Source organism: Eupeodes corollae, chromosome 2 (genome assembly GCF_945859685.1).
Source record: "Eupeodes corollae chromosome 2, idEupCoro1.1, whole genome shotgun sequence".
Classification (NCBI taxonomy): Eukaryota; Metazoa; Arthropoda; class Insecta; order Diptera; family Syrphidae; genus Eupeodes; species Eupeodes corollae.
The window spans coordinates 42,734,825-42,879,003 of NC_079148.1; the positions used below are offsets into that span (position 1 = coordinate 42,734,825).

Genomic DNA, 144,179 nt, shown 5'->3' on the forward strand with positions numbered 1-144,179 from the left:
ATCGTTAGTCCCTTGGAATATGAATTTAAATGTAGAAAAATTAGTTTTGATGACTTAGGATTTTAGCTTAGAAGACTCAATAAATTTTCAGGGGGAACATTTTAGTTTCAAGTATATTTTTATCTAATTTCCCTTTTAGTCTCAAAATGATTTCTAATTGATATAAGTGACAAATACATATAGTCTAATGAGGGTTAAAGGCCCTCAAACCATTTTTTTTATAAAAATATTACTGATACTAACAGCGCAATAAAATTAAGACAGAATAGAGTCACCATCGTTTTAAATATATTTTTTACCACTTTTAATAAATAATAAAACGTATTCTCTTAGAGTAAATAACGGTTCATTTTAATATTTTTAACATTGCTTCTATAATCGTATGAAAGCTTTTGAAGATCATTCGTTCTATTAAAAATTAAATGGGTACTTGTGGCGTATACGCAATATTTTTATTTATTTTTTCAAAAAGTCCAACATTTGTGTAGCGATTTTAAATTCTTATTATCTAATTTCGATTAAAAACGTTTCTACAAAAAAGTTTGTTCAATAATTTAAATGCCATTTGATTTCTCAAAAAAAAAACCTTAATTTTTCAAACTTATTATTTGAAAATCGTAAGAGAGTTTTTTTTATTAATTTTGTATATATAGAATTGATTATATTCAGTTTAACAATATTTTAAGTAGGCAGTTATTTAGAGCTTATAAGTTTACATTTTAAATTTCAATTTCGTACAAAAATAACCACCTATTCCCGAGATATCAAATTTCGAAAAAAAATTTTAATATTTTTTTAAAAATCAAAAATAAAAACAATGACATTTTTGATCATCAAATATATTTGAGACATTATATGAGCTTGTGCAAACAAAATAAAATGCACGACTAGGTCACACGAACTTGCTCCTGTATGCAAAGAGTCTGTTTAAAATACCTATATAATATTCAAAAATAATATACCTGTTAAATAAGTTTGTCTTCAAAGATACGAGTCTAAATGCCATTTGCTTGTCAAAAAAAACAGCGCGACTCATCCCAAGACACAGGATAACTCATTCCGAAAATGAAAAATACTTGTAAGCATACTCAACAAAAACAATTGTTTGTGTATTCAATTAGTTCGTTCAAAGCTTTTTCCTTTGGATAGCTTAATTTCATATAAGAAGAACCAGGGTGGAAAATAAATTATCTGAAGATAAGAAAGAGGCAGAACATGTATGTTTGAATTGTATAGCGATCGCCTATTGTTTGAGTAGTTAGATATAGATAGATAAAGACATGTTTATAATGATAGTGAGAGAATGTTATTGGTAGGTAGAAGGTACTTACTGCAATCCAATCACATTATTTCTTTCCTACACGTTTTCAGCGCAAACATGGAGTTATTACGTTCAGTTTATTTTTTTCGTTAAATTTTAAAAGAAACAAGCATACGAACAAGTACAAGGAATTTCTATTCATGTCTTTTTTACAGTCAGGCTTTTATGCATTTTGGATTTTAGTTATGAAGTGACACTTAAGCAATAGTTGTAGAGGCTGTACGTAGCACCTATACAGGAATAATATGCATACATACGTTGAAATAGTGATTCTAATAGAAAATACATATACTCTTTCTAGCCCGTTTCTTAAACTTGTACTAAGTATTTATTCTTTTATTTAGGTAGTTAATGTTATAAAAAAACATAAATTTGTACCAAATGTATTAATTTGGATAAAACATAAGAACGTAATTACAATTTTGTTAAAATAATTTACATTAAATACAGTAAAAAAAAAAAACTATTTTAAATTTTATAAATCAAAAAACCCTTGATATACAATTTTTCAATTTTGTTCTTAAAATATTTTTGATGCAGTTGTTAAGTGATTGTAAATATACGCTCTACATTTGAATTTCGTAAAAAAAAAATGTTGACCCGTTTTTCAGATAAAGAATTTTGAAAAAAAAAGATTTTTTTAAAAATCCAAACAATACAAACTGTACTTTTGATAATCAAATATCGTTAGCTTATTCGAAAAAAATGATTGAAATCAATTCATAAGTTGCTGAGAAAATTAAAAAACAAAATAACGGTTCTATGAGCGGTACCTTTCCTGAGCAATCCAAAAATATGTTTTTCTTATTAAAAGAAGCCAAGTTAAAAAATAAAATTTTAGAGAAAATTAAAAAAAAATCTTTTATTTTGTTTTTGAGAAAATTCGAATTTTCGTTTTTGTTAGTTTTTATCTAAAAATCGAATCTGCTCAAAACCTTAACTTCCAAGTTTGAACTCAATCGACCCAAGGGTTTAGGCTGTAGGAGCATGGACAGACAGACAAAACAAACTGGACGGAATCGCGGGACCCACTTTTTTCGACTTCTCTACCATCGTAATATCATGTTCGATTAAAATCTCGAGTTCGGAATTTTTTACGAAAGCAAAACATACCATATATGTAGTTCCTATATGTCGCAAGTAAAAATGAAATCGGTTAAATAATTGTTGAGAAAATTTAAAAGCAAAATAAAGGTTTAATGGGGGAGTACCCTTCTAGATCAAAACAAAAAAGTAAAGTTAATAAAATAAATGTATAGAACATTAAAAAATTTGAGAAAATTCGAATTTTTGATTTTGTCTAATTGTCTAAAAATACTTTAATATTGGACTTAAAATACTGTATGTCAAAATCCTGTATTACAAAATTTTGTATGTATGTACAAAAATATGTATGGTCAAAATTCTGTACGACAATATTTTTGGTTAATCAAAGTTCTGTATTTCAAACTGTTTTAAATTATCTAGAAATAAATTCTGGAGCAAGACGATTTTTGGTTTATTTCTATTTACAACATTTTGAATTATAAAACTTTAAAAAAATAGTGTTTTTAAGAACAAGGTATCATACCAATTATTTGGTAACACTACTTTGAATAACATTTCATGAAAATAACATGTTTCAATTTTCTTTGAATAAAATTGATTTTGTGTGTTCCTTAAAAAGTGTTAGTTTTTGAGTTTTAAGTGACTTTTTTCATAAACATATCAATATTTTTAACTTCCCATAGGAAGTTATTGCAATGTGTCCGATTTGTCAAATTGAAAATTTTGACATTTCTCCACGTTTCAAGGTCCCTAGAGTCGAAATAAAAGATTTTTAGAAAGATGTCTGTGCGTGCGTGTGTACGTACGTTTGTACGGCCATAGCTCAAGAACCAGAAGAGATATTGACTTCAAATAAATTTTGTTATACAGATAATGAGGCAGAAAGATGCAGAAAGGGCTCTCAAGAAAATTGCGTGGGTGGTTTTTTTACCATAGCAGTTTGAAAAAAAGGTGAAAATTTTGGTTAACCTTAAATATCTTACGAACCAAAAACGCTAGAGACTTGAATTAAATTTTATATAATATATTGTAACGTGATACCAAACAGGTATATTTTTTGAAAAAAATCAATATAACGGTTTTTTTTATAAATCAATAAAACTGAAAAAAAAAATTTGTCACCTCCAAAATTTTACGACTGAAATATGATTTCATCCCTAAAACAATTTTGTGCAACGAAAAATAATGTTTTTGACATCTGATAAAATTTTGAGAAAAATAAAATTGACAGTTTTTTTACAAAAAATAAAAACCTAAACAAAAAATTTATAAAAGTAGGTAAACATTGATTTTCGACTCAAAACTTTGAGATATTGGCTTTAATTTACTTTTATTTGACAGTTTTTGTACAAAAATTTAAAAACCGAAAAAAAATTAACAAAAGTTCGTAAAAAATGATTTTTGACTCAAATATCTTTTAAAAACTTTGAGATAATTGGTTTTAACTAATTTTTTCTTATAAGAAATATTGTTTTCAACATTTGGTAAAATTTTTAAAAAATTCGAATTGACAGTTTTTTTACAAAAAATAAAAACCTAAAAAAAAATGTATAAAAGTAGGTAAAAATTGATTTTTGACTCAAATATCTCTTCAAAAATTTTAAATATTGGCTTCAAACTAATTTAATCTTATAAGAAATATTGTTTTCAACATTTGGTAAAATTTTTAAAAAATTCGAATTGACAGTTTTTTTACAAAAAATAAAACTCTAAAAAAAAACAATACTTAAACTTGGTAAAAATTTACTCTCGGCTCAAATAGCTTTTCAAAAATTAAAAATATTGGTTTCAAACTTATTTTATTTTAGAGAAAATATTGTTTTCAATATTCAGAAATTTTTATATAAAAATCCAACAGTCCGTTTTTTTCATAAAAAATAAAATCTACAAAAAATAGTGCGCAAATTTGGTAAAAATACATATAGACAAACTTTTAAGCAAGACAAATCGACAGACGGGATGGGAAGTTATCAGTGTGGGTCGCATCAAAGCCTCTTTTTTTTAATTGCATGCAATATTGTTTTTATATTCTTCATCATCTAAAATATGCTTTAAAAAAAACTTTTATTATGGTTTTTAAAAAAATATATAATTTATCAAGTGCGTCATTTTAGAATACAATATTTTAAGTTTACAGAGTTTTGAAATACAGAAATAAAAACATAAAGAATTCAGTTTTTGTATGAAAATAAAATTTATACCTTTATTCTTTCATTTTTGATTAATACTTAAGTGTAATAATTGTTCTAATTCTGGTTGATAAGCACGATTTTTTCATTGGATTTTATAATAAATTAGAGTTCCTATATTCACATAATTTTTTTCATATTCAAATGTTTAAGTTTAATTAAATTTTTTACAATATTTGCAGGTCTAGGAAACCCCTAAGAGAAGATTTTGTATTTTATCTCGTTAAATGTAAGTATTTTCATAAACTTAATTTTGTTTTCTACATAAATTTATAACTTTTGCAAATATCATTTACGTTTTGAATTTCAACATTGATAACATTAAAGTAATATGTAATAAGACATTTTTCAGATACGTTTTATTTTGCAATATCTTCTGCAATGTTTCTATTTTCTTTATTTGGATTTTATAAGTTATTAAAAAGAACTCAAAATAGTTCCTTAATAGTATTAATATATAAAGAGTGATTTTTTGAAAGCTGTAGGAAAGTTATTTTTCAAAAAAAAAGCATACAATTCAGAAAAAAGCATCAAATCATTTAAATCGATAGTACGGTCCATAAATTTAATGTTTGAAGATTATTTCATGCAAATGTTGACCTTGACTGCGCATCAAATGATTTATCCGCTTAGTCCATTTTAAGCATACTCTTTCCAACATTTTGGACGGTATCTCACGAATAAATGCTTCAATGTTGTCTTCCCATGCTGAATTGTCTGTATAAACATGAGCTTTAACATAGCCCCACAAAAAATAGTCTAGGCGGCCAATTCACCGGTCCCGAACGTGAAAAAAATGTTCACCGAGCACATGTCATGGAAGTCAAGCTCTTGAATTTTTGGCAAAAAATATTGGATATCATCTGACGGTAGCGCTCATCATCTTTGAAGAAGTACGGTCCAATAATGCCACCAGTCTATAAACCACTCCAAACTGTGTCCTTTTATGGATACATTAGTAGCTCTTGCAATGCTTCTGTCTGATATTCAATCCTAAATCGACAATTCTGGTTATTTACGTACCCATTGAGCCAAAAATGAGCTTCGTTGCTGAACAAAATTTTTCGGTAAAAAAGGGGATCTTCGGCCAAGAGTTCATTCACCAAACATTTGGCTTCAATTCTTGCACAAGCACAGAGGCCCAATTGCTGCAAACGGCGACGAATAGGTAATCGATGGTCATCATTAACACTGGCCGATAGGTAGAAATGGCGATCTCAATGCAACCTAGCCTGAGATCCAATTAGCGCTGTAGTGCGCCGTTTTGATAATCATGGCCGATACAGCTGCGATATTTTCTTCAGTACGCACTCTACGTAAGCATGTTGGTGTTTTAATGTCCAACAAAGTAAATTTGGTGCTAAATTTAGTCACAATAGCCCGAATAGCCGCTTCAGTGGGTCGATTTAACTGACCATAAAATGGAAGAAGCGTGCGACTAACTTTCTTAACTATCTTAATCAATAGAAATTAAATAAGTTTATCTCAATGGTAAATCGAACTACCACAAAAACCAATAAAATTCTGAGAAAATTCACGAGTTTTTATTGTTTAATATGTTTAATAATTAATCGTTACATAACACAACACAGCATAACATATATTTCGAGATGACAAATGGGACTTTTTCTGCTGGATAATAATAAAGATATGATATTCCTACATTATATACATAAAATAAATTATCATCCATGATTTAAAAGCCAAAACAAAATCATTATTTGAAACCTCATAATTAACAATAATTTTTCCAAAAACAAAGGCAGATAACAATGTAGAAAATATTTAAAAAAAAAAAAAAGGTTTTAATCCTATTCATAAGAAAAGCTATCGAAATCTTTTTGTGAGATTGAGAGATCTCAAAGCTAAAAAGCCGAACCTAAACAAAAAAAACAAAATATTATACTTTCAGCTTGTCAAGCATAGTACATAGAACATTGAAGAACCTTCAGAAATGATAAATTTTGGTGAAAATTTTCTTCAGAACTTTTAAAGTCTATTTCTGCTCAAGAATGAGTTCTAACGTTGGCAACCCATAGTAGACGTTTAAAAACTACTTTATGTTGTGTGTGTTTTTGAATAAATGTATATGTATGTACTAAAAAGACGTGTTTGACATCTGGTAATTTTTTTTAGAAAAGTATAATTATGAATAAACGTCAACATAAACGCAGTTTTTAAATAGTTTTATTTTAAATTCATTTTAGTAAGTTACCTGACTAATGAGATTATTTTTCTAGTTTAAAGCGATTTTTCCATCACAATATCTTTTAATATTTCAAAGATGTCTGCCGAAACATTTAGTAATTTACTTAATCTACGTGTCTTGTAAAGTTCTGAGATTTCCATTAATATAGATCCGTTCCCTATATTTAGGTTTATTTGCTTTATTTTTTTGAAAAAAAATATGTTCAAATGCACCTTTTTTTAAAGTAGGGAATTGTTATTTTTGCTAGTTAACTTTACATTACAATTTTTGTGTAGTTTTAAAGCTTAATTTTTAATCTAATTTTATCTAATTTTAAACGATTTTAACATTTTACTATCCCTTCATAATTTAGTAAAGTTAAAATCATGGAATGGCTGCTTTGACTTTCAGCAATTTGCTATAAATCCATATGACGTCTGAACAATTCTTTTTTATAAGAGTAGTGAATGGAATTGCCCATTCAACAGTTATGAATTCCAATTAATAGGTCCGTTTAAGTGTATTTGCTTCATTTATTTTCACGAAGTGTCACTTTTTAGACATGTTCGGATGCTCGTTTTTTGATAAAAGGCAATTAGCAATTTACTAGTTAGTGAAACGAAAAGAAAGGTTTAAAATTTTGGACTCTTTTACTAAATTGCTAATATTTATCAAGTTGCTAACTAGTAAATTGTTAAACCCTTAACAATAGGAGATTTAAAATTTGTGCGCTATTGTTTTTAAAATCTTTTTCTAACAAAAAAAATTAAACCTGTCAAAAATGGTATAAATAATTTGTATTTAGGGTTATAAACAAATAAGAAACGTAAGCATTGTTTTAAATCAAAATATTATGACAGATTTTTGCTGTTTAACTTTCCAAGGTGGAGCAAGTCGAAATACTGTGTTTTAAGCTACTGTATGTTCAAAATTCTGTATTATATTGCATAGTTAATATTCTGTATTTCAAAATACTGCATATTTATTATACTGTATCACAAAATGCTGTATTGTCAAAATACTGTAGTTGAGTTCATAACACTGTACACTACTGGAAATTTTGACAGATCAATTAGATTTGTGCAATTGTTGAATTAGATAAGGAACAATTTATGTACAAATGTAAGAGAAATATAAAACAATTAAGTAGAAGAAAATAAGAAGTTTTAGCTTTTAATGTTTCAAAGACTTATGGATTAACATATTTTATTGTTCAAAGGAAGTGTATTAAAACATCATCAACTGTACAAAATTTAATTGAAATACATTAACATAATTTTATTTTTTTATTTGTCAAGACGGCTTTCCTTCCATTGTTGAGGGTTTTCCAATAAGAAATCTCAATTTAAGTTGCCCAACTTTTGGGCAGTTTCCATTTTTAAAGCTGTATGTTTTTTTTATTTGACAAGTAAAAATAACGCCATTATTAATAGTGTAACTTTAAATTGTGTAAATTAACTAAAACATATATTAAAAACAAAAGTTTACTGACAATATACCAACGAGATATTTTGCATGAATAATAAAATATATAATCGCCTTATAATCGATTCAAGGTGTTGAAGATGGATGACATACAGCCCCAAATGTCTAAATGAACGATTTCATAAAAAAGATATGGTGCTGCAAGCGTACTCTTAATGACAATTAAGTTGACTTAGTTTTTCATTGTTGGTTTATTGAAAAATAATTGCACGGAAATATTGTTGTTGGTCCATTAAACCCAATTTTGTATTATAGCCCTCTTATGCCATTAACATAAATCTGCAAATCTGAATAATAATAGAAACAGATTAAGTCTAAAAACATGTAATTTCTGAGCTATCAACAATTCTGTACTAATTATTAGTAGCTTAAAAACAATGCGGCATATTCATAGTCAAATTTTAAACCCGAATCTATTTGAACTGGAGTCTAAATTTAACATATAGGTTAGACACAGCTGCTATTCATAAAGAATTTGCCAGCTCTGTTAAGTTAGATGCAGGTTTAAGGCATATTCTACTACAATTATGAAAAATTTAACTTAAACCTTTACAAAATGGCTCGTAGAGGGTAACAAAATAAATTGAAACCCTTTAAATTATTTTGTTTCCTGTTAGTTGAGAAATTTTTTGAAGTCGGGCTGGTGTTTTAAAACTTGGAAGCACGCAGATATTAGCAAACATTTCATTGAATTTCGATCTATAATATTTAGAAGGTCAATCATAAACTTGAAATTTTTTTTTCTTGAATCGATACCTTTCATACAAACCGTCTTAATCTATTCCAAAAGGGTCCAATCGGGTTAGGTTTCGTTTTTCGTTAGGTGGTACCATTCCAACATCCAGCAAAATATCAAAAGATTGATAGGTATATGCTTAAGTCTTTTGACATTATAATTTTTGATTTTAAACTTTTAAATAAAATGTCTCGTAACTTAATTTACTCAATCAATTTGTCTATTTTTGATGTTTAATAGATTTGACAGCTTTAACATACTCGTAGGTTCCGTCGTGTTTATTTTCAGACTCTAGATTATCGTTTAAAATGGGTTTAAATTGTCTATGAAAAACATAAACTGAAGTTTAACTTAGCAAAAACAAAATCAGATTTTATTAAATCTGTCAAAATTGGGACTATATCCGTATTTTTCCATGTATGTCATTCTTCATTTGACTATTTTGTATGTAGCAACCCTAAAGTTATTATTTTATTTACATTCGTTTCAAATTGTTTAGTTATACGTTCCACTGTTTTGAAATTTACAAGTTTACTTATGAACATTAAGAATTTACACCTAACATTTTACACACCCACTCATACATATCTACATACATCTATAGACAAGTGAAATGAAAAATCTTTGAAATATAGCCACACGGAAAATTCTACTATAGAGCGGTATACAAAGTACGAGCACAAGGACACATATCTATGGACGTATTATTGCGATAAAAAGATCCATGCCATCGCATGTATGTTAGGACATATTGGACACTTATATTATACTCGTATCTACACACTCTTTTACCTATGGAGTGTAGCTTCCTTTTCCCTTGAGGGAGGATTATGTTGGTACTGATGACGGAGGGATCGATGGGGGATGGTATATAGATGGGGGCTGTGAAAAATATAGAGAAGGAACATTAGCGTGTGTTGGCATAGAATGGGAATGAATATTAGATGACATTTTATTTTCTCTGCAATGATGGCGGTATACTATACTAAACTAAAGAACACCATATGTATGCCCCTCTTTTTGTTTCTTTTTCTTTTTTTTTCATTATCTGTTACTTTAGATGAGACATTTCATTTTTCTTCTATATGTATCTACCTATCTACGTGGCGTTCACATGCGCAGCAGCTTTTTTCCATCGGCAAAAAAAAAGAAGATAATTGTAATTAAATCATGGAGAATGTTTATCTTCATGTTTCTGTTAGATATATATTTGGTGTATCTTATGGATACCTATACACAATTCTGCTGGTATTAAAGATGTCCCTAGGTTTTTGATGGTGGAATACTCAAAGCAAATAAGAAGAAGAAGATATTTCAACTAGTTTCATCGAGTACGGACGTTAGAAAGACCGACCTCCCGACTGACGAACGTGACAACTTTACAGCCACACAAAAGCAGAACACCTGTTCGACAGGGTGAGGGAAACTTGTTCCAACAACGTAGCGTGCTCATGGAGCGTTTATATGTGCATATCTATGTACCTGTACCTATGCGACCCTGATGGTCGATAATATTTTTTTCTTCGTTGCCCGTTGTTTTATTACTATAGTATTTTATTTTTTCTTCACCTTTGTTTTGATGCTAGGTGTTCTCTATTCTGCCACATACGAGGTTCTATACACTATACAGTGTCACCCCCAAAAGTTTGTGCATACAAAATGTGAGTGGTTTTTCCACCCTTAGTAGTTTAGTTTTTTTTTACCTACAATTTAGTGAAGTATGTTATGTTATTATTCCCTAGATTGTAGCCATGTAGATATTTTCTTTTTGTATTTTATTTTTATCACGGTCACAAGTAATTTTTATGCTTAGGGTATCTTCAATGATATAAATGAGCGAGTAAGGGTAAATATGAGGAAAACAAATTAAAAAATAGTTATGATTAAAAGAAAATTGATTTCCAGGAAAGAAAATTTGTTCATCTTCAAAGGTAAATTATTTTATTGTATCTCCTATTTCATAAAGTGCCCCAATTTTTTTTTAATTTAACTTAAGCACGTAAAAATAAAGGTTTAACCCTTTAACACCTTCGTTTTTTATATAATTTATTTTTAGTTAATCTCTTGTCTTGGAAGTTAAACATGTTTACATAAAAGATCAAAGTTATTTTATCGTAAACTTGAATTTTTGTAATATATAATGTTTGTTTGATTGGGCTTTAATGATCAATATTCTTGGTGCAATTAATAAAAAACTAATTCATCTTCTGTTACCCGACGTTTCGCTGGCTATTTTGCAGCTTCTTCAAGTTTTTTTTTTCAAATTTATTAGTTTTGTTACATTTTTTGTCGTTATAAAAAGTTGAATAAATAAATAAATAACACAAATAAAAAGATAAATAATCGAACAATTTGAAATAATAGAACAAAAACACAACAAAGTTAAAACTAATATCACAATTTATCACTTCTTATGGCAACACTTTTGTGGTTTAAATGTATTTTAAAGTATTCATAGTTTACTTTTTCCTTAAAATTTTCTGTAAAAGATGGAACATACTTAAGCAATAAAGGACTTATGTAGATTATAGAAATTACAACGGGTATTCCATTTCAAAATTAAATAGTCTTGGAATTCAACATCTGTCAAACTAAGTTGTTTAAATAATTCTGTTTTCAGTTAAAAGTTTAACATTTACGAAAATGAATTGCAATTGGTTTTTACAATACATACAAATTGTTAAAACCTACTACAAAAATGGTGATTGTGTGAAAGCTACATATCGTGCTTAAGGATTATATTATGGTTTACATAATCGTGAAACTACACAAGCAATTTGCAAAATTCTGAAGACATTTGAAGAGACTGGATGGTTTACAGATATTGTGGATCATCGTTTCGCTCGTACCACTGAAAATATCGCTTATGTAAGTGATAGTATTTCCGAAGACCCGAAACCGTCGATTATCCCTCGTTCTCAGGAATAAGGACTGCCTTACGGCACATTATGGCGTATTTTGCATTTGGATCTACACCTACATCAATTTAACATCCAGTTCACACAACAACTGAAGCCAGCTGACCACTCACAACATCGTCGGTCCTAGATACGTTGAATGGGTGCTTGAACAACAGGCACTAGACGGCGATTTCTTAAACAACATTTTCTTCAGCGACGATGAATTACATTTCTCACTCGGGGTTCTGAGAATTCTGAAGTAATTGAAGATTGGACATTACTTCTTCTCTAAGGTGGCGCTATAGTCCTGTGTGAACTAGGGCCTCACCCAACAAACTCCTCTATCTAGCACGGTCCCTAGCTAGATGTCTCTAGTTTCGCACTCCAAATTGGGTGAGGTAACTTTCCACTTGTGAGCGCCACTGATCCGCGGTCTGCCTCTACTGCGCTCTCCTGCGCTCTCCTGCGGGTGTGGATTCGAAGACTTTCCGGGCCGGAGCATTGCATTCCATGCGCTCTAAGTGACGCAGCCATCTTATAGTCGTTGGACTTTTAACCTTCTGGCTAAGTCTACGTCGATGTACAGCCCGTACAGCTCGTCGTTCCATCTTCTCCTCCACTCCCCTTCGATGCATACGGGACCGTAGATCACACGAAGAACTTTTCTCTCGAAACGACCCCAGGTGCTTTAATCCGCTTTTGTCGTAGTCCATGCTTCTGCACCGTATAGCAGGACGGGATGATAAGGGTCTTATATTGCGACGCTTTGGTCCTTCGAGAGAGGACTTTTCCACTCAATTGCTTTCTTAGCCCAAAGAAACAGCGGTTAGCAAGAGTTATTCTGCGTTTGATCTCAGCGCTGGTGTTGTTTTCTGCGTTTACAGCCAAAACTAGACATGGCTCTATACAGGTCGTCCCTGTAGATGCTGTCATATGCGGCCTTGATATCGATGAAAAGATGGTGGGTGTCGATTTGGAATATTTGATCGACAGTGGACTTTTCTGGTCTGAAACCACACTGATAAGGACCTATCAGGTTGTTGATGATGGGTTTTAGACGTTCACATGTTACGACAGAGAAGATTTTATAGACAGTTTAGAGTCCTTTTTTCAGGATCGGGCAAACACTACTGAGGTTCCATTCATTGGGCATGCTTTCTTCCAACCATAACTTACAAATAAGTCGGTGCTTGCTCTTAACCAACTTAGCTTTAAAGAGCTTGGCATTCAAGCCATCCGCTTTAGCGGCTTTATTAGACTTCAGCTTGGATATGGTAATGTTTACTTCGTCTAAGTTGGGAGGACGGTATTGTTGGCTTTCGTCATCTATGTTAAATGGATCATTCTGCCTGACAGTGGAATTCGGTTCGTCTTCTCCGTGATACAGTTTGCAGAAGTGGTCCTTCCATATCCCCAGCATTGACTGCGGTTCCACTATGATGTTTCCACTTTCGTATTTGCAGCCTTCGGTTTTAGGTTTATGTACATGTGAATTTCGTTTCACCTGTTCATAACACTTTCGAACTTCATTCCTGCTTTTAATCCTCTCAACATCTTCGACCGTACGGTTCTGTAATCACCATTTTTTGAAAGCTGTTTCCAATGAGAAGTTTTACTTTGAATTTGCCAGGTATGTGGTAAGCTATTATCATTTTTTGTTTCTTAACTTGAAGTTATTAACAATGTTAGTATTAAAAGATAGGAAAAAATCAAAAATCGACTGATTTTGATTCTGAAAAAAAGAATGAAGTTGCTATAAAAACTTAAAAATACGGTCTTCGAAAATGGTCTTCAAATCTGAACATGGACAATAGGTGCAATATTGTTGAAGCTGTCATTTCACCATAAGTGGATATAGCATCAACACATGCAAACAATTGCTTTTTATTTTAGAAAATTGGTTCGGGAAATGTTCCACAATCTTCGACAATCATCTAACCAAGTGAACCATTCACAAGTTCAGTAAACTATCAACCACTGTATCCTCAAGTCTCGATTCATCTTGGTCTTGAAATACCACGAAATTATATAAATATTCTTTAAACGAATATATCCGTCGATAACTTTGAAAATTAAAAAAAGGACCTTTAAGGAACATCACAGTTGTTCTTGGGAATGTACATTTGAAGTCGGCCTCTCACAAAGTCTCTTACGGAAATGAACCCTTCTCCTTTTAACTAAGCAATATCGATATGTATTGCATGGCCTTACAAGTAAGTCTAAAATTCACATAACAAGTGCTGGTGTTGTTCTGGGCTCCGTTTTGTGTCAAAATTTATATATATTCAATGATCTCTTATTTAAATAAATAAATTGGGTTCCGCAACATCCCGTTGAAAACTAGGGTCTTGGGAAGCTAAAGTTTTAAGCTGCATCCAAAGGGCTAATTTGAGAAAGCACTTTCCATGACAAGAATTACTCTTTGATCTATATTTATCTATATTTATTATTTATTTAATATCAATTAGAGTTTACAATCTCAAATAGACAAATGAAGTTTTTAAAATATTCGTTGAATCATTATAAAATTAAAGCTACATACAAAAAAAATTACAATTATTTAATTACATTATTCAATTTGTTAAAAAGTACAAGTTTAACATATTTTTGAATGAGTTTTGACTCAAATGAAAATTAAAATCTATATTAAGTGATACATTATTAATCTCACTAACACTGCGAGTTATGGGTTCATTAAACGCATAATTTACTCTATGAACGTTTTCCCGGAATAATGTTCGAATTCTTAGTTCTCTAAAAGGAGCGTAAAGATCAATAAGCGATAATAAATAAGGACAATCAATATGATATGATAGGATATCTCTGACAAAATTTATGGCAAACATCTTACGGCGATTTTCTAAAGTCTGCATACCAATAAGCTGACATCTAACGATATACAAAGGCATTTCAATGTTCCAGCCTAGTTTGTGTACTACAAATCTTGTAAATTTTTTTTTTACATTTTCTATTCTTGTAATATGAACATTGTAATGATTATTCCACACTACGCAGCAATATTCAAGGATTGATCTAACATAAGCCACATAAAGGGCTTTAAGTGTGTAGGGGTCCTTAAGACCAAATGAATTACGAAAAATAAAACCCAACATAGAGTTGGCTTTGTTCACCATGAATTCTGTATGTTGTACAAAGTTTAGCTTGTAATCAAAAATGACTCCAAGGTCTTTTTTAATAGAAGGACATGACTTTGCATATTGTAGTCGTAAACGATAGGTAACAAACGACGCACGTCTAAACGAAAAACATTGACATTTGGATATGTTTAGAGCTAATTGGTTAATATTGCACCATTTGATAAGATTGTTTACATCATTTTGGAGAAGTGTACAGTGTGTTAAGTTTTTTACACGTCTAAAAAATTTTAAATCATCCGCAAACATAAGACGCATTGAATTTGTAAGGACATCAGGTAGGTCATTAATAAAAATAAGGAACAGCATTGGACCTAAATGACTCCCTTGCGGAACGCCAGAAGTTACAGAAAAGGGATGAGAGGTAATCAAATCAATTGAAACGAGTTGACTGCACCCTGTAAGATAAGCTGTCAGCCATTTTAGCATGTTGGAATGAAAACCTATGTTCTCTAATTTTTTTAATAAAATTTTATGATGCACCCTATCAAACGTTTTTACGTGTTGGTACGGGGATATGATTTCTTTTAATAAAAAATTCAATTTATCGCAAACATTTTTTTCAAATACTTTTGCTATCGAGGACAATTTATTAATAGGTCGGTAGTTTGTTATTTCCTGTTTTGGACCACATTTGTGAATAGGAGTAACAAAGGACGTTTTCCATTCTGGCAAAAATACACCATAAGTTAACGAACTATTAAACACAAAACACAAAACTGTACACAGAACGACGGAACATTTTCTTCTTGGAGAATTTGTCAATTCCTCTCAAGAGTCAGTACCCGTCAAAGAAACTTTAGATGGCATATGCTGGGATCGAACCCAATACCTCTCGTATGACAGCTACGGGTATTATTACGGTATCTCTTATCTGCAAATTCTAATAAATTGCAATGATAAGGCTTCTCAGACTTTCATGAAACATTGCGGCGGTGGTGTTCTAGTGATGTAAATGTTTCTATTATAGTTCTATCACCTTTGTAAATTACGGCCAGATCAGAAGGGGTGACAAATTTCTTGCACAGTCGGAGGAATCCTAAGCTCCTAGCAGCATTTCTGGAAATGTCGAATATGTGATCATTCCATAATAGGCAATAATAGATTTGGTCCACAGTTCGGTTAGATAATCCATCAAATAACAGGTAGACCTATTGCGTGCTGTTGGACGATAGTTGGAGGGAGAGGAGGATTCACCTTTTTAGGGACAGGCTGGACAAATGAGTAGGAAAGATTGAAAAGTTTACGCAGTGATTATACCAGCGTTGAAGCACACCTCTTTAGAACAATAGGAGGATACTACCCGGGCCAGCTAATTTGTGTATGTAAATGTCTTTCAGTACTCTTGCAACTGCACGGGAGCGAAAGAACATTTGTCCCATAAAATCTGTACTACTTTCGGTTGTTGGCAGCGGCAGCGAAGATTTGACGTTTAAGCAAATTGCATTCCACATTCTCGGAGTACGGCTAAAGAACGAATCTATGTACTTTATCACTAAGACCAATATACTGATAAGTATTTTTGAAGGCGTGAGTATTAATATTATGAATAGCTCTCAAAATAACCTCATAGAATCTTGAACATAAAACTTAAATCTTTAAACCTTATTCCAAAAAACTATCTAATTTCCGTTACACTATGATTTAATAGCAAAAAATTCCATGAATATATTTTTTTTCATTGATAAATGTGATTATTTATCAACTCGTATATACGTGTACATTTTTATAAACAAAGCCTAATGCTGCTACTCTATTAAAATATCAATAAGTCATACAACAGAGGATTAAATGATTAGAAATATGATTCAAAATGATTAGAAATCAATATAAAAGGAAAACCATATGTACCTATATGGTAGATACTATATATAAACTTCTCTTGAGATATTTTCAAGGAAACAATAATATACCGATGTTCTACATTCAAAAGAAATCTTTATGGTTTCATAATAAGTACCTAATCATATTCGAATATAATAAAATATATAAACAGAATGAATATAGATGCCTCATCACATGCCTTCTATTTTCAAGTGTTATGAGAGTATATCAATTTTATATGAGTATCCATCGATTTCGATACATTTGTACGTATATGGTATTCGTAAGGAATATTTATAGATACTTTATGACATAAAAAACAAAATGTCTTTGGTGTGATCGCGCATTTTGTGAAGACTTTTAAGCACTTAAGAAATCACAAGTTATAAATCTCTTTATTAAATTATAAATGAAAGCATACGTAAATATATATGTATATTGTATTCTCTCTATATTGCCTCTTATATATATTGTAGAAAGGAAAAGATTAGTTTTATTTCTTTACTATTTTATTTGTTTGCATTCTTTGAAATAGCATCAATCACCTGTATTGATAGATACTTATTATTAGCAACAACTTTATAAACATACATAAAAATGTATATAGATAGATTACCTTCTTCAAATTGTTTTACTATCTTTCTATTTTCTTAAGTGCATAACATCTTTAAAATTTCCGTGGCAATAAATAAATATGAGAGTATATAATATATTGAAGATTAGAGAAGTGCTTTTCTTAAAAGAGTTGATATATAAATTTAAAACCTAACGATCAAAGTCCGTGCGAAGTACAACTAACAAGTGTCTTTTTGAGACTTTTTTTTATAGGCATATATTAAAATCAATGATTTGCAAATCTTTAAGATCTTCATTAAGTTAACAGCGTCTATGCTCTAATACGAAGTTTCTATTTCTAAGATTCTTAGAAATTCAATACAAAACTTCACAAATTTTGTCTATCAAATCTCTAAGAATTTAACTTTTTTGATTAGATTTCTTAATCGCACTAAAAAACAGAAAAGAGAATGAAAGTTTATTTTACAATAGGTAAGAAATTCTGAAAAACCCTTATTTTGTCACTTTGAAGCAGGAAATTTTTCGATCGTAATCGTACTTGGACTCTGCAAATGTTTTGGAAATTAACTAAACATTAAATTTAATACAAATTTAGATATCTTAGTTAACCCCTATAGGCTTCCCATCGTTTGGCTTTTTTATTAATAGCCGCACATAAAATAGTAGGTAAAACAAAAACGTTTCCTGTATGCGTTCAAATAACTAGGCTTTTAAATCGCAGTGAATGCATTCATCTGGTTCGTTTAGCTGTCACGTTTTTGGAAAATACAACGATAGAAAATTGAAACCTTTGTTGGATCAAACAAATTAATTTAATATATGTAAATAAAATGTTGTTCTTTTCAGCAATATCACGTCTTAAAAAAGTTGCGAATCTATAAGACAATATACTCTAGTTCTTAAGAACCATTAGACATGCAATATGTTTCATGTTCCGAGTAATTCAAAATAAGGTATATTATCTGCAATATCTTCGATGAAGTTGTTAAAAGAAAAAAAATTCTCAAAAATTCAAGATTTTCTTTCTTGCTGTCTGATCTGTTAACTCTTTTAATGTTAATTGTAAAGAAATATGGCTTTTGCAATCGTTTGTTTCTTTCTCTAATTTTTTAACTCCTGATTTCTTTGAATGCACTTCATTTACAAGCTGCAAAATTTCAGCTTTCTTTTTCAATAAATTTCATCAACTCTCACCCTCTTTGAACAATTTTTGCTGGAAGCCTACTTTTTATTGCTCTATTTTGTTAAGAAGGTAAACTCATCAATGTAATAACATGTCACCTTTAAAACATTATATGGAATCTTTTGGAAAAGTATCTTGATTAAACAGGACGATTAAATTATCAAATAATCGATTTAAAAAACCTTATTTGCGCCATTCGCAAGATTTAACACAGTATTTATACTTAACCATAACGTTTTGACTTTTTCTTTTGACTAATACTTGATGAATTTGAAAACTACGGATATCTTAATTCTATCGTAAAGATATGAAGGACTCCAAAAAAAGAGGCTGGGATGTGACCCACACTGATAACTTCCCATCCCGTCTGTCGATTTGTCTTGCTTAAAAGTTTGAAGGTTTTCGTGATGGGTTAAAAAATTTGCGTACTATTTTATACTTTTAAAAACTACTGAATGTCGAAAACAATATTTTCTGTGAAATACGATATATCGTAATAACAATAAATATCGTAAAAAAAGTTTCAAAAATTAAAACAAATACTGTCTTGTTTTAATTTTTGAAAAGCTATTTGAGTCAAAAGTAAATTTTTACTAAGTTCAAGTATTAGGTTTTTATTTCTTGTAAAAAAAACTGTCCATTCGATTTTTCTGAAAATTATAACAATTGTTGACAACAATATTTTTTAAAAGATAAAAGTAGAAGTTTTGAAAAGATATTTGATTCGAAAATCAATCTTTACCAACTTTGAGTAATTTTTTTGTAGGTTTTAAGTTTTTTTTGTTAAAAAAATGTCAATTAAATTTTTGTCAAAATTTAACTGAATGTTGAAAACATTACTTTTTTAAAAGATAAAAGTAGTTTAAAGATATTATCTCAAAGTTTTGAAAAGATATTTAAGTCGAAATTAAATTTTTTCAAACTTTTATTAATATTTTTTGTTTAGGTTTTTATTTTTTGTAAAAAAAAACTTTCAATTCAATTTTTCTCAAAATTTTTCCGAAAGTTGCAAACAATATTTTTTATAAGTAAAAATTAGTTTTAAGCCATTATCTCAAATTTTTGAAAAGATATTTCTGTTGAAAGTCAATTTGTACCAACTTATGTTAAATTTACTTTTGAATTTTTATTTTTTATGTAAAAAATGTCCATTCGATTTTTCTCAAAATTTTTCAGAATGTTCAAAACAATATTTCTTATAAGATAAAATAAGTTTGAAGCCATAATCTTAAGTTGTTGAAAAGATATTTGAGTCGAATTTTAATTTTTACGAGCTTTGATTAATTTTTTTTCAGGTTTTTATTTTTTATAAAAAAAAAAACTGTCAATTTGATTTTTTGAGTTTTTTCTTTCGTTGCACAAAATTGTTTTGGAGATGAAATCATTTTTTATTTGTAAAATTATCGAGGTGACAATTTTTTTTAGTTTTTTCCATTTATAAAAAAAAAACCGTTAATTGGATTTTTTTGAAAAAATATATTTGTTTGGAATCACGTTACAATATATAATATAAAATTTAATTCAACTCACTAGTGTCATTGGTTCGTAAGATATTTAGGGTTAACTAAAATGTTCACATTTTCAAAAAACTGTTATGGTGACAAAAAAAAACACCCACGCAATTTTCTTGAGAGCCCTTTCCGCATCTTTCTGCCTTTTCATTTGTATATAATACAATTTATTTGAAGTCGATATCTCTTCTGGTTCTAGAGCTGTGGACGACGATAAAACGTCGCGACCGTACACGTACGCACAAACATCTTTCTAAAAAATCTTTTATTTTGACTCTAGGGTCCTTGAAACGTCGAGAAATGTCAAAATTTTCAATTTGACAAATCGGACCTATTACAATAACTTTCTATTGGAAAATAAACAAACATTGTTTAAGCCAATTCCTTGACAAAGTTAAAAAATCATTTTAAAACTCGACCAGTTACTAGGTTTGTTCGGTTTATTTTTAAAATTTGGGTTTAAAAATATTAAAAACTCTGACATTTTTTCACTTTCTATAAATTTCCTAGAAGTCAGTGTAAATTTATTATTGAATTTTATGGATTTAGCTCTCAATTTAATAAAACAAGGTTCTTACGAATGACAAAAATACTTAAATAGCGCCCCGAAGGATTTTTTGACATACATTTTTGACGTTTAATCGAGTAATGATGAGAAATTAGTGTTTCTCATTCATTTCAGATTATTAAATAAATTGTAGATTTATGTACATTAACTTCCATTTTTGATTACCTGTGGATCAATGTAGTTAAGAAGTATTTCTTGTATTTTTAGAATTAAATGCAACAATAAAACCTGATCATTGAATCGTTCGAATATCCTTGACCCTCAAAATTAAGGGTCTAATAAATGGTAGTTTTATCTCAAACTGAGATCTAAATCAGAGTTCTAACACTCCAGAACATGATGAAGAAATAACTTAGAACTCAGCCGAGTTTTTAAGACTAAAAATTTGTCAAGAAATTGGCATTCTCGGTCCCAGTGCTTTTGTATCTTCAACACTCGATTTTATTTAAATTGTAGAATCCTGTGAGAAAGTTAAAATGAAACGAGATGTGTTGGCTTTAACTTTCAAGTCAGAACTGATTTGTATTTATTTTTGAAACACTATTTATACAATAAAGTTTGTTTATACTCGATAAACAAGTTTGATTATTTAAACAAAATTCAATATCAAATATGTTTGAATACTGAGTTTTTCTTAAACTAAGTTATAATATATAAATTATTATTTTAATTTTGATTGCCACAGTACTCGCCCTCTAGTGACAACGATATCTATCTGGTATATGGACACGTCTACCATAATTTGTGGTTTGAGTTGTCATTTGAGGTGGATTGGAGCACAAATTTGGAGTGGTATTTCTTTCTTGTGTTTGTTCTTCTTCTTCGTTTAAAAGAAACGCTGGTTTGAGACGATCGATAGAGATATTTTTATTTCAAGTGTGAAATATTTGCTCGTCTTCGATTTAACAAGGTATGGACCATCATACGGTTGCTGGAGTGGTTTTCTTTCTTAGGAAGGAAAACATGACTTGAATTTTAAAGGTTTTTGGCTATGAATGTTTTGTTAGAGCCATGGCGCTCAGGTAGGATTGGTTGAAGATTTTGCATCGTTTCTCGGATTTTATTCAAGAAATCATGGCTGGAGGTAGCATCAGCTGATGTGAATAAATCGCCTGGAAGTCTTAATGAGGTACCATAGACAAGTTCAGCTAAGTTTGCTTTGTAGTCTTCTTGTAAAGATGATCTTAGGCCAAGCAGAACGATAGGGAGTTTGGCTACGCAATCTTGTGTTTCTTGGCATTTGATAGCTGTCTTCAAAGTTCGGTGGAATCGCTCTATCATGCCATTTGCCTGTGGATGATAAGGCGATGACCGGTGTCTCTTAATACCCAGAAGTTTTGCAAGTTCGTTGAAAAGAGAAGATTCAAATTGCCTTCTTTGGTCCGTCACAATATCTTTGGGGATTCCGAACCTTGAAATCCATCCAGAAAGAAAAGCTGTCGCAACTGTTTCGGCGGTGATGTCTGTGAGTTGAATGACTTCAGGCCATCTGGTGAAACGATCGATGCAGGTGAGAGCATCCATCTGAATATGGCAAAGGTCCAGATGAACATTTTGAAATCTTCCTTCAGGTAGCACGAACTCGGCGGTTGGAGATTGCATGTGCTGTTGGATTTTGCTCTTTTGGCAGCTGATACATGTTTGCGACCATTTACGACAATCTTTCCTAAGGTTTGGCCAAATGTAACGTTCTTTGAGCATCTGCGTAGTTTTCTGAACTCCTGAATGTGACAAGTTGTGAATCGCATCGAAAACTTGGGGCCGCAGATTCAATGGGACATATGGACGTGCCTTGCCTGTCGAAATATCGCAAAAGATTTGGTGCTTTGTGTTAGGCAGAGTGATTTGTTTCAGTTGTAAGGATGTTGTTGCACTGAGGAGTTGTCTGAGTTCTTCATCTGTTTGTTGTTCACTTGCCAAATCGTCGGAGTCGATGGGAGATGGCGAGGAAATGACATTTAATCTTGATAGAGCATCAGCCACAACGTTATCTTTGCCTTTGACATGCCTAATGTCTGTAGTAAACTGTCCGATGTAGCTCAAATGTCTGAGTTGACGTGGGCTTGATTTCTCAGGTTTTTGTTGAAAAGCGAAAATAAGCGGTTTGTGGTCTGTGTACAGCACAAACTGTCTTCCTTCAATCATGTGTTGAAAATGCTTGATTGCCATATAAGCACTCAAAAGCTCACGGTCATAGGCACTGTATTTGGTTTGTAAAATCTTATTGACCCAAGGGTATGCATGGAGAGGAGCTTGGATCTGTGCAGCTTTGGGAATAAAACGTCTATAGAAGTTAAGCATGCCCAAAAATCTTCGTAGCTCTTGCACTGTTGACGGCTTTTTGTAGGAAAATCAAATATGTTTGAATACTGAGTTTTTCTTAAAATAAGTTATAATATATAAATTATTATTTTAATTTTGATTGTCACAAAATGTTTGTATCAGAATCTTTTAGATTTGAAGAGATTTGAGATTTTACGATTGTTTTCTAAATTATGTTTTTTCCTGCCTGTTTCTTATTAACTAAATGTCTTTTTAGAAATTGCAATTTCAAAAATATAATGATAATAACAATTCCAATTCCAATAACAAGTACCTAGATATTGATTTTTTTGCCGCGACCTTTCCCAAAAACATGTTTCCTATTATGTCTTAAAAATTTAATTGGGTTATGAAATGCATCTTCATTTACATTTTGCACTTATTTTTAAAAAGCTCCTGCATTCAAAAAGTGTTTGCTTTAAATTCAGAAACTTTTCACATTTAAAGTTTAAAAAGCATTATAAATGTTATGCATCGATAAAAAGTTTTCATGCATACAAATTACAAAAAGAAATAAAATTAATTCTTTTATATAAAGGGTGACTACATTTAAAGGGCTTTTCGGTTGATTCGGAAAAAAAACACAAATTATTTAGAAAATGACTACAATTTCAATATATTTTGATAATAAAGGTATATTTTAAATTCGTATGAAACAAAATAAAAATATCATCTTAATGGCCGCAACCTAAGCAGTATACCTCCACTGTTGTTCTTATAAGTCCTTTAGATCCGGTTTGCTCAAATTTTGGCAGGATTTTTCCAATTTTACGTACATGTGGACGATTAAATTGACCAAACAAGTTACAAAGTCTAGAATGTATTTATGCATTTTGATTTAAACGCCTATTTTCATAATAAGCCTGAATATCTTTCACGCGTTGCTCGATTTCGTATCTTTCCAAGGTTCAAATTGGGCTAGTCTGAAAATTAGAAATGTCAAATGAAATGCAGACAAAACTTGAAGTTAAAGTGTGGTCCACATTCAACACCAGCCCTTGAAATCTAACCACCTTTTATTTCACTCATTTTGTTCCCTATACATTTTTAACAAAAACAGTACTGCATGACAATTTTTTAATATTTTAAAAAAAAAAAAGTTTTCATGAATTGTTTTTAAATGGAACAAATCTGTATTTTACATGATTTTTTGTAATTTATTTTTACATAACTTTAACAATTTGTGCACCCAAAATTTTCCAAAAAGACCTCAACTTTGAACATCTGACTGTCTTATTGTTTTATGTTGAGCTTTTGTAAAAATACATAAATATTTCAAAATGTATTGTTAAAGTTTTTATAATATCATCTTATCATGAAAAACTCGTGAAGGTAATTTATTTTTATGATTTTTAAGTGATTGACATACGCCATCTATTAACAAAACAATTCTAAGAAAATTCTAAATACCTATTTATCATTTATCTTTTAAAATCAAAATTAATTTTATTATTAAAATAAAACCAACAACGCAATTGGCATCTTTCTTATCGTATGGTGACATTTTCTCTTCCTTTTATATCAATAACGGTACCTACCAATTTCATTAATCTCGTTTTTATATTGATTGATCTTCAAGGCTTATATTTTCGTCTTACCTATCAGTTATCACAAATTTTATATAAAGATATACACAGAACGTCGTCGTCGTGCAAAATGCTTATCAAAATCTCTTAATTGCTTTGACACATCTTTTGTGGGATTTTTTGTTGAATTTTTGTAAAAGAAAAATAATAAATAATCACACCTCATCAGATCAATTGCCGCTGTCGCTGTCGTCGTTATAGAGTTGCGGTACTGAGCGATGACAATAGCAGCGGCGGCAGTGGCAGCGGCAGAGAGACACTTTCAAACATCAAGACTTGGCACAGATGATTGATAATTTTGTATTTTTTTTCATTTTTTTTTTCCAAACGCGCTATCGTCTTCAAAGAACTTTTCAAAGTCCAGTTTACTTAAATATTTATTTTCCACCATCACCCGGCCTGGCCCTGCCCTCATTGTAGGTTACTTTTTCTGTTCAAAGCTTATAGGTACATAGACTTATTTCAATAAGTTTTTAGATAAATTTCTGTTTTGAACCTTTATTTTTCGTTTGAAATCACAAGAGCGAGCTACATACATACTACATATATTTCTCTGATAACGACATCCAGTCATCAATTAAAATGATTTAACGACTTCTTTTGCGCATATAAAACACATTTTTGATTTAAAGCCTTTTAAACTCGTTATACTTAGAATGTTATGATGATGGGTGGCTTTTGGAATGTTTTTTTATATATATAAGTAGGTATACGATATAGAAAAACATCTATGTATATTTTCAACATTATGTACATAAATATCTATTGATTGGGGGATGTTATTGAATGAGTTCATTCTTTGCAATTGTTGTCAAAGTGGATATCCATAGATATAGGAACGTTATATTATTGGTATTTCGATACTTATAAGTCTTGTTGAGCTCGTATCTTATCAACAATGCTTTTGTTTCCAAATCCTGTACTTGTATACGTGATACATTATACATTTTTCTTTAAGAAGAAATATTTAGTTAGATATAGATACGTTTGATACTTTAGCTTAAACTTTATTAAGAAGAGTTTTTTTTTGTCGGAAACACTTTATAATATGTTCCAACTGTTAGCTCGATGACAAGATTGGATTATGTCTAAAGCTGACACTTAGTTTCACATACATAAGTAGAGCCTATTAAAAGTATAAAACTTTTATTTGAATCGACAAAAGTACCCAACCCACCAAAACTCAAAACATTTCATTGTAATAGCTTTTGGCGGGAAAAACTAAAATCTTACTCAATGTTAATGGAGCATTCACTTTGAATTGAATCCCATTTTACAAGAAATTGAAAATTCGATTCCCGAACATTATTGAAATTCCAAGCGGTTTTTTCCCTACATAATGTAAACTTGGAATTTAATTTGCTTAAGTGTCTCAAAAGAATTAAATGGATATTTTGAGCAACAAGGCCTTGAAGTCTTGTATGAAACGACTAGATACAATTTTATGTGACAGTGGCTGAGTTCAATCTCAGACAGATAGGGTACCCGGATACCTTTTTGTTAGTGTTTTACGTGTAAGATGTCAAAAAAGGAATCCAAAGGTATCCAAGAATTTCTGGGGTATGTAGGTATCTGAAAGAACAGCTGATTCAACACATGGTTGAATTGCAAGAAACTTGAAAACTGTTTTCAGCTTTTTGTATTTGTTGGTAAATAAAAAGATACAAAATGTTAGTTGAAGTTGTATTTGAGGATATTCTGTACATAATAGACGGTGGAGATGCTATTTGCCTCACAAATTTAAAAAGTAATTATGATCTATTTTTTTAAACTTCAAAATTGATTGATAACCATCATCCGACAAATCAGTTGAATTATCCATTACATGTTTTATCTTACAACAATTTTGACTTTTTTTTGTGAACAGCTGAAAGTTAATTTTATTTTTTGACAGCTATCTCAATACAGCTATCCAACTCGTTCGACAAGGTATCTAAAAATCCACCTATCCAAGATAACCTATCCAACACGAGATTGAACGCAGCCAATATTGCCGGAAACGTATTTGTCATCAATTGACTTAACATTGTCATTGTCTCACATTTGACATTTATGACAATTTTTTGGCTGACTAGTGTCATTTTTGAAAGTTAAAGAATCTAACAATTCGCAACCGTATTGACAAAGCAGGAAAATTAAATATAAACAAAATTTACTATTCATTCTCCCTTATGGCGTTTTTCCTTTTTAGTTCAGAGCAGAGCTCGAACTGTCAAAAAAATAATTTTGTTTCTTTTTGAGCTCTGATCGTGCTTCAAATTCGTGTTTCTGAACATGTTCAGAGCGCGCTCTGTGAGCTCAGAATAAAATAACTGAGTAAACGGAGTAAAATGCTGAACACAATCAATTTTATATCTGAAAGCCGGCAAATTAAAAAAATCAACGTCAAAACAATAAAAATGGCGGAAGAGTCTGGTCGCTCTAGCGCAGAAGGTATAAGGTTATTTAGAAAAACTAATTGCGTATAGGATTTTTATGAATCAAATTTATTTCAGGCATCAAATGAACCAACGCTATGACTGTTTTTCTTAAATTAATTCAATTAAAGAAAATTTTGAACGTTATCATATTTTTTTTCTATATCGGTAGATTCAGTACCAGGTCTATAATTATGTTTTTATGCATGGCAAGAAGTTCCTGGCACAACATATGAAAGACAATCGGAATTCTTTAAAATTGTTGTTTGAAGTCTTGTCGTAGAATCTCGGCACCACTTCTTCGGCAAAGTTCGCATTTTTATAATTCGCCTTGAATTAATTTTCGCAGTATTCATCTTCATCATCAAAAAACAAACTAAATTCTTCCCTTAAAATATTTGCTTTATCCATTTTAGTTGAACAATAAACTAGTCCTACTTTTCTTGATTAACAAAAATTTTACGTTTGACATTTGACATTTCAAATCATGACAGTTTAGTGCTCAAGTTCTTTCATAATTAAATTAGAGAGCTCTGCTCAGAACTCTACTCTACTCTTTAAGCTCAGACTCTGCTCAGTGCTCAGCTCTGAACTAAAAAAGAAAAAAGCCATTAGACATCAAAATAACTCTGCATTTCTGTTCCTCCCTTTTTGAATCTGCAATAGAAAATTCTTGAGAAATCGAATAATACAAGATTTATTCTCAGATTTCTACAGCAAATGTTTGAAATTTGTATGAGAAATCTATTTTATTTTTATGAGAACACAGACATTTCTGATATCTTACAAATGTAAACTGTCCACATTTTTAGCGAACTGACAATGGCTGAAAGTGACGTTTCCGTCAATAGTATATCGCAAACTTATAAACATCATACTAAACTTGTAGATTTGTGACGTTTTTTTTTATTTAAAGATTTGACATCCTCTAGTTAAAAAAAATACGTTTCAATTTAAGGGGACAGTTAATAGTTTATTTTTGTTTCTGCGTTAAAAAAAAATAAATTTGACATTGACACACTTCAATTAACCACATTGTCTATTTTTAACTTCTTTGTAAACGACCTTCATATAAATATCACTAGCTAGTTGATAAAAAATTCCATTTAAGACCACACTTGATTAGACTTTCTTTATCAAACTTTATACCACAGGCCCAATTAGCAATTAGAACAAAATATTGAGCTCGAACTGCTAAGCTTTTTATAGGTTTTTATGCAAGTGTTCATGTCTTCATGTTTTATACAATACCTAAACCTAAATAAACAATGAATACTACAGTGGCAAACAAGGTAGACATTAGAAACATTATTTCCTATTTTAACTTTATTTATTGGTTTTGAAAACTCTGCTGTACTTTTGAAACTGTTATCTTTTAAAGCTGTAACTTTTTAATATTTGACAAGTAAAAACTGCGTCAGTACTGAAATTTTACAACTACAAAAATGGCGCTACGTACACCACATACGCGACGTAACAATCGCAATTCTGTAAGAAAAGTTTCCTAACCATGTTATTTCTCGAAGGGTTGACCACTAAGATCTTGTGATTTAAACGCGTGAAAGATAAAATCTATGCGAAATATTCCATAACCTTTTCAAGACTTTAAAGATGCAAATCTAGATGCTGTGAAAATGAAATGATGCTCCAATTGTCTCAACTGATAGTTCACCTTTTTGCAATGAAATAGAAATCAATTGATTTTATTTTTTAATTAATCTCTATTTTTAATATCTAAGAAAACCTCTTATCAAACTTTTCTACAACAGACCCAAAAAGCTAAAAGAGAACAAAATATTGACCTCGAACTGCCAAGCTAGGTTCTTATGCAGGTGTACACTGTACATGCCTTTGTATTGTACACAATATACCTAAACTACATAAACTAGAAATCAGCTTTCACTTTTGAAGCTTTCATCTTTTAAAGCTGATTTCAAACCCTCAATTCTTTTCCTTTAAGTCCACGTACAAAATAAAATCTATTCCAATACCTCAAAACATATTAAAGACTCTATTTTTAACTTTATTTTCATATCTTCCGGTAATAAAGACAATATAACCTTAGTTTTTCTTAATCCATAGATTCTTTGTCGGAAATGGATATTTTTTTTTCAAATTGCACCCACTTATTTGATTTACCTAATAACTTCATAAAAAAAGATAATAACACCAAGGTTTAATACCTCCAGAACCATATTTAGCACTAAATGTACCTCACCCAAAAAATATTGCGCATTGCAAAGATGATCATTATTATGACACTTTAACTTCGTAATTCTCGTTTTGTCTTACCTCATCAAAAAACATTACCGACAAAAACAAAACCGAATCTTTATGAAAATATCAACTAATTTAACGAAATATTTGCGCAAATATCGATAAATATCAGATACGTTTTTCTCCTCAAAATCTTCTTCCTCCCATCATCAATATATAGATATATCAATGTAGGTAAAGGTACACAGTATCCCATCTATCTCGAAAGATAATGATAGGTATATTCGTATGATATGTGGAACACCTTTTCAAAAGACTTAACCATAACCACTCTATCTCGGGTTTTTTCTGTTTGAAAAGAACAAATTTTTATCAGTTGATCATCAACGTCTACATGACAAACATCTATTTCCTTATCTCATTTGTGTGCTTATTGTTGATGGTGCTATGTATCAATCGAGAGGCGATCCTACAAATTGTTTCCTGAACTCATTTAATGTGATGAACTTATATGTTCTTATATTTATTTATTCAGAAATTGGACGCATGAACCTTAACTATACGCGTTGGTTGTCGCGGTTGTTTCGTTGTCGCGTCGCGCGGACAAAACTTACGAAGATATCCCCGTATGTCAATATCAAACAGACCAAATGAAACAAGAATTCCAACTTCAAAGAGCATCATCGACACATCCGCTGTCTTTCTTCGTTTCGTAAGGAAGATGACGCGATGACTTCGAAAACGACTCCGACGACGACACATATCAAATCAGCAGGTATCCGTATCTCTTGTAGTTTGCAAACAAATAGTCGATAATGAATAAATGGTACTCATCATCTATACAGATGAAGACGAGCGACACTCCGAGAAATGTTGTTCGAGGTTATCTTATCAAATTGTCAATGAGAGATAGTCTCGTTTATTTGTTTTTCGCAGACTCTTTTTCCAGAAAGGGTATTCCATTTTACTTACAAGATATAGAAACCGAATGTCAAGACATCATCATTTACTCATTAGTGCAACTACGAGTATTTAGTAAATGTATTTAAGAATTCGTTAAGAATCTAATGATAGATATAGGTAGCCTAGACGGTTGGTCAGAATTGGGACGTATAGTCTGCTCCTGATTCGAATAATTTGTGAGTCTATTTGTCTACAGACAATTGACTTCATATTCAGTTTTTCATTGATATCATATCATCCACCCTCATGAAATCCACCTTGATGAAATTGATAAATATCAAATTTTAAATGCCTATTAATAAAAGTTTTCATGATAAAAAATGTTCAAAGCTGTTGTGATAAAAACAAAATGAATAACTAACATTAAAAGTGAGAGAAATCTTGTTAAGTATACCCATACAATTTGAGCCTGTAATAAATAAATGGCCATAATCTGACGTTATAAAGAATTGCTTCGATATTTTGCTTCGCTACAAATAGGTTGCTATTAACCCTTCCTAAATTTATAACTTTGTATATTTTTGGATCTTATTCATATTCATATTCATATATTTATTCGCATACATTTATACAATAAGATTCAATATCTTCTAAGGTAGTATAAACTTAATTATTTAATTTACATGATGTGTTGTAAGTTACAACAACAAAACATAAAGCTAACAAAATTAATTAAAACAAAGAAAATTATAATTATTAAAGAAAAGTTACAATAATACTTAATTATTTGGAAATAAAATTAATTTTAATGACTTAAATTGAGTAGGGAAATAATGAGAGAGAAAAAGGATATAAGTTATAGAAAGGAAAAAACAAAAGAAGAAAAAGAAAAAAGAAAATCATCACTATGTTAATGTCTCCAAGTTCTCCTTGAGTTTAATCCCGAACAACTCAGTACTGCATATCGTCCTTATTAATCGGGGAAGAGAATTCCACAGACGTATCGCATTTATAAAAAACTGGCGCTCAGATATTAAGATCGCGTAACGTATAGGCCGAATATTTAAAGTTCTACGAGAATGCGAATGACATATCTTATTATGAAGGTAAGGTGGTTGATGAGTTTGCAAAACACTGTGTAGCAGTGTTAACGTTCTAAGCTTATAAAGATATTCAAGAGTAACGCCATATATTTATTTGGAAAATTGGGAAACGTGATCGTACTTTCTTAAACCAAAGATATACCTAGCAATGCTGTTATATGCAACATTAAGCTTATGCTTGTGCTCATAATCACAATTATTGAAAATTTCACAGCCGAAGAGCATAAAGGAAATCAGAAGTGTTTTAGCTAATATGATTCTTGTTTTTAAGGGTGTTATTTTATGATTAGTCCACAGCATACGAAGGCCTCCGTAAACCCTACCAATTGTTAGTCGAATATGGTGATTCCAAGAAAGTGTTTTTGTAAACGTAATTGCTAAGTTTCTTGCTGAATCGGCAAATTCAATTTGATTATTATTTAAGTATATTTTGGGGAAGTCATATGTGTCGATTAACTTTCTTGAAATCACCAAGCATTTAGACTTAAGTGGGTTTATGCAAAGTCCATTTTCCTGAGACCAATTATGAACCAGGGATAATTCCTCATTAACCTCAACTGCTGCATTTTCAAACAAACCCAGGGGTAAGCTTTTCCGTATCTGAACATCATCAGCGTACATATCCACTTGACTGTTTTGCAAGCATGCAGGCAAGTCATTTATATACATGGAAAATAATAGTGGGCCAAGTATTGAACCTGTGGGACTCCTCTGTCCAACATGAGAAGTTCAGACACGCTGCCTTTTGCCACAACTGCCTGAGATCTTCAATCCATGGAAGGAAAAGAGAAGTTAAACTTATTTATTAGCTTACAACAAAGGACATTATGGTTAACCGTGTCAAATGCCTTAGAAAAGTCTAAAAGAACGAGAAAAACAACATTATCAGAGTCAACAGTTTGCCTTATGTTTTCATCAACATTTATAAGAGCCGTTGTACGCTGTGCTTGGGACGAAAACCAGACTGATTTACACATAGCAAATGTTTGTTGTTTAGATATTTTCGTATTTGGGAGTTCATAATCCTTTCCATCACCTTAGAGAGAAATGATAGAATGGCAATAGGTCTAAAATCATTCTGGTTTTTTGAATTGGGTATAATTTTAGTTTGTTTCCAACCAGTTGGAAAAATTCTCGACATAAGGATTGTGTTGAAAAGATGCGTTATATATCTAAGAATATATGGCAGTATAGCTTTAACGAAAACAGGATAAATTTCATCAAGTCCAACTGAATTTGATTTGATTTGTATGCAGCTCTCTAAGACGTCAGCATCATCAACTGGTGAAAAACTGAAACACGGGAAAGAAAACAGACTCTGCTCAATAGATACACTCGCTGTTTCATCAACGACTTCTGGGCATGGAAGAGAGATGAATTTCCTATTGAGATGAATTTCCTTCACACAAATAACCTCAACCTTTGAATTTTCAAATAGGTATTTAAATTCATCAAATTTTGGTAAAATACTTTGGGCAAATATGCAATCCAATACGCTGACTACATAAAACATTAACCATTGTTCGCATTGATCAACTTTGGCTTATAACATCTGTAGGTTCTCTGCATTGCAGTTCACTGGAATCAACCATTCTCAAAAGTTAAGAAAAGGAGGTTCCAAATTAACTTCTTTTCATAAAGGATGCATACACCACTAAAATCATTCGGAAAGTAAAACAATTTGCAGGAAGAAGGATGTTATCACTTTCCAACTCGATTCGTAGTTTACTATTTCGGGAATTTCTTCATTACTTGTATGGTCAGTCTATTCACTTTTCGCGATTTTTAAAATGCGGTACCTCAAGAACTTAAACTTTATTAAGTGAATATTCCCCACAAGCTTATAAAATGTTGCAAACTTGTTTACGAAGTTAGAAGGGTTTCGAAGATCAGCTGAGTTTGTTCCGGTATAGAGAGGAAGATGTGCGTAAGAACTTGATTTGGCACTACCGTTTCCTTTTTTAAGCACGTTTTTAATTAATATTTCACATTTTGATCATCTCACGACCCCAATTTGATAACCATACAAATAAAAAAAAATACATTTGTTTCTTTCTTTTGCACTCTTAAAAGGAGTTACATATCCTGAAACAATTTCTCAAAGACAATAAGTGGATCATTCGAAACGGTTGAAATAAATTGCAAGGTAATAGTTTTGTTTTTGAACATTGTTCGTCACACGAAGTTTTCAAATGTATTATGTCGCTTAATAACAAACACTCAAGTACTTCCGGTGGTACAACCAATCATCTTTTAAAACAGATTGCTTTTTTTATTATTTTATGTTCAAATGGTAGACATGTGCATTCAAGAGGACACAAGCGTGCGTCCACAAGTTTTTCTCAAAACCCGCCTCTGTCTATATCAACTCCTACTCTCACCTCTCCGCGGTGAACATCGGGTGCCTAGTACCTCAACTGGAGATTTGGGCTCCAACCCCAGTGGAAAGTTGTTGGGGGCAGCAAACGAGAGAGGGGGGGATATATATGTACGTGGAATGTTAGGTCCCTTAACAGCAGCCGAACAATTAGCGGAAGCCCTACACTGCTGCAAGGCAGATATTACAGCCATCCAAGAAATGCGATGGGATGGACCGGGCAAACGCAAACTAAAAGACTGCGATATCTACTACGGCGACTGCTACCGAGAACAAAGACAGCGTCTATTTAAGTGTGGATTTGTTGTTGGAACTAGGCTCAGGCAAAAAGTCTTGAGTTTCAACAGTGTGAGCGAGCGCATCACGACAATTCGCATCAAAGCTAAATTCGCCAACATAAGCCTAATATGCGCGCATGCCCCAACAGAGGAGCAAGATGAAGACACCAACGACATATTCTTCGAGCTCTTGGACAAGACATATGAGCAGTGCCCTGAGAAGAGAAGACTTCTTTGGTGGCATAATCGGGAGACACAGCCTGCACGACTATACACCTCCGACAACGGATTCAGGCTGGTCGATTTCGCTGCGGGGCGGGACGTTCTGGTAGCTAGTACGCAGTTCACGCATCTTGATATCCACAAGGGGACATGAAAATCTCCTGATCAATCAACGTCAACGAGATTGACCACATAGCAATCGACGCACGACACTTCTCCAGTATCCAGGATATCCGAACATTCGGAGAGGCCAACATTGACTCGGACCACTACCTCGTTGTAGCCAAGATACGGCTACGGATATCCCGATCCAAGCCAAAACAAGGAAGTACTGTGAGAAGATTCGACGTTAGACGGCTATAATCGCAAGAGACTGCCATGTCCTTTTCCAATCGAGTCTCTAATAACCTCTTAAGGAGTCCTTTGCTGCCTGCATTAAGCATTGAAAACCAGTGGCAACATTGCCTTGCAGCCATCAGAGATGCCGCCTCTGATGTGCTAGGTTTCACACGGCCACCACAGCCAAACCCCTGGTTTGACGACGAATGCCGGCAAGCGCACGCAGCGAAACAAGAGGCATACAGAACGGGGCTGCACAAAAGGACTAGAGCTGCTCACGAGCTCTACGAGCAGAAGAGGAGAGAGGAATACCGGCTTCTTAGACGGAAAAAAAGAGAGCATGAGAAGCGCGGGACCGAGAAGATAGAGGGATGTCACAACAGGAATGAGGTTCGTAAATTTTACCAAAAGGTAAAAAAAAAAACTCCCAAGGCTACCAGCCACGAACCGAAGCCTGTAAAAACGATCAGGGGAACATCGTAGTAGAACCACAGTCAAATTATATAACGGCGATGATGAACCGAATTCCGCTGTAAGGGAGATAGAACCACTAAACCTAGGCGACGCAGATTAACGATTCCGCCTACCCGACCTTGAATAAGTGAAGATAGCTATATCTAAACTTAAGTCAAACAAGGCTGCTGGAGCTGACGGCATCGATGCCGAACTATTCAAAGCAGCAGGCGATGACTTGGTACGGAGCATGCACCAACTCATCTGCAAAATATGGTCGGAAGAAAGCATGCCCGATGAGTGTAATCTCAGCATAGTGTGCCCGATACATAAGAAAGGAGACCCTCTAAACTGCGCCAACTACAGAGGCATCAGTCTCCTTAACATTGCGTATAAGATCCTCTCTGCCGTATTATGTGAACGTCTGAAGCCATTCGTCAACAACCTGGTTGGTCCTTATCAGTGTGGTTTCAGACCAGGAAAGTCCACTATCGCCCAAATATTCACACTACGGCAGATCTTGGAAAAAACCCAGGAACTTCAAATCGATACCCACCACCTCTTTATCGATTTTAAGGCCGCGTATGACAGCATCTATAGGGAAGAGCTCTACCGAGCAATGTCTAGTTTTGGCATCCTTGTCAAACTTATCCGTTTGTGCAGAATGACGATGGAGAATGCACGCTGCTCTATCAAGGTCGGGAAAGATCTTAACGATGCATTTGATGCCAAAAAAGATTTTAGACAAGGCGATGCACTGTCATGCTACTTCTTCAACATCGTTCTGGAAAGAATTGTGCAAAACTCAAGTGTCAACACTAGAGGCACAATCTTCCAAAGGTCCATCCAATTACTCGGATATGCAGATAATATTGACATAATTGGAAGATCAAAGCGGAATGTCAGTGGAGCGTTTTTGAGCATTGCGACGGAAGCTAAGAAGGTGGGTTTAGTGGTCAATGAGGGCAAGACCAAGTATATGCTGTCATCAAAAAAGGACACTGAACGACGACGTCTTGGACAAAACGTCACCATGGACAGCTATAACTTTGAGGTAGTTAAGGACTTTGTCTACCTAGGCTAGCTAGGTCATCAACGCTCCAGCCCGGAAGGTCTTCGAATCCAATCCCGAGGGACGGCACAGTAGAGGAAGACCGCGACTCAGGTGGCGCACCCAGGTGAGAGAGGACCTCAACCAACTTGGCGTGCGAAACTGGAGACAGCTAGCTAGGGATCGAGCTGGCTGGAGACGCATGTTGGTTGAAGCCCAGGTCCGCCCCGGACTGTAGCGCCACCTTAAGTAAGTAAGTAAGTACCTCAGGGTAGTCATTTTGGGCCTCTATCCGTTTCAACTTATTCGTCAATGACATTCGACCTTGTTTATAGTTTGCAAATTTTCTATTGTTCGCAAAGGATTTGAAATTATATTTTTCAGTATCTCCAATTGACGACTGTCTTAAGTTCCAAAAAGTTATAGATGAGTTTTCTCAGTGGTCGAAGAGATTGCTCATTAGTTCTTTCTATAAAGGACATTCTAAATGCATACAAATCTCCGGAATCACTAGCTCATATTCCTTTTTATGTTGCTGAGCGGAATCTAAGAAACAGAAAAGTTCTCTTTTTGATTTCTTATGACAGGACCATATCTCATTGTTTCTCACTTTTTAATTTAATTGACTATGAAGTTGGCGTTTAAATAAGTATTGAAATATGTTTAGAATGTTGTTTTTTTGAATAAATACATTTAAAAAAAATTACAAAGGTTTTTCATGGACCTAGTTAATGCCATCATTCTATAGTTACATCACTTCAAAAATTGTAACTATTCGCTCATAAATTATCGTCTTAATAATACAACTATAGATACCTACCTATCTATCCTATCATAATTGATAATTAACAATAAAAGAAAACAAAACAAAGAAAAGTTCAATAACCATCACCATCATCATCATACCCGTATAGATATTGCATCTGTTATTGCCAGCAATAGGTAATATTTTACGAAATCAAATTTTATAATTGCAATCTAACACGACGCATAAATCTTTCAAGCGTTTGAAAGCTTCGCAAAGATACAATCGACTCGACTAAGACGACGACGACAACGGACGGTGGACGGTGGACGCGCCGCCATCGTGCTGCGCGTAGTATATCCACTGAGTAAGCAAGCACAACAAATTAAAAATAGGTATGTAAGTATCTATATAATGTATCTTTGTTTTTTCGTCTTTCAAATGAATCTATAAACCTACCTACATAACTCATGGAAAAACAACAAAAGAAATCAACAACAACAACCACAACAAAAAACGCAAACAAACCAAAATAAAAACAATAAGAAAAGAGTAAACGTCTTAAAATTGACCTTGTGGTAATTATTATACTAAGCATAGGAACAAGGCGCACTTGTTGTAGGTAAAAATAAAAATTAACTATAGCTAGACATTCATATATACAATACCCATTAAAGTGCAGTCTAATGAAAGTGAAAACTATATTTTTCCCTCCTATAGTATTCGTATATATATTTAGATACATATTAGCATGGCGTGCCAAGATTTTAGTTTCCATGTACCTACATTTAGTATATGACTTAGTAAAAAGACGAAGACGAATGTACATACATTTATGTGCCTACATAAATATTTATGTTTAGATTCCTTTGGTAAGTATGACAATGGTGGAGTTTTAAAATTCTTAAATGTGATTGTTGTTATGAAAGAAGTCTGCAAGGGAGAATTTTAACAAATTAGTTAGATACTTTCGCTTGAATTAGACAAAAAAAAGATAATTTCTTTGGTCAGATTCCTTTAAGACGTTTTGATATAAAACTGATGGATCTCTATAAGCAGGGCTGTGGTTTAAGATAAGTACCAACTAAGAGTGGAGTCTCCTTTATTTTCATAGAATTCAATTCAGTATTAACTTCACTAGTTCATTAGTAGTAATTCAATTCCTATATCCAGTTAAACCGTTTTCCAATAAATGGATTAAATATCTCGCAATTTGAGTTTCTGTCACTTTTGAAGTTGTCATCTTTTGATATTGAAAACCCTGGCATTACTAATTATGGGTATCGAAAATTTCAGCTAAAAAGCATTGAAATTTACAAAAATTTGAAATTTTATAAACGCGAAGACCCACCCTCGTCGTAAAGCCTGGCTGCGATTTTTCTAATATTGTTTTTCATTGTTAATAGCACCTTTTTCTTTACATTTTTATTGGACATCGCTGAAGTACCATAATTCCCAACTCATTTGGTTCAATTTTACTTCAAAACTGGATTCTAATAGGTACCAAAAACCTCACATAAAGCGAAAGAAATAACTACACTTATTTGGCTAACCATCCCCCAAATTAGTAAATGTAAATGTTAACATGAACTTATAGGGATGATAAATTATTATAACCTCAAGGTTACCAAGTCATAGTGGCATAGAGTAAAATCAAAGGGCAGACGAACTGATGTCCATTTAAAAAGAGTCATCCCTGCCAACTGAATTGCTTCTGGAATTATAAAGGGCAATCAATTTGTACTCAAAATAGTGATAAAGGGTGTCCCGCAAGATTTGAATTTGCCGCCATTTGTGCAGTGAAGTGTTGGCAACCCTGAAAAAAAAGCAATTTGACAGCTAACAGTATAGGGTTATTAAAAATGGAGCGTAACACGATAGAACAACGTTTCAAAAATAGTGATAGCTTGGCGGCTGCAGTTCGAAAATTTCATACAAAATATGGTCGGAATAGTGTTTTAACTTCGTCAACTGTGAAGAGATTAATTGAAAAATTCATGGAGACTGGATCCGTTGGAGACGCCAAACACACTGGTCGTCCAAATACAAGCCGTTCAAATGTGAATGTCGAAGCAGTGCGTGAGAGTGTTGCTGACAATCCAGGAACCTCAATTCGACGTCGTCGTGGACATGAATTGCAAATTTCAAGAAACTCTCTACAGCCTATATTCACCAAATATCTGTGTCTTCATGCTTACAAAATTCAATTAACACAACAATTGAAGCCTATTTTTTTTGAAAATGATGCTGGTCAAGCAGTGACTGTTACTGGTGCTCGATATCGCGACATGATTACACAGTTCATTCTGCCAAAATTGGATGATATTGATGTATCCAATATGTGGTTTCAACAAGACGGTGCCACATGTCATACAGCCCGTGAAACAATTCAATTATTGCATGAGACATTTCCAGGTCCTGTACTCTCTCGTTTCGGTGATCAAAATTCGCCTCCTAGATCGTGTGATTTAACACCATTAGACTTCTTTTCATGGGGTTATTTGAAATCACAAGTCTATGTCAACAAGCCCACAACCACCCGTGCATTAAAGGAGGAGATTCAACGCTCCATCAACGAAATTCAGCCACATTTATGCAGAATGGTCATGGAAAATTTCAACAAAAGAGTGCGCATGTGCATGCAAAGCCATTGGCCATGGAGGCCATTTGTCAGATGTGTTATTCCATACATAACCCTATCCTATGTACTTTACAAGTCAATAAAAATATAACTATCAAAAGACTAAAAACTACGTTTTCTATTTAATTCAAATCCTGCGTTAATTTTGGGACACCCTATAATGATTGAAAAGAATGGGTAAGATAATTTGTATTTTATATTGAAAAATTACACGTGTGATTTTCAATCTGGCAATACTTTTTTCTGAGTTGGTCTTTTTGACAGATGTCACTTGATTTATGCTAAATTCTTGACCAGAACATTAAATTATATGCGTTTTATTTCTTCTTGAAAACTACAAGTCTAAAAAATCAAAAAATAATTTAAAATAATTTTGTAACTTTCCCCTAATTTTTGGCAAATTTAAAATGTTCTAAAACTTCTCATGTCAAAGAACGTACAGGGCGTTTTAAGAACGAGGAAACTTAAATTAAACACTACTAAAACAACAAATAAATACTATTTTATACTACAACACCAGCCCTGTAAGATGTTAAAATGCAGGCATAAACATTTTGATATAAACATAAACAAAATAATAATTTACAATGAAATGGATGAACAGCACGAAAGTGTTCCCACATTAATTTATACGAGAAGTACTTCGTCATTTTGTCTTTACGATCGTTTAACATTTATGCTTCCATTTGAGTTTGAAAGTGTCAGACACAAGCATCTAATTCAAAAATGTATCACGGCATTCTGTTAAAGGTTTAATTAGTGTTATTAGAATTAATTATATTTACATTGTTTAGAGTACACTTACCTATATACAGGTATGAAGATACTTTCTTGTTATAAAAATTACATAAGAAATAATCAGAAAGATTGGAATTGTATGCTCTTATATTGCCAACTGACTAACAACAGCTGATTTCCGTCATTCCTGGCCCTTGATAAAATCTACACTTGTTTTTGTACAGCCTATGAAGATGACAATTGTAAGTGTTTATTTAATTTTATGTTAAAAGGTGATACAAAACAAAATTTTTACATAAATTTGTTCTAAGAAAATCTATTACAAAAATTGGAAAAGCTGACATGAAGCCATTTGCGTTTTTTTCCAAACCCCTGATTGGGATTTCTATTTATCTCAATTATAATCACTATCACATCAAGAGTACCTCAAGGAAGGCACTTGGCACCACTACTTTTAATCTTAAATAAATACCTTTGGTTTATTTATTTCAAATCAAAAGGGCCAGGAGAGATGTTTACAAATTTATAAGAAATGTTTTAAATAAAATATTGATAAAGTTTATACAGATCTAAGTATAGATTAATTGGTTTCCAGTAAGAGGCTCAAAACTACAATTTGTATCATTCAAATATTGTATACCCTTAAATAAACTACACACCCAATATCATTACTTTTTTATATCCGCAGAGATGAATGGTGATTTCTTTATTTTAAGAACAAAATCATCGCAAGCTTACGATTTTCAGTGTAATTTGAATGAAATTCACATGAAGTTCAAGTTCAATGCCAGTTGAAAGATAAAGAAATAGCTTTACAGTTGTTAAATGTTTAAAATAAATATACTGAATCATACACAATGCGTTGGAATTAAAGTCAAGTTACTGCACAATAGGAGAAAATCATGGACCCATGTTGTGTGTGCGGTGCGTCATCTGTCATATTATGTTCATTGTTTAAGAATTATCTTTTAAGATTCTGTAATTTAAATCTAAACAATTGTTTTATAAACATTAAAAGAGTGTAAGAATCTTGAAAATAATACATACAAACAAATGTCAGTTGACGTTTCTTGACACAAGATTTGACATATTGTATCAATCAGTGTTGTCAGTTCTGTTCGTTTTTGTGTATCACTTATTGAGAAGCCATTTATAACTTCTTACATTTTTAATAATGTCACTTTGACGTTTTGTCTTTTTCGAAAGAAAATGAAATAAATAAAAATATTAATTTTTTCAACGAAAAACATATAAAATTTCTTGCAGCTTTGTGCCAACTAGTATACATTTTATTTGTTTTAAATTGAAATAAGTAAAGGGTGATTTTTTTGAGGTTAGGATTTTCATGCATTAGTATTTGACAGATCACGCTGGATTTCAGACATGGTGTCAAAGAGAAAGATGCTCAGTATGCTTTGACATTTCATTATGAATAGACTTACTAACGAGCAACGCTTGCAAATCATTGAATTTTATTACCAAAATCAGTGTTCGGTTCGAAATGTGTTTCGCGCTTTACGTCCGATTTATGGTCTACATAATCGACCAAGTGAGTAAACAATTAATGCGATTGTGACCAAGTTTCGCACTCAGTTTACTTCATTGGACATTAAACCAGCCACACGAATGCGTACAGAAGAGAATATTGCGTCTGTTTCTGAGAGTGTTGCTGAAGACCGTGAAATGTCGATTCGTCGCCGTTCGCAGCATTTGGGTTTGTGTTATTCGACCACATGGAAGATTTTACGCAAAGATCTTGGTTTAAAACCGTATAAAATACAGCTCGTGCAAGAACTGAAGCCGAACGATCTGCCACAACGTCGAATTTTCAGTAAATGGGCCCTAGAAAAGTTGGCAGAAAATCCGCTTTTTTATCGACAAATTTTGTTCAGCGATGAGGCTCATTTCTGGTTGAATGGCTACGTAAATAAGCAAAATTGCTGCATTTGGAGTGAAGAGCAACCAGAAGCCGTTCAAGAACTGCCCAAGCATTCCGAAAAATGCACTGTTTGGTGTGGTTTGTACGCTGGTGGAATCATTGGACCGTATTTTTTCAAAGATGCTGTTGGACGCAACGTTACGGTGAATGGCGATCGCTATCGTTCAAAGCTAACAAACTTTTTGTTGCCAAAAATGGAAGAACTGAACTTGGATGACATGTGGTTTCAACAAGATGGCGCTACATGCCACACAGCTCGCGATTCTATGGCCATTTTGAGGGAAAACTTCGGAGAACAATTCATCTCAAGGAATGGACCGGTAAGTTGGCCACCAAGATCATGCGATTTGATGCCTTAAGACTATTTTTTGTGGGGCTACGTCAAGTCTAAAGTCTACACAAATAAGCCAGCAACTATTCCAGCTTTGGAAGACAACATTTCCGAAGAAATTCGGGCTATTCCGGCCGAAATGCTCGAAAAAGTTACCCAAAATTGGACTTTCCGAATGGACCACCTAAGACGCAGCCGCGGTCAACATTTAAATGAAATTATTTTCAAAAAGTAAATGTCATGGACCAATCTAACGTTTCAAATAAAGAATCGATGAGATTTTGCAAATTTTATGCGTTTTTTTTTTAAAAAAAGTTCTCAAGCTCTTAAAAAATCACCGTTTACATACATATGTATATTCAAACACATCTGATCAGTGACTATTTAGGAAAACAAACAAACCCATGTACATAAATCTGAGCTTTAAAATAAACACTTTAAACTAAATTCTGTTTATAATTTCAATTTGGTCATTTACTAGCGAGTCAAATGGCTATGGAAGATTCAATTTTAAAATTGTAATTTGACTTTATTCTTTATTGAGTCGAAAGAACTCACTTGTAAATTGGGTCGGAGTGGCTAGGAGCCAAATGACTTGCTCGCGTATGTGGCAATGGGTGAGTTCAAAAATGCAACTAGTTGCACAAGCTATGCCGACAAAATTCATTTAATGCATTTATGAATGAAAAAACTACTGCAAGAATGCGGCAGATATACAATATCAAAAATTAGTTTATAAATGTAATCAAAGCAGCCGCCTATATAAAAGTATGACAGAAAGAATTAAATTTTTTCTTTGAGTTTTGGGTTCTAGTGTATTAACCAAATCCTTTCAAAATGTTCAATAAAAATGTTTTATTAGAACTTATTTTAAATGTTTTCAATCGAACAAATTCATTTATTCATTACTTCATTTCTATGAAGTGTAAATATTAAATTTCAACTTATTATTAACCAATCAATTTATTTTTGCCAAAAATTTAATAATTATTTATAGTGACTGCCATTAATATTCGGTTTTTGTTAATTTTTTTTTACTTCGACTTGGTGTTTAAAAATAAAATATATACAACTATTTCTTGCTTGTGAAAAAAGAATTTATTATTTCTTATTAAATGGTATAATTTTTGGTAACCAAACTAAAAGCTAAACAAAGAAAAAAATAGAAAAGGAACAAAACTTTAAAATAAACATAGTTCATTAGTATTCGGCTTTTTCTAAAAACACAAATGCATAGTTAAGAAATTAATTTTTTAAGAAATGATTTAATATTTTGTCGGATAACCTTGATTGGATATGACTCCTTGAAGTCTTTGAGGCATGTTTTTTTATAATTTTGGAAAGATATTCAACACTAATCTTGTTCCATTCTTCTTGGAGTCGAATTTTAAGTTCACTTATTGAAGTAACGGGTTTTTCACGAACACTTCGATCCAATTCATCCCACAAATTTTCAATTAGGTTTAAGTATGGGGATTGCGCAGGCCTTTGGATAACTTTTGGACAGTTATAGAGTAGCCACTCTCTAAAAACAGGAGCCTTATGTTTCGGATCGTTGTCCTGGTAAAACTTAAAACTGCGCAAAACACCCATTCTCTCAGAACTTTGTCTCAAATTTTCTCTCAAAATTCTCAAATATTGTTCTTTATTCATAATGCCGTCGATGAAAACAAGATTCCCCATGCCTTTGATGGTACGACGAATGGTTGATGCAGATATTTGCTTTTTGCATTCAATTCTGACTTCTTCAACTATTTTTGGGGCACTTAAACGAGGATTAGCGTAAGCCGTTCTTCTTTCGCCGTAAGTTTTTTTGTTTGGCCCAACTGCTTCTTTGGCTCGATTCTTCCTTCTTTTTTCTTGTAAGTTTCACTTTTTTCGTGTTGAATAATCACAAGTTTTCTTGTTTCAAGACTCGAATTTTGACCTTTACGACCCATGTTTTATTTATTGAATAATTCTATAATGTTTGACTTCTAATTACTTTACAAATGTACGCAGAAAACCTACAGCCTAGTTTGGTTTAATTTTACATTAAAAAAAAAAAACAAACCGTTAGTCTTAAGAAATGTCAAAACAAGCAGAAGAAGAAAAAACCGAATATTAATGGAGCGTTTACATTCAGCCTTTATGCGTTTACATCTAATAATCTTAGCGGAGGATGGTCAATGGCGGATAAATTTTGATCAGTTGTAAAGAATATAATCATTCATAAATAAAATAAACAAATACAAAGATTTATAATAATGTTTATAATAGGAAAATATGAAAAAAGAAATTGCATGATAAAAACCGAATATTAATGACACTCACTGTAATTATTTTACCTACACTTCTTTTTCTGATATTTTCCTGCAGAGCGGCATCAGAAATAAAATGACTGCAGGTTTGATCGCATTTCAGCTGTCAAACTGTTTTTTTTTAAGAGAGTTACCGACAGTAGTAATGCAGTGTATTTACATTTTTGAACGCTAATTTTGCATATATCGATGAACTAACCCTATCTTAAGATTTAAGTTTTTAAAATAAATAACCAAATTTAAACGGTAAAACCATAAGTTATGTCACTTTGACATTTTACCAAACTGGGACAAAAAGCCCGGTCAAAACTAAACTGTAGCTTTAGCTTGTGATTCTAGTTTCAACATTGGTGACGTGATAAAAGTAGACTTGCATGTGTCTAAATCTCTCACTATATTAAAACTAAGCTTTACTTTTAACTTATAAGAAGGAATTTCTATTGGATTCAAAGTACAAAGAAAAACTCAATTCGTCTCCTACATCTTCATTTTCACTTCCAATTAACATCTTCTGAGTTCAAAATAGTGGAATTCGCATTTGCAATTCCCATTAGCTAGGTAGCAGTGAAGTTGAGGTTTGAGGGCGGGGATGACGTGTGTGCGTCTTTGTCGTGCGCCCTTATACGTAGGTATAACAACAACAACAAAAAAAAAAAACGAAGTTCTCTTTTGGTTAGCACTTGGCACCATTTGTTGGCAGCAAGTAGCGCACCTTATACCTATACCTATTCCATAACCATATCCCATCGACTTTAACGTCGACATCCGCTGCTGCTTATTTCTTATCTCACCTCACACAGCACAAATTCACCACAAACATGCAAATAAAGAAATAAACAGTAGGAAAGCTACCTACAGAAGTTCAGCTTGCTTCAAATTTCAAGAACCGCAGAATAGCAGATCAATAGGTAGGTACTTTCTTCTTGTTCTTTGTTTTTTGGAGTCTATAGAATACAAAATATATAAAGATACAGTACAGGTAAAGAAACTAGATTCTAATGGTGGTGAATTGTGATTGTAACTTGGGGATTGATTTCTTATGCAGTCTACGAATTGATCTCTCTCTCGCTCTGGCATCTACAAAACATCGTCTTGGTCTTATGTACCAGTTAAGTTACCCTATACATCACACAATATAACACCCAGCCCCAGCCGAGCTGAAGGCCTTTAGACCCAGCAAGCAGCAGCAGTTAAAGAAAAACCAAAAAACGGGAAGGGATACTAAACACATTTCAACCTGAATTTTCTGAGATACAGAATACAGATAAAGATACAGCTACAGATACAGAAAACAAACACAGATACAGATACTCTCAGATAAAACGAACACAAGTGTAATTCTCTGCGTGCACGTCGCACGACGTGTATTGTTGGTGTTGTAATTCATCGGATTCATTGTCGCCATATTCGCCGCATTCGCTTGATCCGTCGTCCGTTGCCGTTCGACTTCGCCGAAAACGTATCGTTCTTGTTGGTTCATTTTACATTCGTCATCGTCATTTCGTTTGGTTATCTCTATCGCCTCGCCCTATATCGGCTCGGTTTAGGTACGGTTGAGCTTGGGATTCAACCAGCGCAACTAGAGCAAGAGCCAGCTCTCAACACAGCATTGAGAAGAGTTCTTCCAGTTTGGTTCATCCGTCACTAGTCTTTCTGATTCTCGTGTGTCGTTCTTGGATTTCTTATAGTCTGTGACGTGTAGGGTTTGAGAATCCAAAAAATATCTACAATCTCATCTTCGTACTTCGTCATAGAGTCATCGCCAATGTGCCTTGCCTCTCTGTCTCTGATAGTACCTTGTGTTGTGCCATGTCAGAGGCTCAGCGTCAGCAGAGCCAGTTTGCCTGTGCCTGTGCCTGTGCCAGTTCCAGTGCCACCCTTGCTGGTTGTTCTTCTTGTGTGTATCTTTTAGTTGTATATTCTCTTCTTATTCATATATGATTATTTTAGAGGGGAAATGTTTTCATTTAAATAGTTGACGTGCGATGGTCTATCACATCAGTTGAATTTCATCTTTCGAACGGTACTGGTGGTACGGTCGATGACGTACGGTTGAAAAGAAAATAAATGTACAAGACACAAATAAAAATACAATAAAACAAAACCCAAGAAAACGGAAACGGAAGCAAAGAAAAAGAGAATCTTATTTTATAACAGTTGTTGGTGCTTGACCGGATGATACTTCTATTTTTTTTTTTTGGATTTTGATTTAAATCAGTTCGTGCGTCGGTACTGTTCGGTTGCAATTTCTTATAAGTGAGAAATATATTTGTACCTCTGTGACTCCATGAAACTTTGCGCGATATGACACGGAAATATAAAAACAATAACAGAAACTTGTGAATATAAATAAATTAAAACATTTTTTAAAAAATACGCCTAAAGGTAATAAAACACAAAAGTTCGAAATTGGATTAAATCTACATACCATTTATCTCAATTCCTTGTCTACATCTTACTTAAACCTACTTAGGTACTTAGCTATCTGTGAATAAAATAAAAGCATAATTTATTGATCATGACTTCAAATACAATCAATTAAATCTTTAATATCTGTTCATAAAGTTTTTAAATGATTTTATTTTGTATGCTGGATATCTTAGTGACATGGATATTAAGTGTTAAGTGGTACTTAAGTAAATTTCTATATTAAGTCTTAACTTAAAATCTTCATCGTGGTGAAATTGTAAAATATTAAAACAATAACAACAATTTTTTAGTGACAATTCAAAATAGTTAACAAATAAAAGTGCTTCCTGAGTGCTAAGAAAAATGAATTCATATCCTGGATATTGCTTGAAAAGACCACGTAATCTTTAAAAACTGATATAAAAGTACCTTACCTACTTATCTATAATTTAAGTACGGAAGTTTCTCATTGGCTTTAAAATTAAATCTTCTTTTTAATGATAAAACTTATCACAATTCATAACTCAATAATAATTTTTAACATACCTATACCAACCTTACCCACCTTCAAATATATATAAGGTATAATAATAAGATTATAAATCGATGATAATATATACATACCGACCTACCTCTGCTATAAATGTACCTAGATACTTATGATGTATATATGTATCTATATTGGGATATGCTTAAATTCTTCTTCAGTTGGTTTTTCTCTTGATAACTCATAAAGCATTAATAAAGAACAATGTTATAATAGGTCAACTTTTCTGCGCATGCAGAGCTGTGGTGAATTCGTGAGAACTAAATAATAAATTATTAAAAATTAGAATTGTGGTGTGTTTTTTTTTTCAACCACATTAACGTTCCAATGATAAATTATTTTATTTTTCTTATGTGTAAATTTATGAGCAATATTTTTATCACATGGAATATAAAGATGTTTAAGTGTCTTAAGCCCTTTTTTCTGATGTAACTTAAGTTCGTTGTTAGATTGAAAATTAGAAATTTACTGTAATTCAACATTACCTACATATATTTTGTTAGCATATAGGTAGAACTTCAAATAATTTGCGAGATTTATCTTCTTTTTTCTTTTAATTGCGGTCCAGATTACATTTTCATATATCTAGCGGTTTGTGTGGTTTTAACAATTTAAATTTAGTTGAAACTTACCACACTTGACATATTTTTTAAAACATTTAACATTGAGGGTAATTCTTGATAACAATGTTTTTTAAATATATGTATCTTTTTTTGTTGATAAAAATGCAAACTAGCGAATTTTAAATTATTAACGAAGAAATTAGAAAATCTAAAAAAATGAACTTTTAAAATAATTAACAAAGACATATACTAAAAAACTGCACTTTGGCGAATTGTCAGACTAAGAGTCTTTAGAAGCTACAATTTATCATAATGGTGCAAATATAGGTAAAAGGTCAATTATTTCAAATAAAAATTGCATTAAAATATTTGTTTGTATTTTATTATAAATAAACAAGTAAGAATGTTATTAAATAAATAATATCAATATAATAGGTACCTACATATGTATGTACATATTGTTTTATCTATTATGACGTTCATCTCAACTAATTAGATTTAAGAATTAATATTTTTAAGTTGATTTTAAGCAAATTGCATAATAATCTATTGCTTTATTATTAACTTAATAAGTAATTTAAAGTGAAACAATTTTAACGACTAGACTGCACGAACTAGATACTTATTCTCTTTGATTTAAACCTGTAAAGCTATAAACAAGTGAAGATGCTGTATAAGTTCCTATTTAAAGCTAATAAACGGTGATTTTTTAAGAGCTTGAGAACTTTTTTTAAAAAAACAACGCATAAAATTTGCAAAATCTCATCGATTCTTTATTTAACACGTTAGATTGGTCCATGACATTTACTTTTTGAAGATAATTTCATTTAAATGTTGACCGCGGCTGCGTCTTAAGGGGTCCATTCGGAAAGTCTAATTTTGGGTAACTTTTTCTAGCATTTCTGCCGGAATAGCCCGAATTTCTTCGGAAATGTTGTCTTCCAAAGCTGGAATAGTTGCTGGCTTATTTGTGTAGACTTTAGACTTGACGTAGCCCCACAAAAAATAGTCTAAAGGCGTCAAATCACATGATCTTGGTGGCCAAATTACAGGTCCATTCCTTGAGATGAATTGTTCTCCGAAGTTTTCCCTCAAAATGGCCATAGAATCGCGAGCTGTGTGGCATGTAGCGCCATCTTGTTGAAACCACATGTCATCCAAGTTCAGTTCTTCCATTTTTGGCAACAAAAAGTTTGTTAGCATTGAACGATAGCGATCGCCATTCACCGTAACGTTGCGTCCAACAGCATCTTTGAAAAAATACGGTCCAATGATTCCACCAGCGTACAAACCACACCAAACAGTGCATTTTTCGGGATGCATGGGCAGTTCTTGGACGGCTTCTGGTTGCTCTTCACTCCAAATGCGGCAATTTTGCTTATTTACGTAGCCATTCAACCAGAAATGAGCCTCATCGCTGAACAAAATTTGTCGATAAAAAAGCGGATTTTCTGCCAACTTTTCTAGGGCCCATTCACTGAAAATTCGACGTTGTGGCAGATCGTTCGGCTTCAGTTTTTGAACGAGCTGTATTTTATACGGTTTTACACCAAGATCTTTGCGTAAAATCTTCCATGTGGTCGAATAAGAATAACACAAACCCAATTGCTGCGAACGGCGACGAATCGACATTTCACGGTCTTCAGCAACACTCTCAGAAACAGACGCAATATTCTCTTCTGTACGCACTGTACGCATTCGTGTGGTTGGTTTAATGTCCAATAACGTAAACTGAGTGCGAAACTTGGTCACAATCGCATTAATTGTTTGCTCACTTGGTCGATTATGTAGACCATAAATCGGACGTAAAGCGCGAAACACATTTCGAACCGAACACTGATTTTGGTAATAAAATTCAATGATTTACAAGCATTTCTCGTTAGTAAGTCTATTCATGATGAAATGTCAAAGCATACTGAGCATCTTTCTCTTTGACACCATGTCTGAAATCCCGCGTGATCTGTCAAATACTAATGCATGAAAATCCTAACCTCAAAAAAATCACCCTTTACCTATAATAGAAAATAAAATATATAAATTAATGTGATGTAGGAAAGCAGGTGTACCTAATTTGGCAACTTAAAAAAAAAGATGCTTGCAAGCATCAAATATGTATAGTTGGTGTTTACACTCAAGTTAATAATGATTTTTTTCGAAAATAAATTATTTAAACGTATTTTTAACTGAATTTGAAAAACTAAATTGTTTTGTGACGAAATTTCCCTACCTTCATCATATCGCCGTTTTTCTGCTTTAACCAAGTATGCTTTTTCAGGAATTATTACAATTTGTAAGCTTTTTTACTTTTATTTATTATTACTTTTATAACTTTTGATCATCAACAAATTGAGACTAAATTAAATTAAAAAAAAATATTTTCGTAAATGAGTGTCATGTGAAAACAGAACGATATGTTTGAAACTTGAAAATCAAACCAATTATAATGATAGGCAAAAGGATACAATTCACAATATTTTTGTTGCATTTAAACATAACTTGTTACCTATTTGAACCCTTCTTAACGGATTACCTAAATACATACGTACTCTTAAAGGTATAAACAATCTTTGAAATTCCGACGGGAAATTGAAAACGTTATTTTAGGTATTTATTCCCAACTGCAAAGTCTTATATGTTTAATTTGAACTAAAATTTTGTAAATACAAAGCTGCAGAGCAATTAGAAAAATATGCTAATAATAAAAAGAAAAACTATTTAAAAAAAAATTAATAATTTCTTAACAAAAGTAATGTTAAGAAAATGAATAAAAAAAAATTATAAAAACACTGGTTAACACAATTATGTAAGTGGGATTCAAATTATTTCTTTTATTCTTGTTTTCTTAGTTCGCATTCGATTTTAAAATCAATTACCCCATGTTTTTGAGATAACCGATTTAAAATTCGAAAAAAATATGTCACCTTTTATTGAGTTTATGTAAATTCTTGAGGTTAATTTTTGTTTTCAATAAAATTCTTGCTGATTTTTCAAATCCACAATCCCTATCAATATTCCGTTTAAATATTTTGAATATCTTATTTACTTTTTAAAAAATCCTCGTTAGACTTTACCTTTTAACCGAAGAAAGCAAAACGGTACAAAAAAAGTAATTTGTTGTTCTTATAACGAATTTGTCATGAAGGTTCTTATTATGAGTCAAACATTCGACTGAAAGCAAACATTTTTGAAATAACAAATTTAACGAATCCCACAATTCAAAGATCATTTCAAAAGCTTTTTTTAAAAAGAAATGTTGCTCTAGCTGAATTTCGAAGATCACCAATAAAATTTGGCTTTAAATCGAATGCTCCATCAATTTTTTTTTGTAATAAGGACGCTTAATTCAAGTTTTTTTAAATATGTAAATATTAAAAAATATGTAAAAAATAAAAACAATGTTGAAAATGGTTATTTTCAGATTTAAAATCAGAGCTCAAATTTGGAATCAGCACCAAACATTGTCTCTATAAATAAGTTTTAAAACATGGTAGCATAACATTTAAGGCTTTTTAAAACTTTATAGAGTAATAAATGAAGATTCATATGTTATTTCTTTTAACTGAAAATTAATAATGACATTGGGGAGGTTCAGGCGACATAAGGGACTTGAAATTAAGGCAAGTTTCTAGTATCTGATTGGCCAGCTGTCAAAAATTTGCATTCCAATTAAGTCAACTTCATTGGAAAGTTGACTGGAAAGTTAGTCAAGAAAAATCTCCCCTTCTATCAAGTATCAAATCAAAGTCTACTTCTGTCAAAAAGACAGTTAATTATGTCTTTTTCTTCAACTGAAAGCCGAACTTTGTTGGGCTATGATTAATTTATTTTCTGCACAGCTTTATTAAATGTTTTGTGTAAAAAGGTTCCTTGTCAATTTTTGAAAAGAAATGTTTCTTTACAGTACAAAATACAAATCGTGATAATGTCGAAATAATGTTTTTGTTAGTATTTGAACTATGAACTTAAAGTAGAGGTTTGGGAAGTAAAGGTCTGAATTTGAAACTTATGACACTTGGGAAACTAAATAGTTGCCTTGGTCAAAATTCACGTTCAAAGGATGAAGTTGAGTGCAAATGAAATCCCTTGTGTTGTCTGAACCTGCCCATTTTGAATAAAAGTGAAGAAAAAACAAATGAACATTATAATTAGTATTCGAACTAAGCTTATGCTAAATGAAAAATTTCACATTTCTTAAGAAGTTATAGCCTGGCGAATATCAATTTTTAAACACTTAATTATGTAGACTATTAAGTTTCTTTGCAAATCTTAAAGCATGATTGATGACTTCAATCATATTTTTTAACTTATTATTTAATAAAAACAAAACAGCAAAACTAAAGCACAAGCTTGTTTTATAATCTCAAATTTATCAATTAAATCTTTAACCCAATATGAATCTAATCTAAGGTAAAAAAATTGCATTATTTAATGTAATGACATTTAAAACAAACAAAATAAAAATGTTGATATTATTGATCGAATAACACGCGCATATTAATTTTAGCATTATAAAAATGTACTCATTGTGTTGTTAATAAAACTCATACAGTAACAAACAAGACAATTTTTTGAACTATTACAAAGGTTAATCAGCTTCAAATACAATGCGAAAAATTAACACTTTAAACAAAAATCAAAAACAATTTCCAGAAGAAGAAAACACAAAATAAATTATAAATTCAAATGTAGACACATACATCTAACTGTCTAGGTAGAAAACAAACAATAATAAACAACCTTTAATTCAGATTTAATTGATCGAAAGAAATCAATTTTCAACTTTTGCACTTGCACTTTAATACATATTTTTCTTATTGATGCCAAGTAAGGTTTCGTTGCCAAAACTGCAATTTTCTGTTAAAATAAAAATAGGATATTCTAAAAGTCTTAGTACCCGTGGCATGATGGTCCCTGCATATACCACCTAAAGTTTTTTTCACGGGTACTGACTACTGCCTCTTGCAATTAATTGACAAATTCTCCAAGAGTGCTTTCTCAAATTCGCCGTTCGGATTCGGCTTAAAACTGTAGGTCCCTTCCATCCCTGACAACAGTACTCGCACACAGGAATGGTTGAGAGTTGTCAAGTTCTCAAACGGACTGTTGCGCCACCCAATTTATTTTTATTTATTTATTTTTGTATTCTTAAAGTCACTGACTACTTTGAAATATTCATTTCTTGAGAGCTTAATTTATTTTCTTATTTCCTAAAAGAACTGAACCCAAAACAAAATATTTATATTAATTTATTTATGTACATATGTGAAAATTTAATTTAATGTTTTTATTTTCAGACTTAAACCTGTGTACAAAATGTTGAAAACATCGATAAAGAAGGAAATAACTGATATGTCGTTGCTAAAGATGGAACGCCGTCAATCAACAACATCAGATTCATCTGTTGAACCCATGGACTTGGGTCGATCGAATTCGAAATTATCCACAGATATGACCGATCACAGCAGCACAACATTACCAACAACAAAAACAACACAAATTAAAGATGCCATTTTATCAGATGCCAATACAAAGTATCGCTATGAATCCGATGCTGACGAATCAGCCGATGATAGAGATAGAGATCACCAAAGAAGATCACACAGTCAACATCACTATCATCATCGTCGGCGTGGCAATACGGTTCGCGACAAACGCACCGTCCTACTGGAATGCACCGACAGTCCACATTCTCTGCGAAAGAAATTTCGATTCAGCAGTAATAACCATAATAATAACACAACCATGCCCGATGCTGTGATCAATTTAAAAACAAAGACATCGAATAATGATACTTCAATCAAATCAACTACAGCACCAACAAATCTAACAGCAACAACAAACAACGAATCGGGATTTGTAGATGCTAGCATAAGTCATGTTTTAAATACATCAGGCTCATCGGCGACCTCATCCACATCATCGTCGTCGCCTACTTCATCGTCATCGGCTTCGCCATCGGCAAGTAGTAATGTTGCGTCGGCCATATCCAGCCCAGAGTCGGGCATGGGTGAACGTGATGATATGAAGTACCTTTGCCCAATTTGTGAAGTAGTCTCGGCGACACCGCATGAATTCACCAATCACATTCGATGTCATAATTATTCATCTGGGGACACCGAAAATTTCACTTGCCGCATATGTTCCAAGGTTAGTACATATTTTTTTTTTATTTTTTTTTTTCTTAGGTACCTCTTACCTATTTAGTACCTAACCTAATGGTTAGGTGTGGCTAAGAAAGTGACACAAATATTTGAAGACTTTATGATTCGCCCAAAGTTTACGAATATCGATTTTGTCAAATTATGACTTATTTATTGCTTATCGCTATAGCAGCAAATTTGAAGATTTTGAATTTAACGATAATTCAACTTTTAACGGTTCCGTTTGCACTTTGATAATTCAAATACAGATTTAAATTAAGTTTAATTTATTGTAATAAACATACAATTTGTAAACTAACTGTTATGTAAATTAATATAATATTAATATATTGCATATTATTTTTATCATTTTACCAAACAAAAACTACCTTCACATGTTTTGTAAAATAAGTATACAACTTTCTTATTCTCATTTTATAGGTTTTATCATCTGCCTCCTCATTGGATCGGCACGTTTTGGTGCACACTGGTGAGCGGCCCTTTAACTGCAAATATTGCCAATTAACATTCACTACAAATGGTAATATGCACCGTCACATGCGAACCCACAAGCAACACCAGCAGCATTATCATCGTAATTCAAATGGTACAAAAGGTGCAAATGGTAGTAGCTCAAACCTATTACCAGTTCTACCACTTACTGAGCCATCGCCAGCAACTCAAACATCAACTGCTGTAAGTGTTTTGCCTCCAAAAACTACGACGACGACGACAAGCGTAGGCAACAATGGTGAAGTTTGTAACAGCAATGGTGACACAATTGCGGGTGGTGGAGATGGAGATGGTTGTGGTGGCGAAAGCTATGACAGTGATGGTGGTTGCTCAACAGATTCATCAAGTGGCATCAGCCAAAGTTCCAATAACAACAATAACAGCAATACAAACAACAACAATATAAGCAATTTTAAACGCAAGAGCACCGACAGCTTAGATGATTTGGCCATTATGAAACGACGGGTGAAGACCACGATAAACAACAATAATATTATCGATAGCATTCACGCCATCCCGGAGCAAAGTGGAATTGAATTGCCAGGCGTCAACGATGATAAGAAACAACAACAGCAACATCAACAGCAAAAGCTTTTTTGCCCGGTGTGTAATCGTGACGATTTCGGAGGAATGCTTGCCCTGGGAGATCATATGGACTCCGATCATTCGGACATTCCAGCCAAATGTCGTCACTGTGATGTAGTTTTCAAAACCCACAGGCAGCTAAATCTCCATCCATGCACTAGCAAACATAAGATCACACAGGGTTTCAAAGACCTGACGTTTGTTGACTTCTCTAGCGAAAAATTCCCGCTTATTGCAAAGTCTCTGTGCGAGCAGAGTATCCGCGCACCAGTTGGGGCTCAAAAGTTCGAGTGTTCGAAGTGTTATCGAGCATTTCCATGTGCCAGTGCTGTTGAAATTCATGAGAAAGACTGTTCAACATCAGCTTTGAATCTATATGTAGAGAATCTACCCCAGCGAAAGCAAAGAGCTTACAGTGAAAGCTCAGCAAACGCGGACGATGATGACAATCGTCGTGAGGAGTTTTTTAATCGCCTTTACTTGACAAACAAATCCACAGCACAAAGTATGACAAGTTTGTCGGTATCATCACCATCCCTGTCTGATGTTAAGTCGTCCGAACTTGAAAAGACACCTGTGAAGAATGCCCAATTAGAACAATTCCAAGATACCAAAGAACTTGCTGACATCCAATCGATCCTCAATATAACTTCATCGTCGTCGACGAGTAATTTTCTTCGTAACTTTGAAAATTCTGTAAATGCGCCCATCAGTAATTATGGTGCTGAAAATGGCGAAGAAGAGGCTCAAGATGCTTTCACTTCAGAGTTTAGAAAAATGAAACTGCGTGGAGAATTTCCATGCAAGCTCTGCACAGCTGTGTTTCCTAATCTGCGAGCACTCAAAGGCCATAACAGAATACATCTTAGTGCCGCTGGTCCAGGGCCTTACCGTTGCAATATGTGCACATATTCAATCCATGATAAAGCAGCTCTCGTCCGACACATGCGCACCCACAACGGTGATCGGCCTTACGAGTGTGCCATTTGTAATTATGCATTCACAACAAAGGCCAATTGTGAAAGGCATTTACGAAACCGTCACGCAAAGACCACACGTGACGAGGTTAAGCGTGCCATTATTTACCATCCATCAGAAGACTCAAACTGTGACGATGCCATGAAGAAGTTGCACATGTTTTCTTCACCCGAATTCGATCAAGACGATATGGAACAACATCATCCGCCCAAAGATCGCTCAACTCCGGTTTCTCATCTGAAGGAAATGCTCCAAGCTGAATCTAAGCCAATGAAAATTCAAGTCAAGAGTCTTGAAAAACTGATTGATAAACCATCGTTCAACCAACCTAATGAACTCGAAAAGGAGCCAATAATTCCCGAACAAGAGAAAGAGATCAGCAGGCCAATTGACCTTAGCATGGATGCATTGGACTTAAGCAAAAAATCTGTAAAAACTGAAAAACTCGAAGAGAAAAGAGCTCAAACTCCTCCACCACAAGCGTTACGTTTAAATACCGCCCGTATTTTAACTGATGAGCCAAACATCGACATGCGATTATTGGAAAAAAATCAGCAGCTTTTGCTAGCCCAGCAAAGACTTTTGAATGAAGCCATGCCAAAAATGGATCCCGCACACTATTTTCAACTGTCGCAACTCTACAACAACTTGGTGTTCCAGCCACTCAATCCATTTTTACTACAGAATTCCTTTCTCTCGAACAACATCAGTGATTTGAATAAATTTGCTCCCATCGTGAATCCCCTTTATAGTGGAACACCTGTAGAGAGCCCGATTGCACGCAGTGAAAAACAAAACCAAACAAGTTCACTTCCGAAGTCAATTAAAGACGAAGGTCATGTATCGGTTAAGCAAGTTAACTCTCAAACTCAATCACCAGTGCCCGCTCAAAGCCAGCCATTGCCACGGAACCCAACACCGTCTTTATCGCAAATGCCAGCTTTGCCAAGAAGCCATCAACATCTCATGAGTGGGACTCACCCATCGGGAATGCTGCCATCATCTTTGCCCAGTTCAGGACCTGTTAAGATGGTCATCAAAAACGGAGTTCTTATGCCGAAACAAAAACAACGACGCTACCGCACTGAACGGCCGTTTGCCTGTGAACATTGCTCTGCACGGTTCACTTTGCGCTCCAACATGGAACGTCATATTAAGCAACAGCATCCCCAATATTGGGCTCAACGACAACGTAGTGGCCATCACATAATGCGTGGTCGTGCCAATAGTTCGTCATTACACTCCCACTTGCAATCAGCTCACTCCCCCTTGGAAGCACAACACCCAATTGGCCCTAGTGGCATGATGACAAATCCTTTGAGTGCCATTTCGGATCAAGTTAAATACGCTATACTTGCTCAACAGTTGAAAGCCCGCAAGGAGACTGATATTCTGCAACAAGCTCTGTCACAAGGATCCAGCAGTGTGCTCACACAGAACCCTGGATCTGGTATAAGCAGTATTCGCCAATCGCTCAGTGCATCATCGAATACAAACAATGGCAGCACTGAAGATGACGATCCCAAACTAGTTATTGACGAGGACGAAGACGAGCCAGAGGAAGAAGAAGACGATGACGAAGAAGAAGATTGTGAAGACCGAAAGCCGGATAACTTAACAAAATTTAATGATTTTCCAGAGCAAACAACAAATGAGGCTGCAAAGAAAGTTGCGGAATCTATCCTTGAGCAAGCAATGAAAGCTGGAAGTACTAAGATTTCGTACAACAACGACGAAGATCATGACCGAACAGTTAGTAAGGATTTCGGTCTCAAGTTATCGAAGAATATGATTGCTCAAGCCGAATCAGTAGGCAAATTTCTGAAAGAAGTCGCAAGCTCTCCATTTAAAGATGAGTCAAACGATTTGGCTTCAGTGTCTAGGTTAGTTGACAATGCAACCAACTCAATGTCATTTAACACCTATTTTCGACCCAGTGACGTAGTCAATCAAATGGAACAAAGTGATGAGGAAGGCCTTGTCGCATCAGGCAGTGCATCGGAGAGCAATAACTCTGGTCCAGAAGACATGGTCAGTTCCCAAGAGCCGAAGAAAAAATCAGCATACAGCTCAGCACCTAATCGTGTCTCCTGCCCCTATTGTCAGCGAATGTTCCCTTGGTCAAGTTCGTTACGAAGACACATTCTCACTCATACCGGCCAAAAACCATTTAAATGCTCACATTGCCCACTTCTCTTCACAACCAAAAGCAATTGCGACCGCCATCTGTTGCGCAAGCATGGAAACGTCGAATCCGCTGTCTCATTGTATGTTCCCATTGAGGATGTCAATGAACCTTTACCAATACCCAAATCTGTCGAGGAAATCGAACTGCAAAAGCAACAGCTTCTCCTGCAACAGAAACAACAAAAACGGTTAGAAGAGCTTAAAGAAATGGAAAGAATCCAACCAGCTCCAGTTCAAAAGCCAGTAGAAGAGAATTCCGAGCAGATACCAACTCCCAATACGAATTCGAATGCGAATTCAAACTCTACAAATGTCGTTCCTAAACTTGAACCAATTTCTTCCTGTCCAATGATTTCGTCTTCAGAGTTGCCATTCAAGTGTCATCTGTGTGACAGTTCATTTGCGGAAAGATTCCAATGCCTTGATCACATTAAAATTCATCACGCTCAAGAATTTTCACTTCTTCTGTCAAAGGGCGCCATAGACAATGATGCCGATGTTAACAGCCAAGTTCAGTCCACCGAAGATGATGAAAAACGCGACGAAAGTCGCGGCAAGTACCCAGACTACACCAATCGTAAAGTAATATGTGCTTTCTGTATGCGCCGCTTCTGGTCTACCGAGGACTTGCGTCGCCATATGAGAACACATTCTGGTGAAAGACCATTTCAATGCGATATATGCCTCCGTAAATTCACCCTGAAGCACAGCATGTTGCGACACATGAAGAAACATAGCGGTGGCAGCCATTCCAGCAACGGAGCCGCCAACGCCGGCAACAGTGGATCTGATGCCTCCGATGATGAACAACCGCCATCAAGTGTTATGCTTGCCAATGCCCTACGCTCTCACAAAATCCAAGAGCTTTTCTCAAAAGTCAACAGTGAATGGCGCAATAATCGTATCTCGGGCGAGCACAAAGAGAATATCGAAGAGCACAACAACCAATCTGATCTTATTGGAAATTTGCTAGGAATCAGCGATCAAGGCATTCTCAACAAACTACTATCGTCAGCTGATGAAGCGGCCAAATTTCTTGGTGTCGAAAAGTAAAGTTCTAGTGACGAGAAGTCCTGAATTCTCATGTATCTCTTATATTTTTGGTTTAAATATTCAAATCATGTTTATACTTAAAAAAGATTCAAGATTTTTACTGATTTCGATAGCTGAAAAGCCTGATGTCTTTATTGGCTTGATCTAAAACAAGTTAAAATTAATAGTTAAGCATTTACTGCTAACCATTCAGAGGCCTTTAAACCGTGAGAGCTGATATGCTCTTATTTTTCGTATCGAAATTTCTTGTTCAGTCTTAAATCGAATTCGAATTCCCTCTCTAGTCAATTGCTTATAGAAACACAATAAGTACCAAAATACAATGTATAAATCTAGAAGTATGTACTTTAACTTCGGCTTTTAATGCCAAATATCTTTACTAGTTTTAAGTTGTATATTAATTACTTAAACTTCAGACTCATAAAAATAACAGAAAAAAGTTGGTCAAAGAGTTTAAAAAGTAACTATATTAAGCTATACCAAAGCAAATCAAAGACCCTGACAACAAGAGACATGCATACTTATATAAACTTATATACATACCCTACTTGGTTTTTGTAGTTTAAGATATAAGATAATTAAGGGCTTAGCATAAGTTATCCTTTTGGAAAGTATATTTATTTAGAAACAAATATAAAAACATAAATCTTTGTAAAACACTGGTGTAACCAAACCTATTTCGTATTCGATATTCTGAAACGTTAAACTAAATCAAAATTAGGTCAACAATCTCTTAGATATTGTTGGGTAGAAAATAATATTAAAAAACAAACAAATATTTCAAAAAAAAAAAAACTATGTGAATTTCTAGTAGGCTCTTAAATATCATTGCGATTTAATAATAAGATAAGAATGAAACTTTAATGAGACTTTTATTGACAAAAATGTATGCCTTCTGCTCGTGCATTATCTATCTATGCTTAGACTTACTAACGGCTTTCGATTTAAAACATTAATTCAAAAGCCGTCACCACCAACTTGTGGCTTGTTGTAGACTTATTATAATTATATATTAATATAATTTTCTTTCAATATTTGCTGACTTAATAAACTTAAAAATGTATTATAATAATTACAAATTTAGGTATCATATAATATATTTATTATAATTTAAACAAACTAGTGTTTTTTTTTTCTTTTTAAATATTATTATTTGAAATATGCTTTTGCTTTTTATTACATTTAAAAAAAATAGTTTTTAATTAGTTTTTATTTCAAAATAATTTTGTTAATTATTGTGATTATGATTTTTGTATTTATCTAAAATTATATTTGAACATTTCTCTTAATTTGTTGTTCTTTATTTGCCAAACAAAAAATTATTTCAAAAGACATATACACAATATTGTAGTTACACAAGTATTTAAAAAAAAAAAACTATTTTATGCATTAAAAATAAAATAAAATTTTAATAGAATGTTAACTATGAACGAAAACAAAAATATTTAATGGCAAATAAATTATAAAACGCATACAGCAATAACCAAAGCATCTTAAGTGTGTAAAACTTACAACATAGTTCAATATGGAAAAAATTATATTATAATATGAGAACAAATAAAATAAATAATAAAAAAGTGACAAAAATACTTGCATTTCAAATCTTTATTTTGAGCTTTTATGGACAAGAGTTTTCTCCGGATAAGATGATTGTTGATAATATGAAATTTTTTAAAATTTTAAAAAATCGCACTAGTATTAGAATACTGTAGTAACTCAAATACTACAGTAGTTACCCTTATTTCATTATTGCATCATCTTCAGTTGCAAACGAAATTCGGAGAGGAAAGGATCGCTTCTTTGTTTTTAAAGTGAATTAATATGAGTTGGAACGTTTTTGCTGAATCAGGTATGTTAAAGTTAGATAATTATTTTGAGTTAAAACGTTTTAACTGATTTAAATGTAAACGGAAAATTGGGATAATTCAAGTTATAACCCTATAGTTGATTCACAAAAATGCGATTTTAAATATTATTTTAACTTACGACGTTCTTGTCGGTTTATTAAGAAATTTTAGACTTAGTTTAGTTCTGTTGACGAACTTTTACTTTACAATTTTTTGTGACACTTTGTAAACATTTAAACAAATACTTAATTGGTAATCATTAAGTTAGAAATCACGCATGGGATAATATTAATGTAAAAATTGTCAAGTCGTCCCATTCCCCGTTTCAAAAGAAATTTTGAGTTACTACGTTCTTGTTGACATAATAGTGTTCATGGTGTTTTGGTCTACTTTTTTTGTAGATTAAGAATGGATCGTGCCCGTTTGCTTGTAGAAATGGCTATGAAAAGCATGGAGAAGGAAAACGCCAAGCCAATCTCCAAAGCTTCACGTTCTCCAATTCTTGAAGAATTAAACAATGCACCAAGTACATCTCCAGTTCTTCAAGAATTAAACAATGAACCAAGTACATCTTGCAGTGTTGGGCAAAAGAAATAAACGGTGATTTTTTAAGAGCTTGAGAACTTAAAAAAAAAAACGCATAAAATTTGCAAAATCTCATCGATTCTTTATTTGAAACGTTAGATTGGTCCATGACATTTACTTTTTGAAGATAATTTCATTTAAATGTTGACCGCGGCTGAGTCTTAGGTGGTCCATTCGGAAAGTCCAATTTTGGGTAACTTTTTCGAGCATTTCGGCCGGAATAGCCCGAATTTCTTCGGAAATGTTGTCTTCCAAAGCTGGAATAGTTGCTGGCTTATTTGTGTAGACTTTAGACTTGACGTAGACCCACAAAAAATAGTCTAAAGGCGTCAAATCGCATGATCTTGGTGGCCAACTTACCGGTCCATTCCTTGAGATGAATTGTTCTCCGAAGTTTTCCCTCAAAATGGCCATAGAATCGCGAGCTGTGTGGCATGTAGCGCCATCTTGTTGAAACTACATGTCAACCAAGTTCAGTTCTTCCATTTTTGGCAACAAAAAGTTTGTTAGCATTGAACGATAGCGATCGCCATTCACCGTAACGTTGCGTCCAACAGCATCTTTGAAAAAATACGGTCCAATGATTCCACCAGCGTACAAACCACACCAAACAGTGCATTTTTCGGGATGCATGGGCAGTTCTTGAACGGCTTCTGGTTGCTCTTCACTCCAAATGCAGCAATTTTGCTTATTTACGTAGCCATTCAACCAGAAATGAGCCTCATCGCTGAACAAAATTTGTCGATAAAAAAGCGGATTTTCTGCCAACTTTTCTAGGGCCCATTCACTGAAAATTCGACGTTGTGGCAGATCGTTCGGCTTCAGTTCTTGCACGAGCTGTATTTTATACGGTTTTACACCAAGATCTTTGCGTAAAATCTTCCATGTGGTCGAATAAGAATAACACAAACCCAATTGCTGCGAACGGCGACGAATCGACATTTCACGGTCTTCAGCAACACTCTCAGAAACAGACGCAATATTCTCTTCTGTACGCACTGTACGCATTCGTGTGGTTGGTTTAATGTCCAATAAAGTAAACTGAGTGCGAAACTTGGTCACAATCGCATTAATTGTTTGCTCACTTGGTCGATTATTTAGACCATAAATCGGACGTAAAGCACGAAACACATTTCGAACGGCCGAACACTGATTTGGGTAATAAAATTCAATGATTTGCAAGCGTTGCTCGTTAGTAAGTCTATTCATGATGAAATGTCAAAGCATATTGAGCATCTTTCTCTTTGACACCATGTCTAAAATCCCGCGTGTCTGTCAAATACTAATGCATGAAAATCCTAACCTCAAAAAAATCACCCTTTATTATATTTCAATTCTGTGAATCCCACTACATCAATAGATGGACCAGCTGTTCAAAGTGTTTCAGAGATGAATATTGTTCCAGAAGTGCAAGTGGAACAAAGAGGCAGAAAGAGGGTAAGACAACCAAATAATTATAAATGTAAAATTGCAAAATCTCTTCGCAATTCTGGCAAAGCGTACCAGTCGAATACTAAAAAACAAGTACCTGCAAAAAAGATGGGTCCGGCGTGTGGCGAAAAATGCAGGTTGAATTGCAAATCAAAGATAGATGAGACATCAAGACAGAGTATTTTTAAAAAAACTATTGGAGCTTGGGACCTTGGGAGACCTGCAGAAACAAAGCGAATTTATTATTCAGCATACAAAAGAAATTAAACCAAAATACAGATACTCATCCACTCAAAATTTTGGACAACTTAATACCGCATTTCATTTCCAGCTAAACCATATAAATGTTAGAGTCTGCAAAACATTTTTTTAAAATACTCTAGCTATTAACGACAGAAACATTGCTACTGCACTAACAAAAAACACAGAGACTGCGGTTTTGTGCAAGAAGATATGAGAGGGAAACATGGAAAGCAACCCGCTATGAAACCAGCAGTCTACGATAGTGTCAAGAGTTTTATCGATAGTATACCACGAATCGAATCACACTATCTCAGAGCACAGACGTCGCGAGAGCTTATTCAGTGTGATAAATCCTTAGCTGACTTATACCGCGACTATAAAGACAATTGTGAAAAAGAGAACCTGGCATATGCTTCTGCGTCATCGTTTAACCGCATTTTTAACAAAGATTTCAATATTTCGTTTTACACACCAAAAAAAGATCAGTGTGATCTTTGCGAAAGTTTTAAAAATGCTGAAGAAGAAGAAAAACAAGAAATTGTTGCAAGTTATGAAAGCCACTTGAAAGAAAAAGAACTGTCCAGAAGAGAAAAAAGAAAAGGACAAATCTGGGACCGATAACACAATTGTTGCAGTTTATGATTTGCAAGCAGTGATGCCAATTCCAAAGGGACAAGTTTCAGTTTTCTATTACAAAAGTAAAATTAATTGTTTTAACTTCACTGAAGGCGATTTACATGCTAAAAACGTCGAATGTTTTTTTTGGGACGAAACGGAGGGAAAACGAGGTGCCATTGAAATTTTAAGTTGCATACTGAATTATATAGAAAGAATTACTCAAGCTAATACTGATGAAGAACTGGACTTTATATTTTACTCTGATAATTGCTGCGGGCTTACGCAACACAAAAAATGAACGTGAAGAGTATAACACATAAATTTCTGATTAGAGGTCATTCTCAAAACGAGGGTGATAATGTGCATAGCTTTCTTAAATCTGGCCCAATCTATGTTCCTCAACAATACATAACTTTAATACGTGCTGCCAAAAAGACAGGAGAGCCCTGCAAAGTGAACGAAATGGATCATGAAAAATTTTACGACCTGAAGATTCTCCAAAAAGAGTGGGGCAACAATTTTAATATGAACGAAAAAAAAGCAAATTAAATGGCACGACATAAAGGTACTTCGTATTGAAAAAGAATTCCCGTTTTCTTTTTTCTACAAGAATTCTAATGAAGAAGAAAATTACGAAAAAGTTTTCGTACGTAATAAGCGACAAACAATTAATCGAAATGTACTGTTGGATATGAAATTGAAACCAGCGTACACCGAAAATATTCCACTAACAGGACATACAACAAATTATTCCCCGATCGTTTTACGAATCTTATTTTCAAAAAAATAATTAATTAACGTTTTTAAAAAACAAATCAAAAATTCCTATAAATGTAAAACCTATAAGTTCCTATTAGTCATAACAAGAATGAAATAATTAATTTTTTAATTTTTCTTTATAATTTATTTTGTATTATAAATTTTTGTTGTTTTTTTTTTATGAAGTTTAATTTTGTTATTTTCGTTTTTCTTACAAGTTAAAAAAAAAAACAAGTATAATATACAAGTATAAAAATAAAATATGAACTATATCTTTTTTTGAATACTTTGTATTTTGTTATCATCTGGTTTTATCTATAAATGTCTTAACTTATTTGGTAAAAAATTTAAAATGTTAATGGTGGTAACTAAAAAACTTAACCCAAAAAGTAACACACCACCATACCTTAAAATTGTGGTAACTCCAAGTTTTTCAACTTTAACGACATAACTATAAAAAAAACACATGCATTATAGTCTTAACTTAAATTTTTTAAATATTTCAATAACCTGTTATTTTAAAAATTTATGGTAAATAGAAAACATTATAAAATAAGAATTTTTTTTATATCTTTAACAGGAAGTTTATAATCAGTTTTTCGTTGATTCTGAAAAAAGACGAATTTTGAGTTACTACAGTATTGTAATTGTAATACTGTATGCGAGCTTAACCCATTCTCTCCCATTGTACTTTTTTAAGTACAGTAAAATGAACTAAGTTGATGGAGCCATAAAACTATGGCAATACTGAAAAATGAAACGTTTTTTTTTTTTTTTTTTTTATTCACAAGCACTCAAGGGGTTATTAGTACCCTTTATATGTTTATATTTAAACACAGTGCGAGCGTTAGGAAAATAGGGAAGGATTTAAAAGGAGATACCGGTGCACATTGGTCTTAAAGTTCTGAACATTAAAATGGGAGGGAAAAACAGAGTTGGCCAAAGCATTCCACATTCTCGATGTGCGATTTAAGAAAGAATCTCTGTACTTAACAGTACGCCCGAAATTGAGCTCAAGGGTAAACTGATGAGCATTCCTAGAAGTGCGAGTATTACGGCTGAATTGTTTAAGGGGTGGAATGCAACTGGCTAATTCGACAGAACATTGTTTGTAAAAATATCTATAAAATAACGAAAGGCATGAAACATTGCGACGGTGTTCTAGCGATGTAAATGTTTCGATTATAGTTCTGTCGCCTATCATTTTTAAAGCCCTTTTTTGATTTCTATCCAAGAGATTTAAATTTGTTTTGGGGGCACCTGCCCAGATATGCGAATTATATTCAAGCTTTGGACGGATAAAAGCTTTGTAGATTATAGCCAGATCAGAAGGGGTGAAAAATTTCTTGTGATCATTCCATACGAGGTGATCTGTGATATTCATACCAAGAACTGAAAGTTGATTAGTTTCCTGGATGCAAGTGCCGCTCATGGATAGCGGCATCGGGGGTGGGTTACGCTTTAACGACAGGAGACAGCATTGAGTTTTGGAAGCATTAAATTCTACACGGTTTTTGATTCCCCATTGGACAATGCTGTCAAGATGAAATTCCACATTCGAAGGACAGGAATGTGAATCTAGAAACGAATATGAAAAGCTGAGGGTACTGTCGTCGGCGAAACAGTTTAATGGATTAGAAGTGACAGACAAGAGATCGTTTATGAGTATAAGGAAGAGAGTCGGAGACAAAACGGAGCCCTGGGGTACACCAGCGTTTATTTTATGAATTTTAGACATGAAACCATCCAATACAACGGTTAGAAAGGTAATTTCTAATCCAACGAAGAAGAGATTCATCAATACCAAAAGCACGCATTTTCGATAAGAGAGCTTGGTGCCAAACTCTATCAAATGCTTTTGAAATATCAAGTGCAATAATCTTACTTTCTCCAAAACGATGTAAAGAGTTGTTACACTGTTCGGTTAGATGACCATGAGATCACCAGTGGACCTATTGCTACGAAGACCATACTGTCGGTCATTAAGAAGCTTCCGTTCTTCGAGATATTTCTTGAGCTGATAATTAATCAGCGTTTCCATGACCTTGGAAAGAAGGGACGTAAGAGCAATTGGACGTAAGAGCAGTTTGACATTTATTCTTCTTTATTCAATAAATTTGAATTTTTCCACATAGTTTTTTCTTACAAAAAACGAAGTAGGCTTATTTGTAACTGTCTTTTTGTGCATGACATATTATATTTCTACTCGTGTTGTTAGTTGCAAAAACATAAGTGCTCATAAAACTCGTAAAAATCCAAATATTTCGATTTCCTTCCAAATAATCAAAAGAAATAAAGATAACGTCTAGAAAATTGTAATTTCAAATATACTTCGTTGTTTTAATATATAAGGAGGTAAGTTTTGTCAAAGTTTGATGTACTTTAAAAAGTACAACGGGTTTATGCATGCACTTTTTTTTTAGTTTCTAAAATGAATTTCAAAAGCATCCCATCGAAAAACTTTTATGGAAAACGCTTTCAAAATCTGGAATCTGCCCTGGACGAACTATACAGCAATGACGATATAGTCAATGCTGATTTCGTCATGGTTCCTCCACCAGTGGACTACGTTACGGACGAAGAGGATTTAGATGAAGAAAATATAAGAGCGATAGAATTACCGCAAGATGTTCCAGGTGAGGTTGAGATCTTCGGAGTTTTGAATAGATTGACTTTCGAAGAAGAATACGAAAGTGATGACGACCTTCCGCTGTCCGAGCTAAAAAAGTTAATTGCCCCTCCTGTTTGGACAAAGACAATTTCCCCAAACGAATTTCAAAGAACTGAAAACTATTTGGAAAGAATAAAAACTGTGCTTCAGATTTGATTGGGCTCAGCGAAGTTGATGTTTTTGAAAAATTGTTTGATGTCGAGGTAAGACAACTCATTGTGAGACAAACCATGTTGTATGCTGGCCAAAAAAATCAACACAGCTTTGTATTCAATGAAGATGACTATCATTCTGAAGCTAGAGAATATATGTACTGGAAGCTGTCGGCAGATACCCATGTTCCTATTGAATCCAACAGTATGTCAAGGAACAGGTTTCAAGAAATAAAAAGGTACATACATTTTGCTGATAACAACAACCTTGACTTGAATGACAAAATGGCAAAACTTCGTCCGCTAAGCCAGCTTATGTGCAAAAAATTTAAAAAATGGGGATATATGCATGAGCATTTATCTATAGATGAATCCATGGTCAAATACTTCGGTCGTCATTCTTCAAAGCAATTCATAAGAGGAAAGCCTGTAAGGTTCGGCTTCAAAAATTGGATGCTTTGTAGCAAGGATGGTTATATGTATCAATTTGATACTTATTGCGGAGCAAAAAATGTTAAGCCTTCTCTAAAGAAATTGCCATTAGGGTCAAGAGTTGTTCTTGACTTACTAAAAAATATTGAATGTCCAACTGACCATGCAATTTATTTTGACAATTTTTTTACAAGCTATGAACTTATGAAGATTTTAAAACAAAAGAAATTTAGAACAACTGGAACAGCTCGCGACAATCGGCTCAAAAAATGTCCTCTTCCTCAAAATAAAGAATTTCAAAAGCAAAAAAGGGGTACTTTTGACCACCAATTCGACGAGACCAATGAGTTGCTTTTCGTTAAATGGAAAGACAACAGCATCGTTACTATAGCCACTAACTACGACAAAATCGAACCTTGCGAGAATGTAAAAAGATGGGACAAAGAACAACAGACAAAAATTAATATTCCTCAGCCGCTTGTCTTCAAAAACTATAATAAAAATATGGGTGGTGTTGATCTTCACGATCAGTTCATCAACACTTATTCTATAGAAATAAGAGCGAAGAAGTGGTGGTGGAACATTTTCACATCGATGATTTCATCTACTGTCTCTAATGCCTGGAAGCTTCACAAATTGACCAACAACTGCAAAGGTGATTTACTGGAGTTTACAAGAGCTGTTACGCTGCATTATCTCAGATTTCACACTTTGAATCAAGGACAACCGAGACTCGCAGTCAAAAGGAGCATAACAGAAAGCCCAGCGTACCATTTTGCAAAGAAGTTACCAAATCAGTTAAGATGTCGCCAGCAATGTGACCCTTTGCATACATAAAGATTGCTTTAAAAATTTGTATATTAATCAAAATTAAAATAGTATGTTTGATACCATTGTACTAAAAAAAGTACACCCTCGTAACTGCTGACCACTATTTTTTGAAAACTTTTTTTTTTGCAATTATTTTAAATTTAAACTCAATAAACAGAAAATATCACAAAAATACAAAATTTCTATTTTTCTATACCCTTGGGTGTTAATGGGTTAATTCATATTGATTTTACAGTTTATTAACTTACCATAGGTATGCGAATTGAAAATTTTAACATTTCTCGACCTTACTCGTATAAAGCCCCTAGAATCTTAATAAAAGATTTTTAGAGAGATGTCTGTGCGCGCGAGTTATATATTTAAGTAGAATATAAAACCCGTATTGTATAGAGTTCCAAACTCAACTCCATTCTTTATTGCCAAATTAAATTAAAGAAAATTATTTAATTTACATAAATTTTGCCGCACCAATATTTTTTTGTCAAAGTTGGTGAATTACTTTAGAGGACTTTAATCTTAATATTTTGGATAATAATGAAGTCGTTTCGAGTTTTTTGGCCTTATTAGCATCGCATGGTCTAGTGTCCTTTATCAAAGAGCCCACAAGATGTGAATCAGGTAGCTGCTTAGATCATATTTATGGGCGCTTTAATAATATCAACATTTATGACTGCGAAAGTAGTGTGCTTAATTTAATGAGCACTGATCACTCTATGACAGCCCTTTTACTAAATAATGCTATAACTAAAAGTTGTAGGGACCCCCAAGCTTCTAATAATTTTACGAAAATAGATTTTTACATGCCTAAAAATTCTCTCTTGTATGAGCTTTGGGAAAACGTTTTTTCTTGTGATGATACTTCATCTTCTTACTCTATCTTTATTAATACGCTAACAAATCACATTCTTAGTTGCTCCTTGTTGTTGCAATCGAAAAATTCAGTTAAAAAACTTAAACCTTGGATTTTAATTTATTTAATCAATAAATTTAGAGGTTAAGATAAGTTAGGAATAAGGTGCTATAAGTACCTTAACAATTTAACTCCTAAAAGAAAATATAAGAAACTTTGTTCCAAACTTAAAATAGAAATTCCAATTTGCCGGGATAATTATTATCATTGCCAATTCAATTCTGCAAAATGTAATCTTAATCTAAAGACGAATGGAAAATCGTTAACACCATTTTAAATAAACCTTCTGTTTCAAAAAAACCTAAAAGTATTTCTATCAATGGTTGCGATGTAACGGACAAGCTAGCTATTGCTAATGTTTTTAATAGTTTTTTTTTTTTTCTAATATTGCCAGCAGTTTGCAACCATGCTCCTCTCATCCTAATTGTACTCTTTGTGTGCCGTATGCAGATGCGTTGAACCATTGCAAATTAACAGTTTTGTTTTTGAGCCCATAACTCCTTTCGAATTACTTAAGGCTATTGGTAGTTTAAAAAATTCTCATTCTTGCGGACATAGAGGAAATATATTATCTAGAGTCCCGACTTAATGGGTTTGCTCTCTTTCGGCCTACAAGCTAAATTGCAAAGATTTTGTCCATAAGGATAAGCATGTGTTAGTTGTCCCGTGCATTTCTTTATGGGACCAAGCCATTTTGAATGTAGTTGTTATGGAATTTGTGCCCACATTGCTTAACCGCGGGGGAAAAAACTATGTGGTGAACTCAGCCGTTCAAAAAAGAGATCCGTTGAATTCAAAAATTGAAAAATTAATGCAATATTTTAAGAAAAATTAATTTTGCAACTTCTTTTTAGTGAAAACAGTGCTAAAAATAATATTTAACTGCTTTTGGCAAACAAATTCTATGATTTTTATGAAAAGTTTAGCTAAAAACAGAATAAATCATGCCGAAAGTATAGGCACACCCCAGAACTGCAATGCGAACGTGGCCCAATTTGAGTTGTACCCAGTTTTGACAGGTCAACAGCGAGTTAAGTATTTTGACAACGAAAATTAAAAAGAAAACAAAATACAATTTCTGCGATTTAAATTTTAAATAAATCAAAACAAAAGTGAAAATTAATAAAAACAAAGTTGTTAATAGTACTCCTAATTAACTGTTTTATCTATATTATATAAATAATTTCATAGAAAATGATCCAGAGTCAACTATTTCATCGATCTAAAAAGTGCCTTTATCATATCCGAAGATGTATTTCCCAACGTAACTTGGCTCTAGCTGATAGAGGATTCTTTCAGGATCTCTTTCCATACACCGCTGGGTAAGTTGTATATTGTTTTGTATGTTTATTAAAACTATAAGAAATCGTAATGAATTATATTCTGTTCTTCTTAAAATTGTAGTCCGGAAATGACAAAATTTTTCACAAGAAAACAACAAACAATCTACTCCGGCTTTGATCCAGCTGCCGATAGTCTACACGTTGGCTATCTCCTGGTAATAATTGGACTTCTGCATGGCATCGAGAAAGACACAATCCAATTGCGTTAGTTGGAAAAGCTACGGGTCTTATCGGTAATCCTAGTGGCAAAACAAAAACAGAACGAAATAAACTAGGGTTGTCGGTCATTGAGACAAATTAATTTCTATAGAAAAACACCTTAATAGAATATTCAAGAATCATCAGGATGGACTTTGGGGCACAAGTAAAAACAAAAATGACCTATCTCCTATTAGGTAACTATAATAGAAACCTAATACGCTTTAAAAACTCAATCGTTTTGATAATCTTTCTTTCAGAGTCGTCAACAATGCATCATGGTACGAAAATCTGAATGTAGTGGACTTTGTTGCCAATATGGGAAGACACTTTTGAATGGGATTACTGCTCTCAATATCGTCAGTCCAGTCGCGACTTAATAGTGCAGCTGGAATGAGCTTTACCGAATTCACATATCAAATTTTCCAAGCTTATGACTGGTTGCATTTGCTTCAGAAATACAATTGTCGCTTTCAAATGGGAGGCAGTGAACAAATGGGCAACTTAATGACTGGCCAGAACTATCGGCAGAGTAGAAAAAAAAATCAGTATTTGGATTGACACTTCCTCTTGTGACCATCGAAGGAGAAGACGAGTTCGGAAAATCGGCTGGCAATGGTATTTGGCTGGACGAAGAAAAAATGTCGCCATTTGTTCTTTATCAGTTCTTTTTGAAAATGCCAGAAGTCGAGAAGCTTCTCAAGTTGTTCACTTTTATCAGACTAGAAGAAAATTCATTTCTCATGTGACGCTTCTAGTCCATGGAGGTGATTTTTAATAAACAAATAAATCACTTCTTTTAGCTATTTAAGTTTTTCTCATTCCAGAGGCATGTCTAAAACAAGACGAAAAAGTCACAGAGGCGCTCTATTAGGGAAATGTTGAAGGACTAGGTGAACTGAATTACAACGAAATCCGATCGTTGAGATTTTTTCAGAGCCTGGACTATCCATTCTTGATCTGGCACTAAAAGCTAAATGTTTTACAACAGTGAGTAAGTGAAAAGTGTTAAGTTTTTGCTTGAGGTAATTTATTTTAAAATTAAAATTCTTCTTTCAGCTGATGCGATGAGAATCATCACAACTGGAGGGTTCTATATCAATCAAAAGTAAATGTAGTTTATGTTCCGTTCCCATTTTCATATTTTTTTTTATTTTATTTATTTATTACATCAATTAGAGTTAAGAGTATATTCAAATAGACTAATGAATATGACAAGTTTTATTTAAAATAATATATTATACACTAAGAATGTAAAGTTAAAAAAAATAAACTAAGCATACATATATTTGAAGGTATTTCTATTAATATGAAAATTAAAGTCAATATAGTTTGATAAGTTATTAATTTCTCTAACACTTTGAGTTATTGGTTCGTTGATAATATATTTCCTCTATGCTTGCGGAGCTGATGGTATATCTATATTCGGTTTTATGTTGTAGACGTCTTAGCTTATATCTTTAACCGATGCATTTTTGCTGGGGTTTTTCCAACTGACCTTAAATGTGCTGATGTCGAATCACTTTTTAAAAAAGGTTCTGCTCGTGATATAAGAAATTATAGGCCTATTTCTCTTCTTTCAGTTTTTAGCAAAATGTTTGAAAAACTTGTTACATAAGTCTAGAATATTAAATTATTTAGCTAAAACAAAGTTTTTTAATCGTTTCCAATTTGGGTTTCAAAAAGAAAAATCGACAGAAGATGCACTTTTGCGATCAAATAATGTCAAATCTTGACAAGAAAAAATATACAGCTGGTTTATTTATCGATATTACCAAAGCCTTTGATATGGTTAACCACAACTACCTGTTGAGAAAATTGGAAAAGGCCGGCTTTCGTGGCTTTATGCTCCACTTTTTTAGGTCATATCTTGGGAATAGGTCGCAAAGGGTAAAAAGGGACGAGATTATGAGTGAAATTAATCCTTAACTTAGGTGTACCGCAAAGTTCTGTTTTGGGGCCGATTTTGTTCCTGATTTACATCAATTCACTCTTTGCACTTGATTTTCGGGGTATACCAACTGCATTTGCAGATGATGTTGGTTTTTCATATGGCTCTAACAGTATATTGAATCTGTTTTCCGATATAAACCATGATCTTGAGTTATTGAGAATTTGGTTTGCGGAACATATGTACATAATTTGGTTATGAGTTCCAAAACTAAAATAATGCTTTTTAGTTTGGCTTCTTTAAAAAACTTTGAAGTAAACACATATTTTCATGCTCCAGAATGTCAAAAATATAAGCTACCGAGTTGTAACTGTGTGCATGGTAATTGTTCTCCTACTTATTTTGACAATATAAGCTGTAGCTCTAAGAGCTTTTTGATTGAAAAAGTTGATGAATTTAAATATTTAGGGTTATTGATTTCAGAATGAATTTTTTAAATCATACGAATAATTTGACACAGTATCTTCGATGCACACCTAGACATTTCTATTATTTGCGTAGTATCGTTCCAACCGATATTTTAAAAACAATTTATTATGGAATTTTTTAGTCCAAGCTGCAATATGGAATTGCTTGTTGGGGTGGTGCATACCTAAACAAAATTCAACCCTGGTTAGTCTTGCAAAAATACTTCTTAAGAAAAATTTGTCGCAAGGCGAGTAGACAACCGAGTTTCCCTTTATTTTGTGACCTAAAAATTCTACCTGTGCGCCATTTGTATTGTTTTAAGGTGCTTAAAACTTTCTTTATGAAGTCTGGTAATCGTAATTTTCGATTAATATCTAGTCACGGTTTGCGTGGAAACACTTTGAACATGTACACGGTACCTTTTTTTCGTTTTTTCGTACTACTGCATTTCGTAACTTTTATTCTATTTTTTCTTTCACTAACTAGGTCAGTGTCGCTGTACAGCCCGTACAGTTCGTCATTATATCTTCTCCTCCATTCTCCATCTTTGCGTACGGGACCAAAAATCACCCGAAGAATTTTTCTCTCGAAGCATCCTAAGACGCTCTCATCTTTCTTTGACAGGGTCCAGGCCTCAGCGCCATAAACGAGAACCGGGATGACGAGTGTCTTATAGATGGTGATTTTACATGCTCGAGAGAGGACTTTACTTCTCAACTGCCTTCTAAGTCCAAAGAAGCAGCGATTTGCAAGAGCTATTCTTCGTTTGATTTCAGCGCTGGTGTCGTTGTCTGCATTAATAGCGGTGCCTAGGTAGACAAAGTCCTTAACTACCTCAAAGTTATAGCTGTCCATGGTGACGTTTTGTCCAAGACGTCGTCGTTCAGTGTCCTTTTTTGATGACAGCATATACTTGGTCTTGCCCTCATTGACTACTAAACCCATCTTCTTCGCTTCCGTCGCAATGCTCAAAAATGCCTTTTAATATAGTTCAACAAATTTTCCTTCGCCCTAACTTAACAACATAAATTAAGGATCCTTTTTCCCCAAACTGATGGTGACTTTATTAACTGTGGTTACCAACCATCCCTAAGTATATTTAATAATGTTAAGATCATATGAGTACGGCAGCCATTGGAGGAAGTTCAAATTTTGCTCATCTGTTCAAGCTTTTATATTTCGCATCCAGTTAATTGGTTAATAGTTATCATGTTGGTAAGAAAAGTTTATTGGTCAAAAATTGTAGCAATAAAATAAATAAATTGGGTGGCGCAACAGTACGTTTGAGAACTAGGGCCTAGTGACTGACAACTCTCAACCATTCCTGTGTGCGAGTACTGTTGTCAGTGATGGAAGGGACCTACAGTTTTAAGGCGAATCCGAACGGCAAATTTGAGAAAGCACTTTTAATGACAAGAATTACTCTTGGAGAATTTTTCAATTCCTCGCAAGAGGTAGTACCCGTGAAAAAAACTTTAGGTGGTATAGCAGGGATCGAACCCAACACCTTTTGGATGACGGTCATGATTCTATAATGAAATTGTTTATTAACGAATAAGATTCTGTGGGGCACTCGATTGAATTTGTTCTTGTTAACATTTAGCTTTTTGTAAAAATGTCTATTTTAATATCTATTTTTTTAGGGAATCTTTCTTTTTTTTCTATGTTCAATATTATCTTCGCAACAGCTAGGAATTATTAAAAGAAAATTAATTACAGATAAGGCTTTAAATATTTTAATTTTCTAATAAAACCTTAATTCATAGTGTCCCACTTTACGCACTTAGCTATAACATACAAAAACAATAACAAAATAATATGTGTGTAGGTATTATAATTAAAAAGTTTATATTTCCAAAACCACAATAAGTTAACAAGGTAATCAATTCATTCAAAATGCACTTTTTCATTCGTTTCAATCAATTTTTGTACATTGTTTCAAGAGGGTCTTTATCACATTTAGAGATTTCTATATTACATTGGCCGACAAGCATTTGATTTAACTTAGGTTTGAAATATTTTAAAAATCCTCTTTCAGTGTTGCTGTGAAAACACATTATTACAGTTACATTCCGATGTTGAGCATCTAATAATTCATGGTGTGACATCTCTCCGGTAATGTACACATCAACCTTTTTGACTTCTTTTAAAAGTGATGCTCCAGAACCTGCACAGCATGCAACATCAGTTATTACAGTATCCATAGATTGACCAACACCCATTGCTACATGAACAGGCTTTTCAATATATTTTTGGATATGCTCAATTACTTCACTTAGTTTATAATTCATCCAGGCGGGATATTTCCATACCAACCCTGGGCCAGTTTTTGATTCCTCATCATTCTGTGGTATTTTATGAAAAAACACAATATTTAAGTATTTATCAATAAAAATAAGTATATAACATTTTTACAATTGTTATTGGTTTGGCATTATCCGTCAGTTGTAAGGCTTTTGATAGCCAACAATTAATACTCTCACCATTTGGAGCACAATCCCAGGACGTGTGTGGAGAATAGACGAAAATACCTTCTGCAAGGCACATAGAAATTATTTTTGCTTTCCAATTACTGCAAAAAAAAATAAATAAATCTGAGTAGTAAGAAAGTATGTTTTACATTGAATGCAAGGAGGAACCAACTTTTGAGATATCCTTTTCAATGGAGCAAATATTGGTGGGTGGTAGGATATAATCAAATCTGCTTTCTTCTCCATAGCTTCCTCCATAACGTTAAGAGTCAAATCATTGGTAAGAAATATATTCTTTATAACCTCCCTGAAATAATTCATATCATTTGATTAAACTATTTGGATTATCCTTGGGTATATTTATTGAAACATACTTTTTTTGATAAGGTTCTATGAGAAGACCAACATTATCCCATTTTTCGGCAAACTTAAGAGGAGCAAAAGACTCCAATTTTTCTAGTACGTTTTTCAAGGCTAAACCTTTTGGATCTCTGGCAGCGGAACTTGTTTCCATTTTACTTAAATTGCGAGTTAATAACTTTGTGTTGAATAGCTTTGTACTTAAACGAAAGTTGATCATTTATGAAAAGGAAAATCTGTTTTAATGAATTGCAGTTTTCTTCAGTAATTCATCCGGCCTTGTTGTTTCCTAAAAAAACTCAAAGATGACAGATTACTGTGACAGTCAGCCAGATGCCGGTGACATTTGTAGTTCAACCTAGTTTAAAAAATCGACTGTTTGTATACGAAGTTGAGTTGACATTTAACACATTACGCTTAGGTATTGCTTCCACTACGCAACCAAAAGTCGGATCAATCTTTAGGTGCTCCCATGTCACTATAAGCATATTTGACAAACAAAATGTTAATAAGTCCAATTGTTAATAGGCCAAGAATGAATATTTTGTCTTAATATATATATCAATGAATTTGACTATCAGCCAATACACGCTTAGAGAATAAACAGATTGTAACCCTTAGGGCTGAGGCCCTCAAGAGTAAAATGCAATCCAGCTTCTCTTCCGCAATTTCATCCTCAATCCATTGTTTTTTTTGACTGGGCATATTATATCTTGCCATGAGCAACTTCAAATGTCACATTTGACAGTAGAATCGGTTAATCTGTTGTTTACTTTTTTGTTGATTTCCCTTTAGTGTCGCTAGTTGTTGGTTTTGTATGAATCCATTTCTCGACGTAAGGGAACTTCATGATTTGGAGAAGCACATACTCAAGGACCTGGGCCTCAACCAACAAGCGTCTCCAGCCAGCTCGGTCCCTAGCTAGCTGTCTCCAGTTTCGCACGCCAAGTTGGTTGAGGTCCTCTCCCACCTGCGTGCGCCACCTGAGTCGCGGTCTTCCTCTACTGCGCCGTCCCTCGGGATTGGATTCGAAGACCTTCCGGGCGGGAGCGTTGATGTCCAACCGCTCTACATTATATAGCCATCTAAGCCGTTGGACTTTAATTCTGCTAACTAGGTCAGTGTCGCTGTACAGCCCGTACAGTTCGTCGTTATATCTTCTCCTCAATTCTTCATCTATACGTACGGGACCAAAAATCACATGCTCAAGAGAGGACTTTACTTCTCAATTGCCTTCTAAGTCCAAAGAAGCAGCGATTTGCAAGAGTTATTCTTCGTTTGATTTCAGCGCTGGTGTCGTTGTCTGCATTAATAGTGGTGCCTAGGTAGACAAAGTCCTTAACTACCTCAAAGTTATAGCTGTCCATGGTGACGGTTTGTCCAAGATGTCGTCGTTCAGTGTTCTTTTTTTGATGACAGGATATACTTGGTCTTGCCCTCATTGACCACTAAACCCATCTTCTTCACTTCCGCTGACATCACGCTTTGATCTTCCAATTATTTCAATATCATCTGCGTATCCGAGTAGTTGGATGGACCTTTGGATGATTGTGCCTCTAGTGTTGGGGGTTGAGTTTTGCACAATTCTTTCCAGAACGATGTTGAAGAAGTCGCATGATAGTGCATCGTCTTGTCTAAAACCTTTTTTGACATCAAATGCATGGATGAGATCTTTTCCGACCTTGATAGAGCAGCGTGCATTCTCCACCTCATTCCGCACAAACGGATAAGTTTGACAGGGATGTCAAAACTAGACATTGCTCGGTAGAGCTCTTCCCTATAGATGCTGTCATACGCGGCTTTAAAATCGATAAAGAGATGGTGGGTATCGATTTGAAGTGCCTGGGTTTGTTCCAAGATCTGCCGTAGTGTGAGTCCACTATCGACCGATAGTGGACTTCCCTGGTCTAAAGCCACACTGATAAGGACCAATCAGATTGTTGACGAATGGCTTCAGACGTTCACATAATACGGCAGAGAGGATCTTATACGCAATGTTAAGGAGACTGATGCCTATGTAGTTGGCGCAGTTTAGAGGGTCTCCTTTCTTATGTATGGGGCACACTATGCTGAGATTCCACTCATCGGGCATGCTTTCTTCCGACCATATTTTGCAGATGAGTTGGTGCATCCTCCGTTTCAAGTCATCGCCTGCTGCTTTGAATAGTTCGGCAGCGATGCCGTCAGCCCCAGCAGCTTTGTTTGACTTAAGTTTAGATATAGCTATCTTCACTTCGTCAAGGTCGGGTAGGCGGAATTGTTGATCTGCGTCGCCTAGGTTGAGTGGTTCTATCTCTCTTACAGCGGAATTCGGTTCGTCATCGCCGTTATATAATTTGGAGAAGTGATCTTTCCATATTCTCAGCATCGACCGTGGTTCTACTACGATGTTCCCTTGATCGTCTTTACAGGCTTCGGTTCGTGGCTGGTACTCTTGGGAACCTCATTCCCGTTGTGACATCCCTCTATGTCCTCGATCTCGCGCTTCTCATGCTCTCTTTTTTTCCATCTAAGAAGCCGGTGTTCCTCTCTCCTCTTCTGCTCGTAGAGCTCAGGAGCAGGTCTAGTCCTTTTGTGCAGCGCCGTTTTGTATGCCTCTTGTTTCGCTCTGTGCGCTTGCCGGCATTCGTTGTCAAACCAGGGGTTTCGCTGTGGTGGCCGTGTGAAACCTAGCACATCAGAGGCGGCATCTCTGATGGCTGCAAGGCAATGTTGCCACTGGTTTTCAATGCTTAATGCAGGCAGCATAGGACTTCTTAAGAGGTTATTAGAGACTCGATCGGAAAAGAGCATGGCAGTCTCTTGCGATTGTAGCCGTCTAACGTCGAATCTTCGCACAGTACTTCCTTGTTTTGGCTGGGATCGGGATATCCGTAGCCGTACCTTGGCTACAACGAGGTAGTGGTCCGAGTCAATGTTGGCCTCTCGGAATGTTCGGATATCCTGGAGACTGGAGAAGTGTCGTGCGTCGATCGCAATGTGGTCAATCTGGTTGACGGTTGATTGATCAGCAGATTTCCATGTCCCCTTGTGGATATTGAGATGCGTGAACTGCATACTAGCTACCAGAACGTCTCGCCCCGCAGCGAAATCGACCAGCCTGAATCCGTTGTGGGAGGTAGTTTCGTGCAGGCTGTATGTCCCGATTATGCCACCAAAGATGTCTTCTGTTCCTAGCTTGGCATTCAAATCTCCTAAGACAATTTTAATGTCATAGCCAGGGCACTGCTCATTAGTCTTGTCCAAGAGCTCGAAGAATAGGTCTTTGGTGTCTTCATCTTTCTCCTCTGTTGGGGCATGCGCGCATATTAGGCTTATGTTGGCGAATTTAGCCTTGATGCGGATTGTCGTGATGCGCTCGCTCACACTGTTAAAACTCAAGACTTTTTGCCTGAGCCTAGTTCCAACAACAAATCCACACCCAAATAGACGCTGTCTTTGTTCTCGGTAGCAGTCGACGTAGTAGATATCGCAGTCTTTTAGTTTGCGTTTGCCGGGTCCATCCCATCGCACTTCTTGGATGGCTGTAATATCTGCCTTGCAGCAGTGTAGGGCTTCCGCTAATTGTTCGGCTGCACGTGGTCTGTTAAGGGACCTAACATTCCACGTACATATCCAAAGTTCGTTGTCCTTATTTCGTTTGCGTGGGTTGTCAACAGTGAATCCGTCCGTATCCGAGGCTTGTTGGTGCTTCGAAATTATGATGTTTTTACGTGGCCAGGAAGTCACCCCGACGGCACAACCCCCAACCTGGAGGGCCAGATCCTTAGTATAACTTCAAGGAAGGGGAACATGAAATCTATATGGCCTTACACACTTTCATTTGTATAACGGTTGTCAATTAGAAATTACTTTTTTTTTTTCGTTGAACGCAATAATTAAGATTTTGTTATGTTTGGCATTTAATAACAACAAATGTACGAGAACGAAATTTATGTATCGTGAAAGAGTATCTAACAACAATTAGTTGTAATTTTATTATACACGTTACATTTAATATTAAAAATTCATATACTCCTCGTTAAAAAAAGAATAACAAATAATTATAATGTCCTAATTCTTTTTCAAAGATACAACTAAGCCGTAATTTGTTTTGTTCGTTATTTTAAATAGTAAGAAGTTTTACGAGTTACAAAATATAATGCATGTAAATACGGACAGTTAAAATATAAAATAACAAATAATGGAATATAAAAATTGTTTTTAAACTTAAAAGTAAGACAACTACATGAAAGCAAAGCGCCACGCGTTATTGGGTTCTTTTCGTGAGTTTTTGTAATACTTTAAGTCCTTGCTCTTGGTATTCTTGTTTGGACATCCAGAATGCATCGCGATCTTTTGTAACATCAGCAAGAACAGCTCCACCAATGAAAACCATATCTTTTCGTCTTGGCGGATCTTCAATACGAATTTTAAATTTCTGTAAAAAAAAATATTAAATATTAATGAACATTCAGTCTTAAAAGACAAATAATATTTAATTACCGATAATTTGTCTATGTCATTTTTTAAAACGCGCTCTAAATACAGTTGCTTAATTTCTCGTTCTAAACGACTCGGAAGACCTGGATACATAGTAGAACCACCAGAGAGGACAATGTGTTTGTACAATTCTGGTCGCATATCAATATCGGCAGCTTGGATTGTATTAAATACTAGTTCGGCAATACCTTGCCCTTCAACGTTGATTAAATGAGGCTGAAATAAAGCTTCTGGTGCTTCAAATCTTTCACCACCGACTTTTATCACTCGACCATCGGGAAGCTTAACATAATCAAAAAAATAAATAAATAAACTTCTGGAGCTTGGAACATTTCTATTTTATTTAAATATATTTACCGTGTACGATTCAACTAAAACAGTTGTTTCAAGTGCAAGTCTTTGTTCCATTTCAATGTCATAGCCAATATAACAGAGTTTCTCCTTCATCATTCGAACTGTTTCGAAGTCAGCTGAATGATTAAATGCATATCCACGCAGCAAGAGTAACTGCAAAAGATTTAAAACATTAAACAAATATTTTTACTTATTTGAAATTAAGGGAAGAGAACTTTGCTAAATTTCACATTTTGGCTCTATTCCTAAAACGTACCTTTATTAAATATCGGGTAATATCTCGACCAGCAATATCGAGTCTCCTTGTTAAATGTGGCAAAGCGAATTCCTCATAAACCGGACAAATATGCGTTACTCCATCGCCAGAATCGATTACCACCCCAGATATTAACCCTTGAGCATACAGCGTGAGCACCGCTTGGATAGCAATGTACGTTGAATCAAATCCATATTTTTCAAACATGACCTGTAGTCATGTTTTAAAGTTTTACATATATGTGGAAAATATAATGCTAACGTACCTCAATCATTTTTTCTCGGTTTTTTGTTGGATTCATTGGTGGTTCAGTGAGAAGAATTTTTGTATTTGTAGGATCGATGTTCATTTTTTTCTCACCAAATGTGTAGTCCCATACATGACACATATCTTCCCAGTTGCGCACAACACCATTTTCCATCGGATATGATACCTCCAACAATGATCTTAATTGCGAAGCTTCATCTCCAACCATTAAATCCTAAATTAAAATTACATTATACACATAAACACAATTTTTTGGGGTTTTTAAAATATTATTTTTTTTTTTAAGGATATTAAAGGGTGTTATATCTTTCGATATTAAATTAAATCAAAAAGAAACAAAAAAGAAAACAACATAAAGAAAAAATTTTAAATTGAAATTCTAACAACACAAAAACACAGCAAAATAATTCAAAATTATACATCATTAAGACTAAAAATAATAAAATTTGTCTGCATTCGCAAAAATATAGTTTTACTTATCATAGATGTGCGTTCAAAAAACAACAAACAAAAGAAAACTAGATTTTGTGAGAATAACATTGAAATCGCATTTTTTTTATGTGTTATCATTTCAATGCATGCAAATTGATAAAAATACAAACAAAATGTTCAAATTCTAAAATTAACCTTCCGTAAAATGTATAAAAGCTTTGCATTTAAGACCATAATTATCTACTGAAATAATTCAAACCCTAGTTTCCTGACCACTAGCTTTTTAGCCCAAATCATATTAATTTATAATAAATATAAAAAAAGGTCTTGAAAATAGTTTCCTAAAGTCACTTTTAATATTCTAGTTACCAATTTTTTTTGTGGTTGATTTTATCAGGGGGTCAACGAAATGGTATTTCAAGATCGGTAATTGAAGATCGCAGACGAAATTAGTATAAGAAAAAAACAACTTGAATCAATATAAGGGAAGTCTATAGAGCGAATATAATTATATTATAATCCTTTGCAAGACTTATATAAATACAAGATGCTTATGGTTTCTTGATAACAGCGAAAACTTCAAAATTCAGAAAACACTATCATCAACCTACTGACTAATTTGTATCGAATTATGTTCTTAAATGAGAATATATCATAGTTTTGAGAAAAGAGCATAAGTGTCTTCTTGTTGGTTTTGAACTAAATTCCAATTATGACATTATGTTATATTCCACTTAAAATTCATTAACTTACTAATTATATTATTTTGTAATGTAAGAATAATTAATAGTTGAAGTTTTCGACTTCTAACGCCGAACGCATGGGTGAAAATTGTTAAAATAAATAAATTAATTCTTTTACGATGTTCTTGGAAATTCTTGCGACTTATTAGATTTTTGGGCGTGCTGCGTTCGGCACTGAATTTATTATTTATTAGGCTTACAATAAAGAGAAATCAACAAAAAAAAAAACACAAATTTTAGACTGGCTATTGACACTGCGTCGAAATACGAGGGTTCCTACTTATATTTCTAGCCTAGGTAAAAGTACGTGTTGCCAGGCACTATCTTTCATTTTTAACGGAAAGTTTGTCATTTTTAACCATAATCTTCTATAGAACATGTTTCATTTAAATGCGATTTGTAATGCTGACAGTTACTTAAAAAGTGGATCTCGGGCAAAAAATGGAATTAACTCGTGAACATTTTGGTGCGATTATTTTGCATAAGTTTCGACGTGGATTATGCAGACAACAGTGCAGCAATGAACTTAATTCTTTCTACAGCTATAAAGCACCATCCTAAAGCACTGCAAAAAACTGGTATAACGAATTCAATCATGGTCATCGTTCGCTCATCAATAAAATATTACATGAACATTTGAACATGATCTACCGTCTACCGTCAACCAGATTGACCATATTGCGATCGATGCCAGACACGCTTTCAGCATTATGGATGTACGAACTTTCCCAGAAGCTAACATCGACTCGGACCACTACCTCGTTGTAGCCAAGGTAGCACCTCGGATTTCCAGACCCAAGGCAAAACAGGGAGGTGCTGGGAGAAGGTACAACGTCGAACGGCTACAAGCGCCAGAGATCGCCAAATCCTTTTCCGACCGAGTTACAAGTAACCTCTCTCGAAGTTCTCTACCGCCAACACAATGTATCGAAAACCAGTGGCAACAGTGCCAAGATTCAATCAGAGAAGCCGCCTCTGATGTGCTGGGTTTCAAACAGCCACCAACAAGGAACCCCTGGTTTGATGAGGAATTTCGGCAGGCAAATGCAGCCAAACAACAGGCACGCAAAGCAGCGCTGCATAAAAGGACAAGAGCTGCTCATGAGCTCTATGAGCAGAAGAGGCGAGAGGAACGCCGACTTCTCAGAAGGAAAAAGAGTGGACATGAGAAGAGTGCGGTCGAAGATGTTGAGAGGTTTAAAAGCAGGAATGAAGTTCGAAAGTTTTATGAACAGGTGAAACGAAATTCACAGGTAAATAAACCACGAAAGTGGAACTGCAGTCAATGCTGAGGATATGGAAGGATCACTTCTGCAGACTATATAACCGCGACGAAGAACTGAATTCCGCTGTCAGGCAGGATGATCCATTCAATATAGTGACGAAAGTATACAATCCCGTCCTCCTGACTTAGACGAAGTAAAGATTGCCATATCTAAGCTGAAGTCTAATAAAGCCGCCAGAGCGGATGGCTGAAAAAAACCCAAGAATACCAAATCGACACCCACCATCTTTTCATCGATTTCAAGGCCGCATATGACAGTATATACAGGGACGAGCTGTATAGAGTCATGTCTAGTTTTGGCATCCCTGCCAAACTAGTCCGTTTCTGCAGGATGACCATGGACAAGGTGACGCGCTGTCATGTGATTTTTTTAACATTGTGCTTGAAACAATAGTGCAGAGCTCACATGTCAACACTAGAGGCACTATCTTTCAAACGTCTGTCCAATTACTGGCATATGCTGATGACATTGTCACCATCGACAGACGTAACTTTGAGGTAGTCCAGGACACCAGCACTGAGATCAAACGCAGAATAACTCTTGCTAACCGCTGTTTCTTTGGACTAAGAAAGCAAATGAATGGTAAAGTCTTCTCTCGAGGGACAAAAGTGTTGCTATATAAGACCCTTATCATCCCCGTCCTGCTATACGGTGCAGAAGCATGGACTATGACAAATGCGGATAAAGGCACCTTGGGTCGCTTCGAGAGAAAAGTTCTTCGTGTGATCTACGGTCCTGTATGCATCGAAGGGGAGTGGAGGAGAAGATGGAACGACGAGCTGTACGGGCTGTACAGCGACGTAGACTTAGCCAGAAGGGTAAAAGTCCAACGATTTAAATGGCTGGGTCACGTAGAGCGCATGGAAAGTCTTCGAATTCGCACCTACAGGACAGCGCACAAGTGGAAGGTGACCTCACCCAACTTGGAGCGCGAAACTGGAGACATCTAGCTAGGGACCGAGCTAGATGGAGAAGTTTGTTGGGTGAGGCCCTAGTTCACACAGGACTGTAGCGAGACCTTAAGTAAGTAAGTGAATATTTGACCGTGAAAAAGATTTGTTCGCGTTGAATCCCGCATAATCTGAAAAACGCCCAAAAGAAGGCTCGCGTCGATTGGTGCAAGGAAATGGTGAAAAAATAGTCAAGGTGCATCAAAGGCTGTGTATAATATCTACACAGACCAATTCATGGATCTATGCCTATGAGCCCGAAACAAAACAGCAATCGACTGTATGGGTCTTCCAAGATGACCCAAATCCAACAAAAGTTGTTCGCGGAAGAAGGACATCGTAGCAAATAGGTGCCTGTTTCTTCGGCATTACCGGTCACAGTAGCGTGTAAAGTCAGCAAAGCAAGTCGTTCAATTAGGAATGGTATACGACAATTTGTTCACCAGAAGCCATCGGAGAAATTCGAAAAAAAAAACAGAAGAAGAGGTGAATCATTTTATTATCATGACAATGCAAGCTCACACATTGGCTCAAACAAAGGAATTTTTGATTCTCCAAAACATCGAAATAATGGGTCACCCGCCGTTCAGTCTCAATTTGGCACCCAATCACTTCTTTTTATTCCCGCACATTAAAAAAGAAAATGCGCGGATATCGTTTTTCGACCCCTGAAGAAGCCGTTGATGCATTCAAAAACTATGTCTTGGACGTACCTCAATCGGAGTGGAAAAAGTACTACGAAAATTGGTTCAAACGCATGCAAAAGTGTATTGCTCTTCATGGAGTATATTTTGAAAAACAATAAAACCAATTTTAAACGAAATTCTTTGTTTTTTCATTACTAGGCCAGAAATATAAGTAGCAACCCTAGTATTACTATTACTATCTATTTTGATACCATCTTCACTTTCTTATCTAAGTGAAGAATTAAAACGTAAGTAAGCTTTTTATAACTTTATTATTTGTGTTTATCGTAACTTCTGTTTACCATTTCGAACGTTCACAATAATTGAACGTGTGGTTTGTTTCAACAAGATAAGTTATAAAACACGAACAATTGAACCTTAATTGTAAGACATTTCGTGGCGTTAAAACCACGTCAATTTCTTACAAACATGATGCGAATTAATGTGTTTGTTCTGAGGGGAAGCGCAAGAAAACGTGTTTACGCGAATAGTTACCGAACTTAGGGTGCATTTAAAACCAGTATTGCTAAAAACACATGATGCAAATACTCCCAAAGCGGTTATTTCAATAATTTTGTTTTTTTTTTTTTGTTCGCACTTAATAAACAAAGTCTAAACTTTTGTATAAAAAATGAATCATTGTATACTTTCAAAATGATCAAAGATGTTATTATACCAGAAAATAGCAAAAGCATGAATTTAACTTCATTATTAATTTTGAAGGAATCAACATACCTTGTAAAAATTAGCTGCGTATTGAGCCTGTTTAGTATTTGTAAAAGGGCGTTTGGTTATTACACAAAAGCTCAAATTGTTTATGTTTTTTTTATAGTAAAACAACAATCAGCTGCAAGCTGCGTAGAAACTTGTTCGGTTCTCGTAAATACCCTGTACTTAAATGAGGATAGATCCATATTTTAAATGTTGTTTGTAACAGGAGTATTTTTTATCTACCATATCGTTTACAAAAGAAACGTTTTTAAATGTGAAAATACTCAAGAGAACCACTTGATTGGGTTAACATAATTTAAAGCTGTTTTGATTTTTTTTACTATTACAATCAAACAAGACATTAGATAAAAATTAAAACGCACCAATAAACATTTCAAAAAGAAAACAGAAAAATGAGGTAAAACAACAAGCAGCAACTAATTTAAAAAAAAAAAACGAATTCGTAAAAAAAAGTAATTAAACAAATAATAAATAACAAAAAAACACTTAGGAAAAACTTCCGTACATATAATGATCATATCAAAATAATCGACTCTTTGGATAAATGTGGATTTAAATTGTAAAACTATAGACTTACATCGACATGTAAATCCTGTAAAAATAATTCCAAAAATAAAAGGAAAGAAAAGAATAAATTTATAATTTATATAAAATAACTTGTTTATAAAAAAATCTAAAAATACTTTTTTTATATTAAATATATATATAATTTTGAACATTTTAATCATTTTTTTTTGTCTTACTTATAAATCTAGTGTTGATAAAAAAAGAAAAGAATATTTGTTGAGGATTTTATTTTACAAACCTTGACTTCAATGTCACCAATTTTGTTGACCGCTCTGATTATTGGCCTTCCAACCATTGAGGGAAATATATGCGCTGGAAAGTTACTGCCAGCATAGCCACATTTTACAAACTGAAATGAGATTAAAAAAAACAATTGCCTTTATTTATTAAAATCGTGATTATTTTGTATAGGGTTTAGAATTAGTTCTTTACAAATAGTGTCTAAGATATGACCCTGTTGTTTTTTGTATATCATCTACATTTCCTTTGAAGATCTTACTGTTTGACGTCTTACTCATTATCAATTTTTATTCTATGCTCCAACGTATAAAATGGATGGTTTTTATTATTTTTGGGAGTGAACTCATTTTTGCGTATTTCAAAAAGTTGCAAGGAAATTTAAAAGTAGAAAGCAGACAAATTTGAATTAAAATGGTTAAAGCTCATCACTTATGTTATAACTTACAACTTAAAATAAAAAAAGAGCAATCAAAGATTTTTTTCCCCCAAAATGTGAATACTATTTGTGGGCTCAGAGCACACATATATGAGATGAAAGTTGAACTGATTACAATTAACCACCGACAAATGCTGAGAAAGCGCCGCCAGAGGATTCATCAGAGGGAACTCAACATGGTGAACCCTGAATACCGGACTGTCAAGAGCGAACTGGAATGTTTGAACATAATGTAACGTTTGGCAAGTACTGGCATACCAATCGCCATTTGTAAACTGTTGCTAATGCAAGACGCTGCGAGGAGGGCAGGCACCCGGTGGAACAACATCACCACGTGTCAAGCCACAAAAAACATCTGGCCAACACTGGATTTAAAAGGTTCAAGGTGCTTGATCTCTCTAAGCAGATCGCATATAAGCTCGATAATAGGTGTCATAAGCGGACATTGTCTAATAGGAAATCACGAAACGAGACTAGGCGTATTCTCAAATGACTTTTGCAGAAGCTGTATGGAAGAGGAAGAAACGGTTCTTCATCTTTACTGCACATGCCCTGCTCTAGCTCGAAAACGCAAGAATTACCTAGGAGAATTCTTCTTTAACGATCTAAATCATATCGGTATAACCAGCCTCTCACGTTTCGTAAGCGACTCAAGCTGGTTCCATTGAGCTTAGGAGGAAGCCTCAAGATTCATGTGGTATCACAATGGGCCATTAAACTGGCCTAAGTGTGTCTGTTTCTATCTTGGACATCCACTATAACCTAACCTAACCTATGTTCCGAAACTCCATCCGACACTACAACGACATCTCCTTCAAAAAGAGATTGAGGGAGATAAAACCGGGACCAAACGCCTTCAAGGAAATAAACCGCCTCATCGGTAGGAGAAAACCACTGCCGGAAGTCATGATGAGCAACAACATCGAGCTAACTTCAACGAATTACAAAGTGGAAGCTTTTGCCAAACACTTGGAACAGAGGTTCACTCCAAAACCATCAACGGATCAAGCCTTCCTCAACGAAGTAGAAACCATCCAGTTGATTCAGCAGCCAAACATTGAAGTTCAATTTGACGACAACTGCAAAGCTGATGAACCAGCAAATACCCATAAATTCTGCAATCGTGAGGAGATAGCTGATATCATTAACAACTTAAAACCGAAGAAGTCAACTGGAATGGACGGGATTCCCAACTATATCCTGAAAAGACTTCCTCAAGTTTTTTTTGATAATCTTGACTATTATCATAAATAACTGCATCAACAACGGCTACTTTCCAAAAAAATGGAAGACAGCCAAAGTAGTGGCAATCGCGAAGAAAGGGCAGTACCAACAACATCAGCAAAATTCTGGAAGAAGTTATTTTAAGGAGACTGAAGAAATTCTGCAAAGAGCATAGCATCATCCCCGACATGCAGTTTGGATTCCGACAGGCTCACTCAACGATCCATCCACTTCTAAAGTTTCAGTCTGACACCACCGCTGCTTCAATAGCCACCGAGCCACAGTTGGATGCTTTCTGGATGTCGAGAAAGCTTTCGTCAGCGTATGGATTGATGCCCTCATCCATAAGCTCCGAATTTTTAATATCCCACAGCCAATAATAAAAATTTTGTTTTGTTTTCTTTCTTTCAGAAACTTCTTCGTAGAAATAGATAGTTGCAAGTCAACGATTAGAGACGTAAAGGCTAAAATCGCCCAAGGATCGAAACTTGGACCGTTCCTCTACAGCCTGATGACATCTCACCAGCCAGTGCCAACCAACGAAAATGTTGATATACAAACAACTGCTAAGACACTCACGGTTTTCCGATATGGTTCACCATATCAAAAACTGCAATGGAAAGACTTAATGTCTTCGAGAGGAAGATACTAAGGATATGCACCGATCTACAATTCGACCGTCAACGACAGAATCACTATAGTAATCGTAGAGTCTACGAAGAAGCTGAAATCAAGCCACTTGACCAATTCCTTGCACAGGCAGCAAGGAAGATAATCACCAAAGTCGCCAGCCACCCTAACCTATTAATGAGAAGGATGGCCAATCAGGAACGGCACCCGGACCCGAGATACCTTTGTGGTATGGATATCTTGGACAAACTATCCCCATTGACGACGACGTCTCCTTCTATGCTGGCCTGGAGTCAGCATACTACCGCGGCTGAACACCGCCACACCCAACCAACCTCTATCAGGACAACCGGGACTGAACAACCCGAGCTTCATGTTAAACAAATGTTAAATTTTGAATTTTATCAATGTATAAAGTTAGACCCCCTTTGTGCCAACAAAAGTTTTAGTTGAAGTTATTGTTAAATATTATTTATGTTAGAATTAAGCCAAATGTATATAAATTTCTATAGTTCAATAAATTAAAATGTAAAACCAAAAAAAAAGCTGATTACAATTAAATTAATTAACTCTACAATAATTTTTAACTTTTGGCTTTTATAAACCTATCAAAAATTACACAAAATACCTTCAAGCTGTATATTATGTAGCTGATGATGTATCGTTTGTTTGTTATTTTCAACTTGATTTAATTGTTGTCCAAGTTTATAGCATGACCTTAGCTTTGATCACAACTTAACGTCAAGTTTTTTGCCCAAATTTATTTAACATTACTTTGTTTTTCTTCGAAGAATTCAACAAGTGAGAGGTGCACAGTTGAGCAGTGACTTAAGATTGTTTTAATTGTTTTTTGAAATTGGGCGTTTAAATCAAAATGCGTTACGTGCACTTAGTAATTTTAATGGTCAGCATAATTGATACAATTTTAACGCAGTGAATTCGTTAAAGAGAAGAATTTGCATTATTTGGGCAAATAAGAATCTACGAGATTGTTAGCCATGGCATCAACGAAAAGTGATTGTTTTGTGCGCTTTAAGGCTTAGTACCGTTATAAGACCGTACTTCCTGAAAATCAGGTCGGCCAAGAATTTACCGTGAATGCGTTAACTGTTTTTTTTTTTTTGAAAAAATATTTTTGTTTTCAAAATATATTTTTTTAACTTAATACAATGTTTCCCAAACATAACATTTATTTTATATGGCAGTTTCTGCGAAAACACAGCGTTTATTGGTGGACAACTAATTAGAAACAAAGAGGAAAATCATATCGTATCATAAAATTTATAACTTTATAATATTATTTACCTTCTCTTTATCTTTAATACCTTGTTGCGAAACCTTTTTGCTTCAAAACTTCCCGACATCTTCGTTCCATTTATGAAATAAGCCGCCTGCACTGATCTACGGGTATAGCCTTCCAAGCAGTTTATTATTATCTTTAATACCTTCGAAAGAACATCATTGTTGGAGTTAATTTTAAGAGCAACAGCTCTTTTATTATCTGCCCAAGATGCTCTATCGGATGTAGGTCTGCACTTGATGATGCCCATTCCAGAACTGTTATCGATTGGTCCCTAAAGAACTGTTTCGTAATTCCAGCAGTGTGCTTGGGGTCGTTGTCTTGCTGAAACTTCCATATCACTGGCATGTTTTCATCGTCCCAATCCATTAATCGTTCCTTAAGAATGTCAATGTATTTAACGGCTATCAGGGTTCCATAGATTCGATGGATTGGGCCAACTCCACATCACGAGAAACAACCCCAAACGTTAAGCGAGCCGCCTCCATTCTTAATTTTTGGAAAAACGTATTTAGGGTGGAACGCTGTTCCTTTTGGCCTTCGGACATAACGTGCACCATCTTGGCCGATTCTATTTATTTTAGTTTTGTCACTCTACACGTTTCATTCCATTCGTTTGTTGTCCAGTTGGCGTGTGATTTTGCGTACTCTATTCTAAGTCTAAGTTACCTTGCGGTTACTAATGGTTTCTTCCGAGAAACATGACCATGCAACTTGCGTAGCCCTATCGGGACATCGAATGCAACCGAAAGTTGGCGTTGTATCTCTGTGGATCTTATTTTGGGTAATTTGGCCAGCCTACTAATTGCTCGATCTATTTGGCAGCTTGTGTTACGGGCCCGTTTTTTACGAGGTACATTTTCAGCAGTCCCGAAGTTTTGAAAATGATTAATTTTCTTTACAGAACAGTTCATTTGATATGAAACTCTTTACCATTGTAATTACATCCAAGATTTAAAAATTATTCTTTAAAAACGTTTGCAGACAATTCAGAATTTTCTACTTACCAATGCAAAATAATAAAATAATTTTTATTTTACCCAAATCAAATGTAATTTAACTGTTTCTAATTAGGTGACCAGTTGAAACGAACACTTTTTATACTCTACCTTGATTTTATTGTGTACTTTGCAAAGACTTATGCACAAATTATGCTTTTTCAAACAATTATGTAATAACGCTTATATTACACCGTTTTGGATATCGCTATTCTAGTCACACTTGATAAAGTGAATATGGAAATGAGAAGCAAGTAATGTTTCTAATTAGTTGTCCACAGCTGTATATACCTTTAAATACATTTTTTTTACATTTTTGGGTTGATTCTTTTTTGTAAAAACGTCTAAAAATAGTGTTAGAAGAGTTATGGAAGCATTTGTTGCATAAATCTCAAGATGACAAATTTTATTAAATTGAATGTGCTTTTATTTGCAACAGTCCCATATTAGTTGCAAATTTTTGTTTGACTCCAGCAATGATGATACCAAACTGAGTTAAACAATTTATGTACACCTCACAAGCCAACCTACTTATTTCCAACTTACAAATGCAGCAGAGCGGGAAGAACCTTTTATTAGTCTACGTTCGCGAATATGTTAAATTCTAAACCTAGTCATTTGAACTTCAAGGCTGCAACTGTTGCCATTTAAATAACAAACAAATGTACGTAACTAATGCAATTCCTTTGTAAATAATAACAAGGGAAAATAAATTAAAGCATACTCAACCGATTTGAGTCATTTATTTAAATAAAATTACGAATTTTAAGTTTTTGTTGAAAAATTCAATGGAAAACTTTATGCTTTATGGTCGAGCGCTTGTTATAATTTCCTTACATGGGTAGACAGGTAGCCTAGTTTGATTTGCGGAGTCTTTTGAACATCTGGCAAAATGTGTCGCAACCAACAACATCACCCTTCAAATGGATACCAAAACTACGACCAAATTAGGAAGTGCCCAAAGTAGATAAGATATCCTCAAAAATATAGAATCAGAAGACAATCGAAAGCATCCAGAAATGAGGGCGGGTCACTTATGTGTCACACACAAACCCATAGATAACATTCTTGTCCGTCCAATCAATATCACACACTTTCCACTCAAGATAAAAAAAAAGAAAATCCAGCAAACGTTTAAAATTTCTTAAACACAATTCGATAAAAATCTATTAAATTCTCCTTAATAAAGCCAAGAAAAATTATAATTTAATAAAAAGAAACACAATTTAAGAAGGAAAAAAGATTACAAAAAAAAATCATACATACACCGGTTCCATTATCACAAACTATTACATTTCGCCCTTTGCTATCCATTTTTACTAACTATTTTAGACTAATTAAACAGTTAGGAAATAATGCTTATCTTATTGAGTTATTATAATTTAAGGAAAATAAATAATTTTCCTTATATGAATGAAATTAATTAACTTTTTATCTTTTCAATGCAAAAAAATAAGCAGAAACTTTGAAGACTGTCAAATTTTGCTTTCGAGGAGGTATAATCGTCATGACTCAAGAAGGGCGCGTTCGTAGATGTAGTTTCATTAGTCACTTGAGGCAGGGCTGTTAAAAGTGATACCATGACGCTATATAGGGTCTTTCCATAAGAAGTTTAATTTTGATATTGAGAGAAATAGTATTTTTTGAGAAATCAATGGATACTTCATTCCCCCCTTAAATCCCCTTGCTTGGGATCACTATAGGATTTAGAGTGGGTGTGATTTTGGGTATTTTGAAAGTACTTCCTAAACAAAAAAGCAAGTATGCCAACACTGAACAAAAAACGGTTAAGAAATATCAAAATCAACCATTTTGTCGAATTTTGTGTGTGAAAAAGTGAACTTTGAAAATTTATTTAAAATAGAAATAAATGTTCCCTCGCTCTAAAATTGCTATTTATTAATTATTTGCACATGTCTAGCAAATAAAACAAACAGCATTTTGAAATTCGTGGTAATGGAAAGTTGAGCCACAATGGTAAACGATATTAGACTAATAAGCGCTGATAAAGATTATTTTATGTAAATGTTGAATGTGACTGTGCCAGTCGATTAGTATAATTTTGGAATACACTTTCTAATATTTCTGCTTGTATCTCTCAAATAGTAGTGCCCGTGGCATGATGGTTAGTGCGTTAACAAAAAAAGTGTCTTGGAATGTCATGCCAGAGGTCTAGGGTTCGATCCCTGCCTATGCCATCTAAAGTCTTTTCACGGGTACTGTCCATCATTGCGAGGAATTGACAAATTCTCCAAGAAATACTCTTGTTATGAAAAAGTTATTTACTTACTTACTTACTTACTTAAGGTAGTCCGGGGCGGACCTGGGTCTTAACCAACATGCAGTTTCGCACGCCAAGTTGGTTGAGGTCCTCTCTCACCTGGGTGCGCCACTTGAGTCGCGGTCTTCCTCTACTCGGGGATTGGCTTCAAAGACATTCCGGGCGGGAGCGTTGATGTCCATCCGCTCTACATGACCTAGCAATCTAAGCCGTTGGACTTTAACTCTGCTAGCTAGGTCAGTGTCGCTGTACAGCCTGTACAGTTCGTCATTATATCTTCTGCTCCATTCTCCATCTATGCATTCGGGACCAAAAATCACCCGAAGAATTTTTCTCTCGAAGCATCCTAAGACGCTCTCATCTTTCTTTGACAGGGTCCAGGCCTCAGCGCCATAAATGAGAACCGGAATGATGAGTGTCTTATAGATGATGATTTTACATGCTCGAGAGAGGACTTTACTTCTCAATTGCCTTCTAAGTCCAAAGAAGCAGCGATTTGCAAGAGTTATTCATCGTTTGATTTCAGCGCTGGTGTCGTTGTCTGTGTTAATAGCGGTGCCTAGGTAGACAAAGTCCTTAACTACCTCAAAGTTATAGCTGTCCATGGTTGTTCAGTGTCCTTTTTTGAAGACAGCATATACTTGGTCTTGCCCTCATTGACCACTAAACCCATTTTCTTCGCTTCCGCTGACATCACGCTTTGATCTTCCAATTATGTCGATATCATCTGCGTATCCGAGTAGTTGGATGGAGCTTTGGAAGATTGTGCCTCTAGTGTTAACGGTTGAGTTTTCCACATTTTTTTCAGAACGATGTTGAAGAAGTCGCATGACAGTGCATCGCCTTTTCTAAAATTTTTTTGACATCAAATGCATCGGTAAGATCTTTTCGGACCTTGATAGAGCAGCGTGCATTCTCCGTCGTCATTCTGCACAAATGGATAAGTTTAACAGGGATGCCAAAACTAGACATTGCTCGGTAGAGCTCTTCCTCTAGATGCTGTCATACGCGGCTTTAAAATCGATAAAGAGGTGGTGGGTATCGATTTGAAGCTCCTGGGTTTTTTCCACGATCTGCCGTAGTGTTAATATTTGGTCGATAGTGGACTTTCCTGGTCTGAAGCCACACTGATAAGGACCAATCAGGTTGTAGATGAATGGTTTCAAACGTTCACATAATACGGCAGAGAGGAACTTGTACGCAATGTTAAGGAGACTGAAGCCTCTGTAGTTGGCGCAGTTTAGAGGGTCTCCTTTCTTAGGTATCGGGCACACTATGCTGAGGTTAAACTCATCGGGCATGCTTTCTTCCGACCATATTTTGCAGATCAGTTGGTGCATGCTCCCTACCAAGTCATCGCCTGCTGCTTTGAATAGTTCGGCAGCGATGCCGTCAGCTCCAGCAGCCTTGTTATAGCTATCTTCATATATAGCTATCTTCACTTATTTAAGGTCGGGTTGGCGGAATTGTTGATCTGCGTCGCCTAGGTTGAGTGGTTCTATCTCCCTTACAGCGGAATTCGGTTCGTCATCGCCGTTATATAATTTGGAGAAGTGATCTTTCCATATTCTCAGCATCTAGTGCGATTCTACTATAATGTTCCTCTGATCGTCTTTACAGGCTTCGGTTCGAGGCCGGCACCCTTGGGAGTTTTTTTTACCTTTTGGTAAAATTTACGAACCTCATTCCTGTTGTGACATCCCTCTTTCTCCTCGATCACGCGCTTCGCATGCTCTCCTTTTTTCCATCTAAGAAGCCGGTGTTCCTCTCTCCTCTTCTGCTCGTAGAGCTCGCGAGCAACTCTGGTCCTTTTGTGCAGCGCCGTTTTGTATGCCTCTTGTTTCGCTGTGTGTTCTTGCCGGCATTCGTCGTCAAACCAGAGGTTTCGCTGTGGTTGCCGTGTGAAACCTAGCACTTCAGAGGCGGCATCTCTGATGGCTGCAAGGCAATGTTGCCACTGGTTTTCAATGCTTAATGCAGGCAGCATAGGACTTCTTAAGAGGTTATTAGAGACTCGATCGGAAAAGGACATAGCAGTCTCTAGTTATGAAAAAGCGCTTTCTCAAATTAGCCGTCCGGATTCGGCATATTAACTGTTGATCCCCTACATTCTTGACACCATTACTCGCACACAGGAATGGTTGAGAGTTGTAAGTCACTAGGCCCTAGTTATCAACGGACTGTTACGCCACCCAAATTATTTATTTATTTTATCTCTCAAATAAATGTTTTAATGTTAGATATCAGTAAGTCAATCGAATTGGATTTGTCGCTGTAGACATTAGCGTTAAGTCCTACTAAAAAAAATTCCAAGCGTTAAATACAGTGTTCACTAAACTCCCCTCTCAATTGATTAATTGTCTGTTGAAATCACATGTCATGCAAGTCAAGTTCTTGTATTTGGAGCAAAAATTTTGTTCTCATTGTACTGTATTGCTCACAATGCACAGTAATGTCTCGATTCGCATCATCTTTAAGGGAAATACGGCCTAATGATACCGACACCTCATAGTACTCACCAAACAGTATCTTTTTTTCATGCATTGATAGCTCTTGTGATGCTTCTAATTGCTCTTCAATCCATCCTTTTAACCAGAAATTAACTTTCTGGCTGAACACAATTTTTCGACCAAAAATTGTAACTTTCGCACTCATTTTGACAATAAAATCCAATAATTTGTAAGCATTGTTCAATTGTAGCACATTTAATTTTATACCAAACTACAGATTTTTGACAGTGACACAAGACACATTACACATAACTTTTACTTAACAAGAAATTTGTAAGGATTTTGAAATATGTACTAACTCGAACTAGGTGATGATTTGGTAGATTCAATTGTTTTCCATCAGAAGTTTGCATAAGCACCATGAAATAATAATATTACTTTTTCACTTTATTCATCTCGCAAAATGACATATCTTGGTATACCAGATAACAAATAATAATATTATATTGGGAGACTTTCAGTACTTTGAGTTTTAATAGTTCAATGACATTTGGTACGGAAGTGCCGTAATGTAGGTATGCCATAATTGCGTTTTATGTATTCAAATGCTCCATTCTATTTTTCTTTATTTTTACAGAATAAGATAAGTGTAAATAGGGTATAATAGATCATCCCGCTTAGTTTATTTGTGAACCCTTCAATCACATAGTTACATATTTTTAATTTCACATCCCTGTTTTATTAAGGTAAGTTTGAGAAAAATTCTTAACGAAACTTTGACAGCCAACTTTGGAAGATTATGGTATAGTTTCTTTTTTTGACAAATATAGTTCATTTCCATTTCCAAAGAAATTTTGAAGAAAAAACCTTTAAAACAATTTAAAAACGAAATTCGAAAACTTTTAAAATCAAAAATAAAAACTCCACAAAGCTGCAATAGTTTTACAACACAAAAATGTTGTAGACAAAAAGTGAAAAAATTGATTTTTTCTTCGACGTGTTCTGTAAAAAAGTGCTCGCAAGTCGCAACTAAAAAAGTGTTGGTTTTCTCCAGTTGTGTACCTTTAGTGTGTCTTCTTGAAATAAAATTAATTGGAAGACGGGAAAACTATTTTTTCATGCAATTCAGTGGTAATCATCAAAGTTGCGACACCATCATCATCATAACATCATCCCCCGACGACCGAAGACGTCGATCACCTCAGTCAAAGCCAGAGGAGGAGAAATAAGTAATAATTATTCGAGTGAAAGTAACATTTTTTTTTGTCACGCAGAAATAGATCCCGAAGTGGACTTAATTTGTGAAGGAAATGTCTTCGTCAAATAATCAATCGAGCCAAAACCAGGCCGCCACTGCTGGGGCTAGTCAATCGCAATATTCAGCTCAGCAATCAAATCAGACGGCAACGGCAGCAAAACCAAAACACGATGAACCATCGACCCCAGATGGAGCTCAGCCACAGATAATTAAAAAAGCCTCGCTAACAGGAACTAAGGACCGCGTAGTAGATAGTGTGCCATTTCCCCCCAGTCATAAATTGACCATTGCTGAGATATTCGATGCCAGGACAGGTAAGCCTCAACCCGATGTCCTCAAGCAGCACTTTATACTCGAAGGTCGCATAGAGGAAGCGCCAGCGTTACGTATCATCCGCGAAGGTGCTGCAATTTTGCGATCGGAGAAGACTATGATCGAAATCGAAGCACCAGTTACGGTCTGCGGCGATATACATGGACAATTCTATGATCTCATGAAGTTATTCGAGGTCGGTGGATCGCCGGCCTCCACTAAGTACCTCTTCTTAGGCGATTACGTTGATCGAGGTTACTTTAGTATCGAGTGTGTGTTGTATCTGTGGGCCCTGAAAATTTGCTACCCCACGACGCTCTTTTTACTGCGGGGCAACCACGAGTGCCGTCATTTGACGGAGTATTTCACCTTCAAACAAGAATGCAAGATAAAGTACTCAGAATGCGTGTACGATGCCTGCATGGATGCATTCGACTGCTTGCCTCTGGCAGCTCTGATGAATCAACAATTCCTATGTGTCCATGGTGGGCTCTCGCCGGAGATTCACGAACTCGAGGACATTCGTCGTTTGGATCGGTTCAAAGAACCACCAGCATTCGGACCCATGTGTGATCTCCTCTGGTCCGATCCTCTGGAGGACTTCGGCAATGAAAAGAACTCCGAATTCTACACTCACAACTCGGTCCGCGGCTGCTCGTACTTTTACAGTTATGCCGCATGTTGTGACTTTCTCCAGAACAACAATTTGCTCTCGATTATACGAGCTCACGAGGCGCAAGACGCCGGCTACCGAATGTATCGCAAAAGCCAAACCACTGGCTTTCCCTCACTCATCACGATATTTTCCGCACCCAATTACCTGGATGTCTACAATAACAAAGCGGCCGTTCTTAAGTACGAGAACAATGTAATGAACATCCGGCAGTTCAACTGCTCACCCCATCCCTACTGGCTGCCCAACTTCATGGACGTCTTCACTTGGTCTTTGCCGTTTGTAGGTGAAAAGGTCACCGAGATGCTAGTCAACGTCCTCAACATATGCTCGGACGACGAGCTGATGACTGAAAGTGATGAGGATCCACTAACCGATGCCGAAGACGCTGCCCTCCGCAAGGAAGTCATCCGCAATAAGATCCGTGCCATCGGTAAAATGGCACGCGTCTTCTCTGTTCTGCGAGAGGAGTCTGAGTCCGTATTGCAATTGAAAGGACTCACCCCAACTGGAGCCCTGCCCTTGGGTGCACTTTCCGGTGGCAAGCAGTCACTGAAAAACGCCATGCAAGGCTTTTCACCCAACCACAAAATCACATCGTTTGCTGAGGCAAAGGGTCTAGACGCCATCAATGAGCGAATGCCACCAAGAAGGGATGCCCCACCCACACCTATAGACGATCAGAAGTCCACAACCCAGCAGTCCATCAATGGGTAATTAGTTTAGCATAACTGAAGTTCCAGTAAGCAAATCGTGTTTCATTGTTGTGAATTCGGGGTATACTGTACTTTATTACTCTTATTAATTTTTTATATATACATTTCTTACCATAAACTTAGGAAAATATTGATAAAGATAAAAGGTTTTCTCTCAGTTTCGAATTTGTGTCCTTAAAACAAAATTTTATTAAAAACAAAAAAAAAACAAAGTTATTTCGTATAAAATTTTTATCAGAAGTTGGTGTTCCTTAAAATAACTTTAATTTAAGATTCTTTTTAATTTAAAACTTAATTTTTTTTTCTTTTCTTTTGTTTTGTTTTAATAAATATTTTATTTTTGTATTATGTTCTATCATTTTTTATCGATGTATACAATTTCATTAATTTATTTTAAATAAAACAAAAAAGAAAGCAAAGTGTGTATTTTTAGATTTTTTCTCTAGCTAAATTTTTACCTTTAAAGAAAACAAAAAAAAATGCTTATATACATAATCGTATATAAAATAACAAATCTATAGACATATTATATATATTATAAAAAAAAAAGTTATTTAAATTTACAAACAAAATACAAAAAAAAAACTAACAAAAACTCTTAAGTACATAAAACATTAACATGCAAAATATTAAGTTAAATATAAAATGAAAGCGCGCGCCAATCGCCTACAGGAAGACAGAGCAAGAGAGAGGGAAAGCGAGAGAGAGGCACATGCTTTCCAGTATGTTACACACACCCCCGCAACCAGAACATATTTAAGAAACTCAAATTATATTTATGATGTTATTTAAATATAAGATATAATTAACAAACAAAATAGGCCAATTAGCTAAAATCATTTTTTTCAAGTTTTCTGTTTTCTAAAAGACAATGGTAAACAAAAATGTATCCAGAAATGTAGTGCAATCTTTTTTTTACTGGCTTTATTAAAGATTTATAATAATTTCTTCATTTTTATTTATTTGTTTATTGTTTTTATTTGATCATTGCAGAATCAATTTAAGCTGTCCAAGAACGCTTAGTTCGTCTTAGTTCGTGTTCCTTTAATTTTTTCCTTACCGAACAAAAATCGTTAGCAACTTAGGTTGTTCTTAATCTGAAAAACAAATATGTATGTATGTATTTATTATTTATTTAGTGACAAATTTTCTTATTTCGATTTTTAGTTTCAATCCTCTATTTGAAGTTAACAAAAGGTTAATAATACAATTCGACATCTGTTCTAAAAAAGAAAGTGGTACACTCAAGCGTATACGCACTATCACTATTGCATTTGTTATATTTGTTCATGGAAATTTAAAATTCTTTTATCTGCGTACATTTCTTCGCTTTTTGAGAAATCTAATCGTTTTAACGATATCAGACTTATACGTAAGGTCAATTCGTCGTATCCAAGTAAGATAATTAGTGTACTGCAAGCAGTCATGTGTTTTACTTGAATTTCGATTGACAAACAAATTTTAATTACATATAATTTTAGTTTTGATCTCTTTATCGGGGAAACAAGTACATTATTTTTTAAACTAAGTATTCGTTTGGTACGACACAGTCTACTTGTTGAAGAACAAAATTATGAAAGAGTAACAGCAGTTAAAAGTCAATTTCTTCAAATTCATTTTGAAAATGTAAATTTTATCAAAACAAATTTCAAATATTTAAATTTCGCCAAATTATCTCAGATTTAAAAACAAATACATAATAATTCTTAATAGAATAATAAAATACAACTTTTACGTACAATTTTGATGTGCAACTACTTTGAATAACGACATAAGCTTATGAAAAGACTGTTGACTATTCTGTACCTTGAGGTACGCAACATTATACAATCTACTAATCTCGAATGAGAGATTATTTTAAAGCTTATAATTGTGTCCATAGGCATATGTATACAGTTGTGGCGAACTAATTAGGAACGATTATAGAAATTGTTAATTTTTTTTTCTTACATACATATATATTTTAGTATATAATAAAAATAAACAGAATTTTTACAAAAAATATAAAATTAAATTCAAAAGGTTTTGAAAAAGCAAAATTAACTGGCGAACTAATTAAGAACAATTCATTTTTAGTCCAAATTTGAAGTCTAACTTCAATATTTTGTATTTTTTATTACTGCCTTACATTGAAGCAATTAGGTTCTGACATATTTTTGGGGTTATGTTTTCCCAAGCTGCTTTAGCGATCTCATATAATTCATTTATGTTTTTATTTTATGTCTATTAACTTCTCGTTTCAATTCGATCCAGGTCCGGGCTACATGAAGGCCAATCGATGACATTAACAGAATTATTGGAATGCTTTAGTTGCTCGCCAGTATGCTTAGGACCCGAATTATCCTGCATACATTTCCAAGTCACGGGCAACCCTCCATCTGCATAGGGCAGCATAACGTTTTCAAGGATGTTTATGTAGCTTTGGGCATTTATTATACCTTCCATGCGATATAACGGATCGGTTCCCTTGTATTACATACAACCCCATAGTATGACACTTCCACCTACATGTTTAATGGTGATAGTTGTGTACTAAGGGTTGAATGCTTCGTTTTTTGGTCGTCGAACATATTGCTTTCCATCGGAACCGACTCTATTGATCTTAGTTTCGTCACTCCACAATATTTTTTTCCACTGTGAGATGGTCCAGTTCTCATGTTCTCTTACAAAAGCTAACCTAGCCTTTCGGTTTTTTAATGAGAGCAGTGGTTTTTTTCTGGCCGATCTTCCAAATAGCTCGCTCTCACACAATCGTTCTCTGATAGAGCGTGCTGAAAGTGCATTTGGGTCTTCACCGAAAACTTCCTTTCGTATTTCTCTAGAACTCAAAAATGGATTATTTTCGCAGCACGAACAATTAACCTATCCTGGGCTTCAGTGGTTTTACGGGGTCTTCTACGTCTTGCAACGAGTTCTGTGGTTTTGTGGTTTTCAACATATTATATTATATACATATTTAATTAAGCTTATTTGCTTAGATTTATTATTTCTTCCCTCAGATTTTTTGTACAGCTTTTGTTCTTTCCCATATTTCTTTCAAAGGTCTTAAAACAAAGTGAGGACTAAATTTTTAAACAAATTATTAAACTTACTTAAAAATTTTAACGTTTAAAACGAAATATTAAAACAAGAAACAAATTGTTCTTAATTATATCGCCAATTGAAATAGTATACAATTTATCAAATAAACAATTTAAACCAAATTATACTAGTACAATTACTATGTAAGTTGATGTTTACGTTAGAATAGAGATGCAAGAAGGAATAGCGGTACTTTTCATGTTGGTTGTCATCTCTCATGATCAACCAAACGGTGTTACCAGGAGTTGGTAAAATCGTTCTTAATTAGTTCGCCACAACTGTATCTATATAAGATTTGTTCGGACTAATGCGGAAAACAGTTTGGAAGCTTTATTTTGAGTATTTAAAAAAAAATGACAATTAAAAGAAAAAGACTAAATGCTGAAATTCTGTCCGTCTTTTGTGTCATAATTACAAAACATGTAATGTTAGATGTCATGGACTACAATGATAAATTTAATAGGTAGCTGGACAAATTCTAAGTTCAGCAGAAACAAGTGCTATGATAAAAGAGTGCGTAACCACTCCCCTTTTTCAAAAATTCAACCCAACGTTTTAAAAAGAACTGTTTTGTTTAGATTATACATTTTGAATTTGGTTTTGTCCTTGAAAAACTTAAAATTATTTATTTATTTTTTTTTTTAATATTTGTACTCTTTAAATTTTACAATTGCTGAGTTTCTGTGCCAAAGTTAATTTTTATTTAAATTTTATTTTATTGAAATTATTTTTTTATCACATGTGTTCTTTTGATTTAAAGTTAAGTTTCACGTTTTTTCTAAATACATAAATATTTTTATTTTCCTACTTTAGTATTTTATTAAAAGAAACTTCTAAATTATCGGATAGAGCATTTTATGAAAATTATCGATTGTCTTTTTGTATCGTTTTTTGTTTTGTAATTTAATAATAATAAAACATAATAAAATCGATATATTTAAATTAAAAATATTTTAAGTCTTAATAAAATAATATGCAATTTTTACTTATTTATTATTAATGATAAAAACTCATTTTTATTTTCTACACTACATTATTATACATATGTAAGTAAATATATACGGAAAATGTAAAAACAAAAGTTTAAAAAATGAAATAGGATACATTTTTATTACAACACAACTTATTTATTAAATTAAATCATAAGTATATCATATATACAAATACATACTACATATATGTACAAAAGAAAATGTATTAATTTGTATGCATTTTAGGTTGGATAAAATAAAATCAGATTTTTACTTTTAATTTTTGAAAATTTGTGGCCATGAGGACCTTTAAGAAGTTCAGATTAATTGAATATTTGATATAATTGAGTCTCGAGCTTTTAAATGCAACTTACAAGTGCATAAGAAACAGTACAATTTTAACACCTAAGCCGTTCGTGAAATTAAGACTTCTATATTACCTACTTTAAGTGTTCTCGCTCTGTCAATTGTAATTTAAAATCCAAAAATTCAAAATATGAAATAGGCCTTTGAACAAAATACATTTTAAAGTATTGAACTCAATTTTTTATTAAAATATTTCAAACTGATTTTTTGTCAATACTTAACGCTAAGCGACTGTTAAAAAAATCTTCCTTGCTATTAAAAAGTAAAATCAAATAATTTATTAATTTAGAAATACATTTCATTTTAAATTTCTATCAAAGGATGCAAATTATAAAAAAACCTTGTTTGCCGTTAAAATTTTTTAATTTAATAACTTTTTCAGTTTATATAACAAATAAATAGTTAAAAGATTTGATCCAACCTTATATGCATGCATTAAATATATTATATACTCGTATATGTAATTATGAACATAAATTATACAGTTTTAAGAAAAGTTTGCACTTAATAATATATTCTATATTTGTTGTTGCATTTAATGCCAGTGTTGAAAATGACAGTGAAGTTTATTGATGTGGCACGGTTGTCTTAGAGCTTACAACAAAGTTGGTTCTTCTTTTTAAAATCATAAACATTTTTACTAATATTCAGTTAATTTTAAATATTTTAATCTCAAACATCAGAGTTGATAATGTGAAAACATTGAAGAAGAATTCCAATTCAGACAGCCATCTGATCAAGATCTGATTATGCCGGTTTTAAATGTGTTGGCACCTGCAATTATGAAGAAAAGTAGAGTGGATGAAAGAATTACTTCACGAAGTTAACGTATTCGTCTTCATATCTGAATTATGAAACTTCCTATAGTTTTGTATAGGAAAAATGTATAACAAGTTCCATGCATTGTAATGTCTTTTATCTCTATTCAATTAAAGTGATTTCAATATTTTGCATCCTCTTTTTGTGTAAATTTGAAAGTGAAGAACAATGTAAATCAATCATTAAGGTGTTAGAGCAAGAGAAGAAGTTTAAAATTCAACCGATTAGTTGATATTTTTAATAATAATACCCAAGAACCGATTTATTATGCGTAGGACTGCGATGACATGACCTGACGATACCTGGGTGTGCCACATACAAAAGTTTAATTCATTAGTAATGATAAATAAAAGGGCAGGTTCAGACGACATAAGGGACTTGAAACAATAACTTTAAATAAAACATTTGTCAGCACAAAGGGGGCCTAACTTTATACATTGATGAAATTCAAAATTTAACATGTATTGTGTTTAACATGAAGTCTTTGGCGAGGTTCATCTCGGGTTGTTCAGTCCCGGTTGTCCTCATGGAGGTTGGTTGGGTGTGGCGGTGTTCAGCCGCGGTAGTATGCTGACTCCAGGCCAGCATAGAAGAAGACGTCGTCGTCAGTGGGGAGTTTGTTTAAGATATCCATACCACAAAGGTATCTCGGGTCCGGGTGTCGTTCCTGATTGGCCATCCTTCTCATTAATTGGTTAGGGTGGCTGGCGACTTTGGTGATTATCTTCCTTGCTGCCTGTGCAAGGAATTGGTCAAGTGGCTTGATTTCAGCTTCTTCGTAGACTCTACGATTATAGTGCTTCTGTCGTTGACGGTCGAATTGTAGATCAGTGCATATCCTTAGTATCTTCCTCTCGGAGACATTAAGCCTTTCCATTGCAGTTTTTGATATGGTGAACCATATCGGAAAACCGTAGGTGATAACCAGTCTTAGCAGTTGTTTGTATATCAACATTTTCGTCGGTTTACTTAATCCAGTTTTCTTTTTCAAGAGAGGATGAACTCGATGGAGTGCGATGTTGGCTTTTGTTATCACAGCCTTAGAGTGAGGGTTGAAGCGCAGCAGCTCATTGAAGTGTATTCCCAGGTATTTGGCGTTCTTCTTGGCTTTGATCCTTGATCCATCCGGGAACGTCAGATTTTTCGGACCACTGCCGCCGATCTACAGCGGCCGTTGTTGGTGACAGGTCTCCGGAAGCATACCAGTTCCGATTTGGAGGTATTTATCCTTATTCCCCACATCTGGAAGTACTCGTAAAGTCTGCTTATGTGTGCTTCTACTCTTCGGGCTGCGATAGTAGGAAACATGGAGGACAAATAGGTGAGTGAGTCATCCGCAAACAGCAGGTTCTCACAATCCGTTGGCACTGGCTGGTCGGATGTCATCAGGCTTTAGAGGAACGGTCCAAGTTTCGATCCTTGGGCGATTCCAGCCTTTACGTCTCTAATCGTTGACTTGCAACTATCTATTTCTACGAAGAAGTTTCTAAAAGAAAGAAAAGAAAACAAAATTTTTATTATTGGCTGTGAGATATTAAAAATTCGGAGCTTATGGATGAGGGCCTTAATCCATACGCTGTCGAAAGCTTTCTCGCTTTCTTTTGGCCATCTGCCAAAAAATTACCTCTCAATTAAAGCAACTTTAATGGAAAGTTGACTGGAAAGTTAGTCAAGAAACAGTCTGCTATTATCAAAATGACAGTTGATCATGTTCTGATCTGAAAGCTGCACTTTATTGCTCTATTATTTATTTATTGTCTGTACAACTTCATTTAATGTTTTCTGCAAAAGGGTTCCTTATCAATTTGGAAAAGAAATTACTCAATTTCTTTACAATACAAAATCCAATTCGTGGTAGACTTGAACCTTGCCTGAGGAGTGTTTTGTAGACAGTAATTTTGTTGGTACTTTTTGTACTATAACCTTAAAGTAGAGGTTTACGAAGTAAAGTTCTGAACTATAGTTGCCTTAATCAAAATTTACGTTCAAAGCATGAAGTTGGCTGCAAATGAAGTCCCTTATGTTGCCTGAAACTGCCAAATGCTTCTCAAATAAGCCGTTTAGATTCGGTTTGAAAATTGTAGGCCCCCTTCATCTCTGACATTACTCGAACACAGAAAGGGTTGGAGTTGTACGTCACTAGGCCCTGGCTAACCACGAGCTGAAGCACAACCAGATTTATTAACTTATTTCTTATAAAACTTAATTTTCTGATATTTTTAAAGACGTATATTTTATGAAAACCAAAAGAACAACAATTACTTACTTGTTGTGGGTTCTTAATAAACAAACAAAGGAAGAAAAACAACCGCCTGTCCTTCACTGTTATAATTAAAACTCACAGTTATTATCACATCACTTTCATTAAATATACTCATCTCTATCACTCATTAATATATGTGTCGTGAAATCACTTTGTATACAAAAAATTACAAAACATAGAAAATGCAAAAAAAAGTAAATACCTACGTTATTTATAAATATTATATGTATACATATATATTATATACATACATTTTATGATCTTGACATAAAGCTCCCAAAATAAAGTTTTCTTGTCTTCTTAAAAAATTACATAGATAAACATTTAAAAAAAAACATTACAACTAAAGTAGCCTACTAAAGCAATCCTAAAATTAAAGATATGTTTACCAGCAATATATTTAAGATAACTTTATATTTAATTAAAAATAAGTACATATATGTTTAAATAAAATTAAGCATATGCTTAGGTATATTATTATATTTATTGCATGTCGGATAAAAAGAAAAAAAAAAAAACATTCAAAAGTCGACACTAAATCAATTTAAAAACAACAACAAAAAACAAAAGTGAATTTAAAACTAAATAAGTTGTTACAACACTTTAATATCCTATGCAAATATAATTAAAAAATTATTTAAAATAAACATAAAAAGAAAAAAACATAAAATCAGAAAGATATCGTAACATCTATGTAAGACTACTTTAATACCGCTATGAGCAAACTTTAAGGGTGATGTTCATAAAGTATAATTCACAAAAAAACTAGCTACATTTCTACTATACTAAACACTATGTGGGACACATTTTTTACTTATACATCTATATTTTAACTTAAAAGAATTACAATTTAATGAATTTAATTATACAAATAAAATATTCAGGATAATATTAAAAAAAAAAACAAAAAAAAACGAATTATTGCATTTTATTTATACAATCTTGTAACTAAACGGGGATTTTTTAAGAGCTTGAGAACTTTTTAAAAAAAATAAAACGCATAAAATTTGCGAAATCTCATCGATTCTTTATTTGAAACGTTAGATTGGTCCATGATATTTACTTTTTGAAGATATTTTATTTAAATGTTGACCGCGGCTGCGTCTTAGGTGGTCCATTCGGAAAGTCCAATTTTGGGTAACTTTTTCGAGCATTTCGGCCGGAATAGCCCGAATTTATTCGGCAATGTTGTCTTCCAAAGCTGGAATAGTTGCTGGGTTATTTGTGTAGACTTTAGACTTGAAGTAGACCCACAAAAAATAGTCTAAAGGCGTCAAATCGCATTATCTTGGTGGCCAACTTACCGGTCCATTCCTTGAGATGAATTGTTCTCCGAAGTTTTCCCTCAAAATGGCCATAGAATCGCGAGCTGTGTGGCATGTAGCGCCATCTTGTTGAAACCACATGTCAACCAAGTTTAGTTCTTCCATTTTTGGCAACAAAAAGTTTGTTAGCATTGAACGATAGCGATCGCCATTCACCGTAACGTTGCGTCCAACAGCATCTTTGAAAAAGTACGGTCCAATGATTCCACCAGCGTACAAACCACACCAAACAGTGCATTTTTCGGGATGCATGGGCAGTTCTTGAACGGCTTCTAGTTGCTCTTCATTCCAAATGCGGCAATTTCGCTTATTTACGTAGCCATTCAACCAAAAATGAGCCTCATCGCTGAACAAAATTTGGCGATAAAAAAGCGGATTTTCGGCCAACTTTTCTAGGGCCCATTCACTGAAAATTCGACGTTCGGCTTTAGTTCTTGCACGAGCTGTATTTTATACGGTTTTACACCAAGATCTTTGCGTAAAATCTTCCATGTGGTCGAATAACACAAACCCAATTGCTGCGAACGACATTTCACGGTCTTCAGCAACACTCTCAGAAACAGACGCAATATTCTCTTCTGTACGCACTGTACACATTCGTGTGGTTGGTTTAATGTCCAATAAAGTAAACTGAGTGCGAAACTTGGTCACAATCGCATTAATTGTTTGCTCACTTGGTCGATTATGTAGACCATAAATCGGACGTAAAGCGCGAAACACATTTCGAACCGAACACTGATTTTGGTAATAAAATTCAATGATGTGCAAGCGTTGCTCGTTAGTAAGTCTATTCATGATAAAATGTCAAAGCATACTGAGCATCTTTCTCTTTGACACCATGTCTGAAATCCCGCGTGATCTGTCAAATACTAATGCATGAAAATCCTAACCTAAATCACCCTCTATTATTCTATTTAAAGTAATTTTAGTCTTAAATTGTGGCTATTCACTAAGGGGCCGGTTAAAGCTATCAGTAATATTTTAGTTTTGAACATGAACGGGACCGTAGATCACACGAAGAACTTTTCTCTCGAAACGACCCAAGGTGCTTTAATCCTCTTTTGTCATAGTCCATGCTTCTGCACCGTATAGCAGGACGGGAATGATAAGGGTCTTATATAGCAACACTTTGGTCCCTCGAGAGAGGTCTTTACCATTCAATTGCTTTCTTAGTCCAAAGAAACAGCGGTTAGCAAGAGTTATTCTGCGTTTGATCTCAGCGCTGGTGTTGTTTTCTGCGTTTACAGCGGAGCCTAGGTAGACGAAGTTCTTGACTACCTCAAAGTTACGTCTGTCTGGTGACGTCTGATGGTGACGTTTTGACCAAGACGTCGGTGTTGTATGTCCTTTCTTGACGACAGCATGTACTTTGTTTTGCCCTCATTAACCGTTAAACCCATTTTTGCCGCCTCTACCTCAATACTCACAAAAGCCCCATTGACATCACGCTGAGTTCTTCCGATTATGTCAATGTCATCAGCATATGCCAGTAATTGGACAGACGTTTGAAAGATAGTGCCTCTAGTGTTGACGTGTGAGCTCTGCACTATTCTTTCAAGCACGATGTTAAAAAAATCGCATGACAGCGCATCACCTTGTCTAAAAACATTTTTTGACATCGAAAGGTTTTGTTAAGCGTGAATTCTCCATGGTCATCCTGCACAAACGGACTAATTTGGCAGGGATGCCAAAACTAGACATGGCTCTATACAGATCGTCCCTGTATGTGCTGTCATATGCGATAAGGACACTGATAAGGACCTATCAGGTTGTTGACGATGGGCTTTAGACGTTCACATATTACGGCAGAGAAGATTTTATAGGCGATGTTAAGTAGACTGATTGGTCTATAGTTGGTGCAGTTTAGAGGGTCTCCTTTTTTTCAGAATCAGGCAAACAATACTGAGCTTTCAGCATTCATCGGGCATGCTTTCTTCCGACCATATCTTACAGATAAGTTGGTACATGCTCCTAACCAACTTATCTCCAGCTGCTTTAAAGAGCTCGGTATTCAAGCCATCCGCTTCAGAGGCTTTATTAAACTTCATCTTAGATATGGCAATCTTTACTTCGTCTAAGTAAGGAGGTCGGGATTGTTGACTTTCGTCGTCTATGTTGAATGGATCATCTTGCCTGACAGTGGAATTCAGTTCGTCGTCGCCGTTATACAGTCTACAGAAGTGGTCCTTCCATATCCTCAGCATCGACTGCGGTTCCACTATGATGTTTCCAATTTCGTCTTTGCAGCCTTCGGTTCTAGGCTTATGTACCTGTGAATTTCGTTTCACCTGTTCATAAAACTTTCGAACTTCATTCCTGCTTTTACACCTCTCAATATCTTCGACCACACGCTTCTCATGCCCTCTCTTTTTCCTTCTGAGAAGTCGGCGTTCCTCTCGCCTCTTCTGTTCATAGAGCTCATGAGCAGCTCTCGTCCTTTTATGCAGCGCCGCTTTGCGTGCCTGTTGTTTGGCTGCATTTGCCTGCCGACATTCCTCATCAAACCAGGGGTTCCTTGTTGGTGGCTGTTTGAAACCCAGCACATCAGAGGCTGCTTCTCTGATTGCATCTTGGTAATGTTGCCACTGGTTTTCGATACATTGTGTTGGCGGCAGAGAACTTCGAGAGAGGTTACTTGTAACTTGGTCGGAAAAAGCTTTGGCGATCTCTGGCGCTTGTAGCCGTTCGATTTTGTACCTTCTCCCAGCACCTCCCTGTTTTGCCTTGGGTCTGGAAATCCGAAGTGCTACCTTGGCTACAACGAGGTAGTGGTCCGAGTCGATGTTAGCTCCTCGGAAAGTTCGTACATCCATGATGCTGGAAGCGTGTCTGGCGTCGTTCGCAATATGTTTAATCTGGTTGACGGTAGATTGATCTGGAGAAGTCCGAGTTCCTTTGTGGATGTTGAAGTGTGGAAAACGCGTACTGGCTACCATGACGTTTCGCTCCGCAGCAAAATCTATGAGCCTGAATCCGTTGTCGGAAGTGTTGTCGTGCAGGCTGTATCTCCCGATTATGCCACCAAAGATATCTTCTCTTTCTAGTTTGGCATTAAAATCTCCTAAGACAATTTTAATGTCATGGCCAGGGCCCTGCTCATATGTTTTGTCTAGGAGCTCGACGAACATATCTTTGGTGTTGTCAGTTTTCAGTTTTTCATCCTTTTTTTGCCCGGCCCATCCCATCGTATTTCCTGGATGGCGGCGATATCTGCTTTATAGCGGTCTAGGGCCTCCGCTAATTCTTCAGCAGCACGTGGTCTGTTAAGGGACCAAACATTCCGCGTGCTTATCCGAAGTTCATTGTCATTTATTCATTTGCGTTGGTTGTCAACAGTAAATCCCTCCGTATCCGAGGCTTGTTCGTGCATCGCAACACCCCGACGGCACAACCCCCAACGTGGAGGGCCAGATCCTTAGTATAACTCCAACGATGGGGAGCCGGATAAAACCGCTCCTTATAGGCCTGGGCTCCGAATAAGTCGAAGAAGCCCTATAAGGTGTTCACTAAGTAGTTCAACCTTACTAGAACTGTAGACGCCACGTCGATTCATCTCGGGAATTCCGAGTGTTTACCTCTAAGCTCCATATCTTGCAATATTCTGCTATACTGTTTATCATAATTTTTGTAAGGACGTGGGTGACTCAGCAAACATGACAATATCGTCGGCATTATGACTTTTACCAGCTTGTCACCAAACCTTACTCCACAAGGCAGATATTCAGTCAGGTCATCGAGAAACAGCGCTAAGAGCAACGGACTTAAATTGCAACCTTGTCTTATCCTCGATTGACTTCCAGTTTCTTTGTTATACTTTCTCCATCAAATACGTACGCTTCAGTCTGTTGATAGAGCTTTTCCAAAGCTTTTACGAATTTGTAAGAAACTCTCAAGTTATACAGTTTGTAAAAAGTCTACAAACCAGGCGTACAGTTATTTATTGTGACTAATCTTAATCCTCGCCAAACTACACAAAACAAAAATATTGTCCGACGTGGAATATCCTCTTTGAAAACCCGATTGAAACTCACTCAGCCTCTGGTTCATTTCAACCCATCTTGAGAGCCTATTACAAAGTAGTATAACGTGTAAATTTTTAGAGCCGAGTTCAGGAAGGAAATACGGATTCACCTTTCTTAAAAATTGGCCAAATGAGCGCTTCGTAAAAGTGTTCCCGATTGACACCAAACGTATATATAATGTTCAGAGCTTCGGATAGCTTTTCTTTGAAGAGACTTGAATTGTACTTATAAAATTCACAAGGGATAAAGTTAGTACCCGCCGCTTTTCCATCTTTAAGACCATTTAAAACTAGCTCCACTTCAACTTTTGTAATTTTGGAGTCTAAAATTATATTCTGTAAGAAAGGCATCGCGTAATTTCAATATATTGGGTCTACAGTATAATTTTTAATATCTTTTTGATTTTCCTAGCTTTTCCATATCCAAAGATATTAGCATTTATGTCGAAAAAGTGCTGATTTTTAATGGTTGGACATTTCGAACTTCAATCTCAAATATCTCGGATCTCCCATGAGTTATCGACAAAATATTTTTGCAAATATATCCGGCTTAGAACAACCTTTAATTTGATACCAAATTCATTGGTGTACACTCCGGGCCGAAAATGAGCATACCCCTTTACAAGAAATACGCACCAATGACGAAGGGCGGATCCAGACTTTTCATCAGGGGGGGTCACACACTTAAATGGGTTTTTACTCACCGCTTACAAATCTTCTCTAATTTTTTGTAAAGGATGCTAACAAAATTTAATAATTGCTAAAATGACAACTTTAGTTATCAAATTATTTAGAACACTGTTGTCCAGCAAGTTATGGCATATTTAAAAGCTAAAATACAATAGCTTAGAGGGTTTTTGGTGCATTTCGTGCAGAGATGTAGGAAATTGTTTTGAAACGATTGCTTTTTTCCAAAAACAAAACACACTTTTCTTGTTTTCATTTTTATTAATGCGAAGAACGCTACAAAAATTTAAAAATCCAGAAAATTAGAGAGGATCTGATATGTAAAAATGTCGGGCTTTTTTTGACGTAGTTTTTTCGAACTCAATTTCAGGGAGTCTCTTATTACTATCGTTATCAATCTGCTTACTCGTATTTGGATCTTATAAAGGCGTCAACAAAACTTAAAAATTGTAGAGACAAAAAGGTTTGGTTCTTGAATTTGAGGAGATAGTTGTATTTAAGAACATAACTTAGCTAAAAAACTTAAATTAAAACAAAGTAAGGTAAGTAAACAAATAAGTTGTGAAGAAAAGTTGTAATAAATCTTTAAATGAAATCTTTACTTATACAACTTAACTGTATAAGCTTTTTGGCTCATATGACCCCCCCTGGATTGTCAATTGGTCTAAAGTTGATGAATTTGAGCTGTGTTTTTGGAATAGGGCATATTATGTTCCTGGTCCAATCTTCAGTCAAAAGTAGTACTTTTAGTAACAAAGTTTAAGGAAGTAAAATACAAATGTTGTTTTCATATACAAAAAAATAATTTAAAATATAATGGGGGTCATATCCATTGAAAGGAATTCCTACGAAAAAGCAAACAAATTATCTCCCAGGGGGTCATGACCCCTACGACCCCCCCTGCATCCGCCATTGATTCTATATCAACTGTTGGCAAGTCTTGCATTAAGAAAATAGCTTAAACTTATTTTAAACCAGTTTTGAAGCAATTTCTCCTTGGCTCGTGCAAAAAAAATTAGAGATAAAAACTTTGAGGTTTTTTTTGTGATAAAACAATTTATTTTATTTTTGTATATATGTATATATAAACACAAGAATATATTATTTACAACAAATTTACACAGCAAGACAATAAAATTTCTTTCATACATTTATAAATTAAAACTATTTTCTTAACTAAATAAAACGTACTTAAAAATAATGTAATGAAAAAAGAAGAAATTCAGAATTTTCATAGAAAAATATATACAAAAGAAATTTAAGAGATTTATTCTTTTTTAATAAATTTCAATAAATGTGTCGTTCATTGTAACATGGTCGTTTCGGTATTCGTGTTTCGAGCTTAAATAGAATTATTTTTGAGAATATAATGGAATTCATTCATTTCATCATTTATCTTAGTTTCAAAATTAAAGATCTATATGAAATATTGTTGTGGAGATACGACAAACCTTATACAAAAAAAGAATAACTTAAGAAATTATATTAACATGGAATAAACCTGTGGCTTATTTAGTATCATATGAATATTCGATTTACTAATTTTATAGATATAAAAAAAGTCATTTTTTTCTTAAACCTAAATAAATGCTTGACATAATTTTAAATTTTCCTAAATAAGATCTTCATTTGAATTTTGAATAGATTTGATAATTTTAATAATTTGTTTAAAAGTTGGACGCTTTTCCTTTTCTGCATGCCAACTAGGTTTCATTATTTGATCATACACAATTTGTGGACAAAGATCTGGTTTTTTCAGCCTAACGATGAGTAAAATTTAGAAAACATTACAAATTTGTTTTTTTTTTAAGTAAAAAATACAAACCTTTCTCCTTCTTTCAGTTTGGCAACAAATTCTAAATCCATTAAAGGTGTGTTCTTTTTGAGGCCTTCAAGATAAGGTTCTTCGCCTCGTGAAAATATTTCAAATAATGTAACACCATACGACCAGACATCCGAAGAGGCTGAGAATTTATTCGATATTAGAGATTCAACAGCGTACCATTTATATGGAATTTTCCTATTTTTTTGCGTTATGTAATAGCCATTAGTATTTACATGCTGTGCTAGACCAAAATCTGATATTTTTACAATTTCACCATCCACTAAGATATTTCTCGCCGCCAAATCTCTATGGATTATACCCTTTTCACTCAAGTATGCCATACCCTAGAAAATATATCAATAAGTAACTATAAATGAAAAAAAAACATCGTTTTATCTTACTTCTGCAATCTGCAAGGAAAAATTCAGCAATTTTTCGTTTGTTAAAATTGGTTTACGAGACAATAAGTAGACTTCGAAAGATCCGCCCATTAAATATTCCATAACAATGGACATTGGCTGCTCAGTAAACATAATAATTCTAACTATATTTGGATGATTTAAGCCCTGTTGGTAGATAAACCAAATTCAATTGAGAAAAACACGAACATAAATAAGAATTCCTTAAGATAACACTTTACCTGCATAATATCAATTTCTCTATTAAAATCTTCACCGATACACCCTCCGTCACTGTTTTTGAGAACTTTGATTGCAACTTCTCTCCTTGTTTCGTTGTGATATTCAATTTCGCCCCGGTACACCACACCATAATGACCTTCGCCTATTTTTACCTTTCTTATTAGTTTACCTTGGGTAATTCTTTGCACTGTCGCCATTTCTAACATATCAGAGAACATAGCTGCATCCTCTTCGTCGTCACCTAAAGAAATATAACCATTAATACCTTAAATAATTATGTAATCAAAATATTTCTTACATATATTCCCAGTTTCATTACTGGACGTTGAATTAGTCGATGGTTCAATGTCATCATCTGTAAAAGGTTGACTTATTTCTGAACATAACGCCTCATCTTTCTTTATAAGTTTATTGAGTTTTCTTAATATGTTCATTTTATCGAAACGTATTTCGTTTATGCTCCAGCCATTCATTATAATATCACGAATATCGTCGTGCCATTCACGTGGAATTTCTAAGATTCCTCCAGTCTCTCTTTGAGTATAAGTGAGTTGCTTGACAGTCAAACCTTGGATGGGTTCACCGCGAGAAAATATTTCCCACATAGTTGTGGCAAATGCCCATAATTCTGAAGACAAATCATACAATTGTTTGTTTGAAAGATTTGAATAAAACGTCGATGGTATCCAAGGCAAGCTACAAAATAATAAAAAAAAAACTATTAATATAAACAATATAAGAATAATTGTAAAAAAAGTTTTATAGAAGCCCCAATTACAATAGATACAATAGATTTTCACACAAGACAACAGGTTGCAAAATTTGTTTTCTTTTAAATTTCAAAAGGTTGAAATTTACATAACTGTTTGAGTACAGTAACAAAATAATCAAAATCATTGTAGTATTTTACACAAGCCGATTATTAAAGAAACAATAAACTGATGAAGGTTTTTTTTTGACGTGAGGTTTTCAAGAAGAAATATGGTATGGCCAAGAATTCGGCTTCAATCAAAAAATAAGGATTTACTTCTACACATAGTCCAAAAAGTCTCCGTACAGCAAACTAATTTTAGTGTTTTTTTTTTCACATAAATTCAAGCCAAAATGCAGCCATTAGAGCCGCTTTCAAGTCTTCAATTGTCTCAGGCTTATTTGTGTGCCCAAGCGACTTTACAAAAGCCACGCCATTACCGACTTTGCTAGGCAATTATACCAACAAAATATAAAATGCAGAACGTCATCTGAACCATTGTTATGGCAATAAATTTGCAAGTTTTGCTAACGTTGTTCAGGAGTAATGGCGAAACAAACAAAAAGTCTAACTCGGAAAAAAGTAAAGCCCCGAAAATAATATATTTTTTTAAGGGACTACAGAACCGTAACGAATTTTCATAATTCGCTTTTTCTGTTAAAAACCTCTGAAATATTTAAACTTAAAAAGAGTTAACTTTATACGCGCTTTAGTTATAAATAATAAAAATAACTTACTCTCTGTTCTTATCGTATTCTCTTCGAATTCCAAAGTCAGCAAGTTTGGCAACAATAACATTTTTTTCTGGACAATAACTGGTAACCATCAAGGAACTACATCGAATTCGCCCATGATATATTCTTTTTTCTTGCTAAAAAAGTGTATTTAAAATTAATAAAAATTAAACTTAATATTTTTGTTGTATCATTTAAATTTATTACCATAAACGCAACAGCACGAACTAAACCATTTGCTAGTTCTAATAAACATCTGAATGAAACGTTACGTCTTGTAGACAAAAATCTATTAAGTGGTCCGTATTTAGAGTGCTCTACTATCACTGCATATGGTGCTGTCAAAGTTAGACCGTACATTTTAAGAAAATCTGCCGAATATATTCCGCTCCATGTATTTGATAATTCCATAAAAGCCTTCATAGAAAAAATAATAATAAATAATTTAATTATACACGAAGATGAAAAAGATAAAGTTCTCCAGCATACCCCAAAGTCAGATTCGTTGTTTAACATTTTTAACGTCACTTTTATATTTTTAATACCACTTTTTTGAATCCATTCGGCTAAGTGACATGTCATTCTACCACAATCACTTCGAGTCTCAGAATCTGTTAATTTAAGAAAAAAAAAAAAATAAATTCAATTTATATATTAATAAAAGGAAATAATATTATAATATAACTTACGAATATAACGTTGAAGATCTCTTTTTGGTTCGAAAATTTGTGGACGATTTTCTTGCAGTCTTTCAAGGGTAATTTCGTTGCCAGTTGTTTTTGGTAAAAGATTTCGTGAAACACATAATAGCAACAATTGTGGTTTATCTGTTTTAATAAAATCATATTATTTTACGTCAATATTCAATTTTAATTAAGTTTGTTTAACACAACTTCATTTTTAAAATTTCTTTATATTCCTGTAAAAAAAAATATTTACAAACGAAAACAATTTTTTAATCAAAGGATGATTCATATTTTTGGTGCTAAAAGCTGTCGTCTTCCAGAGAAAATTTTATTTCATTATAGAGATTGGAAATTGCCATAAAGTGTAGAAATCACACAATAAGCTGCCTTAAAAAGATTCGCAGGAAGCAAATCTCTTGAGGTAATATTTACCTACTTTTCTGACTATGTATCAGAATTTGAGTTCGGGACTTATTCTAGCAAACACGTTTTTTTGCGTACCTCACGAAATTGTATGATCTTGTCGGCGAACTGAGTTCACCAAAACGTGAAATTACAGAGACAAAAAACTTCTGACTCAATAAATTCATAATTATTGGTGTTTTTTGGCTCATTGCCACATCTTGTTCATCTTTAACTGATACCCAAAAATATCTGTAATCGTCTGCCCATTCGCATCTTCGACGAGACAAATAATAACGAATGCAACGGCACATTATTGATCACTTTTGGGTTTTCTTAAAATTATGATTATTATGAGGATGACAATGCATTGATGACGCAAAATATTTACGACGTTAGTAACTCTTCCAACATTCAACTTATATTATGATACTTGTAATGACAACTGAGTTTGCAAGCGCTCCTAACTTGAAACCACGATATAAATGACCATATACTATGATTTGTTTATTTTGCCGATAAATAAAGATAGTAATTAACTATTTCTGTTGTATTTTAGAACAATTTTTAAGTTTTTTTGGCTTACTACATATTTATAAGGATGTTCAAATGGTAGACATGTGCATTCAAGAGGACACAAGCGTCCACAGGTTTTTCTCAAAACCCACCTCTGTCTGTCAACTCCTACTCTCACCTTCCCGCGGTGAACATCGGGTGGCTAGTACCTCAACTTGAGATTGGGTTCTCACCCCAGTGGAAAGTTGTTGGGGGCAGCAAACGAGAGAGGGGGGAGAGGTGTTTCCACTAAGGCACCTCTCCTTATCCAGACAGCAGCGGACAAATTCTCGAGATGGAATCAACGGTGGCGTCTACAGTTCCAGTAAAGTTGAAGGGCTTCTTCGACATATTCGGAGCCAAGGCCTGTAAGGAGCGGTTTATCCGGCTCCCCTTCCTTGGAGTTATACTAAGAATTTGGCCTTCCAGGGTGGGGGTTGTGCCGTCGGGGTGACTTCCTGGCCACGTAAAAAATACCTTTAGTTGCGAAGCACCAACAAGCCTCGGATACGGACGGATTCACTGTTGACAACCCACGCAAACGAAATAAGGACAACGAACTTCGGATCTGTACGTGGAATGTTAGGTCCCTTAACAGACCACGTGCAGCCGAACAATTAGCGGAAGCCCTAAACTGCTGCAAGGCAGATATTACCGCCATCCAAGAAGTGCGATGGGATGGACCGGGCAAACGCAAACTAAAAGACTGCGATATATACTACGGCAACTCCTACCGAGAACAAAGACAGAGCGTATTTGGGTGTGGATTTGTTGTTGGAACTAGATTTAGGCAAAAAGTCTTAAGTTTCAACAGTGTGAGCGAGCGCATCACGATAATCAGCATCAAGGCTAAATTCGCCAACATAAGCCTCATATGCGCGCATGCCCCAACAGAGGAGAAAGATTAAGACACCAAAGACATATTCTTCGAGCTCTTGGACAAGACATACATATGAGCAGTGCCATGGCTATGACATTAAAATTGTCTTAGGAGATTTGAATGCCAAGCTAGGAAGAGAAGACATCTTTGGTGGCACAATCGGACAACGGATTCAGGCTGATCGATTTCGCTGCGCAGTTCACACATCTCAATATCCACAAGGGGACATGGAAATCTCCTGATCAATCAACCGTCAACCAGATTAACCACATTGCGATCGACGCACGACACTTCTACAGTATACAGGATATCCGAACATTCCGAGAGACCAACATTGACTCGGACTACTACCTCGTTGTAGCCAAGGTACGGCTACGGATATCCCGATCTAAGCCAAAACAAGGAAGTACTGTGAGAAGATTCGACGTTAGACGGCTACAATCGCAAGAGACTGCCATGTCCTTTTCCAATCGAGTCTCTAATAACCTCTTAAGGAGTCCTATGCTGCCTGCATTAAGCATTGAAAACCATAGTGGCAACATTGCCTTGCAGCCATCATTGATGCCGCATCTGAAGTGCTAGGTTTCACACGGCCACCACAGCGAAACCCCTGGTTTGACGACGAATGCCGGCAAGCGCACGCAGCGAAACAGCAGGCATACAGAACGGGGCTGCATAAAAGGACCAGAGATGCTCGCGAGCTCTATGAGCAGAAGAGGAGAGAGGAACACTGGCTTCTTAGATGGAAAAAAAGAGAGCATGAGAAGAGCGCGATCGAGGAGATAGAGGGATGTCACAACAGGAATTTAAAAATTTTACCAAAAGGTAAAAAAACCTCCCAAGGGTACCAGCCACGAACCGAAGCCTGTAAAGACGATCAGGGGAACATCGTAGTACAACCACAGTCGATGTTGAGAATATGGAAAGATCACTTCTCCAAATTATATAACGGCGGTGACGAACCGAATTCCGCTGTAAGGGAGATAGAACCACTCAACCTCGGCGACGCAGATCAACAATTCCGCCGACCCGACCTTGAATAAGTGAAGATAACTATATCTAAACTTAAGTCAAACAAGGCTGCTGGAGCTGACGGCATCGCTGCCGAACTAATGAACCAACTCATCTGCAAAATATGGTGCCAACTACAGAGCATTGTATATATATTTCTTATAGTACTCCTATGGAACGAACATTTTTATTTCATCTCCACGCCGTTTATGGCGCTGCGTGTATCAAAATGCTTAGTAGGAAATCAAGAATGAGGAGAAAATTACTAAAGAAAGAATGAGAAAAGTAAATTTGCTTAGGTTCCATAAGCATTAATATGTTCGAGGGAGATAGCTAAAATACAAATTTCAAATCAAAAAGGAATAATATTTGTTTACATTTTTTTTGTTTTCACGTGTGAATGTAGAGGAGAGGTGCATGCATATGTATTCATATGCTTGTAGCTATGTATACTTTAACGTTGTAGGTATTTTGAATTTATAAATTGTCGTTAGATTTTAAATTTTCAATTTTCAATTTTTGTGAAAAATGAAATGTTGCCATATTTGGCATATACAAATACATTTGTTTGTAGCTATGTATACAATAACGTTGTAGGTATTTTGAAATTAATAATTCTCATTTCATTTTAAATTTTCAATTTTTGTTAAAAATGAAATGTTGCCATATTTGGCATATGATGCATTGAAGATTTTAAATATATTCAGTTATTTTGTTGTTGTTATTCTTGCGTGTTATTTGTTATTTGTACGCATCAAGTATAAACACAATCAAAAATTAAAATTTATTCAAAACTTGGATGATTTTTGTTTTTTAACGGCTAAATAGGGTGTACTGAATTGAATTTTAAATTTTTATATAGGAACATTCAAATAAATAAATACAATATAATATAAAACTAGGTTCAAAAATTAACCTTACACATATCAATGCCTTAATTTGAAAGATATAAGCCTAATATATAAGATATCGTGATTTTGACAGAATGGAAGTGTTTCTTGTGTGGAGATATCATTATGATAACATTAATTGCTTCTATGGAACTCTTCGATTCATATAGTCCAGAATATTTTACTTTTTTCGGTTTTAATCTTTTAAGGTCTTTTCTTGTAAAAGATACAAACATACTTGTAAGTGCATTGTATGCCGAGTTTGCACCTTGTTTCAAGAGTTTTTTTTCGGCGGGCATTTTAATTAGCATGTCTAGGAATTTAGCAACAAAAACTTCTCAAAAATTGATATCTTATCAGAACAAATAGCCCATTTGACTCTAGTATATGAGATCTTACTAAATAATTCGTAGATAGTTGGAGGTTTAACTGCAAGTACTGACGAAATAAAAATTATTACCGAAAAGCTAAAAAGGAAAAAAAATCTTTTTGATTTATCTTTTTGGCAACACTGGTTTAAACAGCTGACGCACGTTTCGTGTTTTGTTTCACTGTCAAACATCTTCAGTTTGGTCTATAATTGCACCATAAATCGTCTTACAAACGAACAACGCTTGCAATTTGTTGAATTGAAATATTGGAAATTGGACTAAGCGAATGGACCCCTTGAGGCGCGGTCAAGTTCAACATCTGCATGAAATAATATTCAAAAATTAAATTATATGGACCGTACTATCCATTCAAATAAAGATTTCATGCATTTTTCCGAATTGTATGTGTTTGTTTTTAACTTTCATGCTTTCATATGACTTTTAAAAATTCACCCTTTATAAATATAAACATATAGAATTATACATATAAAACGAACAAACTGAAGGAATTACGTGAAACTACATTTTTGGTATACAAAAGATAAAATATAATTTTTTTTTGATTCAAGAGTCATATCAAAAATAAAGACCATTATCAGGAACACCCTATTGAATTGGAAAACAAATATATTATATTCACTACCTACCCCAAAAAAAATACTCTTGCAGTACTGTTTTGCGTTGTTATTGTTTCTCTTATAAATACTTTTTCTATTTCTTGCCAAAGCATAACCGTAAAAACTTTCCTCTTCAAGTATAATATGCATACACACATATAATGTCAAAACATTGTTGCTATTATCTCCCTCGATCTCCTACTACATTTGCATATGTTCTTCTCTATTTTCTATTCTTTAATTATTGTTGAATTTTCTCTCATTCTCAACTATCGAGGGGTACAAAAAAAAGGGATCAAATTCAATCATCTCCACGCCTCTCAGATGTCGCTTCGATCGTTCCTCTTCATGAGAGTACTATAGAAAATATATATACAATGTACAGAGGCATCAGTCTCCTTAACATTGCGTATAAGGTCCTCTCTGCCGTATTATGTGAACGTCTGAAGCCATTCGTCAACCATCTGATTGGTCCTTATCAGTGTGGCTTCAGACCAGGAAAGTACACTATCGACCAAATATTCACACTACGGCAGATCTTGGAAAAAAAAACCAGGAACTTCAAATCGATACCCACCATCTATTTATCGATTTTAAAGCCGCGTATGACAGCATCTATAGGGAAGAGCTCTACCGAGCAATGTCTAGATTTGGCATCCCTGTCAAACTTATCCGTTTGTGCAGAATGACGATGGATTTAAGTTTATTTATTTCCAATCTTCCAAGGGTCCATCCAATTACTCAGATACGCAGATGATATTGACATAATTGGAAGATCAAAGCGTGATGTCAGCGGAGCGTTTTTGAGCATTGCGACGAAAGCGAAGAAGATGGGTTTAGTGGTCAATGAGGGCGAAACCAAGTATATGCTGTCATCAAGAAAGGACACTGAACAACGACGTCTTGGACAAAACGTCACCATAGACAGCTTTAGATTTGAGGTAGTTAAGGACTTTGTCTACCTAGGCACCGCTATCAACACAGACAACGACACCAGCGCTAAAATCAAACGAAGAATAACTCTCGCAAATCGCTGCTTCTTTGGACTTAGAAGGCAATTGAGAAGTAAAGTCCTCTCTCGAGCATCTAAAATCACCATCTATAAGACACTCATCATTCCGGTTCTCATTTATGGCGCGGAGGCCTGAACCCTCTCAAAGAAAAATGAGAGCGTCTTAGGATGCTTCGAGAAAAAAATTCTTCGGGTGATTTTCGGTCCCTTACGAATAGATGGAGAATGGATAAGAAGATATAACGACGAACTGTACGGGCTGTACAGCGACACTGACCTAGTTAGCAGAAATAAAGTCCAACGGATTAGATGGCTAGGTCATGTAGAGCGGATGGATAACAACGCTCCAGCCCGGAAGGTCTTCGAATCACATTCCGAGGAACGGCGCAGTAGAGGAAGACCGCGATTCAGGTGACGCACCCAGGTGGGTGAGGACCTCAACCAACTTGGCTTCCGAAAATGGAGAATTTTAAAAATCCCTTGAAGAAGCTGGAAAATAGCCAGCGAAACGTCGGGTAACAGAAAATGAATTAGTTTTTTATTAATTGCATCAAGAATATTGATCATTAAAGCCCAATCAAACAAACATTATATATTAGGTTAGGTTATAGTGGCTGTCCAAGATGGAACGGACACACTTAGGCCAGTTTAACATTATATATTAAATAAAATGGAAATAATTGTGAAGAATATGTTAATATGATTTAATTTACCATAATCAGAAGCTGGTATCTGATATCTAAATTTGATATCAGCTGGAATATGATCGGCTAAATCGTTTAGATTAGCAAACTTGCTAACCTCGTCCATGTGCAACAACCATTCGTTGTCTATTTTCGTTATTTTAAAAGTTTCTGGATGCTTTCTGCAAATATAATTAAATTTAGAAAAAAAGTTTTAAAATGTTTCTTTTTATTAGTTATAAATGTTTTTGTTCTTTCTTACTTTTTTGCAACAATATCAATGTAATATGTATCGTATTCCTTTTCACATTGTCGAACAATAAAAGTTCCCCGACCTTTACCTGATTCTCGAATTTGAGCATATGAAAAATCACCCCTGAAATTAAAAATAAACGAAACAATATTAAAAAAAAAAATACAAATTTAAGAAGTTTTAAACTTTAAAATAGAAACTTGAAATTAAATGATTTTTATATTTTTAAAACAAAATCAAACCCTTTTTTAGCCTTGTAATCATAATAAAGCAGCTATATAAAGGCTATTTGGCAACCTGCATGAACCAAAAATCGTCCAAAGCCATAGCTTCAATTTCAGAAAAGAAAAGTCAATTAGTATGGCTGTGTAAAAAGCCCACTGTTGATAGAGATTGTTAATGCTTATTTTCGAAATTGGAAAATGGTCTAATGATGCCACAACTCTCAAATCTGCACCAAACTTCCACAACAACGTGCGAGTAAGCATGGCAATCGAAATGAAGAGATGATTTTTTGACCAAAATAGTTGTTCGGTTAAAGCACCAAATTTCAATTTCTGAGTCAACTCGATCTAGTCTATTAATGGGGGCTTTGTATAGAAATCTTCTCAGATTCTAAACTAAGTCTAGTGCGTTAAATGTTCAGCTATTGGGATGGATGTCGAGTTGGCACTCATAAATATAACAATTTACATGTTTAATATTTTCCAACATTATTAAAAGCCTAAAACAACTCACTTAATTTCGCTGATGTGTTACCATCAATTTTTGTCAAAAGATTTCAAGCAGGAAACGGCGGTTAGTGTCAAAATTATTTATGGCTTAAAAAGAAACCTTTAAATGGCCCTCTCCTCAGTGAAAAGTCTTTCTAATTCTTTCTGAACTTACACTGACCTAATAAAAATCGAATAGAAAAACAACACCAACTTATTGTTGCAATTGATTTCTTCAATGCCAATAAGGTCTTAAGGTGGCAACAAACTATAGCAACCCTTAATCAATTATGTTAACGTAATTCCTCGCCTTAAAACCCATTAGCTTAATACATGAATATAATCTTTCGTTTGCATTTTGTTTTACTTTACTGTACATATTGTTATCTGCAGAAAACAAGACCGAAATATTAAATATCACTGGACTTCCTAAAAATGATAATATAAATAAGAAAAAAATAGCAATACAAGACAATAATAAACTGTTAGTGTTTTAAAATTTTCCAGTGAATTACGATTTTATACGTGACGGATACATCAAAATTGGGGTCAATTCTATTTTTTATCTTTCATTAATATACATGTATTATTCGTCTCTGTTTGCTGATGGTGGCTTGGGCAGTTAAATGTTTTATTATTGATGCCAAATTTCAAAGGAATCTACGGCATGATGTTTACAAAAAAAATAAAAGTATTTCCGCTTGGAAACTTGAGTTAGGTCAGTGATAATTTTGAGCATGTAACACATATGCATACATAATTAAATATTTTGTTTGCCTTGAATTAAGAGTAAATAAATACAAAATTGAATAGAATACTTTGCGAAAGTTTAAAAATTGATGCACCCCAAAATCAGTGCTTTAAAAATCTCCACTGTTTGGCACTTATTAACAAAGTTAATCGATTAATTAATCCCCGAGAACCCTCCAGATAGATGATAATTAATTATTTCACTTAAAAGAAGAAATAAAAATACAATAACAAGAACAAGACTTACCCTACGGGGCCATGGCACTTAAGTTCTTTCAGTTCCATAAGAGACGGCGTTGGAAAATTTACACAAGGATCAAACATCCATTTGATTGAAAGCCTAAAAAATAAAAAAATAATTAGTCTAAAGATAAACGGTTAGTTTTTTTTTTTTTAATTTAATTTACCTTAAATATCCGGTAACATAGGTCATAAAGGACTTTGACTCATGTGGATGATTAAACTTTAAATGATATTTTCTTAGATGTCCATTTATATCTAATTCAACGCCAAGTTGATTTTCATCCAAATATAATGCGTTAAGGTTTTCCAACTTTGTTACCAACAACCACTAAAATAAAAAGACATAAAAGAATTATACAATTTTTTAAGTAAAAAGTTAACCGTAGAAAAAAGTAAAACAATCAAGGTTAGGTTATAGTGGCTGTCCAAGATGGAAACGGACACACTTAGGCCAGTTTAATGGCCCATTGTGATACAACATGGATCTTGAGGCTTTCTCCTAAGCTCAATGGAACCAGCTTGAGTCCCTTACGAAACGTGAGAGGCTGATTATACCGATATGATTAAGATCGTTTAGATCGTTAAAGAAGAATTCTCCTAGGTAATTCTTGCGTTTTCGAGCTAGAGCAGGGCATGTGCAGAGAAGATGAAGAACCGTTTCTTCCTCTTCTTCGTCCATACAGCTTCTGCAAAAGTCATTTGAGAATACGCCTAGTCTCGTGGCGTGCTTTCCTATTAGACAGTGTCCGGTTATGACACCTATTATCGAGCTTTTATGCGATCTGTTTAGAGAGAGCAAACACCTTGAACGTTTTAAATCCAGTGTTGGCCAGATGTTTTTTGTGGCTTGACACGTGGTGATGTTGTTCCAACTGGTGCCTGCCCTCCTTGCAGCGTCTTGCATCAGCAACAGTTTACAAGTAGCGATTGGTATGCCAGTACTTGCCAAACGTGGTAGGATGGGCTGTACTGTACCGTTCCTGGTGAGTTCATCTGCCTTACAGTTACCTGGAATGTATCTATGGCCCGGCACCCAGCAAAGGTGAATATTGAACTGTTGTGCCATCTCCATTAGAGATGATCGACAGTTATGGATTTGATAGCGGCCTGGCTGTCAGAGAAAATACGGATATCAGATGTTGATATCACGTTTTCTTTGAGCCAAGACAAGACTTCTTTAATCGCCAAAAGTTCCGCCTGGAACACGCTACAATGATTGGGAAGGCGGAATGAGAGACTCAATTTCAGTCGTTCGGAGTACACACCTCCACCAACCCTTTCTTTGGTTTTTGACCCATCTGTGTAAAAATGGATTGACTCATCCTCCAAGAATGTCCTATCCTCCCAAAAAGATCTGTTAGGTATAGAAATCTGGAAGTTTCTGTCGAATTGTAGTTGGGGGATGGTGTAGTCTGTGTGCTTTGGAATTGATTCTAAGTACCTTAGAATTACGGAGTGGCTAATGTTGTTGTTGGTCAACAACAACAATCAAGGTTAAAAGAGGATCAATTTGGTAAACACAAAAGAGGGACAAAAACGCAAGTTGGCGCTCAAATCCAACAGAGTCTGTAAGTCTGCAAGATTGTCAAAACACTTTTAATTTTAATCCAAGCTGCTGCTTTACAGAGTAATTTTCCTGACAGTTCTCACATATAAATCCTAGACTTAGTTGTTTATTAAAGGAAAACGAAACATGTTTAAGAGAAAAGTTTTCCGGAGTATCGCTTCGTATGTGAGGAACAACGATTCTATAAAATCTTGAATGCAGTACTGTAGGAAATTTAACTAAAAGTAGATAAATACAAATAAATTAGGCGAAAAAACAGTCCTTTGAGAACTAGAGCCTAGTCACTTACAACTCTCAAACATTTCTGAATGCTATTAATGTTATCAGGGACGGAGGGGACCCATAGTTTTAAGCCAAATTCGAACGGATAATTTGAGAAAGCACTTTTCATAAAAACAATTACTCTTGGAGGATTTGTTAATTCTCAAGACCTCTGGCATAATAATCCTATGCACTAATCATCCCGCCATGGTATCTACTGGAAGTAGATATTGTGACAATAATTAAGCTCGACTTGGAAAACCTTTGCAGTTCATTCAATAATAGACAAAAACTTGGACTTAAATATAAAATATTTCAGGATCGCCAGCCCATTATGGCGCGCAACTAAGAAGGGAAATGCGCTGCCTAAAATTTCGAAAGAGTACAATCGTTAAAAAAGGGTGAGGTAAAAAGCATTACGACGATCTTACGACGTAAACAGTGAATGATTTTATTTGTCAACAATCATTTTTGAAGCTCTTCTTTGAATACTGTCCAAGAGGCTTAAGATATGTTTTATGTTCATACTGTAGTTAGATCATTAGGTAAAACAAGTAAGTGCATCTTCTTAGATTGACAACATCGCGTATGTGATCGTTCCGCAAGAGGTAGATGGTAATACCCATACCGAAAATATCACGATGTTCAGTTTTATTTATGCTAGCGTCACTTGTGTCATATCCCGTTTTAACAAATATTATTGGTTTTTCCAAACACTAAAATTAACCTGATTTCTTATTCTCCATTTTTTAGTACTGTTAAAATCAGAATTTTGCAGATTTACATCCGAAGTGAAAGGGTGAGGAAACGATTATCAGGGAAAAAATTAATTACTTTAGAAGTTGCAGACCGACATTAGCTACACAAACAAAGGTATCTTCCAAAAAACCGTAATAAAAGGTTAATGACCTAAAAATCGGTTCTGAAGAATTTGAGTACATTATGAAGACTTTATGTATTTTACGTATTAATAAGTGTCGTTGAGATACGAAACATTCTGCCTTACCTGCTTTTTAAATAGCGAAACTTTAATTGATGGGCCCTCATCTCCAAACAGATCCAAATCCACACTAACCGGATAGTTATTACTCCGGTCCAATTGATCGCCACCTTCGGGAAAATTAGCAACTGTGGCATTATACTTTTCTCGCAAATAGTTCGGAGCTAGATCTGCCAAGGTATGCATGTAAGAGCTCTTCACATAATTCAGTCCTTTTGTTGTTTTGCGAAGATTCTCAAATCCCTCTAAAATTCTTTTCCTAGCAAATATTTGATGCGTTTGCAGGATTATCGGAGGTACATACTTTTTGTAGTTCTTCTCAATACTCTCCACAGACCCCTTTTTTTCCGCCAGATCAATATACATATCCACCACCCCCAACCCAAGAACATTATTCTTGTGCAATGGATACCGAATTTCATCGATGCGTTCGTGGAACATGTCATGCCTTATTTGATGATACAAATACTCGTATGCATTTGGATCAATTGTAGACAAATTATCCAAATCGGGCACCTTAAATCGCATCCGGAATTCGTATTTATCGCTTCTTTCTGGTATTTGACATGGAAAAAGCCACTCCTCCGAATCCAGTTTACGGAGTCCAAATAACAAGCGAGTCGTTGGTAGAATTTTAAGTGATATGCAGCATTCGATGCATATCTTCTCGCAGGTAATGTCCGAATCTGAGAATATCTTGAATTCTTTGTCTTTATAAAGGAAAACTTGAATTGCTCCTGGCATTATTGTTGTTTGTGGCTTTCTGGAACGTATTGCATTTATAACTTTCATCATTTTTAATAAATTGTAATTGTTTGTTTGTTTTTAGTTTTGTAATGAAAAAACAAAAAGAAACTTGTTTTTTTTCTATTTTCTTTTAAGAATCTATTTTTATTAATTGCACATTGAAGCACATCTGCTTTAAAAGCAGTATCACACTTCTTGGTTTATCAGATCGCTCAATTTTTTATATTTTTTTCAATCGCGTTTGATTATTAAAAACAAATTTAAGGAAAAATAAAAATATTAAGCGATAACAAGATTCGTCAACACAATCAACACCATTTTATTTTTGATTTTTGGAAAAATAAAGTAGCAGTATGGGGGTGGTTGACAAAGCGCAAGGACACGGCGAAGTTATTTAGTAAAGGTGGAAGCACAAGACCAAATGGGCTATTACACCGAACCTACACTTGGAAGAACGTAATCAATCATGGCGATAATAGAATGAGAATTTAATGAACGAGTTGCGGATGGAATCGAATCGATTCTTTTGACAATTTTAATTTAGATGAAAAAAGGTAAAATTGGCATTTTATTCGGAGGAAGATCATTCTAGAAACAAACTAATTAACAATTAATTGCCTCGTTGGCATATTGGGAAAAACTAAACTGTATTTCAAAACAATGCGAAAAACGTTGAAAAAACCATCAAACTGATGGTTAAATCGAAGTCTTTTTTCAATGTTGATGTGTAAACTGTCAAAATTCACATGAAGAATATTCATGGAACAACATGAATTTCCACTGTGCAGGCAATGATATTTTAAATAGACTTCTGCAAGAACATAATACTAGGAAACGGTAGAAATAAAAAATAGTTATGTTTTGTATGAGTACAAAAGTTTAAATAACTTTTCTGAGCTTATTTGGTTTACCACTCCACTTTCCGCAACAAATTCGTGAAATATATATATAAAATCGGGGAAATCTCTGACATATAACAAGAGAACCAATTGCCCGAACAAAATCGAACATTTGTGGGTATATCGAGTTGGCTCTGTCAATCTTTTTGATTTTTAACAAGTCAAACATCAACGATCATGAGCCAAGGCTCGACTCTGTCGTGGATGGTGAATGAAGAAGTCAAGTAGTTCTGTCTGATGTCAACTGTAGTTGTTGGACGTAGTCCAAATGGTTCGGAGTGAATTGGCTTGATTGTGTATGGCACTGATGTCTTTTATCCGTCAATAGTTGTTTCTATTGCAACTTTGTGAGTTTTATGGAAGCCATATCCATTAAGGTAGTATGGGATAGTTTACATTTTGACAAATATTAACATACGTCTTTACTATGGTGGCACTTTATATAATTTACACCAATGAAGATTTCTGCATTTGATCCACTGTCACTATCTAATAGTGCAATATCAAGACTTTGTATGCGCTTCAGTTTTCAAAGTGTAGAACAGTGTTAATCTACCATAAAGAAAACGTCAACAAAATAAGAAGTACAAGTTTCCCTGTGTGTTGAAGGTATGTAAATGCAATTCGTTTGGGTGTTAAACCTACTAAAGCATTTAATGCGCAGTACTGCCAAAATTAATAAAACATGAAACGGAACCTTCTTGAAAAAAGGCATACATTTCAGTTTTCTAAACGGACATTTTATTTTCCATTTCAACAAACAGAGCTTACGCTGCTTACAGCGAAATACGGCGAAGATTTTTCAAAAATTGTATGTCAAAAATCTGTTTACCTCTGTCACCACCGGTCAACTCCGCTAAATTCGAGAATAACTGTTTTTTTTTTTTCTTCTAATAAACTAAGCAACAATTTGAAGAAAAAACAATAAAATCTAAATATAATGCGAGATTTGCACAAAATCCTTGAACTTTTCTCCAACGAAAGTGCGATGGATTACTGTCAAGAATTTGATGCCATAAAATCTGTTCTAGACTTTTGCAACAACAACGTAAAATCATTGAATAAAGTTCGTTTCCGAGGAGGTACCTAATTATCCATGGTAGTTACACTTTTATAATAAATTGGCTGATGAGATTTCTTTTTCAGGTAATGAAGATGTTGTGGATGAGATTTGCAATCGACTACAAGATTACCTCCTCAAAATGGACTACATAGATGGGGAGACTAAAAAACCACTGCCGAAAGCGCAACGCCTACTGCGTAAGATGGTTATGTTTCTTCTTGTAAATACTGATGCCACCTACAAGTACAACCTCAAAGATGATCCTGGGCTGGCACATGTTATAGAAATCTGCCCCCTACTACCTAAGTATCTTTTAGTTGCCATAATTTGGCAATTGAACCTCGATCAATTCTTCTATGAAGCTTTGGCGCATTGTCCTTGTTGGTTTTCGTTTCAGTATTTTGAAATTGCAACTGACTCCCTAAAACACATCAAGGACCCCTATGAGGTGCTGATAAAAGTCGAGAACATGGTAAGATCCATCTTCACGAGCATCACCAAGTCGAAGGCTCAACGTATTAATTTTGTTGACAAAAAAATCATACTCGGCAAGCTGTATGACTTTACAATGAATCTTTTGAGACAATTCTACACCCCAGATGCGGAAAAGTTCAAGACATTCAAGAAAAATGAATTCTTCACATACTCAGGATATGCTATCAATCATATTCTGGAGATGATCATTTTCGCCTTCGATGTGTACGAAGAAAAAAACAATTTGAAGCCTGATTTTGATGTTGGTGTTTATGACGTGTGTTCATCAATTTCTAGCCAAAATCCGACATCCGAAGCGGAGTCACACTCCCTGGTAAAGGAGTTTCAGTTAAAAGTAATAACTGCACTTCTAAACTCGCTTCAATATAACGTTATGTTGGTCAAGATCGATGTATTCATGCACTGGGTCGAGGTGGATTTGAACAGCCAGGAGACTCTTCAATCGGTCATCGGTGTCAAGTCGTTCCTTGTTGGTGAGCGTATGCTAGCCAATCGGGACTTCCATCACGATGTTGAACAGCAGCTTAAATCGATTGCCATTCGCCCAAAGACCTTGGAAGAGCAAATTACAGACGCAACAATTGGCGATATCCTGGGCAAGTTGCGGGAACCCCTCGAACGGCATGTAAAAAAGGCCTGGTTCGATGGACTCGTCAAAAACACTATATCCTTAGGGAACGAGGAATGTCTACAGTCCATCAAGGATAATATAAAATTGATGAGTTTGGATAATTGCATGGAAATTCTGGATTATATCGAACTAGAGCAGAAAGTACGGGAACAAACAGAGGATAATGCCGCATATGACTGCATGGATATCGATTCATTGCCCGATCTCACTACAATACTCCTTGCTGCAGTGCAGATTTTAAATTCAGCCGATATTATCAAGCTTATTAACTTCGAGGTGAAAAAATTCGGCAAAGATGTGACTCATTTTCAGGAAGAACGTTTTAACGAACGAGCTACCGAATTTCTCAATAAATTCTCAAATGAGTTTGACGAACAAGGATTCCTTTGCTTGTGTTTTGAAAATCCCAAAGCAATGTGGGGCAAGATGTTTGACGTTGCATGTAATTCCGAAGAGCATATTGGAATTTTTTGTTCCATGGTCAAATTGATGCGTCCTTTGTCAAATGATTACTTCCATCCACTTTTGAGCAGTGCTCTACGAGATGAACGAATTCAACAGAAATTCTTTAGCCAACTGTTGTGCAGTATTTATTTTGAATTGTGCTTCGACAGGCAAACTGAATTTTTCAAACAATTCTTTAATTCTTGTGTAAATGAGATGTTGGATTCGGAGCGTTATGGTGATTTGATTCCATTGGTTAAATGTCTGAATATGATGGTGTCAAAGGGCAGTAAGGAAGGTCTACCATTTGGACCAGCAACTGCACCGGTTCTGTTGATGGCAGCTCAAATTATGGAAAATGTTCGTTGGGATCTGCTAACATATTCGGATGAAAAAGATGAAGTTCTTAAGGAGTGTGCTCAATTTGTGCAAAATACTATAAAAGGGTTTTTGCCTTTGGCTAGAGAAAAGGGTAAGGTTTTTTTTTTAAGTTGTGGTTGGTTTGTTTCGTTTTTTTTTTTCAGTGGGTCTCCAAGCATATAGAGTTAAAAAAAGAAATATCAACTTTATCATACCATCCCTCCACACAAAGAAGAAGTGAAGCTCCATCTTCTGAAGCTTTGAAGTGGCCAAATATTGAGAAATACCAGTTAATCGATTTCAATGTTTAAGATATTAAAGAACTGGCGAAGTTATGCGGATATCTTCCAAGTCCCAAAATTTACCCCTGGCGTCTGACAATCTTTCTTGGTGGCGCCTTTAACTTAAAGAGGTTTTTGTTCATATAAAATTAATGATTCGCGCTTTCTTTTAAAAGCAATTATTGAAAGGCTTTGAATGAAGGAATAAGTGAATGAATGAATTCACAGATAAATTATAGGTTAATGGAGTACTGATTCCTTAAGGTCCTGAATATTTATTCTACAATCAGCCTTATTCTGCTATTAACGTGGATCGTATGTTCGATTCACCCATTCGATTCGCTTTCACACTGCCGTTGCATTCTGCAATCTATCGGGTGAACTACATTATCCCAAACCAATGTAGTTCATTCAAATAAACAGATGTTCATGTAAAAATCTTGGGAATGTTGGATAAATTGTTTTGATTCATACAAAAGAATAATTTGTGTAATTTTTTGAAATGGGTAATATTTGACTTTTTATTCCAATTGAAGGCAGAGGAATAAGAGAATCCTCAAACAGAGAGCTTCTAAGAAATGTTAGAAAGTGTCGTTCTTCCCCAAACAAATATTTAAAAATTTCAATAAATAAGTTATTACTTACATTTTGCTTAAATCAATTAACAAACCTGACATCAATGAAAAATCCGCTGCATTTTATATGCGGATCTGAATTGTATGGTAGGTAGAAATGGCGATCTCAAGGCAACCTAACCTGAGATCCAATTAGCGCTGTAGTGCGCCGTTTTGATACCAAAAATTCGTTTGACCTTTGATTGAAAGGGATAGATTTGTAGAGAAGCTTCATAGCGATTATGTTAGAGCCATTTTGTCGCATTGAGAAAAAAGATTAGGTCTCTAATCTTTGTCTCATATATCTCATCAAGTTCTTGAAAGAATGCTTTTCCAAAGTATTTCATTCTATTGTTTGCCAAAGCAGGACACTTGCAGAGGAAATGGATTATCGTTTCACTTTCTCTTTGGTCACAACAACTACGGCGAAAGGTGTTGTAAGAGATACCCAACTTCTCTGTATGAACTCCTATAGGCCAATGTCCGGTACAAACCGCAACAATCCTGGCTATGTCTTGCCTTGGCCTGCATAGAAGATCATTTGTACGGGTTTTTTTTTATAGGTGGGCCATATCTTCCTAGATATAATGCTGGGTATATTGCTCCACCTTCGGTTTGATTCAGTTTGATAGATAGAAAAGATTTTACCCTTCATAGCACCAAGAGGAATGTTAACCATTTCCGCAAGTGAGCTATGAAGGGCCGAACCTTGCCTGGCTAGCTCGTCAGCCCGTTCATTTCCCACGATACCACTATGGCACGGAACTCAGATCAGAGTGACACCGAGGTTAATATTCAGGCTCGCAAGCTCGTCGCGACATTGCTGGACCAATTTAGATGAGGATATGGCCGAGTTAATGGCTTTGACAGCTGCCTGACTGTAAAGATAGCCGCATTTCGGTTTTGGTTTGGGTTTTGTTTAAGTATCTTACATGCCAACCTTATTGCCAGCAGTTCAGCCTAAAAAACGCTAGCAAATTCAGGAAGCCTAAAATATTTGGCTACATTTAGGGACTCAGTAAAGATCCCAGGAACAACTCCGCACTCCATCTTTGAGCCGTCAGTAAAGATGGTTGTGTCGAAACCTATCGACACGATGTCATCCTCCCAATCTTCTCTGGATGGTAAAATAACCTTAAAACCCTTACTAAGGTTCAAAGTAGGAGTGCAGTAGTCAGTGACTCCCGAGATAATATCTGAGGGTATCAATTTCTTTGTGTTGCTGTGACCATAAGGTTTTGACAACCAGCTGTTTGATTCCTTCAGCCTAATAGCGCTGCAGGAAACTATGTATTTAATAAAAAGGTCGAAAGAGGTCGAGAAGATCCAAAATAACGTTTAAGGAGTCCGTTGGGCAAGTACGCATGGCCCCTGTGGTGCCCACGCTAGCTGTTCTCTGAACCTTCTTTAGCTTATCAATATTATAATCTTTGCTAAGAGCAGGCCACCACACAATGGACCCATATGTTAAGATTGGACGTACTACGGCTGTGTACGTCCATAAAATCATCTTCGACTGAAGTCCCCACTTTTTGCCGAAATTTTTGCTGCAGGCGTAGAAGGCAACACAGGCCTTCTTAACCCGTACTTCAATATTTAGTTTCCAGTTTAGTGTAGGGTCGAGTAGAACACCCAAATATGTTGCCTTGGAAGAGAATGATAGGATTTGACCGTTGAGTCGAGGTAGCGTGAAGGGCGGTACTTTAGTTTTGGTGGTAAAGAGCAACAGTTCAGTTTTACTTTGGTTAACTCCTAGTCCACACCTCGTGGCCCAGTTGCTAACTTTCTTCAAAGCTGACTTCGCGATTTCACTAATCACAGGGGTGTACTTTCCTGACACCAATAGCACCAAATCATCCGCATAGGCTACCGCCTTCACTCCACATCTCTCTAATTTAACGAGAATTGTATCCATGACCAGAAGCCATAGAAGAGACGAAAGGACACCACCCTGGGGATCTGAATGGTATAGAATTAATGCTTTCACGTGAATAAAAGGATACCGCGCAGTATTACCGACATACATAAATTCACTTCGAATGAATAGCAGAATAATGATTAGTAAAAATTCAAGTAAAATTCCCCCTGATGAATAGCAGAATAGACCTGAATATGTCTCCAAAATTGTATCCTTTTAGGAATTTAAGTTGTTTTGGTATGTTAAGAGAAGATAGCTCTTTATCTTCGTATTGGTAATACCGTACATATATCACTGCTCCCGAATCGAAGGATGGAGGCCGATAAATAATTTTAAATTATTTCTAATAAGAATGCAGTAGTTTTTCATAGTCTGGGAAATTCACTTCAGTTTTTATTTTGTCGCCTCTTCCTTTAATATTGGTTTTGATCAAATGTTGTCATATAGGACAATGGGGCTCTTGCTCCATGAAGGGTGCCGTTGCTCTCTTTTTATTGCTTACATGAAACATGTCCCGTTACCCAAATATTGAAATGAATAAATAAATTTCCATTTCAGTTTTACGAAGATGTGACAAAAGCTTAGCGCTTTTGCGATCTAAAATGATATTGCCGATATTTTGGTTTCTGTAGCATTGTTCATACAAAAATGTTCTGCATATTTCTCATGGCTTCAACTTCTGCCTAGAAAATGCTTGTTTGCTGACCGCCCCATCAGACTCCTGCACTCATCCTCTCAGATAAACTTGTTACTGTTTGACTAGAGAGTGTAGGTTTTCTCTAAAAGCGTTTCCCGTTCCCTTATTGTCATCAACCATTTCAGACTTGCCTGATCTGTAATGCTAGGAAAAGGTAAATCTTCAAAGTAAGCCCTCTACTTTTTTACTGACAAAACGGTCGCATAGCATTCAAGTTCCATTACAATATAATTTCTTTGAAACGAATTAAGTTTCATGACACAGACAGTCATTGGGGCTGCAATAGTCGCGTAATTTGGTATAAAACGCCCATACCATCAAGTCATGCTTACGAACCTATGGAGTTGTTTAAGGACCTTCGGAATTGAAGTCTTCGACTGCCGATATGCTTTGCCCTTGTCAATACTTATACATTTGTCTCCTTATATTTTATCTCCTTAACAAAACTTACTTATTTCGATATTTATAGTGAACCCAGGTTAGCGTAAAGCAATGGCATCTTTCTTCATTACTTGCATACATAATGTGTTTTGTCTGAAGAACAAAAAGGGGTCATCGCGGTAGTCACATGTGGCAATCTTAGTCGAGTATTCTAAATCACGAACTAAATAATATTTTTGATTCTTTCATAACCAAAATAAATAACAAATATAATTTAAATTAAATTTTTTTTTTTAATTTTTAGATAAAAAATGGATTAAAAAATCAATTAAAGACTCATACCGACCACTTACTCAATACTATTTCCAAAGATTTTCACTTACTCCAGATCAACCTCCCAAAAAATTCGATGAATTTCTCATGTCCTCAGAAAATCAAACTGCTGCTGATATTGAAATGTTTCTAATAAGTGTGAGAACCATAAAAATTATGCTATACAATTTTATATTAAAATCCTTCTTAATTTACAAATAGAATTTCATACGATGTACTACAAAAGAAACCGATTGGCTAGCACGTAGTGATCGGCTTTTACCACATATGTCCGATATGATTCTTACTCTGGGAGTTGTTGTCAATGAAACGGAAAATCCAAATGCAGTCCTTAATTACCGCAATTGTATGGTTAACTATGCAAATATAGTTAAAAAATACCTGATACCAGGGGTAGCTAAAAATACAGCTAAAGTGGAACAACTTATAACAAAGCTATTGAAAATAATCGAGTTTGCACCGGCTGCAATATATGAGGAAATGTTCATGAGCTTTGAACGGCTATTGGTGGAAGTAATGCAACAATGTGTTGTACCAGTTGACGAAACTATAACAAGTAATATACGAAAAAATATTGTTAAAATGAAAGATTGCAAGGGCAAGGAATTGTTTTTAACAAAATACAATGCACTCGTCACAGAAAATCTAAGCTAAATAATAAATGTATTGTTTTGAATTGATTTAACATTTTATGTTTCTTTTTTTAATGGAAAGTTCAATCGACAAATTTGATTTGAAATTAAAGTCACTTTTGGACTACACATAAATTCCGAAAGATATTGTTTGGACTCTGTTTTTTTTTTTTAATTTCGAGCGAGATTTTATTCATGATTGTCCTCGCTTGAATTTTTGCTTTCGAGGTTAGAGAAATCGACTAAAAATTCGATTTTTCAAAATCAAATCGGGTGGCGCAACAGTCCGTTGTGAACCAGGGCCTAGTGACTTACAACTCTCAACCATTCCTGTGTGCGAGTACTGTTGTCAGGGATGGAGATGGAGGAGACCTACAGTTATTGAACCGATTTCGAACGGCTAGTTTGAGAAAGCACTTTTTCATGACAAGAATTACTCTTAAAAGATTTGTCAATTCCTCGCAAGGGGCAGTACCCGCGAAAATAATTTTTTTTTTTTAATTAAGGTGGCACATGCAGGGATTGAAACCAAGACCCCTTGCATGACAGTCCAACGCAATTTTCTTTTTTTTTTTTAAATTAATTTTTATTAATTCATTCTTAAACCTATCTTAAAGCTAGACAAAAATTCATAAAACTAGCCTAATCATCCATAACTTACAACTTACTTAATGGTCCCATACGGACACTCTAAGTTAACAGAGCAACGCACTAACCATCATGCCACGGGTACTATAAAAAAAAAATCGATTTTTGGTTGGCTGAAATGTGAATCTGATAAATGTCAACTGGACATACAGTGGTGAGAAAAATAATAGGTGCAATATTGCATAGGTTGAAAAGTTTTTAATTTCCTTAAGAAAAGTAAAACAAGTGCTACTTAAATGATACAGAAAATATGTCACATACTCTTGTATCGCCTTAGTGCTCTTTCACGGGCATCTAGCCATTGCTTTTGATTTAATGACGTTAATTTTAACTGTTGTTAAAATTCGCTGTGTAAAAAAATAAGTGCATTAGAATGAAGCCAATCTCATTCGTCGTTTTAAGTCAAGACCAGTAAGTTGTTAGATTGTTTATCATTTTTTTTTATAGATTTAGAACAACTAAAAATGGACCATAAACGACATTGTTCAAATCAGATTAGAGAATTTATCAAAAAGCTTCAAGGTGGAGGAAATACATACCTATAAAACAATCGCGAAATCGTCAAACAGGTTGGTTGTTGTCAAAATATGTTCACGAATGCCTTAAAATAGACCAGCCACCCAGAAACCCGAGGAAGACCAAGAAAAACTATCAAAACCACTGATCGACAGATTACAAGGGCTGTTAAGACCAACCCGTTTATTAGTTCAACCCAATTAAAAAAGGACCTTAACCTGCATCTAAACACCTCAGCAATTAGGAGAGTAGTACCCGTGGCATGATGGTTAGTGCTTTGTACTGCAAAGCAGGGGTATCGAAAGATACCTCTGCCAATACATCAGGTGATGTTACTGTGGTGCAAGCAGCGGTACAAAAAATCACCGAAACAACATCAGACCAGTCAACGGACCAGTGGGCCATTGTTAAGAGAAAGAGGCAATCTCCCAATTTGGTAAAGCGAACCAATCCAGCTAAGCGGAACGCTAATAAAAAAAAAATGGAAGAAAAGACGAAAGGTGTGACGTCAGAGCACGAAACATCGGAGAGTGACGACTCTGGGAGCCCAGATTACGTCTCAGAGGGTGGAGAAGGGCAGTTTAGGTCACCGAAATATAGGAACAAGATCCTATCGGAGCCAGAACCGCCAACAAATAAATCGTTGGAGGGGGAGGTGGACCAAATCCTCCAAGAAGAGAATCAACTGATGGAGGCACTGCAAACTAAACAGGCTGCCATCAGTAAATTTGAAGAAAGCCTAAAAAAACTAAAGGAGGAAATAGAGCCACTCCTCAGTCAACTTAAGCTTAAGCAGGAAGCGCGCCGGCAGCAAGTGGCAGCGCAACGCCAACTGCAACAAAAACAACAACCACAGCAGCAAAAACAACCACCACCCAAGCCCGCTCCCAAAAACACAGGAGCGGAGCAAAATAAAAAGAAGCCAGCAGCAGCGACAGGCCCAATTGCTGAGGGCCCATCGACGTCGGCTAAGGCCAAACAGCAGCAACAACAACAGCTAAAACAACAGCTAAAACAACAGCAGCAGCAGCAACCGAAACAGCAGCAGCCGAAACAGCAGCAGCAAAAACAGCAGCAGCAACACCAGAAACAACCACAGCCCAAGGAGAAGGTGCCACCAATTAGAACCTATCAGGTTGACCTGCACGACTTGAAACAGGTATGTAAGTCGGCCACTAAGGGGAATTTTTTACTAAATATTTTGAACGAAAAAGAAAAGCGGTATTCGGTGCAGTGCTTCTCACTGGCCGAATACAAGCTAGTGAAAGAGTTATTAAAAGAGGCCACAGCTGAGTTCTTCAGCTTCACGCCCAAATGTGAGAAATTTAAGACGGTCCTTCTGAAGGGCATAAGTTCCTGCACGGAACCGGAGGAGCTCTTAGCTGAGCTCCGCCAAAAAGCTAGTGACGATCTCGATTTTATCGGGGTCAAGCCTTTCACTACGGTGAAGTCCAGACGAGGGGGTTATAGGCTGCCAATGTTCCTCGTAACATTATCGCCCCAAAGCAGTGTTAATAGTGTCAAGGGAATCAAATCTCTCGACAATCAAACTGTACGCTGGGAGACATTAAAAAGGCACGACGACATTCTACAATGTACGAAGTGCCAGAGGTTTGGCCATGCCAATGCCAATTGCAATATGCAGTTGCGTTGTGTGAGGTGCGGAGAAACCCACAAAGAAGGAGAATGCAAGCTGGGGAATGAGCGGGTTGAGGATTTGACCCTGCTCAAGTGTGTCCTTTGTGGAAACCAAGGGCACCCGGCTAGCTATAGGGGTTGCCCTAAGGTCCAACAAATGAAACAGAAACAGGCCAGTCAAAAAGCCGAAAAAAGTAGACAGGCTCCAACACAAAAATTCGTAGATCCCAAATTTTCCTACGCCCAAATGGTGTCAGGGAATGGGAACACGAGACAGGCTCCACCAACGGTTGCCCCAAAGGCCTCTGTGCCTAAGGCACCAGAGGTGCAGCCTGACATTGTAGCCTTGTTGTTGAGCATTCAAGGTCAACTAACAGGACTGCAAAGTCAGATAAAGGAGCAAGGCAAAAGGGTAGATCATCTCTACTCTTTGTTGCCTGGCCTGGCGCAATTTAGATCATAATGGGCGCGCTACCGGAGACGCGCCTTAAAGTCCTAGCTGTGAATGTAAATTCACTGATTAGGATTGAACGAAGAGCCAATATGTTCCAATTGTTGACAGACTACAGTCCCGATGTGTTTATGGCTAGCGAAACTAAGCTAAACCACAAACACAAATTGACTCATAAAAATTACAATATCGTAAGAAGAGACCGGCCCGACTCCACTCAAGGGGGTGGTGTCGCTCTCTTTATACGAAAAGGCATTAATTATAAAGTCATATACAACAATGAATTGCGAAAGCTCAAGACGCTAGAAGTTTGCGTTGTATGCATCTCTCTCACTCAAGGGAAGCGGATGTATATGATTGCTGCTTATGCGGCTGGAGCTCCGCAGGTTACTTACTTTGCTTCAGAACTCGAGATTCTTTTTAGGGAACTGAAACTGAGCTTGGAAGAAAACTATTTCATCATGGCCGGTGATTTGAACGCAAAACATGAAGATTGGGGAAATCAACATAGTAATCCCAGAGGTAATCATCTTTTTAATTTGATGAATCTTTACAGCGTTGAATATGGCATCGACCTGTTGGCTACCGAAAAGCCATCGTATCCAAGAAGCGGCTCCTTTCTGGATCTTTTGCTGTACGACACTAGACTGACAGTAACAGACAAAGTAGGTAATCACCCTCGAAACTGCTTACAGACAGTCGAGTACGACAGTGATCACTGCGGACTGGCTGCTGTAATGCAGATTCCGAACGAACGCGTAGAGTTGGAGGAATACGTTGCAACGCACTCTTACAATTACAGTAAGATGCGTTGGCCTCGTTTCACCAACGCCTTAGCGAGAGAACTTCGTTCGAGTGACATAGCCCCACCAAACAACAGAAACCTGACAAATACAGAAATTGACCAACATTTACAACAGATGGACGAAACAATAAAACGAACGATGGAACGGACAATCCCAAAGTACAGAGAACGGGACCGAATGGACGCTTACAGAAACGCGACAATTGACGCACTGCGAAAGCACAAGAGTGGCTTACTGACAAGACTCAAAAACTTGTACAGACGACTTACAGACCCACACGACTTGGAGGTTAGGACACTGAAGTCGTCAATAAAAAATGTCAATCTGTTGATTAAGGAGAACTACAGGCTATCAATTAACAAGTACTGGGACCGCAAGATCCGGTCAGTTAATTCGAGTGACCCTAGTATGTTCCCCAAAATCAACAAGATATTCAGGAAAAAAAACGATAATGACCTTCCGTGTCTTAAACTCCAAAGAACTGAAGAGAACAGAGACGTACTCAGGACAGCGCAAATAGATCCAGAGGAAGCCATCTTTGACGATGACTTTTACATAATTGAAGATCCGAAGGAAAAAGTGGAGGCGGTGGGAGCTGCTTTCCAGCAAGTGTACAAGGTGAATGTTAGCATTCGCCCCAACCACGACCTGGAAAACAGAGCCCTACTTAATCACTTTTACCTCCGTAATGATATCACACATTGGCGATCTGAGAACCGCGGTTTCATACGGTTCAATGACGATTCCTTGGCAAATGCCATAATCGCCGAGCAAACGGGACCAAGTCCCTTGTTAGTGACGAAGTTTGAGCTTCAACTCATCTTCAATTCAATAAAAAATAAAAAGTCAGCAGGTGTCGATGGTATATCCAACGTTGTACTAAGACGTTTTTTTTGTGCAACTTTGACCGTCGCGTTGAACACATGTGTGATCTGTCATATAGTTTGCAGTGTATATTATATTTCAAAAAATATAGTTAAAATTCCACGGGGCACAAATCGCCCAAAAAAATATTTTTTGGTTTAGAGATAGTGACTCTTATATAAAATATTAAAAGTGGAAATAAATACAATCAAAAACAAACGTTGTGCTCCAGATCATCTGGAGCACGTTGTGCAACTTAAAAGTAGTACGCCTTTGCGTA

General features: G+C 34.9%; 6 protein-coding genes and 1 pseudogene across 8 annotated transcripts; 4 read left to right on the forward strand and 3 right to left on the reverse strand.

The window, feature by feature from the left end:
• Window positions 1-4,727: 4,727 nt before the first annotated feature.
• Window positions 4,728-61,222, forward strand: LOC129944645 (zinc finger protein 236). 2 transcript variants are annotated; one of them, XM_056054216.1, is made up of 3 exons: window positions 4,728-4,786; window positions 53,459-54,311; window positions 54,746-61,222. In XM_056054216.1, exons 2-3 carry the CDS (start codon window positions 53,478-53,480, stop codon window positions 59,618-59,620), a joined length of 5,709 nt encoding a protein of 1,902 aa, XP_055910191.1. In that variant the 5' UTR covers window positions 4,728-4,786; window positions 53,459-53,477; the 3' UTR covers window positions 59,621-61,222. The 2 variants fall into 2 exon arrangements, with proteins under 2 accessions (XP_055910191.1, XP_055910190.1); XM_056054215.1 differs by lacking the exon at window positions 4,728-4,786 and adding an exon at window positions 46,350-47,030.
• A 9,930-nt stretch (window positions 61,223-71,152) lies between these two features.
• Window positions 71,153-72,904, forward strand: LOC129946376 (tyrosine--tRNA ligase, mitochondrial-like; annotated as a pseudogene).
• A 2,914-nt stretch (window positions 72,905-75,818) lies between these two features.
• On the reverse strand, window positions 75,819-77,151 carry LOC129945739 (NIF3-like protein 1). The gene is made up of 4 exons (XM_056055620.1): window positions 76,845-77,151; window positions 76,643-76,777; window positions 76,415-76,571; window positions 75,819-76,344 (listed from the first exon to the last, which is right to left on the reverse strand). Exons 1-4 carry the CDS (start codon window positions 77,048-77,050, stop codon window positions 75,919-75,921), a joined length of 924 nt encoding a protein of 307 aa, XP_055911595.1. The 5' UTR covers window positions 77,051-77,151; the 3' UTR covers window positions 75,819-75,918.
• A 3,610-nt stretch (window positions 77,152-80,761) lies between these two features.
• On the reverse strand, window positions 80,762-93,909 carry LOC129948275 (actin-related protein 2). 2 transcript variants are annotated; one of them, XM_056059208.1, is made up of 8 exons: window positions 93,680-93,909; window positions 87,824-87,934; window positions 87,596-87,610; window positions 82,188-82,403; window positions 81,923-82,132; window positions 81,670-81,819; window positions 81,316-81,594; window positions 80,762-81,250 (listed from the first exon to the last, which is right to left on the reverse strand). In XM_056059208.1, the coding sequence occupies exons 1-8, from the start codon at window positions 93,725-93,727 to the stop codon at window positions 81,080-81,082; spliced, it is 1,200 nt and encodes a 399-aa protein (XP_055915183.1). In that variant the 5' UTR covers window positions 93,728-93,909; the 3' UTR covers window positions 80,762-81,079. The 2 variants fall into 2 exon arrangements, with proteins under 2 accessions (XP_055915183.1, XP_055915184.1); XM_056059209.1 differs by lacking the exon at window positions 87,596-87,610 and having other exon boundaries at window positions 93,680-93,908.
• Window positions 93,910-97,945: 4,036 nt separating this feature from the next.
• LOC129948274 (serine/threonine-protein phosphatase 2B catalytic subunit 2-like) lies at window positions 97,946-101,065 on the forward strand. Its single transcript, XM_056059207.1, has one exon. The coding sequence runs from the start codon at window positions 98,455-98,457 to the stop codon at window positions 100,102-100,104; it is 1,650 nt and encodes a 549-aa protein (XP_055915182.1). The 5' UTR covers window positions 97,946-98,454; the 3' UTR covers window positions 100,105-101,065.
• Window positions 101,066-114,693: 13,628 nt separating this feature from the next.
• Window positions 114,694-130,553, reverse strand: LOC129946568 (tyrosine-protein kinase hopscotch). The gene is made up of 14 exons (XM_056056807.1): window positions 129,488-130,553; window positions 126,818-126,981; window positions 126,658-126,750; window positions 124,957-125,070; window positions 124,725-124,876; window positions 118,277-118,414; window positions 118,077-118,198; window positions 117,795-118,004; window positions 117,591-117,724; window positions 116,401-116,798; window positions 116,102-116,343; window positions 115,863-116,027; window positions 115,462-115,805; window positions 114,694-115,396 (listed from the first exon to the last, which is right to left on the reverse strand). The coding sequence occupies exons 1-14, from the start codon at window positions 130,274-130,276 to the stop codon at window positions 115,249-115,251; spliced, it is 3,213 nt and encodes a 1,070-aa protein (XP_055912782.1). The 5' UTR covers window positions 130,277-130,553; the 3' UTR covers window positions 114,694-115,248.
• Window positions 130,554-131,941: 1,388 nt separating this feature from the next.
• LOC129947032 (uncharacterized) lies at window positions 131,942-139,029 on the forward strand. Its single transcript, XM_056057442.1, has 4 exons — window positions 131,942-132,209; window positions 132,274-134,232; window positions 138,316-138,482; window positions 138,546-139,029. Exons 1-4 carry the CDS (start codon window positions 132,068-132,070, stop codon window positions 138,996-138,998), a joined length of 2,721 nt encoding a protein of 906 aa, XP_055913417.1. The 5' UTR covers window positions 131,942-132,067; the 3' UTR covers window positions 138,999-139,029.
• The last annotated feature ends 5,150 nt before the right edge of the window (window positions 139,030-144,179 follow it).

Bases quoted from the DNA above. Each gene is read 5' to 3' on its own strand.
- LOC129944645 (XM_056054216.1), top strand. From the start codon at position 53,478: ATGTTGAAAACATCGATAAAGAAGGAAATAACTGATATGTCGTTGCTA. The intron at 54,312-54,745 runs GTTAGTACATAT...CTCATTTTATAG, and splicing joins CTTGCCGCATATGTTCCAAG to GTTTTATCATCTGCCTCCTC.
- LOC129945739 (XM_056055620.1), bottom strand. From the start codon at position 77,050: ATGATCAACTTTCGTTTAAGTACAAAGCTATTCAACACAAAGTTATTA. The intron at 76,778-76,844 runs GTATGTTTCAAT...GAATTATTTCAG, and splicing joins ATAGAACCTTATCAAAAAAA to GGAGGTTATAAAGAATATAT. The intron at 76,345-76,414 runs GTAAAAATGTTA...AAAATACCACAG, and splicing joins ATGCCAAACCAATAACAATT to AATGATGAGGAATCAAAAAC.
- LOC129948275 (XM_056059208.1), bottom strand. From the start codon at position 93,727: ATGGATAGCAAAGGGCGAAATGTAATAGTTTGTGATAATGGAACCGGT. The intron at 82,133-82,187 runs GTACGTTAGCAT...ACATGACTACAG, and splicing joins ACCGAGAAAAAATGATTGAG to GTCATGTTTGAAAAATATGG. The intron at 81,251-81,315 runs GTAATTAAATAT...TTTTTTTTACAG, and splicing joins ATGACATAGACAAATTATCG to AAATTTAAAATTCGTATTGA.
- LOC129948274 (XM_056059207.1), top strand. From the start codon at position 98,455: ATGTCTTCGTCAAATAATCAATCGAGCCAAAACCAGGCCGCCACTGCT.
- LOC129946568 (XM_056056807.1), bottom strand. From the start codon at position 130,276: ATGATGAAAGTTATAAATGCAATACGTTCCAGAAAGCCACAAACAACA. The intron at 126,751-126,817 runs GTAAATTAAATT...TTTATTTTTTAG, and splicing joins TATGTTACCGGATATTTAAG to GCTTTCAATCAAATGGATGT. The intron at 116,799-117,590 runs GTAAGTTATTTT...ATTATTTTGTAG, and splicing joins GAATACGATAAGAACAGAGA to CTTGCCTTGGATACCATCGA.
- LOC129947032 (XM_056057442.1), top strand. From the start codon at position 132,068: ATGCGAGATTTGCACAAAATCCTTGAACTTTTCTCCAACGAAAGTGCG. The intron at 132,210-132,273 runs GTACCTAATTAT...TTTCTTTTTCAG, and splicing joins TAAAGTTCGTTTCCGAGGAG to GTAATGAAGATGTTGTGGAT. The intron at 138,483-138,545 runs GTGAGAACCATA...ATTTACAAATAG, and splicing joins TTGAAATGTTTCTAATAAGT to AATTTCATACGATGTACTAC.